Source organism: Larimichthys crocea, chromosome VII, assembly GCF_000972845.2.
Source record: "Larimichthys crocea isolate SSNF chromosome VII, L_crocea_2.0, whole genome shotgun sequence".
Lineage (NCBI taxonomy): Eukaryota > Metazoa > Chordata > Actinopteri > Sciaenidae > Larimichthys > Larimichthys crocea.
Window position 1 is genome coordinate 14,871,436 of NC_040017.1, and position 127,943 is coordinate 14,999,378.

Below are 127,943 nucleotides of genomic sequence, written 5' to 3' on the forward strand. Positions count from 1 at the left end.
AATTTTGCAATTGATAACTGTTCCTTCCTTTTCTTTGTGGATTTGTAGCTGTGGTTGGATTTTCTCACTCAGACCTGTAACCTCTGTCAACATCCGAGCCAACTTCCCTCATGGATCTGCACACCTCGAACCCCTCTCACCCTGACAGTGAGCCACTTCGATAAATTGACTGTCTAAATATGTATTGCAATGCTTGATGGGCTGGTTTCAGATTTTGGCAGCTTAAAATGTCATTCTCTGTGTGTGCGTGTGTGTGTGATGTGTGTTGGCTCTTGTCCAGGTTACACCGGGAATAAGATATACAGGACGAAAAAACCTGCTGCAACAGGTTCCAAAAGATCTACCTGTGCTGTCATTGGCTTCCATCAGTCTTTCTTTGCCTGGCTGAATGGTTACTTGTCTGAATGGGACATAAGATACACTACTGATCACAGCCAGTGGCAGAGAGTGGGCACCGTGCCCTGGTTTCTGAGCTCGCCTTTGGCAAAGGTTCTCTCGCTCTAAACGTGATATACTTAACTTAACTTAACTGCGCATTCAACCAAATGGAAACACAGGCAGGTTCATTTAAAGCATGCGAGAATACATGTAAAGTTACAGCCAGAGAGAAGTTAACCAAACAGCGCTGAAAAGCAGTCAAACTGGAAAGTTCAGGTTTTGATGCAACAAATATGAGTTAATATCATAACTAATAGAAATACCCACCAATCCGGCTGTTGTGGATGTGAAGTCGAACCATCAGGCAGCTCCTATGCCCATTTTAAAACACTCCGCGTGGGCATCGCTTCATTTTCTTCCTTTTTTTCTTGAGAGATTTAAACTAGAGTTCTTCTCCGAAACATTTACAGTGACAGTATGAGACTCAACAAGTAAGGGAGGTAGGGAAATAAATGAGAAAGTGAGAGAGGGAGTAGAGCTATGTCAAAACAGGTAGATTTCTATCCTCCCAATGAACCAGGAAAACAGTAATGGCCTTAGCTCGTAGCTATACCTTGAATAAACCCTGTCCTCAGAGTGAAGGTGAGGCAGAATGACAGAGAGATAGAGGATTAATTACAGATTGAATAAACTCTTGTGTTACAGTGCAAGGCCTCAGCAGAGTGAAGCTACTGCTGAAGGCTCTTTCTGCCAAACACAGAGTTCTTGAGGAGGGTGTAATGTGGTAACAGTTTCCAGGAGGCACTTCAATGAAAGTCTCATTGTCTTCCAGGGGGTAAATTGTGCCCCAGTGCTTATGTGTTCTCAGTTGCAATATCAAGTTTTTCAGATCTGGAAAACGTTTAAAAAATCAACAAAGCTGAACCACCACCAGTCAGAACATCAGTGGAAGTTTTAAAATCCTGAGAGCTGATAGATAATTTTAGATGACAAGGTGACTGTCATCTAAACTGTGCACGGATACAAAATACATCAAAATGGAAGAAAAGAGTACTTCTCTGGAAGTTGTCACTGTCAGAAAAGATTTATTTAATGACTGAGCCAACACCTGAAACCAGTAACATAAAGGTGTGAAGCAACATGTTTGTCACTACAGAGTATATTTTTGTTTTATTAGTTTCACAAGAGTTCTGTTTATTTTTTCTAATAAAACAAACTGGTAAAACAGAAGATGAGTGTAAGATCAAGTAAATGAAAATCTAATTCCATATTTTATGATATCAGGAACAGTGATTCATGAGTGTCTTAAGAAAAACTCAGAGGAAAACATTCACTCAGTCCCTGAGGCAGTGAGATTTATCACTGACTTCACTTTTTGGCTCAGGGTGAGGTTATATAAATTCAGCAATTACTCTGCCTGTCCCAGAGATATTTCATACTAAAATGTGCAGCTGTTTCCCAAGATGCCTGCCTTCAGTATGTTATATTCACAATTATCATTTCTTCACAGCCTCAGAAGTGCTAAGTACAGGTGGTTCCATAACTGCAGAGGATTATACATCATATTAACTCACATGCCAAATGTTAATGATCAACCTTTTAAACTGAAAATGTACTGCAGCAGAAGATATCATGACATAAAAATGTCTTACCTCTGTCATCCATCACAACCTCATTAACTTCCATTATGATGGGAGCCATGATAGTTTTTGCTTCATATGATGCTGTCTGTCAGCCTTTACTAGGAAAGGGTTGCTAGATTAAATGATTTTGATTTTATGACTTTGTTTTTACCTCTGTGTACTACAGGTTCCCTTCACATACAGCAGATATACAGAACATTTGCCTTCTGTCCTCTTGGAGTTCTTAAAATCAGTCAGGGATGCGGTGGTTCATAATCCTATGGCTGTCAGTAAGATTTGAGCCCATCATTAAATTTAACAGTCTCAGAAACTCAGAAACTACAGTGAACGTGAAACATTCGGGTTTAAGTTAAGACATGTATGTACCTGCCCAAAATATAAAAAGCATAGTACATTAGTATGCAAAGAAAAAAAAGAAGAAAAAAAAGATCATTGTTTTATGTTGTTTAAACTTTTATTTATTACATTAGGATAGTGCAATCTTTGCATCTTTATATTTTTTGCCACAATATAAACTTTTGTTTTTAAATACATGTCTTTTAGGTGAAAACTGTTGATTGATTGTTGAGGTAAATGACTGTAAAAGTTTTGATCTGCTTGGCTGACTGTCCAGAAGATAATTTATCTAAAATGAACTGAACTCAAAACATCAACAAAAGGTGCTCCAGTGTTTCCACTCAACATTCCCAGATGATTTCTGGAGACCATCACAATGATATAATATTGAAAGCTGCATAAAAGAACCTGTGTCAGCACTCGAGGATGGACCTCGCTGCACATCAGGCTGTACGAGCTAAAGAATTTGGGAAGCCTTTATAAAAAAAACAGTAACCTTCCAGCCCAGTCCATCAGTGGTGGGATTCAGATATATAGGAAGATGTTGGTTATATTTCCCTAAATTTCTCAATTTTCCTGAGTTCATATTCAAGGAGTTTTGGTGGCATTGGCCCAACTGGGAAAGGTATTCAGCTGGAACATAGGCACTCCCCATGTGTTAATGGCTATGTTGATGGTCATGACTCCAACGAAATTTAGAATGAATCCAGCTTTGGCCTGGAACAACCAGAAAAAATACAACTTAAATAAACCATGAACATAAATACAAAAACAGTATTAAACATAGATTAACAACATGAATAAAATCTGATTTGGACCTGAGGTCAAGGCACTAATGGTGTTTGAGTACTGGATAGGGTACAGTAGAGATACTGGGGGAGTAGTCAAGATACTGGGGTATATTCTATTATTATTACTCAGGATATTGTGTGTGTGTGTGTGTGTGTGTAAATAGATAATAATAAAGGATTGATATAAGCTGCTTATCTAAAAACTGGATGACTGGATGAGCCTTTATCTAAAACACTGTGTGCAGGTCTCTATTTTTTCTGAGAGGTCTTACCATGTCCATGACTTTGAGGTTGCCATAGGAGAAGGCGATGGCGTTGGGTGGAGTGGCTACAGGCAGCATGAAAGCCAGCGAGGCAGAGATGGTGCATGGGAGCATGACGTATAGTGGATGTATCTTGATGGCAGTGGCCTGGAAAATAAATTAAACTGCCATTCACACAAACTCACACCAAACAGGCAAGTATACACCTGTCAGAACCTCATGGTGAGGGATTGGGAGTGCTATGGAGAACTTGAAGACTGGAAGTAGTGGGAATAAGCCAGCCTGGCAAGCCTACAAACACCTCAAAAGCTCACCAGCTAACACATTGTTTTGCATTTGTTTAACCCACACAAGAGAGATGTTGTGTCTCACCATAGAGGCCAATATTGGCAGAAACAGAGTGGTGGTAGCAGTGTTGCTGGAACATTCGGTGAACATGGCCACCAGCAGACACAACAGGATGGAGATGGCAAAAGGAGGGATGCTCTGCAGCGGTACGAGACTTTCTCCCAGCCACAAAGAAAGTCCAGATTTCTTTATGCGGGATGAGAAAACATACATCAGCAGCCAAACATTTATAAATAGAATTAACTCATTTCAGAAACTTGTGGTCAGCTGTGTTACCTCACTTCCGTGGGCCAATGCAAAACCTCCTCCCAGAAGCAAAAGGATGTTCCAAGGCATCTTTTCATGGACAATATCCCAACTAAGCAGAGGTGAAGGAGCTTCAGCAGGGGTCCCTATAAGGACATCAAAAAATCAGACTGTTTATTTTCAGGTACTGGTTAAGACATAAGTCATAAACTATGATATAACTAGAAATGTCTAGCTTTTATGGTCTACAGATAAGAAAACCATAGAAATTGCCATAAACACACTCCATAAAGATAAAAGTAAATGTGATAAACCATGTAAGCTGTCAAAATCAAAAACAAAATGAGATGTTGTAACTGGATTCATACTTTTAACGACGAATTAAGGTGTAAAATGGACTTTGGCACCTCGAAGTCTGCATCAAACCTTTTAAACTAAGAGGGTGTTAATCATCCTGTCAGTCCTCTGTGTACAAAACACACTGCATTTCCACTTTATGAGGAGCTGCAAAAACCTTCTTGCTTATAGGCATGAGCGGGACACAGTTAACTTAAGTTACAGAGGGAGAAAAAAATATTCATTGATACAAAAGTAATTTGTCTAAAGGAACAGCAAACCATGAACTGTTGCACAGGCTTGACCTTGGTGCTATCAGGCTACAACTCAGGAAGGAGTTGGGATAATGTTTATTAGAAAGCACTGAATCAGCAAAATGAGTTGTCAAGGGCAGTAAAAGTTACTGACTGTATCTTTGCCAGTTATAGTACATAGATACAGAGGACAGATAAGATTATAAAACTGCACACCTATCATCTTGTGACAGACTTGCCGCAGCATGTCACAAACATAACATGTGGTGTAACCTTTAACTTGTGATTGCGCTGCTGTGCAGAGATGGAGCCAGAACCTACACAGACATGCAAGAAGTAAATAGACAGCTTTATTCAAATTCTAATTAAAGGTAAATAGACACCGTCATTCAAATTCAAATTAAAGGTGTCTATTTACTTCTTGCATGTCTATGTATACTTCTTAAAAAGGTGCTAATTTGTGTATTTTTCACACAATTTTATCAAGGCTGCAGAATCTCAAAATGTGATGCTCAAAAGCTGCACAATTTGTTACACCTTATTTATAATAATGCACCTGTTGCACATATAAACTTATCAGAAACATGCCAGCTGGCTTACCATCACTGGACGTTCTGCATCTGGGCAAATTGGACGGGATGCAGAAGAAGAGTGTTGACATTAATATGGCCACGGTGCCATCTGTGACGTACCTGATGAGAAAACACGTTTAAAATATATCTGCATTTCTACTGCATTACCTGCATTAACCTCCTCCATTCAAAGATAAACAAAGCTACAGACTGGCTAACAGGCTGGACAGTTTCCAGGTCACCTCTTCACTTTTCCACTGAGCAGTCATGAAATGCTGTATATTTGTACTCACGTTTTGTCTTTGTTGAAGAGCACAGTGGCCCAGCCGGGTATGAACCCAGGCTCCCTGGTAAACCACAGAAGAACCAGCAACGTGAAGATAACCAGCACGCAGCCTTCAGCAAAGCTCATCCTGCCCAACTTTTTGTACTCATCCTTGATCACTTGGTATGCCTCCCTGTCACCATTGTTCTTTGTGCCACACCCAAAGGACTTCCTCAAGCTGGAATAAAACAATGTCGGAAAACAAAACACTCTGCTATTTTAACCACTATTTTTATAATGTGGATGCTTCAATAATAACAATAAAATATCAGAACATCTCCAGTCCATGAAACTTACTCAAAGCCCAAAAACATAAACTGCAGCCACAACCAGGACAAGACGAGCATGAGCAGCATGTTAGGGAATGAAAAGCCAAACCAGCTCGCAAAGTTGATAATGCCTCCATTATGTGGGAAGAGTCTGTTGATGATAAAAAAGAAACATTAGAACCCAAACACCTAGTTGAACTCACCTGTGAGATTAGCAAGTCTACAAGTGCCAGCAAGTTTTGTTTTGAGTTATTAAGGGGTTCTATTTTTGTTGTTTTGTTGTATCACTTATCACTTAGTTCAGCACTTTCTCAATAATTTCAGTACTGAATGAACTTGGCATTGCATTACGAATGGGGGCACAATCCTACAAATTTTTAATTAAAATTACAGCAGTCCACTAGTATTAATTACTACCCTGTCTGTCCACTGTAAATAAGTTTTGACCCACTGCGAATGTAGGTTTAGAACAAAAAGCACTACAAATAACAAATATATAACGAATAACAATACTATAACAAATATTTGTTCACCTTGTTTTTCTTTATATGCAAATAGTAATTGCGCAAAACCAGACTTGCCTAATCCTGTTGCCAAATCTAAGGCAGTAGGTGTGGGTGCTTCTGGAAAATGATAGAATTTTACCTTGTGTAAGTGTTGTGTGATTATTTGCATATAAGCATGTCTTACTCATCAATCTGGCCCTTTAGGATAACATTGGGTGTGGTTCCAGTGAGAGTGGCAGTCCCGCCAATGCTGGCAGCGTAACATACACTTAGGCTCATGCCTTTAGTCAGTTTGGCATAATTCTGTTCCCGCTTCAGTCTGCGCAGCTCAGCCTCCAACGTACTTTCACAAACCTCTGCAGGGACACCTTCAGAAAAAGAAAAAAAAAACATCTTAATTTAAAGTGACTTGAAAAGAAAGAAAGAAAGAAAGAAAGAAAGAAAGAAAGAAAGAAAGAAACAAACAAACAAACAAACAAACAAACAAACAAACAAACAAAGAAATTAGGTTACTTCAAAGACAAAGTTAAAGACTTACTTGAAGTAACATCATTTTCATTCATTCTCTTTATGTCTTTGCTGTCATTGTCTTTATCCGCATCTGCAAAACACAGACAAACACAGACAAGTACATAACAAAACAGTGAAACAACAATACCAACGGTAAAATAAAAATAGCCACTAAAAAGTCACCAAAAACACACCCATGTTAATTCTGCTGTCCTTATGTTTAAGCTCATTGCCGTGGCTTTCTTTGGTGTCATTCATCTCATATGCCTGATTATCTTGACCATCCTTTGCGACTGTCAAGCTGTAGTGCCTCTCATCAGCATTGGCCTCTGTGTCACACAGCTGCTGCAGCACAGCATTGGCGATGGGCAGCATCATGGCTGTGGAGGCTGTGTTACTGATCCACATGGACAGAAAGGCCGTGGTGCCCATGAAACCGATCATCAAACTGGAGAGAACGCAAGGAAGACGATTAGATAGAAAGCATGTAGACATTTGAAATGTTGCATCAACAACCTGCACTCTTCTGGGGAAGGCTTTCCATAAAAACAGCACCAGATCAGAACACAAAGGTAGCATATATAGCAGTATATTTATATGTATGCATGTAAAAATTAGGTTTCCTACAGCGATGGCTTGACCCCCACAATAAGCAGAACTTGTAGGGCAATCCTCCTGTGCAGGTTCCATTGTTCGACAGCGATGGCCACCAGCAGCCCACCAATAAAGAGCATGTTTGAGTCTTTAAGGTACTGGATACAAACCTGGATAAACGAAAGCAAATAGAAAAAATCCAAATAGGATCACATAGAAGTGTAAAACAGATCCCTTGGACTTTGAAAAGAGGTAGTAGACACTGTCAAACTAATTCCAAGACACAGTAAGAAGAATACCTCTCCTGATTCCATGATGCCCATCATGGGGAAGAGAATGACAGGCAGCAGGGCGGTCACAGCCAGAGGGATACACTCTGTACACCAGTACAAAGCCATGAGGATAATTACAAAGCCACATTTTGCTTGCTGTAATGACAGAATGACAAATGACTGTTTGTAAATGCTTTTTTTAACTTGAAAACTTGGCAAGTCTATAGTTGTAACATTTGCCGCCAGTCATGATTAATTAACATCTCACTGTGTGGCATAAATGCTAACCTACTAATTGCTTATAATTATGGGTGAACTCTATTAAGGCGCTATACAGATGAATTGTATTATAATACATTATGGTAGTTTGTGTTTGTATATATAGTGTATTTTTATGCTTTATGAAAAAACAAACAAAGAACCATAAAATGCTTATCTCATGAATTATGACGCACTGAACAGGAACAGAGTTTGTGGTTTTGTGGTTTAATAGGACTGAACATGATCTCACTTTTCAATTTATCACAGTCAAAGATTACATGGGACAAAGGTCACTGACAGAGGCCTTTCCTGGACGTGGTACAACAAAGAAGACAATGTTAAAGCAATAAATGTACTTCCAGACTAATGTCTTTGATCCTTTTCGATTATCAGTGGATACATTTTTCATTTTTTTGCATTTGTTCATTTTGTTTCATTTTGTTTCACAGATTTTGTCTGCAGATTTGTCTGCAGTACTATTGAAACTCTGTTTATTAAAGTGGTGTATTTGGAAAAAGCACAAGGCAGGCAGCGCAGAAATATATTCTCAAAAAAAGTGTCATCATTTTCTAAGCGACAATGTATAAAGACAACCTCCCCAGTGAATTGAACTAAATAATGAGATTCCTAATGAGCATCTACTCTTCTCTCTCTCCCGACTCTTTAGTGGTAGAATGACGCATTCAATCACTTTCATTACTACAGTTATGGACAGCAGAATCAGCTCTTATTTTGCTTCATTAACTTCTAAACATATCACCACAAAAAGAAGTCATCATGAGCCCTATTCAAATAACACATCTATCCAATATCACAATCTAGCACTAATACAAACTCTCCTACTTCCTTCCTTTACATATCATGTAATTTTTTTTTTACAACAGAGGTTTATTACATCCGCAGTCAGGGCTTTAAGACCTTTGCACTGCTCACTCCTAGTAATCCCATAGTAGTAGTAGTAGTAGTAGAATGCATGTTTTATATAATTTGTAGTATGACTTCTTATTGCATCACACATTCATATAATAATAATCAATTAAGTTTTGTTAGTATAACATTTAAGCAATGTCTCCTGGTCTGCAAGGACAGAAAAACATATCTGAGGCCGTAGTCTACTGGACCTTTGAGATGAAATTTAAGGTTGATATGAAGTTTGAGAATAATAATAAACCACCTTCTCCACTCACCATCTATAGTATTCATGTATTGCAAATATTTAGCATTGTGCTTGAGTTATTTCAGAATAACAAAAAAGCCAAAAGTCAAAGACAGGATATGATAAAACACCTGGAAAGACAATCAGATCTGTTCCTTGATGTTTGACCTGTGGTGATGGCAATATTATTACAGCACAAGTGATTTTCAATCAGATATTATGGCTGAACTGTACCGGATTGAAGAACCACTGGAGAGAAAAAGCTGCACTGTGCCATCAACTGTACATATTGTGCATTATTTTGAAGGTTTTAAAGCCACACTTTGATTTAAAGGAATGTGAGCTGTACTTTCTGTTTTTTAGGAACCCTTGTGGCAAAAGTTTTGGGAGAATTGATCATTTACATGCTATCTCAAATAACTACAAGACAACTTAACACCAGTAGCTGACAAAGTAAAGTAATACATGTATTGTATAGCTTTGGACTAATATACATCATGTAATAAGACAAACCATATCTGTAGATTAGATTACATTTTCCTACGACAGAAAAACACACATACGCATGTTAATTTTCTTACCGGTGTTGGGATGATCAGTGGCAGAGGCAACACTAAAATAGGTGTCAGGACTATCACAATGTAGTTCCTATACCGCCACAGCCATGTAAAAAATCCAGCCATGATCCAGATAGTGTGTTGGACATCCAACGTATTGAAAAGTCAGAGATAAAAATTAGTAATAATTAGTGACACCAGTGACACTTCTGAGAGACAGTAACAGACAAAGGGTTTATATAGTGCTTTAGACAATACATCTGTAAAAAAAAGGATTAAAAATTAACTTCTGAGTTATTCATGTACTAGGTGTGTTTCTATCTAACCCCTTCAGATAAGGTTAGCGTCCAGGAGCAATAATCTACAGAATTTATCCTTCTTGACCGACTTCTGATCTTGATTGTAACATGTTTTGTCTGTGTCAGGTGTAAATGAAGGCCTATCACAGGGATAACACATTCACACTGTTTTACACCTTTGGACATTTGATGAAGCCAAGGAAGAGAAGGGGGCTTAATCACGGGTGGTCAAAACGAGCAAAACATATAATGGTCATATAATCAAGGCAATTAAACAATATCTAGACCTTCATGTTAGGAAATGAAAATGAATGGATGAAATGAGGCTTTATAGCAATATAGACCTTTTTCACAGCAGCCACTTTGGCATGAAATAGTAGCGTAAAAATGCCAATGATACTAATTCAGGTCCTGTTCCATTCAAGTTAAACTGGGGCTGCTGTGGTGCATGTTGGCTCAATGGAAAAAGGCTCTGCTGCACTAAATTGAACTGAACCTTAATTAGTATCATAGTGTAAAGGGGGAAACAACACTTTAAGGGTCCTGTCTAGAGTCTGTATTTAGTTTGTCTGTTCTGGGCTCCTGTAGAAACATGATGTTTCAACATGCGGCCTCAATGAAAGAGGATCTGCTCCCATTGTAGCCAACAGGATGAATAGACTTGTTCGTAAGGCCAGTGATGTTGTGGGGGTGCAGATGGACTCGCTGACTGTGGTGTTGGAAAGGAGGATGCTGTCTAAGGTGCGGGTTATTTTGGACAATGACTCCCACCCAGTCCATGAGGTGCTGGACAGACTCTGAGACTGCCGGCACCAAGATGCTCCACAGAGAGTGACAAGAAGTGTTTCCTACCTGTGAGCATCAGTCTCTACAACCCCTCCCTCAAAATATGAGACGATCCAAGTCAAGTCCAGTAGCTATCGAACTGGCTTGTGTAGTACATAAGTGAAATCTTCCACACATGCATACTGCACTTTAAACAATCAGTGTCTATTCTCTGTACAGTCTCTCAAAGACTAAATTATTTATAAGGTTATAGATTTCCATATTGCATAGTTCACTGTTACTTGGCTTTTATTTACTGCTACTGGTTTTATTTAACTGTTATTTATACATGTGTATATAGTGTTAAAATGGATATCCTATAGGTGTATAGTGTTAAAGTTTTTTCTTGGGATGTTACTATCCAACCTCTTCCCTGCGGGGATTAATAAAGTATTTCTGATTCTGATAGATATAAAAGGAGAATTTTCAAGTAACAAAAATAAAAGGGTTCTTATTTTCAGGTGATTATACATGCATGAAAACATAGTTATGCATACTATGTCTGCCTTATTCGCCTTATTATTATAATAAAGGCCCCCTATTTTACACACTGCACCTTTAATGTACAGAAGTGGTGTCTATGTAGTGTGTAAGATAAGGGGCCTAAACTTTTTTTTAAAGAGGGCCAGATTTGACAATGTGAAGATGCCCGGGGGCCAATACTAACCTTTCAAAAATGAAAAAAAAAAATACCAATAAAAGTTACATACAAATGCACTGTTTTGTAGAAATTTTGTTTTTAATTATGTTTTTTTTTTTTTAATGACTGTATGTATGGAGTATGTTAAACTTGCATGAAGTTGATACAAATCTTAAGATCACGTTCATTTTAAAACATGACTTATTATGAGTAATGCAACTAAGTAATGTAAGTCTGTTAACATTTAAGTTTAAAACACATCATATCTTGCTCTTGTCTTTCACAAAATCATCCAGAATGTAATATTTGTTTCTTTTTTATTTCATTTATACCTTGCAGTTATTATTTATATCATGGTCAATTACTTTTGTAATATTATTTATATTATGGTCACTACTCTTGCAATAATATTATTATTTGTATCATGGTCACTTTCTTTGCAATATTTCTTACACTATGGTCACTTTATATTACAATACTCTTTTATATATCATGCCACTTTTATCCTCTGTACTCTGTTCTGAAGGTGGGTTGTTTTTAGTGTTTATTGTGTAGGTTATAGATATTTCTGTCTGTTTAATGTGTTTTTTTTGCCTTTTCTACTTTTTTTCTAATTCTGTAATGTATGCTACACTTTACTCTGCTGCTGTAACAAGTACATTTCCCCGTGGTGGGATGAATAAAGTATATCTAATCTAATCTAATCTAATGTAATGTTATCTAATATTTTGTAACACTTCTACAGACATATAACACCAGCAGTTATGTCCTTAAAGGTTTAAATCAGTATGTCAACCCAAAAAAAAGCCAAATCTTCCAGCCATACAGTATCTGACAATCCCAGCAGGCCATAAATAATATGTTATAAAAATGAAGCCTGACCGTGGGCCTCTGAACACCCCTGGTCTAGTAGTGATGTGTCGGTCGCAAGCGATCCGGTTTTAAGAGCCGGCTCTTTGAAGTGAACGACGGGAGCCGGCTCCTCGTTGTGAGCCGATTTAAGGAGATGTTTATTCCATTATTTTGGTTGATAAATTAATTAAATAGTTAGTACGTTATATTTATAATAACAGCAATAATAATAAAATAATAATACAAATTAATTAATAAAACCAATTAATAAAATGTGAGGAGCCGTTTGGGAGCCGAAAGAGCCGGCTCCTTATAGTATGCAGAGCCAAAAGAACCGGCTCTCCAAAAAGAGCCGACATTCCCATCACTATGGTCTAGTCTAGTGTCTTAACAAACGGGTGTAGTTCACCTCTTCGTCCAGACGGGGTTGCTGAGTTCCCGCTTTAATGCGCCTCGGTGTCCCTTCCTTTATTTAGCTGAGCTGACAGAAAAGTTACCTAGAAGCTGGTTTTATTTTACCCAACAGAAACACCAGCACCAGCAGAGTAAACTAAAACTGGCGTTAGTATGATTACCTAGTTGGACACAGCTGCAGCGTTACACGAAGGCGCTGGTTCAGACACTCAAACACAAACAGTCAGGTCACGTCGGTTGGACATGGAGGAGCCCGACACCGCGGCGATCCTCCCGGGCGATGGACTCGCGTCAACCGACGACGAACTGACCGACGTCTCCGGCGGCCTCAAAGAGGAGGCGGATGTACCGACCACCGGCTCCGTACGACCACCGTTTACATGCTCGCTGCCGGTTTCCGTGGAGCCCGTGTTGTTCCTTTCCATGTTTTCTCTGGCCCTGCAGGCGCCTCTGTCCACGCAGTATCTGTGGGACCGCATCAGCGAGGACCTCGGCTACAACGGCTCCAAGGGGTCGGGGTGCAGCAACAGCTCCGTGCCGCCCGACCCTCTTCAGAAGGTAGCCAACGTCTTATAACGGTCACTCAACGTCTTAAAACGGTCACTCAACGTCTCATAACGGTCACTCAACGTCTTATAACTGTCACTCAACGTCTTATAACTGTCACTCAACGTCTCATAACACGTCTTATAACGGCTGCTCAATTCAAAAAAATATGACAGTCACATAAAAGTAGTATTCCCACTGCAAAAACACCAAGTCTGCTGCTGCTGTTGGTCAAATATATAATTTATATTGTTTATAATGTTTTGCTCAATGGCACAGCTGTCAGCTGTAATTTATTTATTTATTTATTTATGTTTGTTAGCCAGCTACCTGTTACCCACTGCTGGTGATACAGGCCAAGTGTTGATCATTAACTAACAAAGAGAAGTAAAGTTTCTTTGGCACTGCCTTGAGTAAATGAATCACACTCAAGAAGTGCTACAAATGTGGGTCAATGGGGGTGAATTATATTTACTGATTAATTAACAAGGACAATGCCTAAAATGAGTATTTTTCTGACATTGTCAAGTACTTCAAAATGTATTTAAAATATGCAACACAAGGAGGAATATTAATGTTAAAGTATACACACACAAACAAAAAACATCACATTAAAAGCTAGACTACAATAAAAGACATGACATTGCAGGTCTATTTAGAAGCATTTTTCCAAATTAAAATGTGACATGTATCGAGAATCATCTGTGCATAAAATGCAGCTGTGTGTATATATATACATATTATATATAAAAAGGGAAAAGACTTCAAAATTATTATTGAGTTTCCACAAAGAGGAACAGCGGTCACAAGTTGAAACTAAACAACAGGAATATGATGAGCGAGCAGATAGATCAGCAGTTTTCTCCAGGACCCAGACAATTTGGTATTCGCTATCTAATTATGGACAAATGCAATGTAAAACTGATCAGTGTTTTGTTTTGGCAGGAGGTGGAAACCTTAACAGCCCACTGGAACCTGTACATCAGTCTTGGAGGCTTTTCTGTAGGCCTGCTGGTTGTGCCTCTCCTGGGATCGTGGAGTGACCTCGCTGGGCGCAGACGTGTCCTTATCTTCCCCAACCTAGGCCTAGCCCTTCAAGCAGTGGTTTACCTGGTGGTGATGTACCTGAAGCTGCCTGTGGTCTACTTCCTAGTGGGTAGGCTACTTAGTGGCCTTTCAGGGGATTTCAACGCCATCCTAGCCGGCTGCTTTTCTTATGTAGCTGATATCAGTGACAGAAGGTCCCGCACCTTCAGGGTTGCAGTCTTGGAGGCTTGTTTGGGCCTTTCAGGGATGCTGGCTAGCATCATCGGTGGGCAGTGGCGGCGGGCCCAAGGGTAAGAAATGTGTGTTGTTGCACAGTCAGAGTAAGATCACTAACACCAGTGCATCCTTCTGAATTGCATTATATTTTTATGCTTGTGTTTAGGTACATCAACCCGTTCTGGCTCGTCCTGGCCACTAACTTGGCTTCAGCTCTGTACGCATACCTGTTTGTCCGTGAGTCTGTCACACCAGACCCGAGTGCTAAGCTCTTCACCTCTCGCCACTATAAAGCTGTCTGGCACCTCTTCTCGACAGGAGGCAGCACTAGTGAGGCAGGCAGAAGATATCACAGATGTAAGCTGTGGCTTTACATGCTGTGTTTCTTTCTGGTGGTGACTGTACACTTCGGCAGCAGGGAGCTGTATGTGTTGTATGAGTTGAGCTCACCGCTGTGCTGGGGTCCGGCTCTCATTGGCTATGGATCAGCAGCACAGCACCTGGCCTACCTTACCAGTCTGTTGGGACTGAAGCTCATGCAGCGCTGTCTGGCGGACTCCTGGGTGGCCCTCGTAGGCCTGGCCTCCAACATCATTGGGCTGGTGGTCTTCTCTGTGGCTGACAGCACCGACCTCATGTTCACAGGTGAGAGAAACTGGCCTGAGTTGGTGATGTTTCATGAACCTGGATGTGTTTGCAAAGGTATTTGGGTGGTTGCAGTTATGGTGTTCTGTCTTTATTCATACATAAACAAAACTAAAGTCAGGACAAGAGAAGAGAGATGACTTCAAGGTCTGAATACTTCACTATTACACACCTAAATCAATATTTATTAAGACTAGAACTAGAACGCACCTTTTAAAAGCTGCTTTTAATGGTTAACTCAAGCCGTTTTTTGTTTTTAGTGACTTATTTCAATGTGAAGTCTCTCTTTGTCAGGCAAATGATGTCACGCTGTCACGGCTCAGCAAGCGACAGACTGAACAGGTTGTTTGTGTTGGCAACCTTGAATAACAAGGCAATAAAAAACTCAGTACGTACACCGCGTGTAGCTGGTGAGGATAATTAACGGCAACCACAGAAGTTAAACTGCACAATGTAGAGAGGGATTCAGAGATTGTAAAGTAGCTGCATAGTAAAGGCACTATTTTATAACAGGACAAATGCAAAACACAGTTTAAAACATTAACAGTGCATACTTTGTGTTAATGTGGTTTCACTGTTGATCTGTCTGTCACCAGGTTATGGTCTGTGTTTCCTCTTCATGGCTGCGACTCCTGTGATCAGGTCAAAGCTGTCCAAGCTGGTGGACCCATCAGAACAAGGTCAGACATCTGGAAATGAGAGCTCAGTGCATCATATGTGTAGTATTTAAATGAGTTAGTGAATTTTAAATTATTGTAATTGTATCATGATGCAGTGCTGTGTCCAATTTGAAGCACATGAGGTGTTCAGCTTGTGTCCTGCAGGTTGTATACATGACTGTGTGTTTGTACTTTCTCCCAGGGGCCCTGTTCGCCTCTGTTGCCTGTGTGGAGAGTCTATGTTTCCTGGTGGGCAGTGGCGTCTTCAACTCCCTCTACCCAGCCACACTGCACTTCATGAAGGGCTTCCCCTTCCTGTTTGCTGCAATCATCCTCTTCATTCCCGCTGGAATAATTGGGTAATTTTGTCTTTTGTCTTTTTGTTGTTTTCTCATTAGTGTATTCTAGTTACGAAAAGCAAGATATTTTCAACAAGCGCATTACAAAAAAGTATAAAAAATGAGCAAAATACATTGTTAACAATTGTTCGTGTTTGTCTTTAAAGGACCCTGCAGTGTCTGGACCAGAGGAGAGATCACAGAGACGCTACAGCATCCTGATCTGAGACTTAAAGTTCATCCTGGTGTCAGTCTATGAGGTGAGCCGCCCTGACACAAACACGTCCATCTGTGATGCTGGGAGAGACTTTTGATCCACTTTCGAGCGATGGGAGTTACACCAAAGAGATCAAGACAAAGAGATGAAGTATCAACCTCATTACACAAGACAATACAAATGCTGTAATACATGTGATACGTGCTTTCATTTTGTGAGAGTGCCAAAGATCGTGCCTACTGTTACTTTGCATATTGACTTCATGAATTCCAGTAGCTCTGATTGCACGGTACATAAGAGGAAAGTACCAAACTCCTCAGTTGTTCGTATCAAGCATAGGCGCAACATAATGTGTGTTCAAAAGGCTGTTCATTCATAATCTCCTGACACTGGTGTGCCTTCTGATTACAGCAGTTATAAGTAATAACTGAGACACTCTTGACACGCTTATTGTTCCGTCTTTAAAAGATCACCACAGAGTTTTCTTTTAAAGAAAGAGTGGGGAAATAAACTCTTCTGCTAATTGTGGCACATTAATAATATTTTTTAAATCAGTATCCAGCCAATGAACCCTTTGATATTAACGACTAATAAGTGCCATTAGTTTTCTGTTTTGTTTTTTTTTTTGCATCCAGGTCTATTTACCGTAGGTTTCGTCTAAGATAGCCTACAGCAGTGTTTTTCAATCCTGGTCCTCAGGGACCACTGCCCTGCATGTTTTGGATGTTTCCTCCTCCACCACACCTGATTCAAATGATCAGCTCGTCATCAAGCTCTGCAGTGGCCTGATAACGAGCCACTCATTTGAATCAGGTGTGGCCTACAGTATCTGGCCAATCACGATGCAGTCTGGTGGAACATCACAAACTAAAACATTGAACGTGGTGGATCTCGTGATTCTTCTATGACACATAGAACACCTTCTCCGCTAGCCTGATGTTATAATGTTGATGATTAGTTTGAATTTTATCATGTGTTTTAAGTACTTTTATTTGTTATATTATGTGCAGTACACGATTCTTTAAAGTGTAACTAAACTCCCCAAATACTATAAACATGCTGCTGGTTGAACCCTGGAGTTTGCAATTGAATTTCACTATTAGCTGATCTGGAGGTAGGTGACGCTTTTGTTACCAACCAGCCCTCATGAAACCAACCTCTCCTGACTCTACAGACTGAGGCCTGCTATATATCTGTACTGACACTGCCTGACTTATCCTCTCAGCACATGCACAGAGGGTTGTATTCTTGCTACACATAGCAGTGGTCAGTGTGTCACTGATCGGTATTCACTCCAGCATCAGACATCACGTAGCCACAAAGCCAGTAGTGATGCTATATTAGCAGATTTTGGTGGTGCAGTTACACTTTAACTCTCGGCATAGAAGTTGATAAGCAGATTAACTAAATGTTGAACCTTTCCTTTAAGATTTTGTTGTTGTTGTTGTTGTTGTTGACGATGAAATGATCATGTAATTTATTCACTCCAATGCTGCTGCTGCTCATTTCTTAATATGAAAGTACTGTACGTCAAGAGGATACAGCCTCACTTGTAGCCTACAACATCTCAGATGATAAATCACACAAAGTTTTATTCCAAAAAAGGAGGTGACAGAACTGTTTTAGATCTACAAGTTGTCATTAATAGACAATATAGAGTGACTGAAGGTCTTTATGTTTTATGTTTTTACTTTAAACAAGGGTACTTTACTATATCCTTCTTCCTATGTATTCACTGAGATTTGAGAGGAGAGTCGGCCATGTTAAGGGTGGAAGTGTCTCTATAGCCCTCCAACAGTGAGGTCAGTATCTGATCGGATCATGTTTGGCACATATTCAAACTCAACCATCAGTAATCCACTGCAGTTAGCGGCAGTCAGGGATTACTGAGTTACACCTCGACCCTCCCTCCCTTCTCTTTCCATAAAGACAGCACAGTCCGAACCCCCTGAAGAGCCCCCACTCCGACCACCACAACAACACTGGATAGTCCCAGAGCACAGGTCCACAGCAAACATGCATACAGAGGTCAGGCCCTAGTCGCACAGTGAGGGAACAAGAGCTGCCAAATGAGCTTTAAAATGCACAAAGGGAAGTTTGGAGGTTAAGTGAAGCATTAACTCCACTGTGAATCGATCTGTATGAAGATAAAAGCCGTCCTTGTTTTCTTCATAATCAGATTTGAAATATTTATAAGCTGCAATCATTTTATTTTTAGAATATGATTGAATCATTTGTTTACATGTAACGCACAATTAAATGGAAAATAAATGAAAGATCACTCTTATATTATTTACAACACATTTTATTTTTTTTATCATGTTTCAAATGAAAAGAACAAATTGTTTGTTGCACACTGAGAACATTAATAAACACGATGATGAGAAATTAAATCCTGTTTTACTACTTGGGGGGAGGTTAATGTGTTTTACACAGAGCACATTTAATAAAATGATATCAGGTGGACGCTGGAGGCAAACAATATTAAGGCAAGATCAGATAAAAGCCCTGGGGAACAGTTGTTGCATTCAGGCTATAATAATATAATTTCATAACAACAATATGCGACCAATATATCTTAATGACTGCTTGAGGATTTAACAAACTTCACATATTTGTTTCAGCCTCATCAAAGCTTCTTTAATTAATCTTCATTCTTGATTACATAGAAGGGATTTGCTACTGTGTGTCATGTTGCTGGATTTCTGTTGTTACCTGACTGCTTCTTTTAAACACACTAAGTCAAACATACCGAGGGAACAAGGATGACAATTTAATTGGAAAGCCAACAATAGTCAGTGTGCTGAATGAGACAGTCAAAGTATTACATTATGTTGTAACGGAGGTCTACAAGACACTCCGTAACACAGATAGGATCATTTCCATTTTCAAGGACTTGACGGTGCATTTCAAGTCCTTTAAGTTAATGTGCATCACTTTTACAGAAGGTAGGACGTGTTTAATACTACATGGGTATGTTTTTTGCTGCCTTTACACTCCTTAAAGCTGTTATTTGGTTAATTGGGGGTGCAGTTATACAGAATGTAGCTCATTTGTTTCTATATAATACGTCATGCCTTCAGTTTAGATTATACCCGCAATCAACGCATCTGCTAGGATTCTTTTCTCTTGCAACCCTACCATAAAAACAAATGTTAATAAAATCAGATACCTATTTTGCTCCTCTGAGTAATATATGAGTTAAACAAGAAATGATTGCATATAACTTTTATATAGACCGTCGTGTTAGTGGGTGCCTCAGAGATTGCTATTAATGATGTTGCTGGGTCTCAATGACGGCTGATGTATCACAGTTATTTTCCTGAGAGACAGAAGGCGTATGCTGTACCTGCAGTGTGAGGCTACTATCGTTTAAAGGCTTACACTTTATTCCATACAATCTGAAATCCCTTTTAATAAATTCAATTCATCATTCGTATATTAGGTCTTTGTTTGAGCATGTAATCTAAATATATTCAAATTCACTTCTCATGCATTTTGGCAGTGCAGGGGGAAGCTGCCAGCCGGTTCACCGTAGGCCGTGTGGAATTTGGCATCATTGGAAGTTATTGTAGCTGAGAAACTTTATGTCGTTTATTATCTTATTCTTTCTTTTTCTGGCCTTTGGAAGTGCCTGAGCCGTCGATTTGGTCTTGTTGTCCTTTCAGAAAGCGGAGGATCTTCTCGATCGAGGCCTCCTGATATTCATGAGACCATCTGTGTCAAGAAAAAACAACAGCAAATAAGTTCCCTCTAATGGATATGTTACAGATGACAGACAATAAAAAGTTAACTCCATAAATGTTTCATTAAAGAAATAAAAGAGGCTTTAAAAGATGTTATCTTGAAAAGAGACGACTGTCACACAACCACAACTCAAATCAGCTGTTAAACATGTTGACCTCCTTAAATTTACCGTAGGTACACCACACAGCCATGTGGTGAACAGTGAAAATATGCGACTCACTTGATGCCATTGAAGTTGAGAATAGCTCTCATGTCCTCCGGCAGAGACATGGGGTCAGGCCACATAAAATTATCTGTGACAGGAACTATGTTCTTCTTTCCAGCCAAGGCTGTGACGATCTCCTGTAGGATTAATGATCATTTCTTTCAGTCTGTGAGATATATTCAGACATGTAAAAGCACAGGTTTCAGGCATTCTGCAAAGGTTGGTGACATTTCCTGATCCTGTTGCAAGAAACTACAACATTAACATGCATTTAGCGCAGCTAGAAGTAGCCAGTAGCTGACAAAACAAAATAATACAGATTTACATCATGTTTACCAGCCAGAAGTTCAATTTCCTGACCTGGCAAATTCATATTTGAGTTTAATTAACTGATTAGTTTATCAAGCCGAGCTGTCATAAAGTGATACATAATTGTTTGTTTTTTTAAGTGGTATTCACATGCAGTAAATGGAAAACTTCTGACCTTGTGCACCCAATCCTTCATGGCAGTGTCACCCATGCACTTGTCGAGCGCATTTGAAGACAGGACCAGGATAAAGTTGCGTGCCCTCTGTACACTCTGGATCAGTTTGTCCTCGAATTTACCGGCCTCCAGCTTCTCCACATCTATGAAGACGCTGTACCCTCTAACCTGCAGGTGCACCTTCAAAAGGCTTGGAGAGAGAATGAGAAGCAGTTTTAGCACAGGTAAGGATGAACAAAGACATTACCTATGCCTGATTTAACCAACCCTAACATCTGTTTTTGTTCTGACCTGGCCAGCTGGGAGCCGGTAGTCCGTCGGTAGCTGATAAACACGTCAGGCCCTGCAGGTTGGGCGTCTGTGTGGCACGGTTTAAACGGCCTGCGGCTAGAAGACAGTATCTTGGCTCTGTGGACTCCATTGCCTATGTGGCAGTCAAGCTGGAGCTGCTGATCGGTCAGGCTCTGGACATTGTTGCGATCCACTCCCGACTGGACCATGCCGTAGGTGTACTGACGTAAACGGGGGTCCACTTCAACCAACCAGTCAGCCATATTGTTTGGGTCACATGTGGAGTAGTTGGCATAAGTCTTCAACACACGTAAGTCTCTTAAAAACCTGGAGGACGAGAAAAAACAGAGGTGTCAAAGTGCTCAGTCTCGGGCACGTGCATTATAAAGTTTGTACCACTTGCCTCTTGCGAGTGAGGCCTGCAATCATGCCCAGATCAGCGATCAGATCCTGGTCTGTGATGTTCAGCAGGAGGTCTCCATCTACCTGGAGCTCCTGTACAGGGAGATAAATATCAGATGTGGGAAGTATGGATGCTGAGGAGGCTGCAGCACCCTCTAAAATCAGACTTAATAAACCCATGACTGTAAACTGTATATGATACTATAACAATTTCATTTCCAAGCCTGAATAAGGCAAGACAGGTTGGATCTGTCATATGTGAGCACATGGAGGTGTTTTAAGGAGTTTAGAGTGTCCCACTGAATCAAAATGAGCAAAGAGCACATGGTCAGATGGATCCAGAGAGTTCAACTCAGCCAGCTACACCTAGAGTGCATAAGATACTGCAATTACTGTCATGTACAGTGACATATAGGCCATTAGTACAACAGGATGTGTGATTTGGTTATAGATCTAAGTAATGAGATATATATAGTATTTTTTGAGGTTTAAAGGTGTTATCTGTTAACAGCAAACAGTCACAGGTGCCGATTCAATGATCTGTGGTAGATTGGTAGTATTTTAATGTATTACTTGAGTGTTTTGTACCCGTCTTTATTTGTTTGACTTACCTGGAAACGGTCACAATAGGCACTAAAGCCAACCTGCTGCAGCCAGGTCTGCACTTCACACGTTTTCCAGTTGGGCACACATGACGGGATACGTTTCGGCACTTCCTCTCCCATCATGCTCAGTGCCCGCTTGGCGAGGGCAGAGGCTGTGCCATTGCTGGAGTACATGACGATTCTTTTTAGGCTCTGCACTGCTCCGATCTCTTGAAATATCTTATAAGGACAAATATAGAAGACAGAAGGACAAATTAAAGTCACTGTCACAACAAAGCTATTTGACATTATTAGCTAAGATTTTAAGGAGGCAGTGATTGTACCTTGGTGTTTCGTTGACGAGATTTGATGCTGGTCTCAACGCAAAAATAAAAGGCTGCAATGCACTTTCCCTCCAGTCTTGTGCCATCCAGTAATGGAAGAAGATGCTGCAGATCAGAGGCTGTCTTACCCTGCATGCAGTCTGCACTGTCCAGTAAACTGCGGGCAAAGTCATCCGGATCCAGAGATGCAATGAATGGCTCCACCAGCTCCAAGGTCCCAGATTTCACCACCTCTTTCTCAATTTCTCGGTTTGCAGCTAACACAGTCACAGCCAGACATGCGTGGTAGCGAATGAGTTCATCCTCTTTGGAAAAAGCCAGTGGGAAAAGCCACTCAGCTGCCTGTTTCTCAATCATCCATCGCTGGCAGCGGTGGCCTCCGTACATGGCACAGTTTGCCAGTGCCACAGCACAGTGGCGTAGCACGGTGGGATCTGTACCTCTGCACCAGTACAGGAGGGCATCCAGGGCCCCGTTAGAGATGAGGTGGACGGACGTCTCCTCGGAGTGTTTGAACATGTGCTCCAGGATGCCTGAGACGCTGCGAGCCAGCTGTGCATCTTCCTGCTGTCGAGTCAGGTTGAGGATAACCCCGAGGCCCATACGGGCTAAATAATCTCTGTCAACAGGAGATTGTAACAAAACTCAAACAATCAGCAGGACTGAGTGCAATTTAACAGTGAATAGTAAACAAATACTCCTGAATGAATGAATGAGGAATAAACAGGCATTTATGGTGTGTTTGGTAACACCAGATTTATATGAATTAGTCGACAACTTTGACATTTAATTAATCTTTTAAGCCTTTTATCACACACAAAATGCCAAACAAGTAATACGATTAAAGGATGGGCTGCTTTTCTCTGTTTTATATCACTGTAAATCTAATATATATTCAGTTTTGGACTGCTGGTCGGACAAAACAAGTACCTCCAAGATGCCATGTTATCTGGGACTTCTGTGGTGTGTGTTTTTCAAAGTTTATAGACTAAACTATTAGCAGATCAATCAGACAAATATGCCTTGAAATCAACACAGATCTGTATAAAGAGGTGGACACAAAAACGTGAATACTGGCTCTTAAATTTTACATTTATCTAATAAAAAAACAGCCTTGCAATATCCTAAGATGTTAAGCTTTTAAAGTTTGACTTTGACAGACATGTGTTGATTCATTCATCATTTCTGAGGCTGTAATTTAAGGATATTGTGTTTCTGTGTTTTTTGTCCTGGTTAGATGACATGGCAGGAACATTTATTAATACGATAGGTGTACCATAATATAAGTTGCTCATGTGGTCTTAAACAGACTTGAATATGACTCATTTTAAGTACAAACAGCTTTTATCAAGGCCTCAGAAACTACATGTGGATAATCAAAACATCTCTGACACAACTTCAACATTAAAATCTTTCTAAACTTAGTCAGCCTACCTGTTGTCTGAGGTCAGGATCTGCTCCAGCAGTTTTGCAGACTCATAGGTGATCTCCACAGCAGGGGTCTGCTGGAGCTGTAGCAGCAGCTCCAGGCCTCCATCCAGCCGGATCCTGTTGCAGATCTCCTCGGCCACCTGACGGCCTACAGCGGGCAAAACCCAGGCCTCCTCCACCAGCTGAAATATCTCAGCGATGGACCTCCGGGTTTCATCTGAATCGCAGGTTTCCTTGCCTGACTTCAGCCTCCTGATGGCGGAGCGCAGGGCGGGGAGGGAGACGTCCAAAACCGCCTGGACGTCGGCACTGACGCCCGGAGACACAGCTCTGGGGTCGCAGCTGGAGCCGGAGTTGGAGCCGCTCCTCCCTCTCTGCAGTCGGCTGACATAATCCGGCACTGTGAGTCTGTCTGAGCTGAACATGATGGAGAAATGTCGGTAGAGCCTCCACAGGAAGAGCGTCAGAGAAATTAACATGTGCCGGCGGAGACGTCAGTATCAGTGGATGTGTTTGTTTACAGAGGCCTCTGATGATGATCCCCAGGCTTGAAAAAACAGATGCACCAAGCAAGGCTTCAGCTGCAAATCAATAGTGACACCTCTCTGTGGCTGTAAGCACATAAACACTCATAAGCAGATCTTGAGCAGGTCACCGGTGTGTGTCGAGCCTCAGCAGCTGCTGCTTTGTCTCTTTGTCTCCCATCGACTAATAGATGACTTAATGCCTGCACACAATCTGTTTGTCCATGTGTCCTTAATAAAGAGGCAACATCTCAACACACTGGACCCTCAAACTGTAAAGCCTGCAGAGTAAATCCCACTTGTTTTCCTGAAAAAATAAAACTCTATTGTTGTCTGTCTCCTCGGCTTACACTGAGGGTTTGCAGACAAAGAAAGCCTGCTCTTGTCATACTCCTCTGTAGCAGAAAAATACAAAATATGACACCTATCTCCGATGGTAGCCCCCCTAGACCTATCGCATCCTTTGGTCAGCATCCGCAGGCTGTCATCTACAGTGGTCTGCACCGCCCACCGGCTCCGGATACCGCCAGAGATGAACAGGAAAAAAAGCACCCCTCCTCCACCTCCTCCTCTTCCTCCTCCTCCTCCCCTCTCATCCCTGCATCACCGCCGGTCAGAGCATGCTCAAAGTGCCCATAAACAAATCAGGCCCTCTGCTGGACACATTGTGTCTCAGCATGTGCTGTGTATAATATCTGTAAAGGTTGTTATTAAAGGCCATAAGGAGTTATATCACTAGAAATGTATATATTAATAATATTTCATGCAATGATGCAGCCCAAAATGCTGAACAAAAACAAGATCAGATTAAAATGAATATTGTTTTTTAATAATGAGAAGAAGAGAAAACAACACAATAGGTAAAAATATGGATGATAAATATCAATGGCAACAGAAAAAATGGCCATCTGTGGCAACTAGTTGAATTAAAGAGATAGGTTTGATGAAAAAAAAAGGACTTTAACCATCTTAGCGTGGCTCCTTTAGTGCACGTGAAAGCACTGATCAAATCAGTACGAACTGTAACAAGATGGGCTAAATGACTGTCATGTGACACAGAACAGAAAGGGAAATCATGGCAGAAACTCATGGCTGATCTCAGTTTTTCTCAACTCAATAAGCCAGCAGACAAACAAATCTTTGAAGGATTCACTGTTTCCTCAACAAAATGTTTCTTCATTGCCAAGTGCATTGGAGAATGACTTTTTAGAGAAATTAAAACTGTTGTCTGCAGATGTTTATTGGCTTGAGAATCTGTGTTCAGCTGTTTTACAAGGCTGATTTACAAGATGCTGTTTTACTCTTCTGTCATCACCGAAGCTTCACAATAAAACTAGGTTACAGGTCTAGTCTTGTCCTAAAAAACAAGAAAGAAAGTCACTGCATTACTTCAGAAGCAGATGGTCACACTGCCTAAACTTTTATTTCTTATTGATCTCTCTCCCTCTGTCTATCTCTGTTTTTCTGCTCGAGGCAAAAGAGATTTCGAAATAAGGTTAAAGCAAACAAGGAAGTGGGGTGACTAACACGTCTCCAGTGATTAGAAGCATATGGTCCATCATTACTTTTCTCATTCTGTGCTCTGGCACAACAGAGGAAACATGCGGCTGTGGACTGTCCTGCTGCTCGCTCTGCTCAATCAGGCTTTTGCTGCCGAGGGTAAGTACAGTACATCATTAAAATATCTGTTTGAAAGTTCCTCAGAGGATTTGTAGTGTGTGTTTGGTGTACATGCTTCAGTATAGTATTATCGTGTTACAGTCAGACATTATAATGGACCTAGTCTGTGTGTTAAATGTACTTATTCAGAGTCGGTTTATTTCTATCAGCAGCTACAACAACATATTGGATAAAACAATTAACACTTAACATTATATATTAACTAATTTAAACATAGGTCGACCCAATCATAGGTGTTAACTTTGGGTGCATGTCAGACACATCTATCTTAACCTTAATCTATAAGATACTAAAAAATGCTCATCACAAAGAGCCAGAACACACATTGTTGTTTTCAAATTTCTTATTTTGTCAGTCCAAAATCCAAATATACATTCAACTTTAAAACTATGTCAAGCTGTGAAAAGCTGTAAAATTCTCATATTTATGAAGCTGGAACCTGTGAATGTTTAGCATTTGATTAATGAATCAACTAACTGTTTGTTTCAGTGCTAATTAATAAATTATTATTAACCAAGACACTGTAAGTAGGCGTTAAACAAAGCTAACTACAACGATAGAGAAAAATAATATCCCATGATGCCATTAGCATTCTGTCCAAGCCTCATGGGAGCTATAATCAAATCAAATCCAAGTTAACTTTATTATCCAGAGGAGGAATCTCATTTGATCAAAGAACACAAGGAGGAAGCACAAAAACACACCAAAGAGACTCGACTTTAACTTTGCAATTTTATCTTCAGAGTCTTGTATGGGTCGCTGTGAGAATGGCTTTGACGTTCAGAGGAAATGCCAGTGTGACTCAATGTGCAAGTATTACAAGAGCTGCTGCTCTGACTATGAGTCCATCTGTTCTATGATGAGTAAGAAAACCTCCCTGCTTGTGTGTTTAAAATCTTGTTAGGCGCAGGAGAAAGATAGTCACTGGTATCGCTTTTTTCCCCCTCAGCTCGTGGAGACACTTTTGTGTTGGCAGAGGATGATGATGAGCTGTTGGAAGACACCACTCCATCAATGGCCACAGGCGGCATTAGTCGCCAGCTGAAGCCCACACAGCAACCCATCTCAGATTTCAGCCGCAAACCACAGAAACATCCAGAAACCACGCTGGAAATGACCAAACCCACACTGCTGATGGAGATTATATCTAAGAAAACGCCTGTGATGGAGATAACACACATTTCACAGACAGTCCCACCTCCACAGGACGTCCCGACCACGACTGAACCCCCTCAGACTGACCCAACCACTGTACCCATCACGGCCCCCACTGAAGCACCCGACCCAGACGCAGTGGTCTGCAGTGGGAGGCCTTTTGACTCCTTCATGCAAGTAAAAAATGGCTCCACATATGCCTTCAGAGGTGAGTGACTGACAATGCAATCCCCTAATATTTCATTTGATAAAGAGCAAAACTTAATTAAGAACATATGTGGGGGGTTTCTAGGGGATTACTTCTTTGAACTGGACCAGAAGTCAGTTCTTCCTGGTTATCCAAAGCTCATAAAGGACGTGTGGGGCATCGACGGACCCATTGATGCTGCTTTCACCCGTGTCAACTGTCAAGGGAAGACTTATATATTCAAGGTGAGGACACAGGAATTTAGCACCACTTAAATGTATGTCTTTGAACATTTGAATGAATCCAAACTTTTATTAGGGAAACCGATACTGGAGGTTTGATGACGGCGTGCTGGATGATGACTATCCTCGAGATATCAGCGTGGGCTTTGACAAAATTCCTGATCATGTGGATGCAGCGTTTGCTCTGCCTGCTCCTGGTCACAATGGAAGAGAGAAGGTTTACTTCTTCAAAGGTAGAGCCAGATTTTACACGCACATAGAGAGAGATATTTGGTATATCCAACGTGAAGTTACTTGAATGTTTTCCATTTGGGGCCGTTGTGTTGGTTTCTCCAGCCGATCAGTATTACACGTACGAGTTTATGCACCAGCCTTCCCACCATGAGTGCATCGCCATGTCTGAGAGGTCTCCATCCGCACTGTTCAGGGACTACACCGGCATCTACTACAACAACTATCAACATTATCTCAGCCAGCTCTTCTCCAACTGTGAGTTGTTTTAGATCATGTATACTCGTTCAGGAGAGGAGAGAGATGTTGTCACGTCTACAGCTTAATGTTTTTCTTCTTTAGCGCCTCAGCATCATGACAAACACCACTTCATTGACAAGGACTGGAAGGGCCTCAAGTCTCCAGTTGATGCTGTCCTCACAGGCAGAATGTTCGTCCCTCCGAGGAGGCCCACACCACAACAGTGGGGTCCACAGCCAGGCCAGCAGTGGAACCAGCAGTACCCGCCGTATGGACAGCAGTGGAACCAGCAGTGGGGTCGTAGGAGGCAAAGTCGTTCACCCTTCTGGGAATCCATGGCTGAACAGGGGATGAACATGGGCCAGGACATTGCGGAAATGGGGAGGGAAATGGGTCTGAGGTTGGCAGAGAGGCAGAGGGAAATGGGTCGGGAGTTGGCAGAGAGGCAGAGGGAAATGGGTCGGAGGTTGGCAGAGAGGCAGATGGAAATGGGTCGGAGGATGGCAGAGAGGAGGATGGAAATGGAGGAGAGGCTTGGACGTATTTGGGATAGACGGGGGGATCAAGACTGGGACCAGGACAGACGGCAAGATAGTCAAAACAACGGAGGCAACTATGACTCCAGAAGTGACTGGATGTACTTGCAGCCCCCCGAGAGGAGTATGCCCATACAGACCGTCTACTTCTTTAAAGGAGGTAACACAACAGTGTTTATGTTAACAGAAAAATGCAAAGATTTAAATTGTAGATTACATGTAATGTAGCAAATTCTCACATTCAAGAACCCGTAATATTGAAGTGATTATCAGTGATTGCCAGTTACTGATTGTTTTAAGCATTTATTTCCCATTGGCATGCTGTCAAAGCTTCATGAGAGCTGTAATTACAACAAATCCAGTTTGACTTTATCTAAAACAGGAAATTGGTTACGTCACTCTCTTATTTTAGCTTTTAAGACAGACCGATTAAAGAGAGTTACAGACGTAGGAGGCAGCTGGGCGAGGAGACTGAAGCTGAGTAATTCTATCAGACTGTCCGCAGATCTGTCTCACCATAGAAAACTAACAAGTTTCACATGCTGCGAGTTAGTCCACATGACAAAGGAACAGACAGAGAAACCCTTTGCACTCACTCCTTCTGTATTTCTGTGTGATAATCAGTACTTATATATTTTATGAGTCACCAGTAGACAGTTGTCCGGCACAACCATGAGCTGCTTAATGATATCTGGGCTCGACTCAAGGGGGTCCCTTAACTCCAGAGCACCAGTTTTGACCTACCACCTCTCTCAAGTTATCAGTGAGGGAACATGACATGTCTTGTTTTATGTGTTTTCTAGATAAATACTACAGAGTGGACCTCAGGAGCAAGAGAGTCGACCCTGCCATGCCTCCATACCCCAGATCCATTGCCAAGTACTGGCTCGGCTGCACAGACAACCCCGGAGCAGAGAAGTAGTTTGAAATATTTTTAGGTATTTTAATATGATCAACTGGGAAAAAACGATCATTTATTTTTTACTAAAATTGGCAGTGTTAGTTGTAAAAGAAGTGTGTCAAACATGTTCAGTGTAACACAACTTCAGCAAATATTGGAGATCGATGAAAGTCCACACATAGCCAAAGTTCAGCCGGTTGATTGAACTCTTGTTTCTCGTCTCTTGTCAACATTAACTGACCTTCTTTATTAAAAACAACTTCTGAGAAAAACTTGGGACGCTCTATAAAACATAAATAAAGGCAAAATGCAATGATTTGCAACAATTAGTGTCCTCCTGTGTTGTTGAAATAAAAAGTGATGCAGCACAGAGGTATGTATATTAAATGAATATTTAATATACTAATGATTTGCAAATCATTGCAGTCTGTTTTTATCTACATTTTATACTGTGTTACAACTTTTTTGGGATTGGGGTTGTACTTTTACTCACTTACTCCACTATAATTCAGTATATATTCAGTATTGTACTTTTTACAAACATTTATGGGAAAGCTATAGTTACCAGTTACTTTATGATTTGAAATAAAATATACATGATCAGCTAATAAAGGGGCCACTGTTAGAGGTTAAACTAATACAATAAGTAAGCTTCACCTCAAACATATTTGAAAGTACATTTTGATGCTAATACTGTGGTAGTTTGACTCGTAACAGAGTGTTTTTGCAGAGTGCTGTTTCACTGAAATAAAATATCAGTACGTCTTCCACACAGACAGATTTCTAAATCACGTATTTACAAACTTTAAAATGTTTATTTTCATTATTAATTGTGAACATATTTACAGTGAATATGAAATATAAAACACTCATGACACAATGAAGGTTTCATGCACCAAAAAGGAGTCTTTAAATCTTGACGTATGGTCGTACAGATGTCTTGTGTAATGAGAAGAAAACTCCCAATGTTCAGTAATGTGCCTTTTACTCAACAGCAGCATTATGTGTGACCGCAGTGGTCAGTGAGAGGTGTGTTCATGCTCGAGGGCGCTTTGACTGCAGGTTGTAGTTGTGGGAATATTCTTACAAAAACAGTTTTCTGACATCTAATAACAAGTAAAACAGGGCAAATATAATAATATAATACACTGGCAAAACAGCTTTGTTAAATTTTATCAGCTTTACAGATGTCGAAAGGCTGCACTGTGTGCTGATTCAAAGTGAGTCGCATCTGTGAATCACAACTTGTAACAAAAACACATTTCGTAATGAAGCATGGTGTTGTTTTTGCCATTCTTCCCCTTGCCGTCATCTTCCTGGAATAACCCAGATGTTCAAAAAATAAGAAAAATCTCAACTCTTTATGTCTGTTCATCCTTTGTGAGTCCCAGTTATTACAGTACTTGTATGTATACAGTTTATACAACGTGCATCTCTGGAGCAAATAAAAACAATGATCGCTCACTTGTCTCATTATTCGTGCTCATATAGAACTTGAGATCCTGAATGCAACTTGTGGTGTTGTTAGGACACACTACCCAAATACCACAGCTGTCTTTTTTGTTTTTCGTTTATCTTTTAAACTAGAATATATTTAATATTTAGGCTAAAAGTTAAGGTATTCTATTACATATTGCTGCATACATGTCTAACACCATAATTCAAGAATCACAGACCTCTAATTTACTGATTTACAGTTATAACGAGGTTTCTCTCCTTGTGTCTGTAACAGTATAACTGAAGAATAATAAATATGCAGTTGTGTTTGGATCAGACCTGCTGACATATCAGTTTCTCCGAGGTTACGAGTGTTTAATCATGACATTCTCATAGCAGGGCTCTGCACCTTCGTTGGCGATGACCTCCGTGAGACTGGCAGCGTCTCCTGCTGGTCCCACAGTCAGGTAGTTGCTCTCAATTCTTCCTGTACTGGGGTCAGCACCCTGCCTTGTGTCTCCCTCAGCCCTCAGATCTGACCCAGAGTCAGCTGATGCCACCTCTGGCACACTCTGCAAAATGGACGACAGTGGCCTTTTTGGAGTGCTGCTCTCTGATGATGGAGTGTCACTAGCACCAGCTGCATCAGGAGGGTTCAGAGAAGCCTGCTTTCTCCTGATTGGCTTACATATGCCGACTTCTCCTCCAGGCGGGCCTCCCTGCTCCCACACACTCGCCCGAGCTCCGAGCTTCTTCCTTGGTGGTTTGGTAATCCCTTCAGCTGTTTTTGTCTTAGGCCTGCCAGACTCCTGCTCCTTTTGTCGCTGGAGGCTACCGAGTCGTCGTAGCATGGCCTGAACGGGCCCTTCAGAGCTCGACTCTGTCTTCAACACGGGCCTACCTGCCTTACCCACTGTCACGTACACTGTGGTGACTTTATCTGAGACCCCCGCCTGTGCATCAGAGGCAGATGTTGGCAGCTGGGTCCCTTTATGAGCAGCTGTGTTGGACATAGTCCGTCTACGTCCTGATGCCCCGGGAACCTGCAGGGTGGCCCGGGATGGGGTTCTGTCTACTTCTTGATCCCCTATGTCACAGCTTGATTCCTGATTGTTTGTCGCCTGCACATCCACTTCATCTTCCCTCTCCTCACTCTCACCTTCATCTCCCTCTCCAGTTTTAGCTGCGCCTCCCTGACTTTGGAGGGCAGACAGCATCAAAACCCCCCAGGGTGACTTGGATTTGTTACGTGGGTGTCCAGGGAGAGCACCGGGGTCCTGACCCGAGCCACGTCTCTCCTTGGGGGAGAAACGAGTGCCCTCAGCAAACGAGACAGACGGCCGCTTGGACTTGGCGATGCTGGAGGTGCGAGGGATGTTGAAAGGTGAGGTGATGTCCTCGCTGCTGAAGCCGGATGGGTCTAAGAACATGTTACACTTGGAGCTCATCTCCTGGAACTCGCCACCTGCCACCGCCGGGATGTCTGCCAAAGAGACAGAAGAGATGGAGGGGACGTTTGCAGTGCCAGTCTGCTAGCCACCAAAAGTCAATGTAAAGTTTATTATATCTGTGTTCCTACCTTCTCTTGGAGGGACACAGTAGAGCGCCTCGGCCTCTTCCTCATCAGTGTCAAAGGACGACCCCTCAGTCACCCAGCCAGAGGAAGGAGGCTCAATGAAGCTGTGGTTGAATGTCAGCTCTGGGTCATGGTGAGACACTGGTAGCGTCAAAAAACAGATTAAATAAGAAAAGATCCTAGTTACTTTTCATTAAATTATAGTATTAGTATAGTAATGATAACTACACTTGTAATGTTGTAATGTATTTCACTCCATTTCCATGGAACTGCAACATCAAACTATGACTAAGGGCTGCAACCCTGAAAAGAGTTGAGTAACTGGTTCCTCTGAACCTCCTCCCTCTGCAAATTACCGAAATATTGCTTCATAATTCATGTTATTGTTATTCAGTGTTATTCATGTTATTCAGTGACTCAATTCAGTATCATCTTGTCCTTGCATATATGTTCAGCTTTTAGAGTTTGCACACAGTTACAATATATCACCATATTATTTAGCATTGTACTATAATTACTGTGCTGTGGGACTGACCGGTGACACGAGGCAGACCAGAGGACCAGTTAGAGATACAGGGAAGTGCAGCGCCGATGTTAGCAAGGACACTGTAGACGTGATATTTCATCCGAACTGACAAGCCTCCATCAGCCACAGTTGCCCTGGAAGAGACAACTGTTTATATAGTCACACAATGTTTTCGTGCTGATTGTACAACTGAGTTTACAGTTTGCAGCTGGACATGACTCTAAATTCAAGTGAAATTTCGCAAATGGTTAGTTTTTGGCAGCCCAGTAGTGTGTGGGATTATACAGTGTGCTAATGTTGATAGAGGGAAATGAGTCACAGACCTGTCTTTGCCATCAACAGGGCCTCCTCCACAACACAGGCAGCAGCAGAGCACAGCGAGGAGCAACAGGAGCAAAGGAACCAGCACACCTGCTAGAACAGACCCTGTGACACCTGACACACACACACACACACACACACACACACCAAGAAACATGTGATGCTTTTCACGCTCATATACTAATCCATGCAGCAGGATGGATGGATGAATGGATGGATGGACGTACTGCTAGGGCAGGCACCAGTGACTGGGTCACACTGGACCCCCTCACCACAGTCACAGGCAGAGGAACAGTTGACGCCGAACTGCAGGGCGGGGCAGCTGCTGTTACAGCTAGAAAAAGACATAAAACCACAAAATTACATCACTGCAGCAAACATCATGTGTAGGAACGCTGAGTCATGGTCTATATACAGTGAAAACATGCTGTAATAAACATTACAGCATCATAGAGAAGAAAATTAAAGGGACCATAATGGAGGTTTTGCATGTTTTAACCTCAGAGAGTGTGTGTGTGTGTGTGTTTTTAAGTGAAAACTATTACTTATGTTCATAGAGGAACATCACCTCTCTCCCTGAAAGCCTGGCTGACAGACACATCTTCCTGTCACGTGATGGCAGTTACCGTGGAAACAAGGGCTACACAGGAAGCTGCAGGCGTCTCCAAACGTCCTGTTGGAGCAGGGCTCCTCACACCTGGCGAGAGGGAGCGATAACCAAGGACACAAATAAGGCAAAAAGGGCATCAAACTGACCAACATGCATTTGTCCCCCATTGGTCCGTATGAAGAACACACATTTTATGATGACGGCTACTTCAGAAATCTGAAGCAAAGACAAGATCAAGGAGCAACTATTACTAAAGACATTAAACTGCAGTAACTTGATGTTCCAGAAAACTTTTTTCAAAGCATACCACACGCTTGAAGCCTGATTTCCTCCTTGCAGGAAGGCGGTATGAAAAATCAATATGCAGAATTGAAACATGCATGGGGGAGACAATCCATCATGTGATTTCAGTAAATGGCAGCGCAGTTGTTGTGTTTTCAGTTCTCAGTTCTCGAATGCAGAGACGCAAGATGAAAATGTACCAAATGACAGCGTGTTAACTCTATAACAACTAATATGATAATTAAACCCACCAGAAACAGTTGAGAAACCTTGTTTTATAATGTACTTTGTGCAATGTTTGGATATAATGTAAAACATATGTGATTTGTTGTTGTAAAACGTGAAAAATCCTTCACTATAATTTGAGTGCAGGATGGTCAAACATGATAAATGTATGTCTCAAACCTTGGGCCAGTCCATCCAGGGTCACACCTCCAACATTTCCCAGTTTTTGGATCACAGGGTTCATTATTCCTGCAACGTGGACACTTCTCCTTGCAGCCATCACCATAATAACCAGACGAGCACGGGCGGTCGCATTGTGTACCGTTCCAGCCGGGCTCACATGCGTCACAGGCGCCATCAGTACCAGAGCAGATCTGGTTGTCTTTACAGAAACTACAACTAAGGACAGGAGATATAAAAAAAAAAGTAGGAGAGCATAAGCAGTAACAGAGATATTTAAACCTATAAGTGTATCTACCTTACACATACCTCTTTGTACAACCACTGCCATACTTCCCAGCTTCACAGGGCAGGTTGCAGAACTGACCCTGGTACCCTGGGTGGCACAGACACTTCCCATTGGTTGGGCCACAGCTGCTGTGTGTGAGGTCACAGTTACATCGCCGGTCACAGCTGGGTCCCCACCAGGTGGCCTCACATTCACACACACCGGTACGTTGATTACATGGCGACAGGTAGCATTTGCAGGTGCCAGGACATTTCAGGCCCCAGTGGCCCTTGTTGCACTGACACCGACCTGTTAGCTGCTCGCAGCCGGGGCCCACAGATCCCTCAGTCATGCACTGGCAAGGCTTGGCGCACGTTGACGTCCACCAGCCCTCATCGCAGGAGCAGTTTCCATGGACCGGGTGACAGTGGCCATGCCGGCCACACTTGCAGGCGTACTGGCAAAGCGGACCCCAACGGTTGGTGTTGCAGGTGCACTCACCAGTGACGGGGTGACAGCGGCCGTGTGGGTAGCAGGGACACACCTTACGACAGTCTGGAGCCCAGAACTCAAGAGGACATCCTGGTAACAACCAAACAAACACAGGGAAAACATATCATGAACAAAGCACTGTGTATATGTACTGTATTTCAGTACAATTTAGAGTTACTTTAATTTTATGATTCTGTTTATACTCCACTGCATTTCAGAGAGAAATATTGTTCCTGACTCTCTGTCATGTAAATCTAGTTGGGGCCCATATCATAATTCACATGTAACAGATGAGATTTTCACTAAACCTACCAATGGTTTCTTTTAAATAACATATTTAGGCCAAAGAGGGAAAGGTATCAAATAAAAAAGATACAAACAATTTTCTGTAACAGAACTTCTACCTCTTTAATCATGTCATGATTTATCTTGGGACCTTTTAGACGAGGCCTGACCCCTTTGTTGGGAACCACTAGACAAAAATACCTAATTGTATGTGCTCCTCCTTTTTATAAAGCAGTTTGTAATCATAGCTTTAAGTTGACTTATAGGTAAGTTGTTACTACTAAATTATGTGTTTTCATGCAGGACTTTGAACATTAGTCAATCAATTGTACAAGTTAAATAATGAATATGGGACCATCTTAATATTAAACCAATGCCTGTCTCACTGTTACGTTAATGTCCAACCAAACCTTTTAATACAAATTGCAATGAATGTTTTAAATGAAGGTCTTCTGTTTATAATGGAGTATTTTTTATATTGTTGTATTGGTAATCTTAAGTCAAAGCTCTAAATACATCTCTATGTACACGTGGAGAAGATCACAGGTAAGTTATGAGAAACATTTACAGGTTTATGATGTCGTTTTGCAAAAATCAATACCGGTATCACATTAAGTGGTCACGTCTACACAATAAAACTGAAATATGTGGTGCAAATTGTACACTGTAACTCAAACTGACACATCAGTTCATTGATTGTAAACGGCTCCTGTTGTTTGTTGTAACTCACGTGTTTTACACTGAGCTCCATAGTAACCAGCTGGGCATCGACACACTCCGGGATACACACAGATCTCACCCTTCAGGCAGGCCTGGTCACCCTCACACACAGCTACACACACATATATATACAGAACGCATATAAGTGAATGACAAACCACAAAAAAACAAATATGGAGGCAGTAAAATCATATTTCCTGCAGATTCATACTCACGTATAGGGCACTCTTTGCCTTCTTGACGCCATCCAGAGCAACAGACCAGGGTGGAGGGGTCCCTAAATATATAGAATATAATCAAATCAATCAAATAAACCTGACTAATTTGAAACAATAAAACTCTATGTTGTATCTAAACCTCAATTATAACATGGTAGCAGAAAATAATAAGATATAAAATTAAGCCTGTATTCCAACCAAGGAGCTGTCCAGCACAGTGCCACTTCCCTTCTGTAGCTTCTGTAGCGGCTGTTTGTAACAGTAAAAATATACCAGGTGTGAGAGAAGGTAAAGTTGAAGGGTACCTGACGTTGTGGCAGACGTTCTTCCCAGCAGGATCCAGTGTATGAGAGGAGGACGACGAGCAGCAGAGCAGAGCACTCAGAGCTCCGAGGAGAAGATTCATCTCCACACAAAGTCAGAAAACCAAAAAACCAGAGGACCAAATATCTTTCTGCCTCACGTCTTTAACTCCAGCTTGTTCCTGACTTTCTTCCTTTCCTCTCCACTTGTTCTCCTTCCAGTCAAAGCACAATGAGAGGCAGTATCTCTCCTTTTGTCCACCCTCCACCCTTCCCTCCTTCCCCTTTTCTCTCCCTCTCTCTCTCTCTCTCCCTCTCCAGTGAGTCGTCTTGTGGCTCCAGTGCAGCCAGAGAGGTCGAAGCCCCCAGGTTTCCTCTTCCCATTTCCTGGGGAAGTCAGAGCCACTTCCTTCTATTCAGCCAGACACAGAGCTTTTTAAAGATGGTCGAACACTAACACACAAAACTCGCCGCACACACTGCTGCTGCTACAAACACACCCTCCTGATGTTCACATTTTTCCCAGAATCTATTGTTGAGTCTTCCAGGGCACGATGAAGAACGCCTCCGTCCTCCTTATAAGTCTCGAAAGTCGGTACAAAGGTGATGATGTGATCACACAGCAGCATTTTTCAATCTAGTATTTCGTGTTTCTTTCTTGAATTATGGGGAAAATACATTAAAATTCAGTGTTCAATGGATTTTATTGAGGCTTGAAATCTCAATATTACAGAAAATCCACATTTTGAATAGTTTTTATCACATTTCATCAATAAAATGACAAGTGACATCTTAGATCTGTTTACGGCAGCAAAATCTTTCCATTATGATCATGCTTACAAAAATAAATTGCAAACACACTATCTGAGGAAAACATGAACTGATTGCAAGGTCACACATTGTCTCTCAACAAATACAACATCATTGGTCGGTCATTGTCTGAGCAGTGCGATGGTCAGACATTCAGACACTGGTCAGACTGGTGACTTTATAGTAACTCGTCAGCTAATGGTGCTGGGAACTAAAAATAAAAATCACACTTTTTATTATTTCCACAGAATGGCTCAAAGCTTCCTTTTAAAGTAAAGCAACCAACCTGCAGAACACGTGTTTACACATGCACATTTATGGCACCAACATCACATAAACAACAGCCAAAAGCTTTGTTTGGCTCTGTGCAGGGAAAAATAAGAAAATATATTTTTAACAATACAAGTAAGGCTTAAGGAGTTAAAATGCACTCACCTCTGGAAGAGACTGGTAATATAAATACAACTCTTGACCATAAAAGTGCTTCAAATCATTGAAAATACATATAAACACATGGCTTATAGATTCTCCTGTTGGGGTAAAACTTTGATACATGATGATACATTTGTGGTTAAATTTAGATGATTAATTATTAAATGATCCAACGCCCTCTTGTGGAACAAAGGTGAACTTAAAATCCTCCATATTAGTACAATATACAGTATATCATTGTAATGTCTTTGGGTTTTTTTTAAAGAAGTTTGAGGATCTATATATATGTATGCATAATAACACATTTTTATTTTTTTACTAACAACAACAAAACTTTCCTTATGATAAAGAATAAAATTTGAGTTGTATTAATACTTAAATCATCCAGTTAGAAGTATCCCTCTTAATACTGTGGTACACTGTACCATATATACTCTAGTACTAAATGTGTATTAATTTATCACTTCTATGGAGGAATAATTAATAATATTTTGGAGCAAGATTGAGATTAAAGCTGACTTATAATCAGGTGAATGGTGCCTCTGTCACTCCGACTGTACACCCCGTAACCTGTACTGGCACTATGTGAGGAGGGCATAATGCTTCCACACACCAGCACCTTGCTAGTTTTTGATCATAATAATGTAAGGTTATGACAGTGTTGAATAAGTCAGTTGTAATCTGAAATTGGGGGGTGTCAAATCACAACAATATGCCAAATCTTATATAATGTTGCTATAAAAGGGGAAATAAAAGCTAAATAAAGCAAAACACAAAGCTTTAGAGTTTGTTTGTTTAAAACAATCACACTTTCTCGTGCCTCACACTCACATAGTGCTTTTCTATTGACACACCGGCTCTGCGTTCAAATGTCCTCAAAATCTTTGTCTTGAGTCACAGCCAGTGACGAAGGGGTTTCAGATCAAATGGAGACAAATTTGGAGGAATCTCTGTGGTCAGTACCGGGCTCAGGACAATGGTCGCTGATCCGTCTCATCTGTGCCCTCAGAGTCTCCGATGATCTCCCAGGTGGAGGCGGAGCTGCTCATGTGGGTGGGGCTCCGGCCGCTGCCCGACCACGTCAGGAAGCCAAAGCTGCAGAGTAGAAACAGGCCTGAGGTCAGATCTGTAGTCAGGGATTACAGCTAAAGATAGTCCAGGATTGACAACGATTTCAGGACAGTGACAGCAGAGAGAGGTGAAACCAGCGAGGTGATTCATAGATGATGTCTGCTATATTCCTGATGTAGTTTTATTGCTCTTGTTTAGTATTTAATGAGTGTTTCAGCACAAAGTCCTGCAGATGTAAGAGTTGAATTGACTGTTCTTCTTCACAAATACTCTCTACTTATTTCTTTTTTCTCTGGGCTTTCTGTTTCTTATTTTAAACCAGACCATCTAGTGTCAGAAGTGGCAATACAAAATGCAGAACTGAAATATTGGACTGGCTGTCTAATGAACTCATAACACAGCTTAACCCGGCTGTATGCTTAGTCCTGACCAGAGAGGAGTCGTCAAACACATTCTTCACTTAATTAAATTCTCAGTCATGCGGGCTTTCCCTCACTCAGACTCAAAAGTCCCAAATTTAAGCAAGATTTCCTTCCCTGTACATGTTTGTCTCTTCTCTTCTTCCCATGCTTCGAGCAAATGTCATTAAAATAATCCTCTGTTTGCCTGATTGGATAAATCTTCCGTAATAGTCTGTGTACACAGTTACTGGGAAAAATAAAAAACATAACCACTGGCCTACTTGATGAGCTCTTCTCTGGGTCAGGTCTCTTTCAGTCATTTTTCTTATATTTAATCAACTCTGTGAAGGAATGCAAAGCAATAACATAAGGCGGGACAGATGCTGAAATAAAAACAAAGAAACCACCGCTGCTAAAAACCTCAGGTGAGAAGTCTAAACAGATGAGGACATCATGTCTGACTTTTTCCAAACCAGACCAGCATTGTGGTTTCAGGTCTTGGCGGTGTAGTGCAGCAGTGTCACACTGAAGCTGTACTCACAGGTTTCGAATACGTGACTCAGCTGGTTTGTCAGCACCGTCAACTTCTGTACTATCTACTTCTGTCTGCCCAAACAGAGAAGTCCTGTCCTCCTCGTCACTGGAAACAATAATAAAAATTTTTTTTTTTTTTTTTTTTTACAGCGGCTCATTAAATCTGGATATGAATGATGAATGTGTGTTGAGTGTGTAAGACAGACCTGCTGCTGCACTCGCTCACAGGAATCCCGAGCATCTTTGCCTTAATGAGCTTTCTCCTTTTATTGATGGCGGAGCGCACGGCTTCTAACAGGAAACCCGGGCACCTCTCCTCATTCAGGATCTCCCTGCAGAAACACAATCTCATTCAGGAACAGTGCTTTAACACCTCAGTGTATCTGCAGTAAGAAACTATACCACATGCATCACACACCTCTGATAGTAGTTGAGCTCCTCCTGCACCAGGAACAGGTTGGTTTTGAGCTCGTTCCTCTCGAAAATGATGTCTCGCACCTCCTTCTTGGTGAAGCACGGCTGATCGGGATCCTTCTGGTCGGCAGCCGACTTTTTCTTCGACTCAGAAGCTTTTTGACTTGGATTGGACTGATGGGAGGACAGAGAGTCATCAGGTCATACAGACTAGAGAAATCATTCCTTTTGGTTATTTGATCAGTCTATAACACTGTAAATAGGCGTTAAAGTCTCTAAATTCAAGAATGTAAGCACACTTTTATACATGTGAGAAGTAGACTATCATATATTTTGTTGGACATGAATAGAGGAAGCATAAATTAAATGAAATATATATAATCTTCTTGTGTGGGAGGCATGCGTACAGGGCTGTTGCTGTTGGTTCTGTCCAGCTGTGCTTGTAGATTTTCTATCTCTTTGCTTTTCTCCTTCAGGTCGGCCTCCATGTCAGCCTTCCTCTCCACGGTGCTCTTCAGCTGGGCCTGCAGCACGTTCTGCTTGTGTCGCAGCTCCGCATTCATCTTCATGAAGCGATCCAACTGCTCCTGGAGCTGCACACAAACACACACACACACAGACACACATATATGAACTACTATTTTAAAACATGAGCAGCAGCAAATAGACCTACTAAACAGACTGCTTCTATATTTCCCACCAGGTATAAATACAGTTGAACCCAAAACCAACAAGGATGAGCTGAAACAAATAAACAGTATCTGGATCTGGGAGCGTGGGGTGAAAATGTTTCCATGTGTGGGATTGGGACCAAAAGTGTGGGGGAGGAATTAAACCACACAATGTCAATACAAGTGTAGCATTCATTTTAAGGATGATAAAAAATGTGAGGCATCCATTTGAGCAGACAGAGACACTAGCTCAGTTCACCATGAGTTTTTTTTTTCAGCCTTTCACTCAAGTCAACTGACTGTGAGCAAAAGGCAAATCGTTAACAAATACACACCCAGTTATGGCTGCTATTTAAATCACGTGGTACACACACGTGCAAACGCTCAACAAGAACACACACGTCAACACACGGTAGCCCTGTGGGAGTGAAAGTCTGTCCAGACTTGTCTGAAGTGCAGCTTAATTCTCCAACAGTAACTATGTCAATAATCTCAGCACTCACTCTTTCTATGATCATAAAAACACTTCATGTCCTCCAGTGTGAGTTTATTATATATATAATATATTATATATGTATAAGATGTAACTTTTAATTTGATGCGACATGTGATACATGACATGAAACCTACTAAAAGAATACTCTGTAATGTAATAAACACTATTGTTTCTAGAAGAAACACACCTTTAAAAAAAATGACCTTTGAAGCCACAGCCATAAACATAATTACAGTGTTTGTGTGTCCACGTGTCACAGTTTTCAGTGCACACGAGCAAAGACTTCTCTCCAGTCTAGAAACCCAGTACCCAATGTAATGACAAATAATGAATTGAGAGCTGCTGAATGAATGAATGTTTGACTTTTGATGTGAATGTGTCAGAGTGCATGGGCAGAAGAAGAGTCGCCATACGTTTGGTGTTTGTGTCTCCTTACCGCCTCCACCTCTTTGGAGATGGTGCTTATCTCCTGGACTTTAGCTCTCAACTCATCTCTCTGCTTGTCCACCACCCCCTTCAGCTTCAGCATCACCTCTCGCTCCTGCCGCTGGACACGGTCTGAACACACACACACACACACACACACACACACACACACACACACACACACACACACACACACACACACACACAGATAAACACAAAAAAAGGGTGAGGTAAGGAAAGCAGTAGCTCTAAATGTTGCAGGCTATGGTTCTTGTTATTGTTGTTCTCTGATGATAACATTCAGGCATGGAATAAGAAGTGGTACATTAAATAATTCATTGGTGGCTATTAAAAAAGCTTCATTGATCTGGAGTGTGTCTGAATAAAAACTATGTAGACCGTTGTCAGAGTGTACTTCACCATCATGAAAAGATGAAACAGATCTACAGTATACTACCTCAATCAAACAGTTGTAGAAAGGACAGACGACACTGGACATGATCATTTACAAAGACTTTCAGCTCACTCAAATCTCTTGCTTGTTCCTTCAGAAAGATATCTGACTGTTGACTTTTTCCAAAGTATTTTTAGAAATAGAAACATACCACGAATATTCCATTCACCTCTATTGTGTTTGCGTGGAGGGAGAAATCTCTGACATGGATATCTCAAAACCTGGGCAAACGAAAGCAAAGCTATCGCACATATAGATACCATTGGTGGAAGGATGTTTTTTTAGGTTCTGGATAAACTCAGACCATTTAGACATACTGGCGCTGCAGCAAGAATAAGGTGTTTCTTTCAATAAATATGCTGCAGTCCTTTCAAATGAAATTCTTTTACATACACACGGTTGAACTTCACCTCCGCTGAATGAATCACAGAGGCCTGACAGCTGTCACATAATAAACGATTAAATTCATCTGCGTGCCCTCTTGTCAAATAAATCAGTGTTAATACGGCATGTTATTCCTGTCCGTACAAGAAAACAACAGTCAGCAAAGTGACTCCACCCCTCTGGCTCACAGTTTTCTACATGCTGATATTTATCAGTGTGTACAAGCCAAGAAGGAATGATATCACTGTTTCACTTTGTCAAAGCAATTACTAAACAAAACTGATGAAGTAGACGTCAAATACAAGTACAAACAAAGCATTTTATTTAGTTATGCTTTTCTATCTGCATTGTGAAAATACAATAATTTTGTGATTAAAGGAGAAAACCTACCCTGCAAATTTTGATTCAGTGCATCGTCTTTATTTTTGTAGGGTGAGCACAGCCCTGCTCTGAGTCCCTCTCCCACCTGTGAGAATTTATGCTGCTTCAATAATAACTGCCCTATAAACACTGCAGCGACCAGTTGGACTGCTTTCTGCCTCACAGCGTACGACTGTTAATCTACTGCTTTGAATCTGTGTAGTAACTGATCGCATTTTTACAGACATACATTTGCATTCATGGACTGGATGAGGAAAACTACATAATCAAATGACCGTGAGGTTGATTTGCCTGTTCAAAGAGGAGCTGAAGACTAGGCTGGATAAGTCTGAGGGCGCTTTTTGAACATAAAGTGTGTGGCGTTTCTCTCCAGTGTTTCAGAAAGCAACGAGGTATAAATCATGATTGCTTGTTTTTATCATATTCACATTTATTTATTTATGTTGTGTTATATAAAACTTGGAATAACTCATACTGGGGGTTTAGAGCCAAAAACACCACACACACACACATACACACACAACACATTCCAGTTTGGACTGTCCGTTCATATGGGAACATGGGGTTTAAACTGTAATGTGAGTACTATAAACAATATGCAGTGAATAACAGTGGAAGGGTGATTTTAGGGAGCAAACACAGCCCAGCTTTAGCATATTTTACATTTCACTTCACTTTAAGATCCTGCGACATACCTTCCTGTGCATGATTTCCCTTCAGCCGGCTCTGCAGCTCCTCCCTGTCCTCCTGCAGCTGCTGTACCTGAACCTGCAGCTCCTCGCACCTCCTTTTCCACTGTTGCTCCTTCTGCTGCAGCTCCTGCTTTAGGGGATGGGAGACAGGCTGTAAAAACCATAACCTTAAAGGTGGATTATAAGATATAAGCCTGTTATAAGTCTCTTGAGCATATAAGAATTTGACTTTGACAAAGCAGGGTGTGTCCAAGCTGATGTCATGTTGTAAAGTCATTACAGATGTTGTGTTGAAATGCGTCCAAGACATCTCAACAGCAGGTTCTGACATCTGGACCGATCCACTTCAATATGTAGCACTGATTTTAATAATATCTTGTCTACAGTACACGGATCTTACAGATTAAAATGTAAAGGGTCAGACATGCAAATGAATGAGCATCGATAGTATGATCACAAAACCATTCACAACAATGAAGTCCTTTGTTGTTAATAAACCATAAAACATACGTTACTATGACAGGCCCCTGTTGTGGAAGTACAGTACCAACTTCCCTCTGCCTGTACTATACTCATGTCCCATGTGTATTAGGTCAAACGCTATGAATTTCACATTTTGTAACACTGCAGCATGAACTGCATGTAACATGACCACAGACGGAGAATGCACATACTTTGCAAATATTTAAAGTTTTTTTTTGGAGTGACTGACATTTGAGTAGCTTTTTATTTATTTATTCTGTGACACAAAATTACAACAAAGACAGAAAATAGTGAGCTATATTTTACACTCATGTGGATGTTTGTTCACTTTAGGATATATGCACGGCCAGATTGGGCTGTTGGGGCCCCTATTTACCCCTGATATCGTGCCCTTTGGTCCAGAAGCCTACTTTTTTTAGTTAAAAATTAGACTAAACTAGATTAACACACACATTTCATACGACACTGGTGACATATACACAGTTAGAAAAGACAAAGATGTTTACATGTTGCTGTTACCACCGCGTTAGCCAAATAACCGCCACGGTGGTTGCCTTGACAACGGGTCGGCAGGGCTGGTATTTCGAGTTAACGTCCGCGGATTGATATAAATTAGTCAGTTACCGTTAACAGACAGCCGCCCTGAGTGATAAGGCACAGTAATGCACTTTTATATTAAGTAACATACAATCAAATATAAACACAGCGTGAAAAAAATTACGTTTTGTTTCTGAATTAATACAAGCTTTTTTTGTATTTTATTTTAAAATACTTAGGCGGCAACAGGCGCCTGCAGCGTATACTGCAACTAGTCCCCTCCTGGTGTGTGCGCTGCTTGTCAAACAGGTAACGTCTGGTGTTTGTCACGACGCAGCCGTTACTACCGTTAAAGTAAAGCTCCGTTACAGTTGTAACGTCGGTGTAACACACACACACGAACATTGGGAAAGAAAGCCCTCGTTAATATATTGTCTACAAAGTGCTAAGAGGATTAAAAGCTCCCATTGCCTCTCACCCGTATTTCATTTTTATCGCCGCCCTCCTCGCCTTCCTTCCCCGCCGCCGCACGTTTCTTCTGCTGCTGCAGCTGAATGGTCTCGAAGGTCCTGAGCAGCTCCTCTTCCTTCAGCTTGTGAGCGTGGTTCCTCGAAGCGAAGCTCTCCAGCAGCTCCAGCACTTTCACTATCTTCGGCACCAAGCCGACGACGCTGTCTTTGCCACAGCCGTCGATAAGTTTCTCCACCTCGGTGCCGATAAGTTTGGCTATTTCGTACACGTTGTCCACAGTTAGAGCCGAGGACGTCCTGTCAAAGCAGCCCTCCGCGGGTCTGCTCTCCGGCTGTACTTCGGGTGCCTCCATGGCTGAGTGTGGGAAGCCCCGCGGCTTACTTCAACATGCTCTGGGTCAGCTATCGAAACCGACAGTGGCTGACACGAAGAAACTGCATTATATAAAAAGGGAAAGCAACAAACTAATGCTGGTGTAAAGTTAAAGCGTGGGCATACCGACACGCCTGAACATGAGCAGCTCCTCTTCCGTCATGAACCTTTACGGCGCGGTCACGTTAACACTACCCGTCAAATAAATAAATAAAAACACTACAAGGACATCAAGTACTCTGTAATACACTGTAATGCAATGTTGGATGATCCAGGACAGTCCAGCAATCCACACACACACACAAACACACCACAAGATCCTCCTACTTTTCTGACCAATGTAATTCGAGCACACACACACACAAACATGCAGAAACTCGCCTGCCAGGTCGAGCATACTGATGCATGCACCAGAGCGTGAACATTGAATTTCCTGTACATCTACAGTCATGAAATGCTGACACTTAACTATCCAATCACAACTAAAACAAATGGAAAAACTACTGTAGTTTGTCTTGTTTAAAATTTAAAGTGTGCTTGAGCAGGAACCGAAATGAAGCAGAGTGTTTTCCTGTGGGTTGGTGTTGACCTCTGGCCTGTCTAAAGAAGGAAGCAAGCCAAAAAAATTTAAAAAATGTTCCCAGCTGCAGCTAAAATTAACATAAACTGAATAGATTACAATAATACAAGACAAATGTTTATTAAAAAAGGTGATCTTTATTTAAACCCAAGCTACAATGTCACAAGATGTACAATACAACATGTGTAACGGGGCATTGCTGGCATGAAAATACAACTTTCAATTTCATTTCTTAAAGGACTAAGGGGAAGTAATTCTTAACCCCTTTTGGAAATTATCAAATATTACAGTGAAGTATTGTGTACTGTAAACTACACACACAAATGCACATTAAATGTAGAGGAAGTCTTACTATAATAAAGGAGGAGACAAAGGAAAAACGTTTGTAGAAAATATCAAAAAATTAACACACTCCTAAAAACGTCCTAACGCCTTTACATAAAAATTTCCAAACATCAGTTCAACAGAAATATTACAAGGGCTGTTCTGGACCGGCTCCACATGATTCTTTGCAGACGTATCTACAAAATAATGTGTAGAACGTCTGCTCTCAGGCATACATGTCCTCGCGGTCTGCGTTGTAGATCTCACCCTCCTGCAGTGAGGCAAAGTTCAGGAAGTGCGAGGGCCGGTGGACTTCATGGTAGAACTCCTTGGGGTTGGCCAACTGCAGGTCGTACTTCATGTTGGGGTCGTGGCGCACACCTGTAGCAAGGCAAGTAAACAAAAATGGTTATTAGAGCTCTGTTGAGCACTATACCATTTAAACAACACTGTGTACTGAGCTGTGAAGCAGAATTGGACAGGAAAATCAATCAAATTGACACGAGGACAGAGCGGAAATATCAATGTATACGACACAGATTTCTGTCCCATATTTAAACTGATTTAAAGCAGGGTCATCTAGCTCATCTAAAAGTATATTTTTTTAAAACAACAGGTTGATCTTTTTAAATTATAAAATACAGTTCATCCATCTTATTACAATAAAAAAAACTGACCCATGAAGTTGTAGTTCCAGGACACCTGGCCAGGCACCATGAAGAAGCCCAGGAAGCGATCAGAGAGCAGCATCTGCACTCTTTCATAGTGGGATGGCAGGTAGCCTTTAGGGTTGTTGCCCTTGTCGGTGTTCTGCCGACCCCACTCGTAGCCACTGGGTGTCAGCTTGTAGGCTGTAAGCGTGCACGAGCCTGGAGTGAAGCTGAAAACGAGAGCAAACGACCATCACTTTATTGTCAGAGTTAAACTTGATAGATTTGCATCAGTTATTAGCTTTTAAAAAGATAAGTCAATTACTTTTTTTGACAAGTTTAATAGCCAATCTTTTAATTCCAGGACACTATTTTTGAACTCTTTGTAAACAATATGAAGTTGCTTAAGGTTAATGTGATCATTTATAATGGTGATAAATAAAATTTCCAGTCTTGTGTATCTGATATTATTCTGGCAATGAAATAACTTTGAATAATTACTGCTAAGTGCTGGTAGCAGTAATTAAGTAATCAAATATTTGTTTGTACTTGTTTGTCCAGATGCCAAATGATGTGTACTTTTAGTACAAGCTGACTACTTCCAAGTGAGGAGTGTTTACTATCTGACTATGGAAAAATCACAAGACAAACAGCAGATTATGACACCTACCTGCAAGTGATGATGATGGTCTTCTCTCCATCCCAAGAGGGGTTGTCAGCCATGATCTTAGCATGGGTGGTGACGTCCTGTGGTGACAGCTGGGGAGACTCGTTAGGCTGGGTGTGGATCCAGCCAAGGGGCTCCATTTCCTGTTGACGGAAAGTAAGTAAGTTCAAGCTAGGACAACAAAAAGCGCACTTTAAAAACTGTAACAAAATGCTAAGCACCAATCATAAACACTCTCAGACTGCGTGTGTGTCCTTACCTTGAGGTATTCATGACCAGGCAGCTGGTTGGGCAGGTGGACAGTCTGGTGCGTCCCCCACTGTGGCACCATGACGATGCAACGGATCTCCTTCACCTGGGGGTTGTCTGGTGGACTGGTGCCATACAGGTAGCCTGCAATCTGGAACAGCACAGTGCAGTGTCAATATCTACAGACGTAGTTTGTTTCTTTACTTTGCACAGATGAGATAAGACACACAAATGTTTTGATTTACACGTCAGACAGGGACAGTTTATGAACTGTAGTACTATCATTCTACTACATACCTGTGCTCGCAGATCTGAGATGCAGATGAACTTCTTGAGGACGTTCTTGGGCAGGATGTAGGTGTAGCCCGTCTCCTTGATGTCATCAGACGACACGTAGATGTGGTTGGTTCGGAGATGGAGGTTGGCAGCAGATATGGCCCTGACATGTTAAGAACAAGGAACATTAAAGATGGAAACCAAAGAATATGACTACTGGCTAGCCACTATTTCTTTACGGATCCTAAACTGAGTGAAGAAATGTCTCGAAACAAAGTCTGTCTGCATACCTGACTCTCCATTCGGTCTTAGAGGAGAAGGTCTGGGTCTCATAGTTGGAGGTGGTGGAGGTGATGATCTCGTCACCGTGCTTGTTGACAGTTCGTGTCTGTGTGGCGGTGAGCTGCGACTGCTCTTTAGTCTGCTTCTCAATCTCGGCAATTTGCTGGCGCTGCTGTGACGGAGCAGAGATTTCCATACCCAGGATGATGTCACGGATCTCAGACTGAGTCAGCGAGGCCACGTTCACACTGGATGAAGACAAAGAAAGCATTGACTACTTCAGGCAAGTCTGATTTTGTTCTGTTCCATTGAAGTTACAGAGAACAACATACTGTGTTTACTTGAGGCAAATATTCAGCCCATTAATGAAATCTTACTTGTTCTTTTTGCCGTAATCTGCCAGAATGAGATCTTTGAGCTGCACTTCCACCTTGATCCACTCCTCGTCGGTGAGCGTGGGCCAGATGTGATGAGGCTCAGTGATGGTCGTCTTGTCAGGTTTCAGGATCACCTTGGCGCGGTCATTGTTGACATGGAGCGCTCTGAGGATCAGGATGAGTCGGGAGAAGGCCTAGAGACGGAGCAAACACAAACTCTTTACACAGGGAATAAGCAGACGTCACCAAACACTAGTTTAGATGGAAAATCAACTTAAATCAGCTCAGGTGATATACATTTAACCCCGGTCTGAGTCTCATGGGATGGAGTGAAACTCACTGTGTAAGACGAGATGGTCTTGAGCCAGTCGTCATAGAGGTTGAACAGCACCATCTGAGGCTCTGTAGCCTTCAGGATCAGGTCTCCAAACTTCTCCACCTTCAGACAGGCCTGGAACGGCAGCTGCAACTCAGACCCTTTGATCACGATGTTGGGGAAGTCGAGCAAGTGGACCTGCACAGAGAGAACAACAACATTAGGAGTATATCTCACTGAGATGATCCTTCCAGGTTTTACCTATTATTAAAGCAGTTATTGGCATCAAAGTGTCTCACCTCCAGAGGATCAAGCATGCCTTTTCTGGTTACAATGATCTGTTTCGGCTGCTCTTCCACAGGGAGCGAACGAATGAGGGCAGCCACTTCTTCAGCTGTCTTCCATTTAGCCAGCTACAGAGATAAAACAAGAATAAAGTTAGACACTCAGCAAGAAGCAAACAATTTCAATGTTTGTGACAAATATCTATGTAGCCACTAAGCACAAGTGTACATAATAAACATAAATACAGAGTTGGTGATTATAAAAGCGAGTGGCCGTACCTGTCCCAGACGTTTCTGTCCAGCCCACACAGATGTGTGAATGATCTTGAGGAAGAGCTGGCCTGTCCTGGGGTTGAAGATGAAAATGGCTCCATTGATGGGCTTCGTGGTCAAGTTACCCTCAAAGGTCTGTTGAGTTAGATGGAGAATACATGTGACTAAATTCAGAGGACAACTTTGAACTTGTTTTAACTTTGTTCACAATATTAAGACGCAATCGTTTGAAAAGATCTGCTCGGTCCTCACCTTGTGAATGGTGACTCGGTACACATTGGTGTCATCCACAAACCAAATGATCTGGTTGGAGAAGAGTTCACCGTAGTTCTGTGAGGACAGGTAGGGCTCAGTGGGCTCAGAAGAGTACAGCTGCAGACCTTTGCGGATGCGCTCCCTGAGCACATACAGGGCAGGATTGGCCTTCATGATCTTGGCCATGGCCTGCTGGATCAAAGGCTTGCTTCCAGGGAACCAGTTACCATAGCCACTAGGGAGGATATAAAAGTTAAATATTGTTTTATTTCATAAATATTTCCTCTCCTGATATCCAAAACAACATTTCAAGGAGGGCAGAGTACCCAACAACCTCCAAACAATGTTTGAGCTGATGTGACTGTCACAGACACGTTCATGTTGAACACATTCGGAGGCTAGTGTGAACACAAAGGGTACTATAGAAGATAGATGTTAACAGGAACAAGTGGATGTCAAAATTCACGTGATGCTGTCAAATTTCTATACATACACAGAAGACACTTTAAAATCAGGAAGAAAACACTGTTGCCTTCTTCAACACAAAGCTGTGTGCAATGTTTTGTTACCTGTAGCCAAGGTAGGGTCATTATTTAATTAATATCATCTGCCATCAAGTCTCGTGCTTGTAAAAATCCTCACCTGTGGAGGTTGTAGGCCAGGTCGATGGCAATGAGCACCCCGGTGGGAGAGGGGTAGATACTCATGTTGTCGGTGGTGTAGTCCAGGAACTTGGCCCTGGCGTAGCGCTCAATGTCATGCGAGTCATAGTCACCCCAACGCAGCTGAATGTCGATCCAGTACTTCTGCGTGGTGGTGCTGTCCATCACATCCCTGTAGAAGGAGATGCACGTTTTAATTCATAGCCCTGAACAGAGTTTATTAAACCCATTAACGTGCACTTTTTAACTAGAAGTGAAAACAGGCCGTCATACTTTGAGTCAGCAAGCAGAGATGGTCGAGAGACGTTCCACTTGTATGAGGCAAAGAGGAGGATGTCAGCACAGGATGAGTTCATCTTGTAGGACTTCCTGGGATGGATGGTTTCCTTCTGCACCGTCTCAATCTCAAGAGCATCCAGTTCCTGATCAAACACCTGATAACAAAAACAGAAAAGGATTTCATTGTAGTAAGATCATGTCAATAATAAAGCAGGTAAAATCCATTTTTTTAAAACAATGAACTTCAGCTACATTTCTGCTGATGAAGCTAGTCCATGTAAGGTATAAATAAATAAAAACCTACCTGACAGAGATCCATGACAATGCTCTCGTGAATCTTCTGCCACAAGTGAGCCCTGAAGATCTGAATGAGGGAGATCTTCAGTGTGGGGATCTTGCCGTGCATGAAGATTCCTGTCAGGTCAAGTTGCACCTGGAAACCCACGTACACCTACAGACAAGAGGAGAGAAATGTAAGATACAGACAAAGACATGGAGACAGTACTTCAAATCTATCGATCTGGAAAGAGATGAATGTTCAAATGTTGGTTGTACTGACGTTGGCTCTGTTGATGGTGGGTGACCACCAAAGTGTGAAGCGACGGTTGGGGATTTGGTTCAGACCGGACCTCTGAGCATTGGTCAGCTTCTTCCATTTCATGGACTCCTCAAAGCCACTGGCCTTTTCCCTATAAAGTCCAAAAATATAAGTGATGAAATTACATGTAAACAAATCTACAACTTCTCAGTTACGAGAGAAGTAAACGCTAGGAGATCAAAGTAAAAACAAACTGTGTCAAAGCGTTCTCACCAGAAGAGACCCTCCCAGGTGGGAAAGTAAGTGCCTTTAAAGAGTGTGTGCTCCAGGATGCCCTCCACGCCGCCCAGAGCCTGGATCATGTCTGTGCGGTAGTTGTTCAGGTTCCACAGTTTGCCGTCGTGCCTCTGGTGGGTCCACCAGAACGGATTCTGCTTCAGCACCTGCAGTCAATCGAGACAGAGACATCAGTAGATGTAAAATATTTTATATAATTTTGGTATATTAATAATACCAATAATTTTAACCAACTGCAAGTACTGCACTAGAACTAAACAAAAAATGGATCCCTGATACATCTGGGGTGGAAAAAGTAAAGCTACTTTTATTTTTGCTCAAGTCACAGTCTTTACTTTGGCCTCAAACTTTACATTGTTTTGCCCTGTAAAGAGGCAGCAACATTTTGATTTTATTAATAATTTGGTTTAAGTATATCTGAATTGTCAGACACTTTATTAATATATGGTATGCAATATTTAATCTCCATAAATCCATCACTATATCGGTAGTGTCATTATACCTGATACTGTTTGAAATCTGTCCTGACTCTCCAGCCCTTATCGTAGGCCAGTGTGTGTCTGTCCTTCTGGAAGAGTGTGTTGATACGGGGGATTCCTCTGTCCCACGAGTCCTCCAAATCCTCCAGCGTCAGACGCCTTAAACACAGAAAACACACTGCTATTAGCCTCGTCTAGTTTCAGCTCACATTCTTTAAAATAAAGACTATTAAAATCAGTGGATCCCATGAATCCTGGCTCTTTGTAGATGTCACGCTGATCTGATAAAGGCAATACCTGTTCTGGGCGATGGCCTCCTGTCTCTTGAGGGCGTACTCGGCCCAGACTCTCTGTGAGTCGATGAACTCGCTCTCCCACGGCTGAATGTAACGATACAGGTTAGGAATCAGCTGGTCTTCTTCATGGCTCATTCCAGACCTGAAGTGGGTGATGCCCACATCTGTCTGCTTGGACCACCTGGAGGAGAAGGGGAAGGATCAAAGCCCAGTTTCATAAATGAACTAACTAGTTCATTTACTGATAAGAGATAACAGCCCGCATTCAAACTTACCGTAGGTCTGACTGTGGAATGAGCACGTGGCCCATGGACAGCATGCCAAGGCCACCCAACTCTTTGGGAGTGTAGAAGACTACAGGAGGGAAACGGCTAGGCATTTTGGAGTTGAGACCGATTTTGATACGTGTCTGGATCTTGTTCTCACACTTCACCAGCAGGTCCAGGAGCTCCTGTGTGTTGACCACAGCCTCACGGAAGTACGTCATCAGACCAATCAGAGCCGTGTTCCACTTGTTCACAATCTGGAGGTAAAGAAAGGGCATAATGAAACATTCAGACATGGTAAGTATCCTTTAATGTTTTAATATTGCACTCTGCAGCTGTAGTGCTTTGCAAAGAGGCTCTCTGCTGACCTTGGTGAATGTGGTGGATCCAGAGGCCATCAGGATCTGACGCACTCTGTTGTGGAAGCGCTGCATTGATTCATCGTCCACGCGCAAGAAACACTGCGCCGTCCTCTCTTTGGTGACCTACACATGCAAATACAGCAGGAGAACTTAAAAACAGGAATGTGATCAGCAGTTATGTATTATAATATGCAGCACTGTAATGAGATTCATATTCACAGCATTACAGTTGCTTATTTTAGGCGTCGACTGCTCACCTCGTTCTGCAGGTTCCACACACCGTCCTTGTGAGTGAACTCCTCGTAGCTGGTGCGGCACTTTGGCAAGATGCGGCACTCAAATCCACACATGTTGAAGAGCAGGTTGGGGTTGTCTTTGCTGTAGACGGAAACAAAGCTGTTCTCCCACTGGACAGTGGTAACCGATCTGGGCAAACGATTCTTGATGTCCCAGAAAACAGCTCGTCCACTGGGAAGAATGACATTAGAAAGGTTGTGGTTATTTGTCTGCATATCTGGTAAAATAAGTATAATGTTCAGCACAGAAAAAGATTTAATAACACATTAAAATACTGGTTTAAGAGTCAATATCTTAAGGTGGAACTCACAGGTTGACATCGTGCTTCATCAGTCTCATGCGGGCATCACGAGGCCAACACTTCTTGTTGTTATAACCCACAATGTTCTCATTGTTGGGGTCTGGGTGCTCTGTCAGGTACCTCTGAATCAGATCCCTGGCCTCGTCAGCAGAGAACCTGGTGGACACATGAAAAGGCCACATGATTAACACCACTGTTAACCGATCTGTATCGTTTGGCAGGCAAGGAAGAAGCCAGAGACTGGAAAAATGTTTCTAAATCTTGGTTACAAACAGTAACGTTAGGAATGAAATCCCACCTGAAGAAGATGTGGATGCGGTCGATGTAACGGCAGTACAGTCGGATTGGGTGTGCGCTCTCAGTTGCTGTGTCTTGGAAACTGAGGAAGTCATTGGGCATCTGAGGAGGGCCGGCCATCTCGCTGGCACGGTGCAGGCCGAGAACCAGCAGGTCCATCACTAGGCCGTAGTACTGTACAATGAATGAGGCAAACTGGAGCCCCCTGATGATGCCATAGGAGTTGGTGTGGTTCATATCCTAGATGGACAAGAGACAATGAAGAAAAGAATTAGAACAATTCAATAAAAATGTAACTGAATGTGTGAGCTCTTCAATAGTAATACAATCACAGTATGTTTACCTTGTAGTTGATGACCACGTTGTTCTTGGCGGTCATGTAATCAGCGATGTTGTGGTCAACAATAAGACGCAGCAGCCTGTTGAGCAGGGTCAGATCAATCTTCTCGTACATCTTCTCATAGCGGGACTCCAGCATCACGTTGCACTCTCCCTCCGTAGTTTCCCACACGTCCTGCAAGTTGTTGATGCCTGAGGAAAATCGAGTGGGAGTTATCAGATGACATGCATGTTATTCAGTTTAACCTAAATTAATAGATGTATTACAAAATGCTATTATTGCTTTCTAAGTAGAGTCTGACCTTGGCACCACTTGTAGACCAGCAGCGGTGGTGGTTCAGTGTCAGCAGGTTTGATCCAGGGTGGGAAGAGGCGTCTCTTGTCTGCCTCGTACCACAGGTACTGGTCAAGGTAAGCATCTGTGATCTTCTCCAGGGGCTCCACGTCATACACCGGCACCAGATGACTGTACAAGTCCATGAACTCGATGCCAACCTGGAAAAGAAGAAGTAGTTCTGAGACTGACGGGAATTGAATATGATGGGTAAGAAACAGTAACATTAAGGAAATTCAAAGCAATCCGCTTATAACAAACATTTCCTGCAGCGGTTTACGTTATGCCAAAAAAAAAATCTCTGCACATCTTGGTCCTGACCTCTTTAAAGGCTCTCTGGGTGAGCAAATGACGTTTGATCCTGGACAAGGCCTCGTGAGGATTGTCGTACGCCTGCTCTATCAGCCCCAGCTCCTCCCTCTGACTCTGGTTCAGACGAGACTTCACACTAAGAAGACACAAAGACACAAATTACAAAAACAAATAATATTTTGGCAGGTGTGCTGCCTCTGCATTGAATAAACATTTGTTGATCATGTACAAACTGTGTTTACCTGTACGCCTCCTTCAGCCTCTCCAAGGCCAGGATGAGCAGCTTGGTGTCATGTTTGTAGGACAGAGGAGGGAAAGGGATGGGCGAGAAACGCCGACTCTCCAGCCAGTGAACGGTGGTGGTGTAAATGGCAACGGCCTCTTCAGCTGTGATGTAAGGGCCATCCTGTAGGCAGAACATACACATCATTAAAATATGGTAAATATATGGCTTTAGTAACTTGGACATAGGGATGAAATAGCACTATTTTTAAGTAATTTTGTATTTATGTACTAAGCTCCTTTTAGTAACACTAGATGTAGGCAATTAGAACATCCCAATTTAAAGAAAAATGTCACACCAGTATAATCATAGTATAGCTTAGCTCAAGGTATCTGAATGGTGAGAGACCAACTGCAGCTGCAGCCAGCGATAAATAAATGTCACCGTTCATTTTAATATTCCTCCAGTTCTTACGCACAGGCAAGCAGACCAATGCAAGTGCGCCTTTGTAAGAGGACTTCAGCAGATTGACAGTCGCTGCACTCATCAAGTTAGGAGTAAATATTTTACTGACAAAAAAACTAATACTACTAACTAATCGATGCAAGAAAAGACAGAAAACACACATACAGCCGTTTACTGGAATGAATTGGGTCTTAAAGGGTCAATTTTTCCTTTTCTTGTCTGTGTTACCTTCAGATAGTTGTGCTGCCTCTCCTGCTCAGCTTTGAGGTACAGACGGGTCAATCTCCCCAGGTTCTTCTTACACACCGTCTTGTCCACGGTGGCTCCACGACGGATACGCTCACGGTTGTAGTGGGCAGTGTTTGTCCACCAGTCGGCTTTAGCCTTCACGTAGCGCAGGATCATGTTCTCAATGGGAGTGGGAAGACCTGGCACCTGAAATGATGGAAACATTCTGAGAATCAACATTTTGTTCATTCTTAATCAACTTCAAAGTGTCTCAAATGTTTATAGATAACATTAGTCGATGATTACTCTGATTAATCTTTGTCTTTTTTAAGTAGTAGACAGTCACATATTGTAGTCTTAGTGACAGTGGAAGTGATGTCTGTAATGGGACTGACCTTCCAGGGGATGTTGGCCTTCCAGCACCTCCAAGACTCACTGAGATGCTGCAGGATGGTTCTGGCCTTGTTCTGTTTGATGCCCTCTGGCATCATGTCCAAGATGTCGTGCATCACAGCAGCACGCAACTCCAGGTCAAAGTGAGACTCCACACGCTGTTTGGTCACAGTCTTGGCTACGCCCTTGGAGTGACGTCCTGGTGGGGCGATCAAGAACAGTTGTTGCTTAAACAGTGTAGTTACTACAATGAAAACCTCTGTGCGTCAAATCATTATGTTGCAGAAATTATACATGTGTATATGCAGACCTTCAAACTGCCTGGCCAGCAGATTTCCAAGCCACCTCTCCAGCAAAGGAGTGATTCCTCTCATGAAGAACAGCCACACTCTCCAGCCAGGGGCCCAGAAGCCACAACCTGGACCCTTGCCAACAGGACCCTGATCAACAAGAACAACCACAGAAAATCATCACAACGAAATCAAATGTTTAGGTGTCACGCTCAAGCATTGTGTGTAATTTTTGGGAAACTAACAAACCTTCTCTATGGACACCAAGCATAATATCATCAAAACATGGTGCGTTCACTTACAGTGTTGAACCTGTAGTATATGAGATGCTTCAGATCTTTGCACATTCGGATTTGTCTCATCAGCTTGTACTTGTAGCGGTACATTCCTGTCAGCTGACCCACGTGAGCAAAGATGTACTGCAGCCCATCAGCCAACTACAACACAGAGACAACATTCTGGGATTAGTCGGTGTGAATATACTGAAAAACACAAAACTGAAACAGATTACTTTCTTAAGAGCAACCAAACCTTTATAGAAATTAAACCATTTGATGTCCTAAAGGTAAATCACTGTCTTACATTGGATTAGTACCCTGACCCTGTGAAAGTAAACCTTGTTCTGATGGTGGCTTTATTCTATCAGTAAAATTGATAAAATTACACATTCAGAAAGACAGAATAATACACTTCATTATGGCTCAGATCCAGATGGCACATGCTGTGCAGATTTTGCTGAACCAACCTGGAAGGCGTCAACATTTCCCAGTCTGTACTGCACGTGGCTGTCCACCACCAGCTTACTGAGACGCAGCACCTCTCTGCACAGATGGAAAGCGTTGCCGAATCGGGACTTCTTTCGTTCCTTTGGGACAGAAACAAGAACACAGCTGTAGTGAAAGTGGTACAGAACGCAGTAGGTCATTTGTTCTTTGTAATATCTTTATTCTCTTGTGTGTAAAGCCTCCAACAAAATGATAATGGAAATAGTTTAAGTTCAGAGCAACATTTAACCCACATTATATTATACTTATCATCCATTTAAGCATGCTACAATGTAAAAAGAAGATTGGCTGGATCGGTCCCGGAGATTGTACCTTTGTGGTCAGCGTCTTGACAGGCTTCAGGTTGAAGTTGTAGTCCAGATGCAGGTAGTTGAGATTCTTACGATGGATAAGCAGATTGAGCATGTTGTAGCCCTGTCTACAAACCTGCAGACCCACTTCCACCCAGTCCAGCTTGGTGGACTGGAAGAACTTGGTGGCTTTGAAGGAGCGGAACAGATACCTGAAAGACGACAGAGGGTAAATCTTAATAGAAGAAAAACGGATGAGCAAAAGACAACTTTAATTTGAAAGACAAGTTAACAGAGAATCAAAATCAAGTGTCTAATGATGCTCACCGCTTCTTCTGGGCCTTGGGTGGTCTGTGTTTGAGAGCATTGAGCACATAGTACTTGAGCAGTTTCTGGTACGACACACGCACTTTGACTGGCTGTCCTGCAGGGCAGTGCTCACGGTACCTGGAAATTAATTTAACACATTTTTAGACTTCCCCCAAAAGTTATTATTTTACATCTGAATGAGATAAACACAACAAGTTGTTTCTATGATGCATTTAGTCTTGGAAGTTTGCTCACCAGTTCTTAATCAGGGGGATATCAATGGCACGCCGTGTGCGACCAGATCTGAGGTTGAATGGTCTCGGTGCCCACAGCAGAGCAATGCCGTTGGCTGTGTGGTCTGTGTAGAGAGGGGTCTCCTTGAGGAAGGGCTCCACATACTCAGGAAGCTCAAACTCCTCATCATCGTCAGGCAGAGGCTCCTGACTCTGAGTGAGTACAGGGAAATGAGGAAGTGAGTTGACTTTTAAACAGTTAAATGTGTTTAAGTTTCGAACTTTAAACTTGTAGAAAGCAATGTCTGAACAGTGAAGTGCCGCCTGCAGCTGCAGCCAGTAATTAATAAGAATCACCATTCATTTTAATATTCCTCCAGTTCTTACGCACAGGCAAGCAGACCAATGCATGTGCGCCTTTGTAAGAGGACTTCATTCCAAACTTGACACTTGATGGGATCTTTTTACCAAAAAACAGAAGGTCGATAATCAGCCACCATCGCTTCACTTCACTTACCTTGACAGAGTGCCTGTGTGAAATGGGGTTGATCAGCGGGTCGAAGTAGAACGCTGGGAGATCTGGATCCTCTGTCTTGATGAACACCACGTTTGGTGTGTGATACCTGCAGAGGTGAAGTCATGGGTACCTTCTTATTGCTTACAGCCAATGTGAAAGACATTACAGCAGATGTAGTAAATGAAGGAGTATTGTTGTGGAGAAATTGCTGAAGTCAAAGGTCAATGGTGAGATCAGGAAGGAGGAAAGTGTTCAGGAGCCTCTGATGTCTTATGCTGTATTATTTATTGATGCTTGGCCAAGGAGAATTAGAGACACTCTCAAAGTACATCTGAAGTGCTTGAGTCGATCTCGCATTCTGACGAACTCGTGATGGTGGATAAACTTTAAACCCAAAGATCACACCCCAAATACTATCCGCCCAGAATGAGAATGTCTTTACTCATGGAGGTGTTATTGTCAGCATATTCTAGTCTGGAGACACAGGTGTCTGTCTGTTTACGCAGATTGGAACGTCAACAACAAGCTATCTATTATGACTAGGAAGGCAGCAATAGGTCTCTTTGACCCTGGCCACCACAGTGTTGAGATATGGTGGCAGTCAAAGACAAACAGTTAATACTGCCGTGGACCTAAAGGCCCACACGTGACCATGTGCAGCCTAAGGATAGAAAATTCCATAACAAGTATGAATGTTCAGGGGTATTTCACACAAATTACATCTGTACCATTTGTGTATTTTATATGTTTGAATTTTTTAAAATGAGAACTAAGAAATCATCTCTTACCATGTGAGGTGGACGTGGTGCGGCAGGTTGTTGTACAGGTAGGGGAAAGCGATTTTGTACTCTGTCCTGATAGGCTGTCGAATGATGATCTTGTTGATGTCATTGAACTCGTTCCAGTCCTCATCTCTGCAGGAGAAACAGAAGAATCATTTAACATCTCTTCTTAATTGGTATTTGTGCCTTAAGTCTAAAACAGAAACTGTGAAACGTGTTGGTCTGTCAGGAGATACGTACTGGAGGTTGATGTCCCTAACCAGCGGCTCAAACTTCGGTCCCCCGGGGATGGCCATATTTAAGGCCTTGGAAGTGAAGAAGGCCTTGAGGTCAAACAGATAAAAGTAATTGAAATCCACCAAATCTGTCAACAGCTGATTGGCCAGGCGGTAAAGCGTGGACATCATGGGCAGTGTGAACTGCCAGCGACGGTAGGTGGTGCCGTTCACAAACCTGAAAATGAACAAATTGATTATTGTTTGATTTAGTTCGAAGGGCATGAGCTGAATATGTAAAACTCTGTGTGTTGTCCGTCTTCAAAAATGTGATGGCTTACTTGGCGGTGTCTTTGAGGGGCTGATGCTCATAGAACCACTCCACACATGAAGAGTCCTCCTCGGGGTCCAGCTCCATCTGGATGGCCTCCAGTGGTTCCACATCAAGGATGTTGTCAGCGTAGTCCAGCGGCGGCTCTTCATCATCAAACGGTGGAAAGCGCATCCTCTTGAAGTGCCGACGATCACGCTTCTCACGACGCATCATGATCCACATGGTGCTGGGAGGAGGATGAGGGATACCGGTGATATTATACATCAATATTTATAAAGAACAGTGCACTTAGTGTATTTCTTTAGTGTATAAACACAATGTATAATAAACATAACTCTCTCTCTTACCCCCACTGCGCAATGTACACTGGCTCTATGACCCAGGGGATTTCATTCACAAAGGAAATGGCTCCAGTGATATGGTAGAGGACGGGCACATCTCGGATCTGTTCCCATGGCATGGGCATGTTTTCCAGCAGCTTCAGCACTGCATGCGGCATGTACTTGAGGGCACTGTTCAATAAAAAAAGACAGGTTAGGCCACGGCTGTAGTCATGGACCTTTTAAAACCAGTGAAGTAGAAACCATGCATATCAGTTTCTGGGTTACATGTACATTTAGGACCGTATAATTAATTTTTTACCCGAGGTACACTCTCTTGTCATGGCGAAACTTTCTATTGGTCATGTCTCCGTGGTCCCTGATGATCTTGCGGACGTGCTCGGGTGGCATGTCTTCCTTCTGAGCATCCACAAAGCCAAACTTTCTCTTCTCCGAGTACCGCTTCGCCTGCAAGTGCTGCCATTTTCTTGCTGTAAAAATAGATAGTGACAATTAAAATCATTTACATTTGCGACATTTGAGTTAATGACACTATGAAAGTGCGGCAAACCTTTCTCTTGCAGCTTTTCCTCAGACATGTAGTCTGGGACCGGCGCTGGAGGGGGCACACCTGGCGGCATCCCTGCAGGGACCCCTCTGTAGGGGAAGGTAGCTGCCATGGCGCCTTAATACTGAACACAGAAACAGCCAGTGTGTTTAGTTTACACGTCTTAAGTCTTTGTTACATTAGCGCACACAGTTTCCCGGCTCGCTGCAACAATTGGTTATGCACCTAAACCATGCAAAGCACAATAAACCACTATAGATTAAAATGAAATGAATGCTGTTGATTCAACACAAACGATGACTCGTCTATTGGCGCTATAAAGAAATATAAATCATTGTCGGTGTCGCCGATTAGTTTACAAGCGGTTAGCCTGTTAGCTTAGCATGGCCTCCCGTGCGGCACAAACCGTTTCACCGAGCACAACTTTGACTCATTACACCGGCTCCGTGACCTTCACGGCATAAAACACAATCAGATCATTCTTTACCACCAGGTTTCACGCAGAGTTTGCACATATTTGTAATCAAAGCTGGCCCTCTTTGGTTATCGGTCAGATCGAGCGTGGCTGGAAGAATTAGCAGCTAACGGCTAAACGTTCGAAGTGACAAACGGAAAATGTTCCGCGCGCCTCGCTACCTTCACTCCAGGTGTGACGTTACGGACAGGTTTGTTCCACGGTCAGCTACCACCACATCTCTCTCTCTCAGGTCCGTGTTGTTCTTTATTTTCTCTCCGCCTCACTGTTGTGTTGGTTTGTCTTCATCAAACTGCATCACGCACGATGAACGACGGCGGCCTCGCGATGAGCGTAGCGCAGCGGGAGTCACAGACCGCAGTTACGCCGGATATACGTACTCCTTAACCGCTGCGCAGGTTAGAGCTCTACGTCGAAAACTACGCAAGCGTTGGTCAGGCGCAATTTTTTTTGCAAATACCCGGATGTTGCCCTCTCACTGCTGCCCCCTGCAGTGTTGGAGTGTGACACACAGGCGCCTCTCTTCTTCCTCAGGGTTTGTGTCTTTGTAGTTGCATTACTGCCTCCTTCTGGTCTTTACATTCACTGTTTCCTGTATTTTTTTTTATAACTATTATTATTATTATTATTTATTTCAACAAACAATATTACATGAGCAATGACATTCAAACATTTTAAAGTAAAGTCACACCTCCATGAGAAACCAAACAAAAAATGACTGCTGTGGCGTATGTCACATATCAAACATAGAACAGATATGAAGAGGAATGAGAGGAACATTATTGAGAGCAGGCCATAATGACACTATATTTTGTAATAATAATGAGATTATTTACTAAAAACTCATTTGTTTTGTCTTTGAGGATTACTCCTCTTCGAATATTTCGAGAGGACCAGAAGTCCATGTCTCTGGAGCTGGACGAGATCAGGTCGCGGAGAGACTTCCACAAATTTGTCGTCTCACATTCATAAAACAGATGGTCTGTTGTTTCCAAATTCGTTTTGCAAATTATAACAGTTTTCTATCACATATTTAAATCTTCCTTTCATAAAATCGTTTGAGAGATAGTTTCCTGTAATTATCTTAGTTGTTTTCAAAAAACAAAATATCCCCCACAATCAATCACATCTTTGATCCTTCACTCCTCCAAGCCTCTGTAAATCTGAAATGTCTGCCCACAAATGGACATTGTATGCTGCACTAAATTCTGGACATTTTGTCTTTCACTTTGGACTCCTCTGCTAAATGCTGTGACTTTCATTCATTGTCTGCAGCCTAAATTAATTGTTGTTGTTTTTTTATCTTTATTTTATCTTTCTTTGCACATGTTTAATTTCTGATCAGTAGTCTTACAAAGTGGAACATCAAACAAATATTTGTTGAATATCTCTTTCTGGGTCATTGACTTTTGGTTGTTAACTGGCTTCAAAGTACTAAGAAATGTTATAATTTGCTACCACAGTATAAAAATGTATTTTCCACACAAATCTGTCTTAACAGGCCTTTGTAGATCCTATGATGTACTGGTGTATACTAGATGTGTTCACTTATTGTATACAAATGTATATCACATCTCTTGCCAAACACACATTTAGAGCAACATTTTCTTGTCTCTCAAGTCCTTAAAACTGTTCATTATTAATTGTTTGTGACAGTGATTCAAAGCTTCTCCTAGCTGAGATTAAATCCTCAGATTATTAAATCATTTAAATTTGTCTAACTGCAACACTTTTGAAACTGCAAATATCTCAGACATTGATTGATTTTTTAAAATCTGTGTTAATAAAACGCAAACATAGATCTATGGGTTATTATGACAAAATATTCTACCTACCTATATATTCTTAAATTGCTTAAATGGCGAATTATCCTAAAATAAATAGCTAATTTATCGGTTTTGTGTCTACAATTTTGTACATATTTAATTTTGTGTTTGTTTTTATTGTACAAGTGTAATAAATTTCAGAATAATGACGCTTTTATTCTGAAAACAATGACCGGAAGAGTAGATAGCACTCGATGACAGTGAGGCAGGTGTGACCTAAATACTGGGATCAAACTTCACACAGTTTGAAGACACTTTGATAATTGTTTGTGACGCTGCGGGACGTGATGGCGACTAGTGACGACGTGCGGGACAATGTGAAGGTATTTGCGTTCATGCGACATTATGGAGAAGTTTCTCCTGAGTGGCAGCCCTGACATTGCATAATAGTTGCTCGGTCTTGTTTCAGTGACACACAACTTTTTGTTCTCGACTTAAACAGAGTTAGAGCTGTAAAATCCACCAAATGTAATGTAAAGTCTGCAGTGCACTTAAATGTTAAACGTGTAAAAACAGCTGTTGGGCATGAATGCATGTGTGCAGAAATACTATGGCAGTCGACTGGAGTCCTCCTGTGATTTGCAAACCAGTGCTGCCTCCTGCAGTTTGTCCTGCCGTCCACCGCCAAGAAGTGTCACGGATGCATTGAGCCAGGTTCACCCAGAGGTGACCAAAAGGTTTGCAGTCTTGTCTCACCTTTACTTTCTCCAGCAATAAAACATTTTTTTTACAGTTCCCACACAACTCCCAACTTTGTCATGCAAATAGCATCAGATGGTCTTATCCCCAGACACATCAAGCACATACACTGCAGCTATCGCTGTCTGTAAGCACAGATCTATCTCTATAACGTCTGTATGCTTTCCTGTCATTGCAAAGTGATTTTGTTGTCGTTGATTATATTTTTCCTCCAGGTTCTTCGGCTGTGGCCTCCCATTTCCAGCAAAGCTCGAGGGCTGCAGAGTCCTGGATCTCGGCAGCGGCTCTGGCAGGGACTCTTACGCCTTCAGTAAACTCGTTGGATCAAGCGGACATGTGACAGGGATTGATATGACGGAGGAGCTGGTGATTACACGTGCTTGTACACACACCATTTGACTCTTTATTTCTGTACCTTCTACTGATTTAACTTGCACCTCTTTAGATCACAGTGTCCCGTCAGTACGTTGAGTATCATCAAAAGAAGTTTGGCTATGAGGAGCCCAACGTCTCTTTTGTCCAGGGGTACATGGAGAAGCTCAGTGAAGCTGGCATACAAAGTGACTCAATGGATGTTTTGCTGTAGGTTTAAAGCATAGATATGATATTACATAATCTGTTACATATATATACACAGCTTCATTTAGCTGATTGAATAACAATGTTTTTCCCTCTAATATATCCAGATCCAACTGCGTAGTCTGTTTGTGTCCTGATAAAGGAGCTGTGCTGCAGCAGGCGTACAATGTTCTAAAGGTCAGTCTGGAGAATTTCTACCAACTGGATGAAAAAAAAAGATGTGACATCCTGTTTTTGGCTCTTACTGTATCGTGCTTGCGTTTTATACAGGAGGGAGGTGAACTCTACTTTAGTGACATGTATGCCAGCAAAGTTGTTCCTGATCACATGACGCAAGACCCAGTCCTGTGGGGTAAAATAACTTTGTATTATCTTCTAGTATCTTCTAAAAAAAATCCCTGCAGCACAAATATGCAAAGTCATGTTAATATGCAATGTCATGCCTTTGTTTGGGCTCTAGGTGAAGGAATGGGCGGTGCTCAGTTTTGGCAGGATTTCATTTCATTGGCCCGCAGTGTTGGTTTCAGCACTCCACACCTTGTCTCAGCAAGCAACATTGTGATCTACAACAGTGACCTCAAAGCAAAAGCAGGTAACAGAAGGCGGCATTGATTCTTGATGATGTGTAAAGATCATTTTCATTCCACAACTGAGCCATCTCTTCATTTTGCAGGTGACATCAGTTATGCTTCAGGCACTTATCGGCTCTTTAAGCTGCCCAAAAGTCCTCTCGTGTCTGAGGCAACAGTGACCTATAAAGGAACAGTGGCAGAGTTTCCACATCAGCTGGACTTTGATTCCTCACACTGTTTCAAGGTATAATACATAAATAAATAAATTACACCAGAAGGCCAGTCATATCAATGCTGAATTGCTTTATTATTGTTTACACAAGAGCTTTTAATAACCTTTGACTTAATGTTCCACCAAGAGGGAAAGTATGTCTGAATGTAATGATAATAATCTGTTTTCTTCTGTGCTGTGCAGACAGATGTGGCAGTGAAGGTAAATGGAGAGATGGCAGCAATCCTCCAGAGTTCCCGTTTCTCTTCGGATTTCAAAATCCAGACATCGGATAAACCAGAGTCCAGCTCAGAGTCTACGCCACAGGTAGCCGAACATGCTTTAATTTTGAAAGGTTAACTCCTGACTGCATTCAGACAAAGAGTGACCCACATTGTGCATCTAAGAATCAAGTTAAACAGGTTGCCTATTTAAAAAAATCTGTTATGTTCAGCTTCAAATGTTTTATTTCGTGTGAATAGAGTTTTTACAGAAAGAATAACTCTTTAGAGCACAGCGTGAGCTTTGATGGTAACGGAAGAATTATTTCAGTCTTACGTGAAAGTAATCATGAATTTTCTTCTCACTTTTTCTTCAGTACTGCCACCTCAACCCATTTCTGCTGGCTGACAAACTGGGATCCTCAGTAAAACAGTGCTCCAAAACAAAAAAATAAATAAGTAGGTGAAGATTGGGGACACTACGGAAATGAAACACATTTTTAGATTTTGATAAATTCATTTTGATAACAGTCATTTCACGTGCCAGTTGGCAGCAACCTCTTGTGATATACTTATAATACTTAACTAATAGTATGATGGTTTATAGTTGTTTGGCAGCTCATGTTGTCACAGTATTATGATAATCAAGTGTTCAGATACTAAAATAATATCAGTAATACAATTGTTTTAACTTGCAGTATATTGCATTTTCGTTTCAACCTTGATCTACTTGAGTAACGTTTAAGTAAAGTAAATTTACTGTAAAAATGACAAAAAATTAAGTAAAGACTACTGAGAGTGGACCATTGTGTTTACTGGAAGTGGGCGGTTTACAAAATGTGAAATAAACTCTTTAAGCACAAAAAGGACAGTTTGATAGAAAAGAGGACAAAACAGCAACAATAATGTGTATGAATACAAATGTTTAACTACATCTGAAGATGATTATGTTGTGTTTTATTGTATGTAACCATCACAAAGGCAACTGTAAAAACCTAAAACAAATGAAGAAGCAAAGGTTATTACAGATGAGAAATGAAAGTACCAGATACTATGACCTTGATATGAGCTAATAAGGATTCAAATAAACAAACAAGCATTGATTTATTGTAATCAATGAAATAGAAAACACATCCCCACAGTGCACCCAGACTGACAAATACCTGACCATTTGTTACATTACGTACCATAAAGCATCCACACTTCATTTGAAGTGAAGGGTTAGAAGGTACATGCTTTCATACTTCATTACTCTGTATTTCACTAAAATCATTAAACATCACTAAATACGTGAATCTGAGTTTTACATCAGTTAACGATAAGACACATCGCTGCTGTAAACAAACATCGTTTATTAGAGTAACAGCCAACATGAAAGAGTTTCAGTAAACAGTTAATCATCAGCATATTCATCATCATAGTTCTTGAATGCAGTATTTTAATATTTTATTCTTTGTATTTTAGATGTTAAGTAAGTTATAAATATATTGTAACTAAGACGTGGAGCGTGTTTCCTAAATATTCAGAGGATAAAACAGTATAAAGAATATTACTGTACTATTATTATAGTACTATACTGCGAAATAATACTAAATGGAATGTTTTGAATCTTTCACAAAAAACTTTGGACATGGGGTGTCGATTAGCTCAGTTGGTAGAGCATCCGCCCCATATATGAAGGCTCAGCTGTGGCCCAGGGTTTGAATCTGACCTGCGGCCCTTTGCTGCCTGTTGTTACATGTTGTTAAAAATAAAGCTTGAAAAAGGCCAAAAAAATATCTTAAAAAAAAAAAAGTTGGACATGTTTATGTTAAGCTGAGTTGTACACAGACTACACTCATTACACAGTGCAAATTTAATAAAGCTCTGCTTGCTGCTATGGTGACAGTGCTGAGAGTAAGAGCTGAGGTCTGATTGGCTGGAGGCACTGAGGCAGTAAATAGCCTTGTTGATGTAGAGAGGTCGCCTGGGAAACGGATGGATCTGTGAGCTCATGTTTCACTTGCTCCGTTTAAAGTAATTTGCATTTGCCGATAAGTCTGACGATGCCAGGCTAAGGAGAGAAAAACAAGAAAGAGAAAGGCGAATCCTTCATCGCTGAGAGGTGTTACTCCTGGATACAGCAGGCCTCTGGTTACATCTGCAGCCAGCTCAGGTCATCAGCTCTGAACAGATAAAGAAGTGAGAAAACAAATATAAAGAGTAATATCCAGGTAATGGGTAAACATAAAGTAACTCAATAATTACATGACTTTAATGTCCATTTTTGGTGCAGATGTATCACCAACATCCCACATGTCTTTACCTATTTAAAGCTGCAAGAATCAAAACCTTTAATATTACCAGTGGATCAAATGACTGTATGTAATTCAGTATCTTAGCATCTTGCAGCTCATTGTTTGGTTTTTTTACAGCCACCAATTTTATTTTTACTGTTTCAGTTCACTCTCGCCACTCTCATGTGGCTAAATAGCCAAATATTGGCCAAAGAGTTGGTGAATATTGGACTTAAATTCACAAACACAACTCAAAATGAATGCTTATGTTGCTCTATATCAGCTGGATGTGTAAATAAATTTGCTAACAGGTTCACCATATCAACCTAAAAGGTGATGATACTGATTATCGGTGTTGTGTTTACAAATCAAATCAAATCAGTTAATGCAGGTTTAATGGTTAAAGCTGAACCCTGGTTGGATAATTGATCACAAATGATTTCTTGTGTCTTCTTCATCTCATCGCTAGCACAATAAGAACGCCTTTTACTTTCCAATTATACAACCAATATAACAACTGGGGAATACAATAGATAAACACATAGTCTAGTTTGTGTGAATGCAGCATGACACTCACTGAGCCTGGGCCTTTGTTAAGATCTGGCCAGCAGTCATCAGCTCTGCAACATGAGCCACGGCGGGGTCAAACATCAGGCTGGCTGCAGCTACCACCTTGTCATCTCTGTTAACAAAAGGAGAAATGAAAGAAATTCAGCACAAATAGCAGAAATTCATATTCAGCTGTATCAGGAGTTTATCTACAGTGCTCACTTTATGTAGAACGCCAGGAACTTCCTTTCCTCTACTTTTCCTTTGAATATGATTTCTGTGTACCCTTCCCCATAACCTAGAATGAGGAAATGAAAAGGGGAAATGAGATTTTAAATATTCTAATGTATGGGTGACATTTTCTAAAGAAAATACTCCACCTGTGTATCTGATACTCTTCCCAGCCAACACAGTCCAGAAGAAAGGAACAGACTCAAATTTGGTTGGTTTCTTCAGCATGTTTAGGGCCGCTACTCGTCCTGACAACAAGAAACCAACATGATGAGGATAAACCCAGATGTCGAATCATTCCCACCCGTAACATGTTCTGGACTGGATTTAAAAAAAAGATTTGTGTTGCAGAAAGATCAGTATAAAGCTGTGTGTATATTTCAGTCTCTTACCTTGAGCTTGTGACATTTGCCAGTGACCAATGTTGACCCTTAGGTCTCCACGAATGGCTAGAGGGAAAGAGGTAACATCTCCAGCGCTAAAAACATCTGGAATATTAGTCCTCATGAACTGTTGAAGGATAAAAGAGTTTAAAACAAAGACATACACACATAACTGTTCATTTCATTCACCTGAGCACAGATACAATATTCAAAATATCCAGATGTAAAGCTGTAGAGCCACACTAAAGTTTCATCATGTCACAGTGATTAAAGTTTGTTACCTTGTCAATAATCACAGCTTTCTGTGAATCCACTTCCAACTTGCATCCTGCCATGAAGTCTGAATTGGGGATTACACCTAGAAAAAACAGGATTTCATTTAGTAGTAGCAGTAAAGTAGTAAAGGTGATTCTGTAAAAAGACTCTGAACAATATATTACTGAAATGTGGAGTCCCCACAGTCCTGGAGCTGAGAATACTGCTCATTTTTACCCAATTTTGAAACCTAATTTCATTAACTTGTCGATATTTTTAATAATTCAAATTTCGTTGGGTGGTTCTTATTTTACACAGAGTTTAAAGTAGATATTATTAAAAGTACAGTAAGAAAAGTACCAATTCCAGCAATCACCACATCAGCTTCAAGGACTGTACCACTCTTCAGCACCACCGCCTTCACCTGTAAAAACAATGATTATTAGCATTGAATATAAACTATGGGTACACAGTCATTTTAAAGCAGCCCAATTTACAATTTTACACACGTTAAAATAGGAAAGACACAGGTGTAAGTAATAAAACGGTATTTTGGGTGCTGGCTCACTGTTACGACTGCACAGCCATTGTTAATGTTATTACAGTTACCTTGCCGTTCTCCCCCTTGATCTCAGTGACTCTATCGTTCATGTAGAACTTTATATTTTTCTCTTCCAACATCTTAAAAAGGAGAAACAATGTTTTAAAATGTTTCATTTCATAAAAAACTAATAATTATTATGTTGAATGTGAGACTACTGTCATCATTGTTTCTTACTTGCATGCTCATTTTGCCGATCTCTGGCCCCAGAGATCGCTCAAACGGGTATCTGCCAGAGCCAACCATGGCCACGCTGGCAGCTTTGTCCGATAAGTACGATGCCACCTCCATACCTATTGTGTTCATGAAAAATCAAACTTCAGTGGTTTAGATGGCAACCCCTACATGTACAAAATGCTTATGATATTTGTACCTGTTGTACAAATACCCGGTTCAAAATTGTCTTGTCATGCCGAGTTTGAAGCACATCGGCAGCCATATGAGGAGAAAACTAAGATTAATGTTGAGGAACAAATAGTTTGTAACACTGGCAGGTTTGACAAAGCCGTTAGGAAGTCAGGTGATGTGCTTTAAATAACAACAAAGTCCATAGATTAAGGAAGTTGTGATGCACTGAACTTTCCTCTGTAGGACTAACATTCATGTCCTGTGTGAAACATTCAGTTCAGTTTGGTTCGGTTAGGTAACAAACGACTTGGATATGTTGAGCAAAAGATCATCATGATTTGGATTAAAATGAGTCAATGTTGAGTTTTAGTTTCTCATAGGACATGAACAGTGGCCTTCTGGTTGAAAACCCTGAAGGCAAACTTCTCCCAGGTGCAGAAACAACAGGTACAAATCACAAGAGTTTCACAGTTTCAGTGTTATCGTCTAGACACATCCCCCAGAACCGACAAACCAAACTTTTTTACGTGGAAAGCAACTGTTTTCCAGTTTCCAGATATGCATCCTTACTACTAGATACTACTCCACCCTACACACATGAGCTTCAGGAGAAACTGAATTTAATAACCTATAAAGGAGGATCCGATTACAACAGCTTTCTGTCCCAAACTGGAGTTGTGAATTTCTTTGGCGTCTTCATAACTCTGCAGTAACTTTACTCCCTTCAGGTCCGAACCAGGACAGCTGAGAGGCCGCGCTCTGTGAAACAAATAAGGACATTCACTGTTTGTTGTCATGTGGAAACCTTTCCAGGTTGCCATTGTTTTCTATGTGTTCAATAAATCTGGTGACACTTGAGTGCCGCTAACCTGCAGCCAGTTGAGATGAGGAGTTGGTCGTAATTCTGCAAAGTGCCATCGCTCAACTTCACTTTCTTATCATCTGTGTTTACAGACACCACCTGCAACACAAAACAAATTTATTCACATGACCAAAGAGAGCATCAGTCTTTGTAAATACATGACAAATAGTCCTTTTGGCTTCTCACCTCCTTCTGTGTCCACACGTCAATCCCATACTGCTGAAAAAACTCGCTTGGCCGAAGGAGGATGCTGCTACTGTCCACATTCATAGCCTGAAAGAGGCAACGCTGTTAATAAATCTGTTTTTTTAGGCATGAACACAAGTTAACTCTCCACTCTGATTGAGTTCTTACCTTACTCAGTTTGGGCTTGTCAAATGGAGGCAGGTTGTCTTTGGTTATCATGATGATTCGACCTTGGTAGCAGTTCTGCCGCAGCGTTTCAGCACAAACAAGGGCGGCAGGGCCTAAAATCACAAAATTCATATTCAGAAATGGAGCTTAAAGAATCATAGCAACACTAGACCACCGCTTTTACTAGACCTCTTTCATCAATCCTACAAGTATGGCCTTGGACTGATAATTTGAGGCTTCGACATCAACTTTCCTTACCTCCTCCGATCAGCAGGATAGTGTGCTTGATGTCTGGTGCCATGCTGCACATCTCCTTCACCCGTTTCGTCACCTTCAAAAACTGAGGGACAGCAAACAAACAAGGGAATGTTTAAAACTGTGCACCTTAACACAAAAATGAAATGAAACCATTCAACCAAATCATTTTCATATATTTAATTTGTCGTCACTTACATTTTTGTTGATGGTAACATAAACCTTTCCATCCTCGACTTTCACCTGTAACATTTTTTTAAATGAGAGCGAGGTTTAGGTACAGAATACGAGTTAGAAGCCTACACCACACTCCTAGTTGTTGTAACCTACACTGTTGCTACACTTGCCACTACACTACCAATCATTGCTGTTTTATGTAAAATGTATCAGAATATCACCACAGACACCAGATTTTAAAACTCTTGTATTGTGAAATACAGAGAGCTGAACCTGGACGTAGGCTAATCCACACAAGTCCTGCACTCCAGCTTGAACTCTATCATTTGTAAGTGGTAATTTTTGTGTGAATTACATGGAAATTATGCACAAAGACCATCACAAATGAAACTACATTTTAAAACGGGGCGACAATCTCTCTGAATCTTGGAAATAAAAAGCTCTATTAAATGTTGATTTCTACAGTAGGGTTGGGTCAGGTCTGGTGTACGAGCTTTATACGGTTTGATTTTATGAAAACTGACTGAACTGGCATTCTTGTGTAGAAATACAGATGTTCTACGGTTAATGTCAAAGAAAAGCTTGTCTAATGGCAAAATAAAGCAATGAAATTATTATTAATATAGCGTACATGTAAATGAATGTTTTTTGGGCGGTGGGTTTGGTTTTTATGCGGCTAAAATGTGTTTTTCTGCTGATCCGGCCACAAAAGCAGAGCTATGCTCTACTTCTTTAAACAGGAAGGCGTGCCAAACCACCATCTACTGTATGTAACACACTAACTCCTAACTAAACACCAGAATTAACCCTTTCATATCAAACCAGTTTGAACATTGGCCCAACCCTAAACTGCGGACATGTTTTACCTTGTAACTAGGCAGACAGTCCAGACCTGGATACTCTTCAATGTCTCCAGTTTTGACGTTAAAGCAAGCACCATGAAAGGGACATCGCACCCTGTCACCAACCAGTGTACCTGGATCATCAGAGATAACAATACTCAAATTCAATGCAAAATACTTTGTTAGGTTATTAATTCAGATATATTGTTATCTGGAGATTGAGGAACTGAATGTAGAGGGAGGTTTACCTTTGATAAGAGGTGCATTGTAATGAGAGCACTGGCTTCCAACAGCACTGTACTGACCCTGAGTGCGCACAAGCAACACCTTCTTGTCCTCCACAGTTACTTCCTTCATCCTTTAGAAACACAAAACACCGGAAGAAGACAGATGATAAAGGGAAAGCTCACAAATACAGCTGAGCTTTGATAGTCATGTACCAAAAAAATTGATCTTTTCCACTTGTGACTCACTGTCCATCCTTCAGGTCATCCTCCTGACAGACCATCCCAGTCACCTCCTCCTGCTCTCCACGCTGATCCATCTATGCATGATATGAGTGACACATAGAAAATGTCATTGTTAGACTAGTGGCTTGTCAAACAGGCTCTGCAATGGACACAGAGTATATGGGCAGTTTAACGTTATCGCACTGATCTTTCATTTTTGTCACTCTTTATCTGATCCAAAGAGCCAAAATAGCCATGAATTACTTCATTGACGAACAATATGCGGTGGCTTTTTGTTCACATTGGTATAATGTGCAGTTTGTCCATTAAGCCAGTTCACTCTACATATTGTCTTTGTGTAAACAAATACATTCTTTAATGAGTATATTGTGCAACTCTGGGCTACTCACCACACACCCTTTAGAGAAAAAAACAAAGATTATCATACACCTCCGCACCCACTCTCAACTTTAGTACAGTTACTTAAGCACACTGTAAGTGCATACACTCCCGTCACTGAGATTTTTCTGTTTCATTTGAAACATGTGTAGACTTTTTACATTTCAATAACAAAGCAGCACTACTGGATATTTATTGGATACGTTAAAGGGCAGCTGCAGGCTCAGGTGAAGAGGATTTTGACATGAGCAGAGGCGTGTTTAGTGAATATAAGCAGCCTCTATGAATGTGTGTGTATGAATTATATATTATTTATTCTTTTCCAACAGTCAGGTGCTCATATGTACATTGAAACAGGTTTTGTGGTCTAAGACCATAAATATTACTTTAATAATAAGAAAGATGAACATGCACATTTGTGTTCTCTGTCCGTTAACTACTAAATATATTGACTTTTGACCAATCGGAGACATCGCTGTGAAGCTGACAAGAACACATGAAGCGATGTGTGAAGGTACAGAATTACAGATAGCATATTAAATCTTATCTTTAACACAGAGCCTCTCTCTTTTTTTTTATTGCATGCATTTAGCTCCGTTAATTAGTAAAACGTGAAAGCTCCGTGCAGCTGTACTCACCTGTTTTCTTCCAAATCCAAACAGTCTGAAATGATGCACCTGTCGGTGCTCCGGGGAGCAGACACGCGTGGGTCGGTCGTCAGGAGGAGTGAGCGCGGGACAGTCCCGTGCTGCCCGCGAGCTCCTCCCACAACCAGTGCACGCCGAGGAAGGATGTGGTTAGATCCACACTGACTGATCCACTGGTGACAGTGTGGGTTAAGTAATAACAGACATAAAAGCTTGTGATTTTCTATAACAGAAGATAATCTCCGTCAATGATGTGCGCTTCCTGTCTCCTCAGTGGGCGTGGTCCCCAAATCTCGTTTGGATGTGTTCGTGAACATTGCGTGGATGGGTTTAAAAATCGGATTGTGTTGTACCAGAGACGAGTCAGCTGTTTAAGCTGTAGTTTATTTGTTAAAGATCATCTTTTGGTGGAAACCAGACCGATAATTCAGCACCAATAGAAAGAAACGGCTGGTGTCAAATATCGCGAGATATATGAGACTTTAATTAACTTCTATTGTTAATTGTTATTTTCCTCTTGATTTGTTTGTCTGAAAATGTTTATTTTAGTGGCAAAATGTTCAGAAGATGTGTGGTTTGTGATAAATTAGTCCAATAGTTACTTTAGTGGCTATGAGGAGGGAGAATCGCTCATAATCTGTGCTCACGTTCATTTCTCCCATTAGAGTCAATGGACCTGCTGACATTATTGTTAGAGAGAACAGTCAAATAGTTAAAGCTTGATCCCTCAATTTACAATATGTGGAATGAAAGGGTCTGGGAAGATGTTAAACCACCAACCACACATCAGTCTGTCTGAAGACTGAGGAATATTTACATAATGAAGCAAATAACAGCAAGTCTGCAAAGATGGACTTGTATTTACTAGTACCTGGCTGTTTGATGGATGCACTGGGATGTTGGGAAGAGATGCCTGTTTGAATTCCTGCTTGGATAATATGAAAAAGCCACCCTCTATGGATATCTGTTCCACTGTCTGTTGTTGTTGTTAATATTAGTGTTATTAGTTTACTAGTTTATTTACTTATTTCATTATTTTTTTTTAATTCTTACAACTTAATTCTTATTTTATTTTTTGTGGTTTATTACCATATTGCCATTTAATATATGAAGTCCTATGTTAGGAAATGTTATTATGTAAAATGATGTTTAAATGTTTAAATGTTAAAAGTAAATGAATAAATAAATGAATGAATAAAAAGATCTGGGAAATTTGCCAGATGGAACAAATAACTTATTCTACTTACTTTATATATGTATGAAGTAGATCATAAATGGGAAACACTGGATGAAATGTGAATATGTACATCTGTGAAACTGAAATAAAGTTTGTTCCAGTGTTTGCTCACTCACTCACCCTATAATAATGCCCACTGAAAATCTTCTATCACTCTCACACATTCACTTTTACTGCTGACTTTTGCTGCTGTTTTAAATTATACTTGAGGCAGTGCGACAGGGCTTTTTACCGGATGGTGACGCTGTGTCACCAAAAATCACAGCAGTCATTCACGTTTATGTCCAGGCTCTGGCTTGAATTGAGGCAGCGATGTTTTTTGATCCACTTCCACTGAAAGAAACGAGCGGAAAGTGAAATATGTTTGAAGGTACATTCAGAATATGAAACAGTGCTGCTGTATAGTAAATGACAAATCATCGCACCCTGCCATGCGCCAGCCTTTGTTTACATGTGAAATAAACTACTATTCCCATAAATCCACGGTAAATTGTGAACGAATGAGTGGGGTAGAAGCAGTGTTGCCTTCATAGGCTCTTTGTAATTTGCAGTTGTGTTGGTCAGACAGTAGAAAATACATTGGTGGCTGGTGTTTCATTTAGGAAATTATTAAAAAGCTAACAAGTATTGAAAATAAAAACATAACTCATTACACTCTTCATCTGTGGAAGAACCAGAGGCTACAAAGCCAATTTTCATAGATTATGAAAATTGAATCATTGAGAGGATCAGGGTGACAGAAAAGTGTTTTTTGGTGGCATGTTTGCTTGATCTTGACACTTGACTGCCAAACACAGTTGTTGTTACTGTTTGTAATGTGGGAATATTATTCCCAAGGATCCCTGGATGTGGCAATTTATAGGCACCAAAGCCACTGGCAGGCCATAATCTGACCCCCTACAGTAAGATAAACCTCAGCTGTGGGGTACAGCTTATCTTAGAAGTGCTATCACTCAACAACGCTGGATAGGACAACAAACTGGACACTGCCAGAGTCTAAGACACTGTGTCTTGTTTCTATGTGCAAGTATATGTTCGACATCCATCCATTATCTGTATCCGCTTATCCTCATCAGGGTCACACAATGGGGTTGGAGCCTATCCCAACTGACTTAAGGTGAGAGGCAGGGTACACCCTGGACAAGTCACCTGTTCATCAAACAACCATTCACACTCTCGGGCAACCTAAGTGCGTGTCTTAGGACTGTGGGAGGAAAGAGAGAAACTCTACACAGAAAGTCCCCAGCCGAGGCTCGAAAAACAGGAACCTTGTTGCTGTGAAGTGAGGTGCACCACCCTTCAATTAATCCACAAATATATATCATGTAACAGCGGCCCTGTTGATACAACAATACAGACACGACTCTGTTGGTTTTTGCACACTTGAAAAGTCATTTTATTGTGAAAACTATAAAGATGGATGGACATAATGCATAATGCAACAAAAAGTGAAGCATTAATTCATTAGTAAAACATTTGCTTTCTCTTGATCATGTTTAATTAGTGGTGTCTTCTCAAAGTCAAATTATTTTCAACATCAATGTGTGTACATTTTTCTTATTAGTGAGGTAGGATAGACTCTCCGGACAGCACTTAACGTAACCCAACACATGAAACGTGCTCTTGGCCTCGCCTCTTCATAGTAGGGCGGGGAGACTGTTGTTTGGTTTCTGTTGATGTCAAAAAGTTACACAAGCGAGGGATGAGGTTATTGAACAGGACGGTTTCACAACTCTCAAACGAGACTCCTCACCTGCATTCACCATCCACTGAAGCCGGTCACACCACTTTTTTTTCTTTGGGGATTTTATTTCACTTGCAGAAAAAACATCCCAAACATCCAGTGTGTGTGTCAGTGGGAAATCCATTGACAGACTCGTCCACGCCTCCTCTCTCCGAACAATAACAGCGTTTCACACTCTTTGAGTGATGAGTGGCCTCAGATGATTTGGGAATACGCCGATGTGTTCACGATAGTGTCTCGGTCGTCGGTTATAATCATCTTTATTTGATAAAAAAAAAAAAAAACTAACTAACATTAATAACAGAATATATAGTATCTGCAAACACGTCGTTGCCTGTGAAGTCTTTATTTACCAAACAAACATTTCCACCATGGAGTTGAGTTCAGTGATTTTAACGACTGGGAGCTCCGTCGTGTTTTTCAGGCTCATCAACGCTGGGGTCAGTAAACTCCCCATGCCTGAATCTGCGTGCAGGAATGCAGGGAAATGGAGAAATATCTCTACATCCTTCGTGCACAGTTTTATCACGGCGATATGGGCAGTGCTTTGGTAAGTTAAACCCAATAATGACAAGTTTGGTCCAGTTAAATGTGATGTGATTTAGATGTGTTGGACTTGAGAGCATGGTTGACTTTATACTGAATTTTGGCGCGTTTGTATTTAAAATGGGATTCTGATTCATATTTACTTTATTTTATTCATGTGGTTTAACTTAATGCTGCTTGTCCATTATTCATAATCTAATTGTGAATATATATATATATATATATATATATATATATATAGTTTATCCACCTATTTTCAGATCAATGAGTTTTAACACGTCTGTATTTAGCACTACCACTTATTTACTGTATCTTTGACACACAGCTCAATTATTTACTTTAAAATTAAAGTTTGCTTGATTTGCCTGTAAAGATATCACCGTCAAATAAGAGTCGCTTTTATCAGAACATCCTTATCAAAACTATTTTATTTATCTTTTCAGCTTTTTCCTTCACCCGCAGATGGCTGAAGATTTGATAGAAACTCACTCAGTGTTTTCTCATGCTCTGGTGTCGTTTTCGATCGGTGAGTAACCTGTCAACACTTCTACACTGCTGGATTACAAATTGTGTTTGAACGGGCTGGTGGTGTTGATGGAGGGTGGGGTTGGGGATAGAGAGAGAGCGCACCCACAGGTGCTGCCACCATAAGGGAAAGGGAGGGAATGAGATTATCCATCCCAGTTAGTCTTATCTTCCTGCATGGTGTCAGGACAGTTTAGGTCTAACTAGCTGCTACAAGTCTTAACTTGAAAAGTGTTTATTAGTTTAACCATTTGGATAATAAATAATGATATAATATCAATAAATCATAGAATAACAGTGTTTGCATGATGTGAAACCAATATGGAAGGCATGGTACAATGAGCCTTTTCTCTCACCCTGAATTCTTAATGAACTACGTGTTGAAATGAGCTCTGGCATTTGTTTTTATAATGCTCTGACACTGTCATATTGGTAAATATGAATATTTTATTAAACATTCTCACTGACTTATGCATGAATAAATTTGAGATGGACTTAAATTTTGCTGGACGTCATTATAAGATTTCTCAAACCTATAAGTTTCACCCACATTCTTAAAATAGCAACTCACCCTGTTTTTACCTTTTCCTCATTAACCTGTAAATATACTCTGGAGCAACTAGCGGCACGTAAGCCCTCTTAAATCCTGAAATATATTGGATCTGTGCCCGAGGATTCCCAGGATGTTTGACATTCTTTCCGGAAGTCCAGCTCTGGAAGCTGGCAAAGCGAGGAACAGTGTCAGTATGTACAGATCAATGGAGGGCATTATTATCAGTCCCTGGTACAGGGCGTAACCCCCTGTACAGTCATGTGACATCACCAAGAAGTCAGTGGATTTATGCAAGTCGTCCAACATGAGTTGTTGAATCCTCCCACCTCAAATGTGGTATGATTCTTAGGAAGTTTAGTGAGGAGTTTTATAGAAACCAGATTTGTGCATTCAGCCCATGATACCATGCGGCAGCCCTCGAAGTGGCATGCCAGAAATGGTTCTCCACTTTTTGAATGAAGACCTTGTCCAGCACCTAGAACGTCTTTCAAATGAAACCCAAATCTACCTCCTCTACCTCTAATACAGACAAACAGACATGGTGACAGTGATACTAAGCATTTTTCCATGGTATCCTTAATGCTAAGTCAAGTTTACACAGACCACAAGAACAAGAAGCCACAGTAATAAGATGTTCACATGTTGCCACTTTCAGACTAAAGCCAGGTGTCTTAATCAAGTTTCTCAAACATAACTGGGTCACTCCAACAGAGACGTGAAGCTGACAGCCTGAAAATGTCGTTTGACTAACTGGTTTAAGAAAGGAATTCCCTGTTCCTGTAAACATGCCAATGAACTGCACTCCAGACGTTCTTGAATGGAAAGAACCAAATGTAATACTTTGGAGAATTTCACTCGAAACTCTTTTTTTTTTTTTCCTTTCCTGTTCAAGCTCTGGTTGGTATCCAGTGGAAAGTCAAGCAGTGTCTGATTCTTTTGTTCTCAGTGTAGATGAATACAAAAATAGTCATGTTTAGTCGTTCTTTGTGCCACCTGTATGTTTTGAATACAGATGCATGAGTGCAAGGAATCTTATGAATGAATTTATGAGTCATTATAAAACACAAGGGCAAGATAAGAGATGCCAATCAATTGGGACTTTTATTTAAAGAGTCACACACTCAAATTGGCTGTAGAACTCGAAACTTGACCCAAATTCAACCTCTTGATGCTGTTTTTGAAAAGGCTTACGAGTTTTCCCTATCTGTCGTTGTTGCTCTTATGGGCCCAGATAGTGCAAATAAACCAATTAAATTCTTGATAGCAATTTTTTTTTTAGATTAACTCATACATCACATCGACAAAATGGTCCTGGGGTCATATTTCCAATGTAATGAGGTTAATTCCAGTCTCACCAAAGCCCCCTGAGCTCCATCGCACTCCTTCATCCCCATCCTCAACACGTCATTATTTTTCCAGCATTCTGAATAGCTGTCTCCATGGTTACAGCTGGTGGTGGGGAAGGGGGTGGGTTTCGTGGATATGAATAGCCCCTCTCCAAGACACATCTTGGTTGCCATTGCCATTGCCGTCGTCATGGAAGCGGGGTCCCTCCTCCCCGACGCACTTGATATGCTCAAGGCTGTTATTGTCAGAAGAATCTGTTGTGCTTTGGTTAATTAATGAACCTAATGATGATTAAATACTGTCTTACTGTCCCCACAGGTTACTTCATCTATGACTTCTTTGACATGGTGACGAACCAGACATTAAGTCAGTCCTGGGAGCTTCTGTTTCATCACTTAGTGGTAGGTCTTTCAAGAATTACTGTCACAGTGGGAAATGAGCTCTTGTCCAAGATTTCATATTTCACCTTGACAGGAGAATGTTGAAACTTTGCATCTCTGTAAGAAATTATCTATCCTATGAATCAATATAAAGTAGTTGGCGCACCGACAAATCACGCACTACAACCCCAACACACCTGTCAGAAGCATGAGCATGAGTTAGACAAAATACCCGTCTTTCTTGTCTGGTTACAAAGAACAAGTGAAGGAGGAGGAGGAGGAGGAACAAAGAGACAATCATTCCAGTGTGACAGCCCCCTTCCCTCCACCACCTCCACCCTCTGCCAAGCACTCAACCTCCTGTCATGCCTTGAGAAAGTTGAACTCCACCCGGCTCCCTTCCTTGCTGTCTATTTAATCACACGAGCAGACAAGCAGATTCCCATCAGAGACATGACATGGAGATTTTTTCTTCCTGTGGGAATCAGATCAGTTAACCCTTTGTTCATTCCTGCTTTTAAACACTATGGAGGGGGAAAAGGAAATGACCTGAAGTACCTCTATAGAACGACATCCTGACTGAATATTTTCTCTATTTGCTTATGTCTGCGTGACCTACATCCAAACCTGTTGTGTATTACTCTCTGTTGCCAAGCTCTTGCATTGTTATTGCAGTGTACTACTCACCTCTCAAGAGCTGGTAATTTGAATTTTTAATGACGGGATTTGGAGTGGGATTTGTACTGTGCAGCAGCCACTATTTATGTGTGTGTTTGAGTGTTAATGCAGGCATGTTTTCAACCCAAAGCATGTGAAAATACTTCTCTACAGAGTTTGGGTCACTGATGACGTGGCTTATGCTCGTGCATATGCTGATGTTCCAGTTATAGATTTATGTATTTTACATATATATACAGATATACAGTGTGTATATAGTGTCAAATGTGCTCACATCCTGTCCTGATAATATCACTTTAACAGTAAAGCCTAGATTATAGTCCATCCTCTGGGTCTGTGTGTAGTAAATTTCATCATCAGTGGGTGTACACAAAGTACACTTTTACAACAAGCTATTGAATATGTCTGCGCACGTGTGGATCTTCAGAAAGTAGAATAAACAGAGCTGCTACTACGTGTCCATTTCCCCACCTTAAGGATGCTCTCATTTTTAGATTTATCTCCTCTGGAAGACCTGGTTTTGACTCTGTGGCTTATGACTTGTTTTATTAATTATTAGTAGCGGATCTGCAAATTATGGATTTGTTCCTCGTTGTCAAGGAGTTACCTTTGTATGGTGATGATTGAACTAGCCTGTGACATCCTTTGTTTCTAAACAAGGTTAAAGGCACACTTGAGTCACTTTTTGCCAGGTGATAACCAGTGTTTCAGTATTGGAAATTATGTTGTCATTAGGGATTAGTTATTTTTCCAAAAGTCTTGCCTTTTTTTCTCCTTCACTTCCTGGAATCCTGGTGAATGGATGTTTCAGCGAGGCCAGCTGGCCTCGGATTGTCACTGGAGTGTGGGAGGGATGTTTTTTTTTCTTTCTCCTCATTCACATGGTTTTCTATGTTTCTCAGTGGGATAACTTTTTCCTCTTTATTCACTTCATTTTTCATATTCTATCATCTTCATCAAGACTCATTCATTATCTTCTATGATGTTTGCTCCCTAGTTTCCATGTATCTTCCTGAAAGGCCATCCTCCTTCCATCTCATCCTCATCTGGCTCCTTCTCCATTATGTTTTGCAATGCTTGGATCATAAATTAGGTTATAGTTCATGAAGGATTGAAAAGCAAGAGAATATAGTCAGGGCTTGAATTGCAAATGTAAGGGTACTGATCTTCTGATGTCTAAGGAGTGTTCCAAGTCGGTGTAACATTGAATCAAGCAGGTCCAGCTGGTCATGGAGTAGGAGGTTAATCTCTTCTCATATTGGCCCATTGTGCCTATCACCACCTTTTCTTACAATGCTAATGTACAGTCTAGCTTTGCCTATATACGACATGACACTGACATATGCAAACTGCTTTGAGGCGGATGGAAACAACAACTTGACATTGATTCATTTCATTCAAAGTACAGTACACCTTTATGCTAATAGTGCTAACCCAGCAGACATAATTATGTTTGCATATACCATACCATACCATTCTGCATGTAAAGCAGGTCTGTGTGACAAAGAAGGCACTTAAAGTTAAAATGTTGTATCACCAATGAATCATAAAAAATGTTCACTTACATATGCTAACAGACATACGGCATAAAATATGACAGGCGTATCAAGAGTTTGTGAATGAATTGTAAGGGCAGAGGGTGATTTATCTCTGAAAAAAAGTTTAAATACATTTTAAATGTTGTGGTCAGACTGTGTTAATGTTGGTATGTAATGTGTTAGTTTATTGTAGTATGCATAGTAATGTTTCATGACTGTAACAGATTAGTATCTGAAGTTATTTATAATAATTCAGCTTTAAAATGGCATTTCCAAACTACAGGATTGGCTATGAGGAAAGAAGCAAGTTGTATCAGGAACTACACTGCTAGATGCCACTAAATCCTACACATTGATCCTTAAATGGCCAAACGAGTTTGTCTACTTTTAATGTCACATATGTGGGGATAATTCTATTTTTTCTCCCCTGTTTTTATTCTCCATTTTGACCCATACCTATTCCTTTAGCTTTGTTTGCGTTTGGTGTTTTCATCTCTGTAGTTTTACTGCAAAGGTTTCCTGTATAATACACGCATAAAGTAGTGAAACATCATGTGGTGCAACAGGTTTTGTGAATCCCTGTTGCTTCAATCCAGGAGAAATAATTATATTCAGACATCCCATGGAAAGTCTTTTCCCTTCTCATTAACTGAAGTGGAGATTAAAGCTTCTTATTTCTGAGACTGGCACTCCCACAGTCACTCACATCTGATGAGATCCTGTCAGCCATAACCTCGTGCTTCCTTTGGAAAACAGGAAGCCCTGAGAGTTCTGCCAGAAATAGGCTGCCTTCTCCTCAGGAAATTAAATATCTATATATCTATTATGTATATATTGTCTAAGAAACATAGCATGCAGGGCAACCAGAAAGGTAACCAGAAAGTTTAGTGAGTTAAATAAAATTAGTAATCTTGACTAATCTGGACTAACAGCAGTGTAAAGACCTTGTCCTCATTTTGAGTCTGTTTCAGCCTCGTTTGCTCATGACTCCTGGAAATAGTGAGCTTGTAATTAAAAATATGAGCCAGAAAAAAAAGAATCCCAAGTAGAGGCAGAAAGACAAATAATTTTTTCCATGAAGAACGAAAGCATGTGATTAACAGTATATCCAATGTTCTCCTTTGAGTATTTCACAGTAAAAACACCCAGTCAGTCAGTTTTGCTCTTCTGCTCTTTCTTTGCCCTCTTACAGTGGTTTGAAGTTTTGCAGCATGTTTGCTGTTTCCTTCCATAAATGTCTCTCATCCCTCTCTCATCATGCAGAATTCAATTATCTTACTAGTCCAACAGCAAGAAGTCCAGCTCGGCATCTGTCTTTTAGACTCAGCAACGACTAAATGTGAGTCCCAGATTTACTCGTCTGGCGGCTTTTTGCTCAGTCACTCATTTTCTCTTCTTAGCTTCCTCCATCAACATTCCTTTCGGTCTCTTCACTTCTGTCAATATGTTCCTGGAGGCTTCTAAGCCTGGTTACATTACCTGCATACCCTGCTGTGGTCTCGAACAACGCAGGCTCTGCTCCTAGTCAGCATTCCCTGCAGCCCGGCTCTGGTGGTCCAAAATGGCTGTGGTATAAATACTAACACTCCCTCTGTGCTCTGAGCTGACAGTCCGGGCAGCCCAGCTAACAAACTGAGCTAACAGCAGCCATACTTTTAGTTACTTTACAGTTTACTTTACTGTCCATCAGGAAACTCACTGAGTTTAGGCAGAGCAGCCGGAGGACATCAGAGGGAAAACAGAAATTTTCTCCTGTGACATGGTGCCATAAAGTGTTACATACTAGCAGGTGATCGTACCTGGAGTACAGAGTTACATAGAGCAAGGAAAGGTGTGTGTGTGTGATGAAGTGTGGAAATGCAGAGACACCATTCACCTGATTACAAACGAATGTAGCATGATTCAAACTAGAAGTCTAGTTTCTGTTCCAGTTTATCCTTGCAGTGACAGCACCTGTTGCTGTGTTGCTTTTTATCCTTATAACCTGGAAGTCTTCTTAGGTGCTCACATGCTGTATTTGCCATGTTTTCAAATTCAGCTTCACTGACATATTTCCTCTTGAAGCTTCACCTTGTACCAACGTCAGATATGAGAGGAACACGTCTCAGTTTACCAGGCATGAAAATAGAAGTTGCGGGAGGAGCACGAAGCTGTCTCCCATAGCCAACGGGGAATGTCAATTTTGGAACATGCTGCATTTGGTCTGCCATGTTATCACTAGTTTGACACCACATGTCACTGGAATGCCATGTCTGCAATGGATATCTACAACTCAAGAACCTGATTATCCTGTATGGCTCTTTTTGTTTTATGATCTATCACTTCCCTTTTCTTGGCTTCAGCTACTCCTTTCACTAGCTGCTAGTTGACTAAAGCCAGACTCCAGAAGTCTGAAGTCAGAGTCAGAACTGTCCGTCTGGGACCTTCGCTGGTACCAAACCAAGAATATCTAGTAATGTGACGGGTTTATAGATCCAGTCTTAAACATAGCAAGTCATCAACGACTGTCTTGATATTTTTCAAACATGTTTGATATTTGAATGATGATGTTAAATGTTAGATGTTAAAACTGACATAAAAACTCACCTTTACAAGCTTTACTGCAGCAAGTTGTTGCACCACGTTAGTCTTCATTTTGTTTACACTTGCTCCCCCATCAGTGACGTGATATGCTTTGAGGTGGTCCTGTAGTTCGTGGGATGCGTTATTACGTTCAGATATTATAACATGTGCACGTTTGAGGTTAGAGAAAAGGAAATCTGTTAAGTCCTGTAGTCTGAGCCCGGTTTACCTTCCACGGACTGGCAGCCTAATGTGACAGCAGTAGAAGGAAACACAAAGAGTGATTAAATTAAATTAGTAACCCTTAAGGCCTCATTTGGTTTGAGGTCCTCATTGTAGCTGGCTGTGCAAACATTTCTGAAGCTCAGCTAGTGTATTTTGTGACGATGTAGTTCCTTTACTGGTTAATCTTGGATTGACAAGTTTGTTGATGAGCAGGTCCATGTCAAATAGAAGAGCAGAGCATGGTTTGTAATATATTCTTATGTTGCCTTTAACCATCCAGGGCCTCTTACTATTTTATAGCAGCAGTTGATTATAGTATGTATGGTATGTTTTTGCTTTTGCTAGCCAGCCCACAGATATATTTTGAGTCATCCACAATCTGTGGGCTCTGCCACTCCTCCTTTTTGACCCACACTTTGGTGTGACAAACCACACGCTACGAGGATTTAAAAAAATCTCCAATGTTAACATCATGTTTTAAAAACCATGAGCTGCTGGAAGCGCTGTTGTTTTTGCTGATATTTTAGTGGAATACAACAACGTCACAGTGTATATTAAGTCTTATGATCACCAGTGAGATGGCAAAGATCATAAAATAGGAAATGGAGCACACAGTGTACAAGTTTTTTGGCGGGGAAAGATGTGAAAGATGTGTGTGTGTGTGTGTGTGTGTGTGTGTGTGTGTGTGTGTGTGTGTGTCTCAGCAGTCTCATCTTTTTGGCGGGGAACCCCAGGAGGTCCCCCCCTCTTGATTCTTTGTGTATACATACAGGAGGACAGACATCTGGTCTCCACATGAACCTCAGGCTCCCTAAGAGGGAGACACACTTCCTGAGAGGGCTTCTGCAAATGTGCGCACACCCTCAAAACATTTCAGTTCTGCAGCACCACTCCATATATCACACACCCTGCCTTGTTCACAACCCCCCTTTACTTGTATGACTGCCAAACATCTCCCCCATCCCCCCCTCGTCCACCTACTCTCTGCAGCTTGTACCACCCCCTCACATGGCTACAAACCAATGAGATCCTCAGTGCTGCAGCCGTATCATATCTTGTTTTTGTGGGATTTTTTTTTCTTTTTGTTTCCTTTATGGTATGATCGTCTGACGTTGAGGAATTTCCTTGTCCATTGTGTTTGTGTCTGAACAGCCATTTAATGTAATGGCAACTACAAAATCCAGATTGATGGATGTATCGTCTCTTCTTGTCTCTATACCAACCATAGAAATGCTGCTGTGAGGCAGCCACTGTGGACTATTGAACGTATGTTTGTGTGTATGATCTGTCTAATAAGTGAGATAGATATTTGCTGACCTGACGGGTGTATTGAGACCATTACTTGTGCATAAAAATTATGCATTCAAATATGACAGAGAGAAAGCTTCATTCAAATGTCACATTATTGAGAAATTTCTCTTAGAATAACGACCTGTTGTGACCGTAAAGACAGAAAATGTAACTTTTGGGAGATGCCTGCCTTCAGTGAGGAGATAATGCCCGCTTTCAGGTCCGCGGCATCCATTTTTTGACTCTGGTTGTGGCGCTATCCTTGCAATCTTGAGCCATGGCAGTGACTTTGGGCCTAGCGCTGTATTTATATTTACAGACCTTGGTCACCATTGTAATAACGTTTAAAGATCAGACTTCCTCCAAGGTATCTCGGATATGTTAGTACATGATATTTTCAACAAATTTGCTGGAAGTGCGCTTTAAAATAATAGTTTTTGAAAAGTTAGGGAGGAGCTCAGCACAACGCGTCCTACTCCATTGCCAGCTCGCTAGCGCCCCCTAACTTTTGATGTTGTTTAAGAACTTAAAGTTTGGGAAACGGAGGTGAATCGTGAAAGCATGTGTGGGAAAAATTAAAAGTTTATTTGGTGTTAATCCCATCTCGCTTATCAAGGCTACATTGTGAAATTCACGATATTAGTGTGACGTGGAAATAAACAGTGGTGCCATCCACCCTGAACAGAGCAGGCGAATGAGCCCTGTGTTATACTGTCTTCACCTTCCAGGTCAACACCAGAAAAGAGCAGTGTTGTTACACTCATACACACATGTGCTTTCCAAAGAGACTGGATACTGGAAAATCAGGGTGCCCAAAAAAAAAAAAAAAGGAAGTGGCATTTGTTTGGAGTTGGCATAACAACCAGGAATGCTGTTTGCAAAAGCATCCATCCATCAGCGAGGGAGTCGACTCTCTGTGAGCTTGTCATTGCTGAAAACCAAGGTGTGGCAGAGTAGGAGCCGTGCATTTGTTCTCCGTGAGTGACACACCCCCAAACCAAAGCGTTAAAAAAGATGGAGAACAAACTTGGCTGAGATCCAGCTATTGTGGGAATTCCACACTTCTTGTGTATGATACCAAAAGCAGCGTGGGTGGGTGTACAAGCATGTGAGAGTGCAGCGTAGGAAAAAACTCACATTGAACATTTGGACCTTTTTTTGTTGTTTATGTTTCACAGAAAACCTGAGATATCTCCAGTAACTGTCAGGGCTTTTATTTGTTTCTCACTTATTCCTGAAATTCCTTTAAGAGGGCTACACATAAACGATATAAATATAATATTAAATGCTATAATTGCTATAGAAGACTGATACCACAAGTTCAATCTCGCAGCTCGTTAACTTATCTTGGCACAAACATGGGAAACATGAGCACAAAAGTTCACACATTATGCCTTACTTGTTTAATATTCACACAAACTGAAGTGTTAAAACCAAGCGACAGCGTCTGTGGCTGTGAAGTGCCAAAAACTACAGTTCACAGTCCACTTGAGGCTGGCTACAGAACGAGTGACTCACCCGCTGCCAAATGGGTCAAATTGATTGACCGGTGGGTGTCATTACAGATTGTTTGAGCACTCAGGCATCATTTGGTCCAACTCAGGTCTGCTAATGATCCACTTCTTTGCCGATTTTTTTAGATTAGGAGGGAGGTGGAAGAGGTGGCAGGACAGCCGCCAGAGTCACAGACTATGAGCTTCTCTTCAGAAACCTGTGGGCGACATCACAGATACGCTGTCCATTCTTTATACTGTCAATAGTTAAAATGACATGTTGTGGTTTTACATGGGGGTTTATGCAGGACTATTTCTTGGCACATTAACCTCCTTGAGCCAGGCTAGATGTCTTCCTGTGTTTTACAGTATTTGAGCTTAACTAAGCGAACAAACTGTTGGTTGTGGCTTCATATTTACTGTAGAAGTAAAACATTGCAAGTGTTGCAACCCGTGAACAATTGGGAATATCATCAGATCTCTAGAGCTTTCTGGTGCTTCCTGATCCTAATGAGCGTTGAAGATGCATCTTTCCCTGGCCGCTCTGAAAAGTGAGGTAATGGCTGAGACGAACAGTACACTCCTCCCTTCACACACAACGCCTGAATACCTCAAGTGACCACGAGTCACTGAAACACACACACCTGTTAACAGTCGTAGAGCTTCACCCTGATGTCCCGTGTGATGATGAGTAACACTGTACTTGAGACAGCTCACATACTCGTGGTGCTAATTAATCATAATCAAACTAATATTGTTTAGGAACGCCCGGTGAATATCTGACCAGATGTTTGTGACAGTGAGGAGCTGAAGTGGCCTGCTGTGCTGCTGTCAGCTGACAGGAGTTAACGCAGGTCGCATGACAAACGTTATGACCACCACCACCACCCCCTCAGTCCTCTAGAGAAGCGAGTGTGTGTATAATTACAGTCTCATGTTCCCAAGCTACACCATGCTGCTACATTTTCTCTCAGAAACTTGAAGAGTTTGTAAGACCCTCCCATTTGCTCATCACCTCACTGCTGTTCTTCACTTGGTCATACCCTGTCCTTTTAATGACCTGTATTAAAGAATACTGACTCTCCAAGAAGCTATAAATAATAAATAAATCCATAAACAACTCTCATTATTGTATGTGAATCCAAAGATTCAGCCACTGTTTCTCTCTGATAGTCATAGGTGTGCCTGTGAAGCACAGTTTTAGTGTCACCTGAGGTATGCGGTTGGTTTTCTTGCTGTAGTTATTTATAGTTCAGGCTAGATTGCCTTTTTTCCTACCCAAACAAGTTTATTTGTCCACATGCCTCGCTTCAGTCAGAGAGCTGCTTGATATTACTGTAGTTTTTAGTTTCACCTTCAGCATCCTCTGTTGGTAAATGGTCTCCCATCATGCTACATTAATGATGGGCAGGCAGTGGAAACTTGCCTGCCTAATGGATGAATTGGAAGTTGAACTCAGTTTATGAATTCTTTTAATGCTAGTAATCTTAGTGACACAAATTCATGTCATGACTCACTGAAGCAAGGATCCATTATTTCCCATTACAACATCATTCCTGTTAAAAGGAGAAGCAGCGTGTAGACAGGTGAAGAAACTATAGTTATCTATAATATATCTTGCAAATCATGACAGGTTTCACCTTAAATTCATAGTGTGACTGCCGTCTTTTATTTATTTATTATTTCAGGAACAAAATGAAATGGTTGAAAACATAACATTAAAAATATTTTAAATAGTCATACTTCAAATATTAGGTGTGTCATGTGTCATCGTGTTTGAATGTGGTGGATGAAAATAAAGAGACTGTTTATTACTGCTGTCATGAAAGAGGACCGGAACCAATAGAGTGACAAAACAGTCTAGAAGGAATCAATGAGGAGTGCATCCTCATCAGCATTTTTATATGTGGACTAGAAAAAGAAAACAAGGACTGGGTTCTCGGGTAGAAGATGACACAGTGCTCAGCTGACAGCTAGAATAGGAGATCACGGTACGCAATGCAGAATCATGCACTACATGAAAGATTAACATGACGTTTCTCTTACATTTAAGTATAGTTTTGAGTATAATTGTAATAATATACTTGATAGTATTCTTCTTTAATTCACAGACATATTTATGTTCATTTAAAGGACCAGTTGAAGTTACTGATTGTGACACCCTCGCCTCACCCTCTCTTTCCTAGTATGAAGAAGAAACTACAGTGTGTGCAAAACACGCAAAAACGTAAAAGACCCTCGAGCCAGTATTCAGTTTGTCCAACTATAGAAACATGATGGTTTGGCATGGCAGACTCTATGGAAGAGGACCCAAAGTGTAGATGTAGCTATAGAAGACTCATTGTAAGGTAATAAAAACATAATAATTCTTATTTTCAGGTGATTATACACTAATAAAAACATATTATATTCCATTTCTACCATATTCTATAACTTAACATCTTTAAATGTTACACACTGGACATTTTAATAAAGCCAGATAAAACACCTCTTCTCTACAAATGCTGCATGTGCAGGCTGCAATTTCACAGTACTCACACCTTTTTATTACAATTCAAACCCTGGTTAAAAACCTACATGCTAGCTTTGGTGGGATGAGGTGACAGGCGGACTTTTCCATGCGTCAGAGTGCTGATGATGACATACCTTAAATGTTTGTGGTTTGCTGATTTTAATGCTTAAATTACTTCGGAAAAGCCACTGCTGACTTTGTTTTTTATTCTCTTCGGGCGCTCTCTGACAGACACGACATACACCCACAAAGTAAAGAAAGAAATGTGTTTGGAATACTTTAATCATTACTTAATGAATATGGATGTGTATGTGTTCTCATGAGCCTCGATGTCTTGCTTGTGTGGCGTTATAGAAAATATTGCTTTCCTGGGCAGGTGTGTGTTTGTGGTGAGGGGGGGTGCTAACTAGTTTAAAGCTCCCCCCCTGTTTTCTGTTTCTGTGCTGGAGTGTAGCCACTCTCTGCCCACCTGTTTAGATCACCCTGACACCTTTGACCTTTCTGCTCTGAGACTCTCGAGAGGCAACATGTTTTATTTTTAATGGAACAACTCATCAACACACACTGGTACAGACTGTGTCAAGCTCCGGGGGTTAATGACCTCTCTTTGCCTTCCTTACCGCCCTTTTTTTTTTCTCCACATGCTTTCATTATTATTCATCGCTCATTGTTACAAACGTGCTGCGCTGGTACCTAACTTGAAAATCTCCTCCGTGTCAGCCAGCTAGTGAGTTATCAGCTAGAGGCAGGGAAACTGGTTTGACATAGAAATCCTCAATTACCTTTGTGTCTGCTCTGGCTATTGTAACAATAAAGTGTGCGATAAGGAGCCAAGTTTGATTTAAATACAAAACAATAAGCATGGGATGTGAATTTTTGCTGCATCTGCAGTGTAAGAAGTGTATGGATATGAAAGATGTATGCGTGTGTGGGTGTCGGGGGGTCAGCAAAAATGTCAAGCAAACCATAATCTGCCTCGGGGTCGGATAGAGAAACTAAGAGCAGTGCTGGGTGGCCTGATACAGGCTCAACAGGTGCTACCGCATCAGGCACGCTCAGCTTTGACTGCAAGATCCTGAAAATCCTGCAGACGGAGAGGAAAGGCCATAACACTACATGCTTTGATAATGCTTCTCACACGTTTAGACCATCTTCACCACTATGTTATGACAGAACTGGCTGTGGCCTGGTCTGCATCGCAGATTGTGGTTCATGGGTGCAGCACATTAGCCTACGTAAACACAGGAGCTCAACTAAAGCTGAAATTATGCTTCTGCCACACACATAGGTAGAAAATAAATGTTTCTGACCAGTTTCCCTCGATGTTTTAGTTTTATGTGCAGATGGAAAATGATGACATTTATGGACCTTTACTCATAAAATGTTTACAGACTATTTATATGAGCAAATAGGAGTAAATATCACACTTGTATAACAAGACCATAGAGACAAGAAAAGGTTTCTGTGGGTGCTTTTATCTCGACATAGCAACCAAGGAATTTACCTCTCAGGTGTTATCTTTCTTTGCGATCCTGTTTGAGGCTAAACTTATCATTTCTATCAGCTTTATCTCGACTTGGGTTTCCCGTCAGCTTGCCTTCTGAATAAAGATTGCCGCAGTTGAAAAGCTGAAAAAAATAAAGTTTAGCATTACCATGATTGTTTCTTATCACGTGAACTTTATCCCACTTTTTGCTTGACCTGTGGTCAGGTCATTGCGTCCTTTTGATGCTTAAACTCAGGATTACGGATTGTTTTTTCTTTTTACTGGGTTTCACCATGTTTATGCCACCGTTTACAATAATTGCCTTACAATCTTAGCACCCAGTGTTTCCCCCTGAAAGTGGGACGTAAAGGTCCCTCACCAGGGTGTAGAGAACATCTAATTGAGCCCACAGGGAGAAAATGCAGGCAGCAAACACCCACACCACTTTGTTTTTCAGCCCTTTGCTTGGATTTTACACAGGTGGCTATATAACAGTAGGTTAATGTACATAGGTACAGTCCAAAGGTCAAGTAACACTCCTTTCTTCTTCCATTGCATACAGACCTAAGTATCACCCACGTCAGTCCCCATATCACAAATGCTTGCTAATATAGGTTGTTGCATTTATTGATACCACACTATATGAGACTGTTTTCCATGTGTAACTCAGGAATCGAGATTGAAAGCTCATTCTTGAGATCACCACAAGATGCTTTAGTTGCCGTTTTAGAGCTTTGGATTGTATAACAGTTGCAAGATTTCTGATTTTCTGAGCATTTCTGTTAAACATTCAGATTTATTAATCCAACCAAAAGGTCCATTAGCTGTTCTGGTGCCTCCAAAATGTTGCTGCGCTCGATCACATTTCATACTTTAAACTGCACCCACACTCCAAACCTACACCAGGAATGTTGCATCTGTATTAATATCCTGTCATTGTGGTTAAACTCCTGGAGCATCTATGTGTTATGTGATGGATGTCACACATGTGTGCCTATCCACTTTCTAGTTGGACAATAGTGTCTGGGCTGCTGTATGTGAAAGCCAAGCTTCAGCTGAGTTTATTGAGGCGAATCCAGCTAATGCTGAATTCATTTAATCATCCGATAGATCCAGGGTCTCGTAGAGGGGGATTACTGTGATTCTCTCTCAGCTTTGGGTGCTGACACCAGTACAGGGTGTGGGAGATGACTAGAGGTCCGCATCTACGCTCACAGAGAGCAATCAGGCTGAGTTTTGGCTACTGTAGCTGCTGGTGTCTGGTTGGCTGCTGAGCCCTGTGGTGCCATTGTCACCTCATGACCATCAAGTGGTCACATTCACCTCTTTTGGTCAGGGAGGATGCCCACATTTTGTCCAATAAGTGTTGGTAGCTTTGAAAAGGTGGGGCGAAGGTCTTTGTGACATAAGGCACAAACTTTATTGCATGTTTTATATCATCGCTGTGGCTCTGTGAACCACTGTACTATCAGTGTTCATATAAAGATTAGGTAACAAATGACACGATAGAGTATGTTCAAACACCATAAAAGATGGAAGAACACCATAAAACTAGAAACACGTGCAGGAGGAACAAAACAATACCCTGATCTTAAATTAAAAAACTGTAAGAACCATCCCCTGTTTTTATATGATTCCTAAATTTGTATTCATCTTTGTACCTTAGCATGTGTAACGGTTTGTTTTGACCTTACCCGTCCCGTGTTCTACTCCATTTTATCTTCCTAGATCAGATTAGACTTGAAATGAGCCACACTAAAGACCACTGTTTGCTGTGGCCCTGGTCTTGCTGTTTGGAGTGTGTTATGTGAGTATTCACACAGGTTAATCTGAGTGTATGGTCTTGTTTTTCAGAGTTCAGGGTGACAGTAAAGGGTGCTGAGAGTTGTTGGCGTCTTTGGTGCCTTTGCTTTTCTTTAACTCAACACCACTTCTTCACGTGTTGTTTTTCTTTGTGTTGCGGTTGTTAACTGAAAACAGTGAGTGAGAGCATACATGTTCTTCAGTCTGTATATCTTGTCTTGTCATCTCAGAACAGACTTTAAAGAAACGTGATTCCCATGTTTGTTCGTAAAGATGTTGGATTTAGATCTACTGTTTTTTTGTTTGGTTGTTTTTGTGTGAGGGAGTTGGGCTTCACATCTATCACGATGCGGAGGATTTGAGATTTCATGACAGAGCATATTGTCCTTCGGCGTAACTGTATTTTATTTTTGTCCCATTTTTGTTAAGGATCTTACATCATTTCACTCTAACTCAAAATCAAATCAAGTTTATTTGTATAGGCCTTTACAATAGCTGAACGGTACCCAAAGTGCTTTACAACAAAGCCATAAAACAATACATAACAAACAAATACAATTAAAAGTGCTGCAGCGCTGCAGGGTATTAAAAGCCTTCCAGAAATACATAGAAAGGAGCAGACAGAATGAGTACACCTAAGAAACAGTACTGCCCTAGTCAGGATTGAACGGCAATCTAAAAAAGTGGGTCTTAAGCTTCGATTTTAAAAGGCTGAGATCAGTAGTGGTGTGAATGTCGGGGGGCAGTTTGTTCCACAGTCTGGGAGCAGCGACGGCAAAAGAACGATCACCTCACTGTTTAAATCTCGACCTAGGGACCTCTAACAGTAGCTGACCCGAAGAGCGCAGGGCTCTGCCACAATTGCGAAAAGTTAAAATCTCTGACAAGTAAGAGGGGGCCAAGCCAATTAATGGCATTAAAAACAAACAATAGAAGTTTAAAAATCAAATTTAAAACGGACTGGAAGCCAGTGGAGTGATGACAGCACAGGGGTAATGTGTTCATGTCTGGACGTGTTCAAATCGGGCAGCAGAAGCACAAGTTGGAGACGAGAAATTGAGGACTGACTAAGGCCAACGAAACCCATGAAACTTTATACATGTATTTATTTTATAGAGGTGTATTAAGGTGGAATTTTAGGTTGCTATAAAAAGACAAAATAAAAATCCTAAAAAACATACCTCATTAAACATTTTCATCATAGTCGTCTTTATTTACTTTATTTTAGACATTTTCTGGGACGAAAGCCATTGAGCTACAGAACAAACATGTGAGTGATCGTTGTTTATCAGTCCACGAGATTCATTGACTGTAACGATCACAAAAGTAGTAGTAGTCCGACTAGATACTGATACACACCTTGTTTGCAGAGTTTTAACACCTCTCATACAGGCACCTGTTCAGCCTCAGAGGAATGTCACAGCAGATTGACCGACCAACACTTCAGCGTTATCTCACATATCTGTGAGTGTGTGTGTGTGTGTGTGTGTGTGTGTGTGGATTTGTTTTTACTGTGTCCTGTTGTCATAACTGTTTTTCCCTCCCAACACACACTGGCTTCGATGAGGCAGTGTTTTTGTGTCGCTAAATATGGTGCTTTCACTGACGTCATCGTAATCCAGCTGCATTGTTCGTCATCACTGTCATTACAACATGGCAACAGGTGAAAGCTTTGATTAAGACCTGTGATTAGTTGGGGTGTGTGTGTGTGTGTGTGAGTCAGAGGCTGCTCAAACCACTGTTGCCATTGTTCACGTACAGAAGTTAAAGTGAAGTAATAATTACAAATAGGGCCTGAGGATGGCAATGTCTGTCCATGCAAGATGAAGATCGGGATTAAGAAGCCGTGTCTTAATCCCGATCCTTCTGTTAAGTATACTTGTCCACTATGTAGTCTATGTAGGGTGCTTAATTTCAGCAGGTTAGTGTTGCCTCAATTCAAGTACGTATTCATCACAAACACTTCAGCTCCAGCAGTTTCCTCACAATGCTGGTGGTCCTTCCCCTTCTGAAATGCGGCAAAAATGGCGACCATTGATTGCAAGAAGTGTCCAGCGTTCCACACTTTTGACCGTTATGAGTGCACCACCCGGGTACTCACAATACACTGGATTTTTCCATGAATAACAGTGTAAGTGTAACTGCAGAAGTACGAGAATTGAGAGCCTTGACAAACACTTAAAGCCATGACAGGATTTCAAATTGAAAATTGAAAATCAAATTTTCAATTGACTTATGAACAGCTAACGAACAAGCAATTACAACAAGGGTGCACTTGTTTATAAATGTTTATAAATGTTTAAAGGCTTTCACAGATAGTGAAATGTGTAGAAAACCTTTTGAACTTTGAACTTTTTTTGAGTCAGGGTCACATCCATTACAGTGAATACATAACGTAAGAGCCAGTTAGTGTGGTGCTGACTCTCTTCATGTGCTGTGTGCTGCAATACACAAGGCGTCCTGTGACCTTAGACGCACACAAACAAACACAAGATCCTTCTCCAACTCAGCCATGACTGATGGTAATGGTCATTCTCTCACAGCACAGTGTATCCCATGACCTGTATTAACTAAAACACGTTGCTTGCTTTGGTGCTCTTTCACTGTCTCCTTTTCACTGCGCTCTATTTCTATTTCTAAACATGGCAGCTTCGATGGTAACAAGTCTGAAACTAAAGTACAGTCTGTCTGAGCACAGTTTGTCTTCCTGCCTCACTTTCAGTGTGCTCTGAGTGTGAATGAAGCGGGCAGTGTTTGTGGGTGCCAGCTCCTGTGGAGAGTTGGCTGAACAGCTTGTTTTTTGGTATAAACACATTTCTGTCATCCAGATTTTGTACCTGCAACACAGCTGCTGTGAATGTGTTAAACTGCAGCGTCCACCTCTGTCACAACATGTCAGACACCGTCCAAAATCCTTTAATCTCACTCCCCAGTGTGTAAAGACTAGTGTAAAGATTTGTTGGGTTTGCTGTTTTGTCAGACTGGTTTTGAGTGACGTTGCTGCCATCTTGTGGAGATTTTCTTTTTGTTACCAAACAGGCTTTCATAAGCACTGCTCAGCAGAAATGAGTCATGGGGGCAATGTCCTTTCACGTGGTCATTAAGTAATATACTGTAAAAGAAAGCATTAAAACATCAGCGTTGAAAGGCAGTGTAAATATGGAAATGATAAGATTTGATTTGACCTGAATCGCCCTGATTTAAAGACATTCAATTATCATTGAGCCCTAGTAGCCTGGTACACCTGGTGGAGTGTGCACCCCGTGTACTTTACTGCAGCGACCTGTGGTCCTTTGCTGCATGTTGTCCACTCTCTATCTTTAGTTGTCCTGTTAAATAAAGACAAAAATAAAATTTATGGATATTTAGTTTACTTGTTAGCACTGTCGCCTCACGGCAAGAAGGTTCCTGGTTCGAACCTCGGCTGGGGCCTTTCTCTATGTGACAGAATGACCTTATGTTTGTGTTATGAAACAATGAAAAAGGATTAATGAAAAATAAATTAGTGATGCATCAATATGTGGATTAATTCGCCTGCATGTCTTTGGACTGGAGAGAACCCATGCAAACTATATATATATATCACTCTAGTATCTTTGGGGAAATTATGTATTACCAATACTGTTAAATACATGTTGAAAATATTTGATTTGTTGGACTTCTGTAGTAACTTTCCTCATCCTTGTCTTCCTCTGTAGGTGATCACCTGTTTCGGCCTCTCTGTGCTGTCCTGCCGTTACGTTGGCTTTGCCGTGGTGGCCCTGTTGGTGGAGATCAACTCAGTGTTCCTCCACCTCAGACAAATGCTGCGTATGGCCAACATCGCCAAAGGCACGCTGTACCGCGTCAACAGCATAATCAACCTGGGCACGTACGTGGTGTTTCGCATCAACACGCTGGCCTGGATGACCCGTTGGCTGGTGCTCAACAGGGACAAGGTGCCCCTCCTGGCCTACACACTGGGCAGTGTGGGTATGGCCATCATGACGGTCATGAATATTGTCCTGTTTTGTCGGCTACTCAGGAGCGACTTCTTGAAGAGCAGCAAGACCAAGAAAGAGAAAGAGATGTAGAGAGGAGAGGAGGAAGAGACACGAGGATCAGATTCATAAACACAACACACAACTCTTTACTGTATGTTAACACCCTGTGGCAGAGATTTGGTATCATTTTGCTTATGTGTGTGATATATTACAGGGATACTTCATCCTGAACAGGTACATACATACAAGGTGTAATCAAAAGGCAATCACACACAGCTATTATGCTAAAAGCTACATTTATTTGTAGTTTTTAGGCTTCTGTACATGTGCCAGTCATTCTTAAGTGCTATTAGAGCCTCACTAATGCTAGACGGAGGGTTTTTCAGATGAATAATATAAGGCCTTTTATTAAAACAGCACCAAATGCCTTATCGTCCCACAGGGTGTTTGAGCTAAAATGTGTCAGACATGCTGTTTGTAAAATGAACTCACCAACACTTGTGTATATTTCCATATAAGAAACAAAAATATCTTTAGTTGCATGTAAGAATAACCTTTTAGTTCATTATATACCGGTGAGGGTTATTAAAAATGACATTTATTTACCACTGTGTAAAAAATGGGATTCAAACCCTCTTGTTGTTAAAAACCAACACTGCAGAGGTACATTTATTTTTTTGTTTGTTTTTTACTTTTTCCACCAAATCTCCTCAACTAAAAAAACACCTGCTACCTCAGAAAGCTTGTAACAAATCTTTACCTCTTTGTAACACAAGCTTTGCTGTCAGTGTTTGGCAGGTTATTAGAGAAGAAAATCGTAAAGGAATTAAAGTATATTTGAAGATTATATCTGTCTGTAGACGGAAGAAGAAGAAGGATATCCAGCAATCCTGACTGAGTGAGAGAATATGTGATGAATAAATACAAAAAAAGTTTGTGGCATTTAAATGAAACAGATCAGATTTGCAGTGGAAACTGCATGATGTTTGGTAACTAAACAACTCGTGCAAAATTAGATTGAAATTAGGAGAAAGAATTTATAAAGCATGAAAAAATAAGCAGGCTTTATGTTAATTATAATTATACAATGTAATCCTTAAATACAATTGGTACTGTACTGTCCTAACTAACCAAGTCATGTGTATAAAATAATCGAGTAAGTCATCACCAACGAAACGACTACTATCTACGGCAGTAGATAGCGCTGCAGTACAAACTGACAATGTTTTCAATGGCTCGTGATGGTGTATAGTCTGCAGTAGGAGCTTTCAGACAGGCTGAAGTTGTTATTCTTCATTTGGCCTATGGAGGACAGCACTCTCCTTAACATTACCTCAGTGACAGTAACACCGGAGATGTCTTTATTTTGTGACGTCTTTGTAGATCTGTGCCTCTTGCCTTTGTTTGTTTTTGTTTTTTTTAAAAGCTGCCAATAAGCACAGATAGATGCAGAGGATTTCCTGAGGTCTGTCTTTAAATAAACAGGTCTGAGATCTGTGAATACAGCAAACTGTTATACACACGGCTGCTACAAGGTTGCCTACTCTTACTGCTTGCATCATAGCATTACAGTTCTTATATGGCATGATGCCATTTTTTTGTTTTGTGTGTGTGTGTGTGTGTATTCATTGTTTGGGGAGTTAAACTGTGTATTTTTGTAATTTATATGTGCTAAAAAGAAGTTGTGGATTAAAGGTAAAATGAACACGATGTTACACGAATATCCCTGTTGTGAATAGTTGAATATAAATAGGACATTGTCGTGGCATTGTGACGCTTTGGGTCTTCATTTTTTTTTGTTAGTTTAGTTCCCCTGCTAATATTTTCAGAACCCAGTGTCGACAAAGGCTAAGCTCATCTTGAAAGTGTTCATGTCGAAGCCCTAAAACCAGGCATGAACACACATGAACACACCGTGCTTTGAGTTTGAAGGAAAGGAAGGACACACAAGTTAATTTATAATCTGCTGTTAGCACAGTCCCCAAATTTCTTTGTCCATGTTAAAATCAAGACATCACTGCACTAAAGAAGCATCACTATTTAAAGACGATGAAATTTGGATTATTGGGAATGTAGATTTTCTATTTCAATTCTTCAAAATGTTTGGGCAGCTTAGCTTCGTGGTTATCGTGAAGACGACTGGTGACAATTGAAGTTCTTTCTAACAAGCAAGCTTATATTTGTAAATGTGTTGTATAAGGCTGTAATGATATTGACAGTACACTTGTGTGATACCATGTTGTGTTTGTTATGTTGCTCTGTGCTTTTAGGAATTGTGATGAAAAAAAAAGTAGCAGGCAAGTTGAGATGCCTTCTCATATCCCTGTCATGTTGGCAAAGGTCACCGTACTGCTCTCTGCGCTCCAATTCCTGAGAAACTGGCAGTGGTTATGAACTCCAAACGCCACACTGCCTCATATTCGTCATCATCTCTAATACACGTGTTGTATCTTTTTTAATAGCTACATTAGTGGCGAATCAGAAAAAATGGTTCAAATACTTATTTTTGTCCTGGTGATTGGTAAAATGTTTGTGATTATTAAGAAAATGAAATTCAGTGAAGGTTATTGACACTGTGTGGATTCGTCGAGGATTTATAATCCCTTTATTTACAAAAAAAACAAAAACGTGGAGCACTGAAGCCACTGAGACCACCTGAGGTCGTGAAAGCAAAATCATCAGCTTTCTCAAAGTGTCACATTTCACAGAATTTTGTCTTTAATCGTAAATATGACAGTTTTATTTTTTCATGTTTTGGCAGAGACTGTTTTGTAATTAAAACTCCAATTTATATGTTTGTATAATAACATTTGTTCAACGTTAAAATAAAAGTTCAAAGGAATAAATGTTTTCTTTTCACTGACACACAAACACAGTTTTTAATCCACCGCATTTGTCTTAACAGCTGTAGTTACATAGTGAAAAAGTTATAGGTTAAGTTATAGTTAAAAAGTAATCAGAATCAATCAGGTCAAGGTCTAGATATAACAATATTTATGAATATAACAACATTTTTAAATAAAAGTCCTAATGGACAGTAAAGTAAACTGCAAACTGTAGCTGCTGTTAGCTAATGTTACCTCAGTTTGTTGACTGCGCTGCTTGGATTGAGCTGAGTGTTTGTACCACAGGCGTTTTGGACAAACGGGAAGAGGAGTATTTCAGGCCCGAGGCATATGCTGACTGGGAGTGGAGCCTGTGTCGTGCTAGAACCGGAGCTGTGTAAGCGCTCAGCAGCCTCCACGGACATAATAACAGAGGCGAAAAGACTGAAGGGGAAGTTGACAGAGGAAGCTCAAAAGCGGAAAGGAGAGAGTAAACGAGCAAGAAGCCACTGGACAAGAGTAAATCTTGGACTGACTTTTAGTCGTTGGCGCAAGCTTGGTGAAATAAAAGGCTGAAAGACCGATGTGGAGCTGTTTCACCTCCTCTCTAGTATCTTAGTATCCATATCATGGGTGTATGTGCACACCATGTGAATGAACATGTCTACGTATCAGGCTGATATTGATATTGGAAATATTTCAAGAAATGCAAAACTTATTTTAAATCACATTCCAGGGATCCCCTAGTTGAATCTAGTTCAAAATGTTGTCAATGGTTTTACATGCGTTTCACAGATTCCTCTAAGCACCACTACAGGAAAGTGATACTCGTACCACAGTTTAAGAACCAGTGTACTATAATATCCTTCTCAAATTAATTAATTAAAATTATTATTAATTTTCCAGAAAACAATCCTGAAATAAGGCGATAACAACATTTGTTATTTCGACATAAATAACTCAGGATCTGTTGACAACAAATGAATTAACTCGTTTTAGAAGAAATAAAATACATGAATGTATGACCGCTTGGGGCTTCCATAATTTCATCTATTTGCATGTGTTTTCTCTCAGGGCCACCTTACCAAAGGACTTCAGACAGTAGAACTCATGAGACGTCCCCTTGAGGTCCACGGGCCGCAGGTTGAGTAGCACTGCAGCAGCCTGGCCCTGTCTCTCTCCACAGTGCTGAAATCCTCTCTAACATAATTGATCTCACTCATTTGCATTAGGTGTGATTTAATTGGTCACATTTTGTGCCTTTATGTTTGTCTTTGTGCTCCCACGCGCTCTGCATTGATCCTCTCCGGAGTGGACGCACAGCTGATCGGGAGGGCTGCTCCCTCCAATCAGCTGTGGCGCTGACTCCGTCGTACGATGTTCTCGCGTGTTCTGCTCACTGTGGGTTGTTTTCATCGTTTGGCTGCTCAGCAGCAGGCAGCTTGATGTGTCTGTCAGTCGGTCCGTCGGTGGGCGAGGAAAGAAAAGGTGCGCATGTAGGAAAAATGGACTGCGCACTTTCCTCGTGGGCTTTCATATCGACCCATTTGAAAACATCCTCTTCTTCTTCTTCCTCCTCTTAAAAAAGGATGATCGACGCGGATGTTGCAGCAGCAAGCAGAGGGGGAGCTCGGTGCCATGCATGGTGGCGGTGCTTTTGCATTTTTACGCAGCTATCCAGCCTCTAATCAAACGGCGTCACATGCGGCTGAAAAGCACTTTCACGCCTCAGATAAAATGTCTTTGGGTGCATGCCGCAGCCGACAGGATTTGGACCAGCACTGGAGACCAGCATGCCCAGATCGGACGCTTTTATAACCCTTATTAGATTTTGGTACCTAACATAAATTTAAAGGTAAGCATCGACTTAATATCAAATGAAATAAATGGTTATTGATCTGAATCCAGAGAAGAGACGCATGGTGTCTCTCATTTCTGTTGATTTCTCTGGTCATCAATACCTCCCACATGACCTCAATAAAGAACTTGCACTTCCCTCTCACTGTGGCTGACATAAGCAATGTTCACAGTATGAGAAAGTGCTTCACAATGTAATCTGAAGTTCGCCCATCGCCCATCCCATTCTGGTTTCCTCTTTCTCTTGCCTCTCCAGACTCGGCCATGGGTGATGAGAGCAGCCTGTCTCGGCAGATAGCGAGTGTGGAGAGGAGCGTGGTGTTTCTCAGACAGGAGCACCTCACTTTGCTCCACGGCCTCCACCTGGAGATCCTCTCCCTGCAGAAACGATGCTCAGGTGAGGACCACACTGCTGCTGCTGCTGCTGCTGCTGCTGCTGCTGCTGTTGTTGTTACTGTGTGTGCATATGTGTTAGTGGGCCAAGAAGAAGGTGACTTACTTAAACTACTATTCCACTTCACAATAAGGGTTTACACTAGATGTATGTCACTAATACTAAAGACTAAAGAGCTCTTGGTCTTAGAAATATTTTCTAATTGTAATTAAAGAATGATGGAAAATGCCCAGTGTCTTCAGGCTGCTTGTAAACATATATGACAAAGAAAAGCAGCAGATTCTCACATTCAGGAAGCCAGAAACGGATAATGTTGAGCATCTTTTGTTTGAAGGTCTGTGTTCATAATTATTTACGCTCTAATGAGCTCATATTTAACTGAAGTATTCCTTTGGTTGATCCTCTTCTTCTTGCTTTTTCTTTTTTGCTGCTTATTTATTTGCACAGACCCGTCTCATTGACCCACAGAGAGAATATTTTTAATTACAGGCTTGATGTATTTTTGGTAAGAACTCATTTTTAATGAGCCTGCGCCCACATATTCTTGATGTTTATATCTTGCTTTCACTCTAATCTGACTCACAGTTTTGGAGGGAAACGTAAGATGCTGTTGTTCTAATCTGCTGTGCCTTTTTATTTTATTCATACAAATAAAGACCCCACACATGCACGCAGGCTCCATTGTTCATCTAACGTGTGTCTGCAGCATCAATCAATGCCAGACTAGAATGACTACATGGTGATGTCATGCTACAATTCCTGTAGATTACATCATTTCCTGTTTCTGGCCTAATGGATATGCCATCCATTTAATCAAGCACGCACGCACACACACACACACACACACACACACACACACACACACACGTTTGTATCACTACACATGTGAGGTGATGTTCTGTCTAATTTCATTAATCTCCTGAAGGCGTTTCTTATCCTTTACTCTCATTGTTACATGTTAGGCTCATCTTTACTTTAACCGGCTCCTGCTCTTTACCCTAAAATTAATATTTAACCTGGAAGAGGTGTGTGTGGAAGAAGCCCTCCTTATCTGACTGAATCAGTATAAAGACAAACGCACAATGCTCAAACAATCTTCAGAGAGATACATGCAAACATATTCATCATGGTTAATCCATAGATCCCAAAGCTTTAGTAATCCATATGAATGGGATTGTGTTTAACAAATAGGTGGGGAGAGCAGGGGGGGAGGGTTTGTGTGTGTGTGTGTGTGTGTGTGCGTATATGTGTGAGACAGATAGGGTGAGATGGCTCGGAGCCAATGTGACCAGTTGTGTAGAAAACGACCCCCTCCATCACTTTGTAGCTGAGCTGCAAGACCACATCTGGTCAATAAAGCTGTGCTTGGTTACAGCAAGTGTGTGTGTGTGTGTGTGTGTGTGTGTGTGTGGTGTTGAGAGACAGACAGAGAGAGACACTAACACACCAACAAAGAGAGTGTGTGTATATCTTACTGTTTACTCGTCCTCTCGTCTCCCTCTGGGTCTCCCATTGTGAGCACAAAGGACAGCCCAAATCACACTTTTTGCAGATTGTTTGTCTTTTTTTTTTCTTTATCCTAATGGCATTCAATTTATGTTTATGTGCACTGTCAGCTCCAAGAAAACAGGACAATGTTTGGCCAAACCTTGAGAAAGACAGTCATTTTCCCATCATGAAAATCAATTTAATCAATGAAGAAGTCTCCAGAGAGCTTCACTGCATTTCTGTGGCAACAAACTCAACACAAATATAAATGGTGCCATTATTCTGCGCTCTAGTTTGTATCTGCCTATAACGAAGCCTTTCATTTCCACATTCCTCAGAGGTTTATGTGGTGACTGCATTTGCATATATGTAATAATAATATCACACCACGCTCAAGCGTCTTTTAAAGCTTCTTATGATGGCAGAGTGAAAACCTGTTTTTTTGAGTCTGTTTTTAAGTGAAGTTCAGTAAGAACAAATAGCCGCTATGCATCTGCGTGGATTTCCACTGTGCAAGGCAAGGCGAGTTTATTTATATAGCACCTTTGAACAACATTTCAACATAGAGGGCATTAAGAAAAGATGCACAAAGACAAACTAAAAAGATACTTCAGTTGGATTTATATGATAAAATACAATACATACAGAGAGCTGGAGCAGAGTTGAAGTCCTTCCAGATACGTGACACATTAAAAAACTGAATGCTGCTTCTCTTTGTTTAGTTTGGACACTGTGGACAGAAAGCAGACCGGTCCCAGACTGTCTGAAGGGTCTGGATGGTTTATGATATAGCAGCAGATCAGACACATATTTTCATTCCGTGCTTTATAAATCAGCAGTGAAATTATAAACTCACTTCTTTGGGAGGTCAGTTTGAAGATCTGAGAAGTGGAGAGATGTGATCAACTCCTCTGGTCTTAGTGAGTACTCCACCGTCAGTGTTTTGAAGCAGCTGCAGCTGTCTGATCGACTTTAGACAGACCTGTAAAGACAGCGTTACAGTCAGTCGAGCCTGCTGAAGATACATGCATGGATACGTTTAGATTTTGTCTTTAATTTAGGAGATAGAAGGCTTTTCTTTAATTGTCCTAATTTGGACTAAACCGAGACTTCTGGCTTGGTTTGTGGTCTTTTAATAGAAGCGACTGAAGCTGAGCACTGAGCTGTGTCTGGCTAAGCACAGGGGTTGATGTTGTTGTCCACTGTCCCTTCGACGTTCACCTCTAAGCAGATGTTGTTTTTCGAGTGCTGCAGTTTTCTGGGAAACTTTGTGAAAGTTGACCGCGGAGAGGCAAAGAGGTTGCTCCGTGGGAAAAGTGCAAACTCTCAAAAATGTAATTATGATCCTAAATGTAGGTGAAGCTGTCATTTTTTCACATGAGGAGCTAATTCACGGATCAATAGTTTAATGTCAGCAATAAACAAATTGCAGTTTCTATAAATAATCTACAAAATCTGAAATCCTCCTTATAATCACTGTTTGGCAGCGGCCACAGCTATCCTCCCTGTTACCAGGCTATGTTTATACATTTTGACAGCTTGTATAACTCGCAGTCCTTCTCAGTTTTTGGATGATTTTCAACAGATATAAATTGAAGTGATGAAGAGTGCGGAGGTTGGCTGTGAGGCTAGACGCTGATAGGCTAATGCAGTTTGTAGGTGTGATAAGTGTTTGCTGCCAGCTCACTAATGTGGAGCCTGGAAGGTTACTGCAAGGTTAAGCTGACGATGTTGCCGTCTATATTAGCTCTGCCTTTGTACTGCTGACCTCTCTTGTATTGTTCCAAACTCTCAGTGTTTCCTCATCAGCATAACGGCACTCGCGCCTCTTGTCTCCTTGAACAACGAGCTAAATCAATTTAAAATGAGGGGCGTTTTCTCTGATATAATATGTTTATTGTGTGCCATAGAAATCAATTAGGTGTGTGTGTGTGCGTGTATGTCCTTAAAGATATCTGTATTACAACATTCAAGGTCGAGCCATGAAACAAAAACCTTGAATGCTCGGTGTGGCTGTAGGAGATAAGCCTGACCTACAAAGCGTTACACACTCTGGATGCTGCGATGTGCTGAGCTCCTCGTTTTCATTGTTTGACGGTTGTTTCAAGAAATAGTTCCTAAAGCTGAATTCCTGCAGTTAAATTAACTTCACGAGTGCTTCTGCCGCTCGTGAATAAAGATAATAGCTTGAAAACAGGAGCTCTGAAAGTCTGCCACCGTTGGCAGTCAGTTCAGTACTTAACTAGTAATCAGCAAGTCCTCCCGCCTCCTTCTCCTCCCTGTCCTTCCATTCTTCCCTCCTATCTTTCTCCCTATCTGTCTATCGCCCTACCCTTGTTCTCTCTTCATGCCAGCTGCACGGGTGGGCGTGATATGCTGACTGCAGTGGGAAGGAGGAAGGGTGTGACAGGCAGAGCAAGAGGAGAAGAGAGGCTAGGAATAACACATCTGCTGCTCCACAGTGATCTTTTTCCATTACAAAATGCAAAACATATTCATATTTGTGTTTCCTTATTTTTAGTACTATAACTTCTACTTATATTTTTTAGTAAACATCACACTAAGTGAGTATTATTAGAGAGTTACATATTTAAAATGAAACTAGTCATCATCCATGGCCTATATTCTGGCTGTGGGGTATTGAAATAGGACAAATCTGCCACATTCCTCTAAAAATTAATGGAGCCACACACACACATTTGTGTTTGAGTGTGTGCTGAAAGTTGATTGTAGAAATGTATTTGCAGTCAGACATCCCCGAATTACCATCGAAATGACTGACAGGCCAGACAGGACCAACAGTCTGACCCCCACAAACCTGTCAAGAGACTCTAAGCTGAAATATTTTTTAACAGGGACACTCCAGCACAGCTAATAGCCGGTCTGAGCCATTATCTTCTCAAAAACACGAGCCATTAGTTGCTGTATTGCACTGACATGAGATATAATCCATCCACTATCTAAAAAGTGTGTCAGATATTTGGATAATCCTCATCATGTTGGCTCACAGTAGCATCATTCAGCCCTATTTCTACTTCCTACACTGCTGAATAATGCTGATAAAATATATAAATAATATATGCTAAAAGTCATACAATCATGATCGTGATCAAAGCAGTTTTATTCTGCTGGGTAAGCTGCTTTGTGTCCAGTGCCTGTCTCTCCATGGTTTTATGGCACAAGACAAATGGATGCAAAGGTCGTCCACTAATGCAAGACATAAAAATAATCTAGTACAACAAATCAGAAGAAACACAAACTGCACAATACGACACACAGCAGAAGTAAACCTCCTTTACACCTTCATCCATCCATCCATTTTTCTAGAAACTTATCCTCATCAGGTTTTGCAGGGATGAAACCAATCGTAGCTGGCGTGAGGTGAAAGGCAGGGTACACCATGGACAGGTCACCAGTTCATCACAGAGCAGACACACAGAAACAGACAACCAAGAGTCAATTAACCTATAAACCTGCATGTGTTTGGACTGCTGGAGTACTCGCAGAGAACCAACACAGACACGGAGAACATGCTGGGTTTAAAGCAGGACCCCTTCTTTGCTGTTAGTCAGTGCAAACCACAGCAACACCGTGTCACCCATGTCACCTTTATAATCCATCAATCTGCAGAATATTTAAAACAAACAAAAAAAACGTTTTAAATCCGTCTGACATCTGGTACGACACAGTGTAAATGGTTATTCAGCTACATCAGATGTTTTGATAAACTCTGCTTACGTTGCTTTATGTCAAGCATTTTCGGCTTTTTTTGGGGGGTGTTGTTCCTAATTGTTTGGTTTGCATTCCCTCTTGAAACAGATTGCACAGCCAGTTTTTAAAGTAGATATTGATTTCAGGGCAGAATGCGGTTACAGTAAAGAAAGTTTTTCTCCACACTGTGACAAGTAGTATAACATTATTGGCCAAGTCTCACAGTCTTTGATGTAAAGTTTCAGATTCAGGCTTCATAAAGTATGTATGAGCTCGCTGAAAAAGTGACTCAAGCATCTGTTTTGTTAACCAGCTACAGCAAACAGGAAATGTCAGCTTACAGCTTTATTAAGACATTTCAGCACGGCTCAGCATCTCTACTTAAGCTCTAACAGTTTGTATTTTGTATTTCTGTTTCTCTAACTGCTTCTTTGTCTTGTGTCTTCCTCCTGTGTTTTTCAGAGTTGACAAGTGAGCTGAAGGTGAACCCTCCAGGCAGAAGCCAAATAGGTTTGTTGAAAAAAAAATCCTCTCAGTGCTAATATCCGCCTTCATCTGTTGGTTTTTTTTCCTCACCCACCTTCGTCATGAACCAGCTGTCCGTCTGTGCCCAGCTGTATTTGCTCCTGTTGTATTTCCTTGTAGAAAGACAGACACATGTCCACCATAAACCTACATCCGCATCCCTCTGCGCCTCTTTCCAACCCTCCCATCCCCCAGGGGATAGATCCATGTCAGCCACCCTCCTCCCTCTTCCCACCCTGCAGGCCTCCATATAATATACAGGGTCTAAAGTGCATCTTTGTTTCCCTGTATGTGTCTATTATCTATACACATATGTGTAATTTCTATCACAGCTATATGCGGGTTGCACACTCTCGCTGTGCTGCAGAGACAGCATGCCTCAACATATTTGGCTCATAGCTGACATTGGCCGTTTGTGGCGTCTGGATGCAGGGATGCGGAGATAGGCACCATTTTGTCACAGCGAATTAGAGACAGACAGGAAACGAGAAGTCAAAAGATTGTGTGAATGTGTGTGTATGTGGTTGTAGAGAGTAAGTCGTGCTTGGCTGCATTACTCAGCCATTAGACCCCGTCTCCTTTACCAGGACAGGTTATCCCCTGGTCCATCAATACAGCACAGCCCTCTGTTCCTCCTCCCACCCTGACAAATTGATCCATCCTCTTTTTCCTCTCCTGCTCTCGTTTTTCCCTCGTCGTCCCAGCGGGGGTGTCTACTTACAGACATTGCTGAGAACAAGAGAGACGTAGAGCCAGGGAAAGGAGAGAGAAAGAGAGAGAGAGAGAGATGGAGGTAATGAGAGGGAGCGATTAAGGGAAAAGACAAGGCGGCAGCGTGCAGTCAGCTGCAGACATGGAGGAGGGGAGAGGAGGGGTATTAGAGAGAGGTATGGAAGGATATGAAGATCACATTAGGTATTGTGGGCTATAGTTAGCATATGAGCTCAACCTGGGTGTGGTGATGGGCGACAGAAAACCTGAGACTGATCGGTCCTCGGAGGATCAATCCTGGAAGATGAGGATTGAGGAAATAGAAGGAAGGAAAGGGATACTAGAAGAAGAAAATCACAGATGGAAAAGCACTTAAGAGTAATATTATTAGTAGATTCAACCTCAGACCCAAAGGTTTTATCGTTTAACATATGAAGCACTGATTATATTTAAACCTAACATAGATTCTAGGCTTTAAAGTTTCACCTCCAGTACTCTTCAAACCTCCCTTTACATTTTGGGATTCTCCTGCCCAGCTAACCTGACATGTTTCTATGGACAGCGGCATCAGTGCCGGCCTCTGTGGATGTAATCTCTTCTCCTCCAGCTCAGTCAGCCCTCAGTTTGCTGCACTGACTTTTCATCGCTCTCCTCTGGGGAATTTTACTGGAATGAAAGAGCACAGAGGTTGTCTACAGAAGCAAAAAAAAAAAACAATAAGCAGTATACTGCATTAAGCCTGACCTTGGCAGAGAGGTTGAAGTTCATGTGGAGAGGGGGGCCTCAAGGAGTAGTGTTATGATCTCTTGGGAACAATGCCTGAATCAGCACGAGCTGATATTATAGAAGTGGACTGTTTTGATGTGAGGGTATATCAGATTGCAAGGACTAGCTTTACGTGCAGTGTGTCATGTACCTGTGGTGCAGCATAACCAGCAGTAAAGGACTCAAAAAAATCTTAAGATACCTTGAATGGCTTGAATGTTTTCTGTTAACCGTCTTATATAGTTTGGTCTAATCTAATTTTGTCACTTTATGGAAATTTAAGTTTTTTGTTATTCTTTTGTTTAATGAACACCATAAAATGTATCTGGCGTGACTGTGGATCTTACTTTGATTTGAACGAGTCACAGTAAGAGCCTGCTTATCGTCTTAGCAGACTTATTTAAATGATAGTGTTCACTATAGAAAGGGAATGAAGTCAGCTGAATTTGATTATAAAGAGGTTCATGATCTGATTTTTAACCTGTAACACTGTGTTTATAATTAACACTTGTGGTCCATCTCTGTGTCAGAGCTACAGGAGGAAGAGGAGATCCTGGAGGCTAGCTGTCGTCACATGGAAAACCATCTGGCCGAGCGGGAATGCACCTTAGGAGAGCTTCGTAAGGAGCTGACTCACAAAGGAGCTTTGGTGGGAGCCCTCAGAGCCAATCTCAAGGAAAAGGAGCGCCATTTCCTGGAGGAGCTCAAACGCCGCAGCCACTGTTCAACCATCCTTAACACGGAGCTGCAGAAACAAACCGAGGCAGCAGCATACCTCTCCTTCCAACTGCACGCTGCCAGGCAGAAACTGCACCACCAGCGGATGCAGCAGAGGCAGGCACTCCTCGCCAGAGCCAACAGTCAGGGGGCCCAGTATGGTGCCGAGCAGAACTCTGTTTCTCCACAGATGCCGTCAGGAGCCTCACCTTCCTCTCCTGTGGTTAAACCCAAACGTAAGAGTGCAAGGGCATCTTCGAGAGTGGAGCGTGCACGGGAGTGTGTTCCCATAGAGAAAGTGATGGGCCCTGCAGAGCCCACGGCGATGCCGGACCCTGCGCTCTTCCTCCACCCTCGGAGGCACAGGGCTCGCTCCAGGCACACTGTGGCACAAAGACAGCCTCCAATGGGCCTGGAGAAGGAGGATGAGGAGGAAGGAGGCGGGGAGGGGCCAGTGGAGCCCCAGGATGAAGCTGCCAGACTGGTATCTTCAGCTGCAGCGCCCCCTGCTGCCGAGACCAAGGCAGATTAGCGACTACTGTGACCTGTGCTTTTAACTGCAGTTTGATCACTGTATGATCTTCTGTCAGACTGTTAATGCTGTTAACTGTTGTTCTGCACCTTGACTGAATTGATACTGAGACTGGTTTTAGCTATTGAAGTTATATCACACTTATCATAGACACTTTTTTTAACACGGACTTTGATATAATAATTTGCAAAGCAAAACTGTCACTTTAAGTCAGTCTTAAATGAAGTTAGATAAATAATCTGTTTACACCAGTGTCACATGCTCAGTATTCTGTGGGGCCTTATTTCAAAGCAACCCCCTTTTTTTTGGATTTAAGGTGATTTAAGGTGAGTTTTACCGTGGTAGCAGCCATTTTAGGTGGACTACGAGCCCCGCTGTGCAGCCCAACCAACTGTGACCTTTCAAGTCCAACCGTAAATCAACCATGTGACCAAATGTTTGTGTGGCCCCTGACTGAGTCACAGCTGAAACAGTCTGAAGAGGTGTGCACGTCTGTGTGAGGCCTCCATGTGAAAAAATACAGGCTGGAAGGAAGGAAGGGTGATCCTGTTACTTTGTCAGAATTTAATCTATGATTGTTGCAAATTTGTTTTACACTTCCTATCTTTGCGACCGAAAATATTCATATTTGATTTGCTGAAAGGATCTTTGCGACCGAAAATATTCATATTTGATTTGCTGAAAGGTTAAATCATTTATCAGGACACTTAAAAAATAATGTTGTATTGAAATCTCCTTTTGATTTGTGTTTCCTCTTCCCATAACCTCAACTGAATATCTCTGTAACAACTCACCATATGCTAATGTAAACCCCAACGACAGAGGGTCATGCTTCAGGAATCACTATTTGAGGGGTAAACAGACTTTGAGACCTAGTGAAACTGTTTTCAACCAGTGGTCAACTGCAGGTAAATTTAGCAACAATAGTTATGCTTCACCCTCATGCAGATAGGCTAACAAATTTGATTTGTTTGAATTCTTTGTTACCGATTAATTAATATTCTTTATTTCAGGCGATAAAAGCAAATACATATTTAAACAACAGAAAAGAGAACACACATCATCATGCGGATAACAAAGAGCACCAAAACAATAAATACATATCACAGTGAAACTTTATTTAAAGTCTCCACATCTCATTATCGCTTACAAAACAAACATTTTTGATTATCTTAGGCAGACATAAAGAAAAATGACTATTTCTTCAATGTTAGAAACTCGTTTTTTTCTTCAAATTTTAATGTTTCGGACAGATCAGACAGCAGCAGTGTTGGTACATGTGCAATTTTGCATCTTGGACTTCATTTAGCGCGTATGTTTTACTAAAAATACACATCGAGGCACACGTCCGCTGCTATTCCTCTGTAGTGACTGCTTTGTATAAACAAGCCACATTCAGGTGATAGTCAGTTCTGACTCGTTGGACCATGCGTCTCACTCAGGTGTGGTTTGTGTACTAAACACACACACACACACAAAAGACTACTACTACTTCAAATGATCTGTGTTTGACGTTGGGGGTTGTTTTCACCTCAGGAAAACTGAACGAACAAGGACACGACTGGAGGTTTTGATGTGTTTGATCTTTTTGCAATGTCCATTTTACACGAATTCCCAAAGTAGGTGTGTTAAAAATACACACCAAGAACAGTGACTGTGTGCCGTAAATCACAAGAAGGCAGGCTCGACAGAAAGCTGCGTGTGTCCTCTGTTATCTAAACACATGCACATGGTGGCCCCTAGCGTAACAAGGAGAAAATAGCATCTTGGAAGATAAAATTATCACTTTAATTAACTATATTCAAATGTTCTTGCTTCATTGTTGTCCACTTACTGTAATTACTGCCTTCTTTACTGAAGTATTGTGTCCTTTTGATTCAGAAACACTTTTATAAGACACTTTGGGATTTGCATATAAAGGTTCACTGTATGTAACGTGGCACCTCAGTTATTTTTGATCTGTACTTGAGCAATGACATAACTGAGCATCAGTAACTGTAGTCTTTGAAATGAGCCTTCCTGTAGGACTGAATTTAATTGTGATTAGCCGCTGTGAGGCTTTTGTCGCCTTCTACAGCTACTGATTAGAAGTTTAGCATTAGGTTTTTTGCAGTATATCTTCAATAAAGCAATATATCACTATATTTATATATTATTAGTAGGTCACGTCAGCTGATTTAAGGACACTTAAAATATATTTTATGATTGTTTAACTTGTATTTTGTAATTGTTGAGCTTGGTATGTTTTGCCTAATATTTTTCTGAATTGTCTTTACAAAGTTCTGTTGGTTGAATCTTTACATGAGTAATCGTTATGTTACGATTTATAGGAGGCACATCCGAAGTGAGGAACGGATGACATGCTGCATGAGAAGCAGCGTTAAAGCAAAATGGGCATATTATTATGCCATGTGAAATTGTCTGGATGAAAACGAACTTCTTTTTTAAGCAAAAATGCAAAGAAAAAAAAGGTTTTCATTCACCTCTCAGCTGGTAAGCCATTAGCATGACTGTGTGCACTATTCTTACTCGTGTTTTATGAGACGAGAGGGGACAAAAGTACAGAGCTGTCTTGTTTATTCCCCCCCAACAGGAATCCTGAACTTAGACTGTTATACTTCATGTCTTCATCACTCCACATGTCATCCAAATGAAGCGGCAGGTAGATTAAACTCTCCATCCACCTTCCATACCGCATCTCACATTAGATGATCTGTACTTTGGTATTGTACAACAACATGGATAAATGAATACAAAACACTAGTTTGCCTGCTTTGAAGGAAAATGCTAATGAGCCAAAGAGGCCCACCACTAAAATTAACATGAACGGTGTGATGCCTTAACGAAGATGTCTTTTCATGAATATTTCAGCTAAAGAGAGTAAATCTTCACCGCCTGACAGCAAATCTCGCATCACTCAAAGCATAGCAAGAAAGCAGATAATTTACTCACACCCACGGGGAATGTCTTCCATCTTTTAAACGCCTATATAATAAATCTAATCCTCATAATGATAATAAACAAATGTCAGCAGCAACATTGTGTCCAGGTCCTTGTGGTCAATCCTGGTCAAGGTCAAATAAGTTTATTCTGTATCTTCACTGACGGACTGTTTGACATGTTATGTGGTCTCTAGCAATAATTCTGTGTGGTACTCAACATGGAGATGTTGCTCTGGGTTATGGTTAGGTCTTCGGGTGAGCGTAAACTATTGACTGATTACCGCATATACTGTGTTAGCTTCCTATAGTGATCTACTGTACACATAATTGGAATAAAATGAAGGATTATCTAGTCTGCTGCCTGCCTGCTTATTGTTGTAAAAGTTTACCACATAATGAATGATAAATGATGGAGCTGGGTTTAATTCAATGTCTTCTTTTTTTAAATGATTTCTGATGGATAAAGAGCTTTAAGTTCATGTGGTTTGAGTCTATAATATCACCTGGAGCCAACAGATGAACTTCAACTAACAAAAAAACAGGGTTACAAAGTGCTTCACAAGAGCAATATAAATAAAATAAATAATAAAACATGAGCAATAACAGAACATGATGAGAATATACAGCAAGCTGGAGAAAGGCCAGTTTGAACAACAGACACCACAGTACGTAGGTCTACAGGAGTAGCGCTCCTCCACCTTTTAGTTTTCAGTCGTGTATGAGTATGTATAAGTCTTGGTCAGAAGATCTAAGTCAGGCATGTCCAAACTGTTCCACAAAGGGCCGGTGTGGCTGCAGGTTTTTGTTCCAACCAACCAAGAGCACACCAGACTTGACTAATTTAATCAACTGATCTCAGTCTTCAGAGTGTTGATTGGTCAAACTGTGTGCTCTTGGTTGGTTGGAAGGAAAACCTGCAGCCACGCCGGCCCTTTGTGGACCAGTTTGACACCCCTGATCTAAGTGATCTACTTGTGATGTAAGGATGAGGCGTATCAGACACATATGCTGATGCCTGAACGTGCAGGGTACCTTCAAATGAATCCTAAACTTGATGGGAAGACAGTGTAAAGCAGATAATGTGGGAGTGATGTGAGTTGCTCTTCTCAACCTGGTCAACAGTCTTGCTGCAGCAAACCTCAAAGGGATCATACTCATATGAGTTGTGAGGCATCAGCAACGGGACAAAACAGATGTGTGTGTGTGTTTTGAGTAACCTTGGTGAACTAGCAAGTAATGCCAAGTCTTCAGCTAGAGATCTCAGATTAGGACTTGTGTTTCAAAGGTCATGTTTGAGAAATAAGTGTTTTATTTTAGCTACAGCTCTACAGAAACTCATCCATGCTTTTATTTCCCCCTGCCAACTACCAACCCACTGTCTACAGTTAGTCTGACCTTTTATCCTCCTACGAGCCAGGACGCAGACTGAGATCTTCTGGTACATCTAGTCTAGGCTCAAAACCAAAGGAGACTTTGTTGTCAGGGTCTCTACAGTTTGGAACAATCTGCCAGAAGGAGATCAGACTGTTGCATATGAAAAGTACTACACATGTAAAACAATTATTAGCACTGTCGCCTCAGAGCAAGAAAGTTACTGGTTTGAACCTCAGCTCATGTTCGCCATGGCAGCTGGGATTGGCTCCAGCCCCATGGATAGGTTATGGATAATGTATGTATGAATGGTTACCATGATTATTAAATAAGTATTCTTATGAAAAGTAATTGTACTGACAGATACTTGATCAGATTACTGTATCTGAGATAAGTTTGTCCTGCAGCTTTCTCTCAGTCGACTCATTACAAAACACAGGATTGCTTTAACTGTGCTCCCTCAGCTGACAGAGGTCGAGGGAGGACACAGAGTTACAAATAAGAGTTTAAAGACTCATCATCATATTTGACATTTCATAATGTTAAAACATATTGGTGCTGCCTCAAACAAAGTGAAACGAGGTGAGTGTTGAAAGTAGTCAAATATCTGTTTATTATCATTACACACTGTTTACATTTTAAACACACACCCAATACAACCATCCACATACAACAGCCTACTTTCACTAGATACACATAACCTGTATTTGTAAATATCTCATGGGCATTAAAGTTGTTGGACTACTTTAGAAAATTTAGATACATTAAGGTGAGTAATCTCTTGAAGAGGATTTCCTGACTGATGAAATCAGCAAACACATGGCTAGTTAGTACAAAGAGCACAGGGGTGATTGTACCCATCATTTGGAAAGTATCAGAAAAGTCAATAAAACAATCAGTTTGTGGCAACGATCTTGTGATATTTCATCTTTCCACGCTGCCTTTATTCACATGTCATCATCCAGTGCAGATTTCAGGTGCAAAAAACACACAATAAAACATCAGAGGATTTTGCACAAAAAAAAGAAAAAAGAAAGAAAGAACCCATTTGTCGCAGGTGGCTTTCCGTAGCGCCACGCGTAGTGGGTGGGGAAGTGCAACGCAAAGGCAAAGAGGTCAAGAGGAGGGGAGGAGAAAACCACGTGTGATCCCCACCATGTACAGCACTGTCCTTCCTCGGTAGACTTGTTTTTGTAAGCTTGTACCCTTCGCATGTAGCCAGCGTTAGCCGAGAGAGCAGCAGCAGCAGATTTTGGGTTTTTGTATTTCTTTCACAGACTCTCGCATATTGACGCGACGCTGCTGGGGGATTTGTGTTGTGCCACACTGACTGCCGACCATGGTGAGCAAGACAGATGACATCCCGGCGTCGGTGCCTAACTGTAATCCGGTTGATCTTGCGGATGAAGCCGGGGATGGAGCCCAGGACGGCAGAGAAACCAGCAAGACAAGTCTGAAGGAGTCCTGCGGCTGTGGTGAGGACTCTGCACCAACACTGACTGCTCTGTCATAACACCTGACATGCGTTATAAATACACCGATCACACCTTCACAGATGCAGCAGCAGCAACATCCCCAGCTGGTTTATTTATTTGGGTGTTTTTATCTGCATGGCATCCACTAAAATCAGGTGACATTTAGGTCCATGCTTTGCTATGTGACTGGAAAGTCCTCAGAGCCAAGGTTGGTTGATTGTAGTGGTGGTGGTGGGTTTAACCCTCCTCATCCTCCTCCCTAACATCTCCTTGGTAGCAAGTTTAGAGGGTCCACATCATCTGCTGATGAGCTATGTGGTGTTAATGAAGGGGCAAGGGCTTCAGTTTCTACATGCATGGGTCACACTGCAAGCAGGTGATGCTAACCCAAACAGCCGGCATGCTATGTATGCAGCTAGTTAGCTCGCCGGCTAGTGAGCTCCTGCCACCGGCGGCGTCTCATGTCATGCACCCCCTCCTAAAAAAAAAGCCGGAGCATGGACACTGAAAACAGGCGTCCATCACCAGATGAAACGGTGTTTTATTTATTTAAACACAGGCGCGTTGGGGTTGTGTTGTGCTAACCGTGTCTGACGCACATGTTCGGTAACAGCATGTCATGAATGAACTGAAGGTCACCTTCAGTGGAGCGGCTCACACGGACGCAGACAGAGGGGGGGTCATACATGTGACGTGCTGTTATTTAAGCGATATATATGCGATAAATGTGTGTCAGCTCGTTTTATGTGTTTTTAAAAATAATTAAAAAGACTCTTTGAGAGATGGATGCAGTGACCAGCGGTGGTCGCTAACACTCTTAACCCGCCTCCCCGTCTTTCTCCCCCCCCGCCGCGGAAGATTAGATCGAGTGTCCCGGCTCGACCGGGAAGCGGAAGCTTGTCTGTCGTAAGGAGAGAAAAAAGTCATGATGGTGCACAGAGAGTGAGAGAGTGAGAGAGAGTGAGAGAGAGTGAAGGTTACGCTAATAATACACGAACAGACGCGTTAGCCGGTGAGTATACTGCGAGATTAAAGAAGAAGAAGAAGTGTTTGGCTGAGGCGCGCACACAAGACCCGGAGACAGTCAGAGCCGGGTCAAGTTGACGTTGCACAACTTTTTTTTATAGAGAGCACCTAAAAGTCAGTGCTGCTGCTGCTGCAGCCTGTCTGTCTGTCTCTGTGTGTGTGAGACACATGCAGGAGGAAGGAGGAGACAGTGTCTCTAACTGCTTTACCTGTCAGGGGGTGAGGATGTGCTGATTGCATGTTAAATCTGCTGGTTTTAAATGATCCCAGAAGCCCACATGGATCAGTGAGGTACTGAAACAAGTTGTTAATGCATTGACAGCAACAATATTTAACATCTATATTAGAATAAATGATTGAAATGCTGCATGATCTCTGCAGTATTTGCTGCTTTTCTTTGTTTTATGTGATGATAAACTTTATGTTTAGTCTTTAAGTGTTGGTCAGACCAAAAAAAGGGGGGTATGATGATGGGCATTTCATGGCTTATGATCAATGAATTAATTCATATCTTTCGGAGAGAACAATATTTAACATCTATATTAGAATAAATGATTGAAATGCTACATAATTTCTGCAGTATTTGCTGCTTTTCTTTGTCTTATGTGATGATAAACCTGCAGTATTTGCTGCTTTTCTTTGTCTTATGTGATGATAAACCTGATATGTTTAGTCTTTAAGTGTTGGTCAGACCAAAAAAAAGGGGGTATGATGATGGGCATTTCATGGCTTATGATCAATGAATTAATTCATATGTTTTATACAGAACAATATTTAACATCTATATTAGAATAAATGATTGAAATGCTGCATAATCTCTGCAGTATTTGCTGCTTTTCTTCATCTTATGTGATGATAAACTTGATATGTTTAGTCAAAAAGAGACAAAAAAACAGGCATGATGATGGGCATTTCATGGTTTATGATCAATAAAAACAGGCATGATGATGGGCATTTCATGGTTTATGATCAATAAATTTAGTCATATTTTTAAATGATTATTAGCTGCAGCCTTACTAAGCATGCCTGATACAAAAGGCTGAGTCTGTGCAGAGTTGCAGAGAGCATATGGCAGAACAGCCATAAAGAGGTGAGAGTCACTTTTAGGTGTTTTAAGGTGCTTAATTCCCCCCTGATGTGAACGGTGACCTGGTTAATCCCAGCAATCACTCACACCCTGGCACTATTTCTCTCCTGGCTAGGTGTCTCTCACCAGTCCACATTCAATGCCATTGTAGTAATCATCTATGGTGAACATTTAAAACATCACGGTAAAGGTTCAGCTACTATTTCTGTCACTCACAGTCAAGTGGTGCTAAGTTAAGAGTTGGGCTTTCAGTGCAACGTAAACAGAAGGAGCATTGCATATTTTAGACATTTAACGCTCACCGAAATGAGACATAATCACCTGAAGGCTGTGACGCTTTCACTTGAACTAAAATGTCCAAAAAACAAAAACACAAAATGTTCATGTGATCTTATACAGCCACAGTGTTGACATAAATTAATGCATAATAATCATAAAATTGGGATTTTTCTTCCTCCGACTGTAATGTACCATCAAAATCTGTAATTGTTGCGTCTGGCGGGACATAAACAGTTAAACACTGTAGAAAACTCCCGATTAAAAAGGAATGGCATGAGCGCACCCGACACCTACCTGTGCTCAACAAAGGCCTCGATGAGCTCTTGGCGTAGACAAGCCAGGCGGTGGCGGTGCTGACGAGGGAAGCCGTGACGCTGGCTCTCTGGAGGCAACTCCTCTCCGTCCACAGGCAGGAAGTTGAGTCAGGAGGGAGGTGCGAGAGGTCCAGAATATAGTGGCGCCATCATTTCCGATGATACTTTACACTCGACGAAGAGCACAGCTCCACGGCCTCGTTTTTCTCGTTCAGCACGTTGTGCCTCTGGACCTCTGATTAACAGCCATTATATGGGAAATGAACAAACAAAAGGACCTGAAACACACCATAAATATACAATACTTTATAAATAGTATAAAGTTGAGATGAACCTAGGGTTACTGACCTTAAGTGGCCTGCTGGTCTTCTCCAGCAGCTCCAGGTATTTGTTGTGAGACCAACCGTCTTTCCGAAGTCAATGGAGCGCGTAGATGACGCTCTGCTCCTGCTCACGCTCCCAGGTCCTGGGATGATGGACTGGGCGGTGACACGGTAGCCCTGTAGTCCACCACTTACTGTCCCAAGCGTGTACAGACCCTCCACATCCACCGCACCGTAAGCCCGTACTCGTTCAAGTCATTAGTGGGCGCGCATGGGCACGGCATCTCCCGCCCAGCTCACGATAGTGATCCCGCACATCGAAGCCCAGGCTAAAGAAGATGTTGTTCCAGATGAAACTCTGCATGCGCGTCTCCTCGCCGGGATTGATGGCCATAACGTTTCCATCGATGACTGCCATGGCGCCTCGAGTGGCAGCTGCGGCAAAGTCCCTGTGGACCTGCAGATTATAAGAAAGAAAAAAAATATTTGTATTATCTGATCTAAAGTCGCTATAATTGATTCACACAATGGGACACAAAGACCAGAAGGCAGTACCTTGAATATGGCCCTCTCCCTCAGCGGCGTTCGGGCAGGTTCTTCCGGGGCAGTCTCTGGTGGTCTGCAGCTCCTCTTCCAATCTCTGGTCTGAAGACATATCAGAAGAAAACAAACATGAATACAGGAGAGACTTTACATTATTTATCTGCCTGCTGTGTCTGCTGTATTCAGCTGTGGTACCTGTCCAGGTATGTGCTCCTCATACACAGGCGGGAGGTGTAGGTCCTCAGCTCGACAACAGTCCATGGCGTGGTCTACCTGTGGAGCTGTCCAGCTGTACACCTGGAAAGGCGTGGCTATCCTCTCGAACGGGTGTCTCTGGACCCTGCAGAAGAAACACCGGTAAACATCACCTGTGTGGTCACTTTTCATTTTTTATTGTGCTTTAGGACTTTGGCGTCCGGCATCCTCGCCAGATCTTGACTGTCGAAGACAAGGTGCTCTCACCTGGTTAAATAAAGTTAATGAACGAATGACTGAAACTTTAGCATGATCACAGATAGGAAGCACTTCAAAGGGAAACATAATAGTAAAAAGAGAAACCTTTGTACAGCGTGAGTTAGTACGAGGTTGTGGATTCAGGATGAGTATTACTTTGAATTGCTCAGAAACAATAAAGTCATTCAGTATGACGGATGCCAAACTGTTGGCAGGAGGAATAATGGTGTAAACTGCAGAGAGAGAGGTTTTTTACTTTTCTTTTGCAGGGCAGTGAAGTTCTTCTGAGCGAGGGCTGATCTGGCTCAGCAGCTCCACCAATGAATGGCTCAGGAAACTGGGATTGGCTGGCTTGGGTTGAGGTGTAGGTAGTAGATCTGAATATTTATAAACACACACAAGCAAATATTAGACAATATTATTGTAGCTATTTATCACTGAAAAGGGGAGGGGGGGGGCAGAAGTTGTTTATTAACTGCAGAGAAAACCTTAATATTAACTAATATTGGCTGGATAGGAAGTCATTTTCCCTGTAGTCCAACAGACGCAACTAGAAACCATAGACAGAAAAACCACGAGGGGACTTAAATGGTCGTGATCAAGTTGTTAGAACAGAAAGATAACTCTTCTCCGAACACCGCCAGCATCTCTTCCCACTTCTACTTTCCAACATAATCCATAGACCTCATTAATCTGACTGCTAATCCTCACTGGCATTCAAAACTGATCTAAAATTAGGATTGTGCTAGTACTATTAATCAACTGCTACTTGTTCATGGATCTCTATCGATGCTTCACATCCTCCATTTAAAGAAAGTGCACTTGTACATGTCTGTTTTGTTTCATTTTTTTGACTCAGTAGCATCTCTTGTATTTTTTTATTCGTGCTTTGTGTATAAACTAGCATCAGATGTTATGGAGCTTAAAGGCAGTCCACTGCACGTGAAAACATGCTGTAACAAGATACAAAGTTGAATGTTCACTGACTGATTGAGGTAGAGCCGCGTGTAGAGGCAGTGGGCTGACATGGCGCTCCTCCACAGTCACAATGTACGTTCATGAGGTCACCGTGCATCTTCGGTTTCAGGTGGGGGTTCCAGCCACTCATGTCAGGACCTTCAGGCCTGCATAGGCTGTAGGAAAGGATTAGAAAATTAAGTCTCCTACTCAACCTCTTAAGTTTGAGTTTGGCTTCCTCGTAATTGGCCCAACACTGCGATGCCCTCACCTTCCAGTCCTTGTTCTGTGGCTGGAGGGCACCAGGGGGCGCTCTTTGCTGCCGGGCAGGATGTGCTCCGGAGGAGTGCAATCAATCTGCTCCAGCTCGTTGCCCTTCTTCTTTCCGCTTACCACTGTCTGCAGTCACATAAAAAAAAAAAAAAAACAAGCACGGTAAAGGCTACAGTCACGCATTAAAATGCACTGGACGCAAGCTGAGCGTCCGCCCGCCATGTCTCACACAGTGTCGTACCTCCGAGGTCTCCGTCCGTGAAGATGCTGAGGAAAGAGAGGGAGTTGCAGTCCACTCCGTTGTAGGCGTTGAGGGGTCCAGACTTTTCAGCAGGTCTCTGATGTGACGCACATGGATCGGGCCTCGCGCACTGTGTAGGGCTCTAGAGAATGAAACAAAGGAAAATTTATTTTAAAAAAGTAAGGATCAAGTTAATGGACACTTGAAATTAACTATGATTGAATTCACTTTAGTCTTTGGCAGCAGCTAATGCCAGAACCAAGCAAGATATAGTTCCAGGTTGTAGTGGAGGCAAATCAATCACTAACAATGCCACATTATCTGGCTGATGCTGAGAAACTTCAGGTTCAGGTTGGTCATGTTGTACCTTACACAGCGACATTTTCACTGCACACCACAAGGAGGAAATGAAACCAACACACACAACTGTGCCCTTATCTCTAATAGACATTTACTCACACGGACAAGAACTGTGATTATGTCTCTTAAAATGCTAAAAAGTGCTCTACATACCTGGCTTGAAAACGATGTAATGTGATAACAGCAAGACCTTTACAGGCTGTAAACATGTTGCACCATGAGGGTGAGACAAACCCGAGCGTGAATAAAAGCCTCCGAATCTCACCTTCTACCACTTTGAGCAGTGAGCCCTCCTGCAGGCCCTCGATGGATTTGAGCTCAGCAAAGTTGTCCAGCACGTTCCCATCCAGCTGCAGGGAGAAGCAAGTGCGGTGGCAGGTGTCCTCGCGGTCCATCAACACCTGATGGATCTCCTGTACCATTTCCTGGGGAGATACCTGATGTAACGAGAAGGGAGATGACAGTAGGTGAGTACGGCTACGAATATTTTCATGATCACACTGCGGTGTAACCACGTGTCAGACAAACACAGCCCTGAACCAGTAACTAATATTATGAAGCATTTTACTCTGGGGGTCAACCATCCCAATGATCTGCTGCTTGTGATGCACCTGTCCTTACCTGCAAGTCAAAGGGCTCTGTTCCCGGTGCCTGGATCTTAACAGTGAAGCCGTGTCCTGGATCACAATCACTTCTGTTCGTTAGACTCCTCTCCTCCGTCTGTCTCGCTGTTCCCATCCTGCTTCGATTCTGCCTCCTCCGTGTGCCCTGAGGCCCATCACCATTCACCATGGCTGTATCTGCACTGTGCCCTGCGATGGAAGAGACACAGAGGTCATCGGTCAGCTTTGTTGACAAACAAATATACGCAGAGAACTATACCCTAAAATCTTTAACTAACTATCACATGTGTTGTGTGCGAAAAGCTCGTTCTCTGCAACTCTACAGCTGCCATTAGTCCCAATCTGATCATGAGGGAACGCCACCTTCAGACAGGCAGCCATGCAAAGCGGTCATCCTGACAACAAAACACCAGACTGTTTGCTACCACATGAAAACACAGAGACGCTGCCAGGCAGCCAGGTCACAAAACAAGCACACAGACTCAGAGGCTGGATGACCTTACCACTAACCTCATGAAATATTTTGAATGGTGAACAGAGCCGACAAAGCTCAGCTAGGGCGCGACGGTGCCGTGGTGGTTTAATTCGAATGAATGGGGGGATAGACTTCCATCAATCATCAACTGTACCAGCTATCAAAAAAAGCTCTTCTAAAAAAAAAGTTGAGATTACTAACAGACCACAAATTATTGTGTCAAACATTAAACAATAAGTAACCAGCCTTGTTTTTCAGATGAAAGTACTCATTTCCCAACACCAACCTGTTGAAACCAACACTACTGGAACACTGGGGAGTTAATCCAGAAAGCCTCGAGGGGTTGATTGCAAAAGATTTCAGCATTCACACGAGGGAATTACTGGTCATTTGCATGGTTGAACAATACAATAGCTGCAAGTTAGAAAACCGTTCACCAGCTGCCTTTACTCTTTTATAGACATTCAACCTTTTAAAATTTGACAGTTATCATTATCTTCATAAAATAAGCATGGCTTTAAGAGTCTGAGCTAATAAAAGAGAACTGGTCTCATTATACAAACTATGGATGTATTTTGTAGAGTAACAGTAAAGGTGAGAAGTAAATGACAAATGAGGCTCTCGGTTACATGAATTTAAAAAAAAAGAAAAAAGGGGGGGGCAGGGCCGAGTATGTGGATGTCAGACACCTGTTTTCTCTCTCTGGGACACAACTGCTGCCAGCCAGTGTGTCCTTGCTCATTGTCAAGGGTAAACAGCGTCAGGGTTACTGAAGGGAAGGGGCCAAAGGGAGGGGTGAGGCCTCCTCATAACTGTGCCACGACCAGGGTTGGAAGGAACGCACCAAATGGTGGAGGGAGCCAAAAGAGGTGGGCAGGAAAGCACAGGAGAGAAACAGGCGACAGCCACGCTGTGAGTCACAAACAATACGCTTCAACACACACAACACCACACCACACACAGAGGTTATAATGTTACAAACCAGAGGACAATGAAGGCTCTGTGTTGTGTTAAGTGTTTTGTTTTGTGTCAGTACAGAAATGTTTCACTTCTTATCAGATCTGAGGTCAGTTTGTGTGCAACAGCAATGCATGAGAGCCACATGTCATTCACATGGAACAATGCAAGTCCAATACTTTTGTCTCTACCACCTCCTGAGGGACATATCTCTCTCTCTTTAGCTGCTAAATGCTCCACTGTGTTCACTCATGCTAACTGGATCTTACTGTTTGGTGCTGAGCAATAGGGTACATTTTTCTGATGAAACCAGCTGCCTGCTGCAGGCGAATAAAACAATGCTAGCAAGTAAATAAAGCAGTAAAGTTGCGGCTGAACAGCAGAAACAGTGAGCTGCAACTCATTAAAAGCTCCGTAACGTTGGAGAACCCAGGTTCAGTCAGGCAAACACACAATTTCCATATTTCAGGGATCTTTTGTGACCGTCTTAGTAGTTAACTCCTAACCGCTCACTGCTACAGTTCAGATATAAGCAACCAATGTGGAGGAACTTCAGACAAGCTGGCTTTAGGCTTTTTAGCTTGTGCAAAGTGACAGAAGCGCTGCGAGCGATGACGCAAACCGGCCGCCTTGTGTTGCAAAACTGACCCAATTTGGCCCAAGGAACGAAGAAAAGTCCCAGTAAGTGGGGAGTGAGGAGAAACAGTGACAATAAAAAAAAATATCAGGAGAAAGAATGTTTCCTTAATGCATTTCCTGTTGAAATAGATATGGGTGATAACATGATAACAATTAATGATGGTGGACATTAAGAGTGACTACAGCAGTGCGTTTGCATTCCTGGTTAGCATTTCTATTGAGGGATACTAGTAGTAATCTAATTACCACGGGTATTTCAGGTATTTAAAAATCACATGATCGGCTGAAAACAGATCAAACTGTTTTATCTATTTGTTCATCAATAAACCACAAATCAATTGAGCTTCCTCTGCAAGTGTCTTCAGTATGTGAACACAAGAATTATAACAGCACCAAAGATTTATTTCTCTGCATCATCCACCTGTATTGCCATGAGATTAAAATATAATATTAACTCGACTCTGTTTATTTTTGGTCTGCATTCCGCTGACACCAAATTCAACTCAGCATTAAAATCTTAAATCCAAGTAAAAACCAAATGGCCGCTTGTCTTCTTACCCAAACTACAACCAACTCTCTATACACAGAATGAATATCTGAGAGGCTCATAAGCCGTGAGCTTAATCAAACTTGTGGTCCAACAGTTTTCTCCAGGGCACGAGGTGAATGCGAGGAATCACAGAAAAAAGGACACCGATCAGATAAAGACTGAAAAGAAGCAAACCCAGAGACAATGAAACACCACCGCAAGCAGGTTTACAATGTAGCTGACCCGGAATCAAACTGCCGATCATTGTGACAACATCCATCTTCTTTCAGAAAATGTAACACTTACAAATGATATTTTCTTGAGTTTGTCTCTAGATACAACGAAAAAAATTTAAAATCCAGCAGCTAAGCTATCTGTCCACTCTGTGGCCCTTGACATGGAGACCCTGCCTGCTGCCATGGCACACAACCGGCTAGACAACCCTGAAAACAGCCGCAGCAGCAAAACACACAAGGTCTGTCTGTAATCATGTTTGCTCCACCACAAGGTGGCAACCCCCTGGTGGACAGACAGGACCCTGAGTCATTGACTTCTTGGCAACAAAAAGAACACAAACACGATCTGTTTGGAGTGACTTTAAAAAAAAAAATGAATCACTAAACACTCGCCAGCCATCAACGACGACAACAACATTCCCAGACTCTAATATTCAGTGTAGAGAGAGCAGGCAGGGTTACCTGATAGAGTTGAGTTTAAGTTAACCGTTTGTCCATCAACAGAAAATAACTTTTTTTTTTAGGATTTATTCGTTAATTCAAGGTATTCATGAGCAAAAATGCCAAATTTCTCTAGTGGAGGAGCCATCTCTTCACTCCTCTTTGTTTCCCTGTAAAGTTCTGCAGTTTATTCAGACCCACATGAAGTGCTCAAAAGAAACTATGGGATTGACTTAGAGGGTTAGAT

General features: G+C 41.5%; 12 protein-coding genes and 1 long non-coding RNA gene across 24 annotated transcripts in view; 6 read left to right on the forward strand and 7 right to left on the reverse strand.

Moving 5' to 3' along the window:
* Positions 1-2,461: 2,461 nt before the first annotated feature.
* Positions 2,462-12,919, reverse strand: LOC104922851 (solute carrier family 13 member 2). 5 transcript variants are annotated; one of them, XM_027280470.1, is made up of 14 exons: positions 12,809-12,904; positions 9,642-9,708; positions 7,671-7,747; positions 7,405-7,541; positions 6,972-7,225; positions 6,806-6,868; positions 6,452-6,635; positions 5,790-5,912; positions 5,461-5,670; positions 5,196-5,287; positions 4,036-4,151; positions 3,784-3,945; positions 3,421-3,558; positions 2,462-3,074 (listed from the first exon to the last, which is right to left on the reverse strand). In XM_027280470.1, exons 3-14 carry the CDS (start codon positions 7,695-7,697, stop codon positions 2,946-2,948), a joined length of 1,635 nt encoding a protein of 544 aa, XP_027136271.1. In that variant the 5' UTR covers positions 7,698-7,747; positions 9,642-9,708; positions 12,809-12,904; the 3' UTR covers positions 2,462-2,945. The 5 variants fall into 5 exon arrangements, with proteins under 5 accessions (XP_027136271.1, XP_027136270.1, XP_019115039.2 ...); XM_027280469.1 differs by having other exon boundaries at positions 7,671-7,799; XM_019259494.2 differs by lacking the exon at positions 9,642-9,708 and having other exon boundaries at positions 7,671-7,799; positions 12,809-12,919.
* On the forward strand, positions 12,853-18,602 carry slc46a1 (solute carrier family 46 member 1). The gene is made up of 6 exons (XM_010735793.3): positions 12,853-13,205; positions 14,139-14,530; positions 14,623-15,101; positions 15,698-15,781; positions 15,963-16,119; positions 16,266-18,602. Exons 1-6 carry the CDS (start codon positions 12,891-12,893, stop codon positions 16,318-16,320), a joined length of 1,482 nt encoding a protein of 493 aa, XP_010734095.3. The 5' UTR covers positions 12,853-12,890; the 3' UTR covers positions 16,321-18,602.
* A 2-nt stretch (positions 18,603-18,604) lies between these two features.
* Positions 18,605-24,920, reverse strand: sarm1 (sterile alpha and TIR motif containing 1). Its single transcript, XM_010735792.3, has 8 exons — positions 23,807-24,920; positions 22,373-22,991; positions 22,056-22,268; positions 21,446-21,537; positions 21,043-21,369; positions 20,752-20,941; positions 20,283-20,404; positions 18,605-20,032 (listed from the first exon to the last, which is right to left on the reverse strand). Exons 1-8 carry the CDS (start codon positions 24,280-24,282, stop codon positions 19,918-19,920), a joined length of 2,154 nt encoding a protein of 717 aa, XP_010734094.3. The 5' UTR covers positions 24,283-24,920; the 3' UTR covers positions 18,605-19,917.
* Positions 24,921-25,831: 911 nt separating this feature from the next.
* Positions 25,832-30,961, forward strand: vtna (vitronectin a). Of its 2 annotated transcripts, XM_010735789.3 has the most exons (8): positions 25,834-25,986; positions 26,751-26,870; positions 26,957-27,370; positions 27,455-27,594; positions 27,668-27,824; positions 27,928-28,080; positions 28,165-28,758; positions 29,402-30,961. In XM_010735789.3, the coding sequence occupies exons 1-8, from the start codon at positions 25,878-25,880 to the stop codon at positions 29,518-29,520; spliced, it is 1,806 nt and encodes a 601-aa protein (XP_010734091.3). In that variant the 5' UTR covers positions 25,834-25,877; the 3' UTR covers positions 29,521-30,961. The 2 variants fall into 2 exon arrangements, with proteins under 2 accessions (XP_010734093.3, XP_010734091.3); XM_010735791.3 differs by lacking the exon at positions 26,751-26,870 and having other exon boundaries at positions 25,832-25,986.
* scarf1 (scavenger receptor class F, member 1) lies at positions 29,977-37,425 on the reverse strand. The gene is made up of 11 exons (XM_010735825.3): positions 36,945-37,425; positions 36,637-36,698; positions 36,432-36,533; positions 34,966-35,506; positions 34,657-34,875; positions 33,928-34,056; positions 33,587-33,693; positions 33,362-33,473; positions 33,048-33,172; positions 32,516-32,653; positions 29,977-32,419 (listed from the first exon to the last, which is right to left on the reverse strand). The coding sequence occupies exons 1-11, from the start codon at positions 37,043-37,045 to the stop codon at positions 31,302-31,304; spliced, it is 2,754 nt and encodes a 917-aa protein (XP_010734127.3). The 5' UTR covers positions 37,046-37,425; the 3' UTR covers positions 29,977-31,301.
* A 201-nt stretch (positions 37,426-37,626) lies between these two features.
* rilp (Rab interacting lysosomal protein) lies at positions 37,627-46,280 on the reverse strand. 2 transcript variants are annotated; one of them, XM_019259478.2, is made up of 8 exons: positions 45,606-46,280; positions 44,111-44,237; positions 42,207-42,328; positions 41,011-41,196; positions 40,608-40,777; positions 40,396-40,521; positions 40,197-40,295; positions 37,627-39,278 (listed from the first exon to the last, which is right to left on the reverse strand). In XM_019259478.2, exons 1-8 carry the CDS (start codon positions 45,948-45,950, stop codon positions 39,152-39,154), a joined length of 1,302 nt encoding a protein of 433 aa, XP_019115023.2. In that variant the 5' UTR covers positions 45,951-46,280; the 3' UTR covers positions 37,627-39,151. The 2 variants fall into 2 exon arrangements, with proteins under 2 accessions (XP_019115023.2, XP_019115024.2); XM_019259479.2 differs by having other exon boundaries at positions 44,111-44,234; positions 45,606-46,279.
* Positions 46,281-46,667: 387 nt separating this feature from the next.
* prpf8 (pre-mRNA processing factor 8) lies at positions 46,668-62,338 on the reverse strand. The gene is made up of 43 exons (XM_019259481.2): positions 62,151-62,338; positions 61,518-61,638; positions 61,269-61,437; positions 60,974-61,138; positions 60,634-60,852; positions 60,318-60,530; positions 60,084-60,209; positions 59,296-59,401; positions 58,801-58,991; positions 58,564-58,683; positions 58,259-58,448; positions 57,907-58,026; positions 57,464-57,598; positions 57,182-57,311; positions 56,874-57,070; positions 56,479-56,685; positions 55,805-55,968; positions 55,572-55,698; positions 55,219-55,411; positions 54,921-55,108; positions 54,579-54,817; positions 54,290-54,436; positions 53,940-54,150; positions 53,689-53,805; positions 53,330-53,577; positions 53,056-53,235; positions 52,782-52,917; positions 52,256-52,425; positions 52,004-52,133; positions 51,749-51,895; positions 51,439-51,599; positions 51,146-51,337; positions 50,501-50,738; positions 50,255-50,383; positions 49,991-50,104; positions 49,716-49,889; positions 49,376-49,569; positions 49,007-49,246; positions 48,738-48,879; positions 48,451-48,591; positions 48,195-48,334; positions 47,552-47,754; positions 46,668-47,255 (listed from the first exon to the last, which is right to left on the reverse strand). The coding sequence occupies exons 2-43, from the start codon at positions 61,624-61,626 to the stop codon at positions 47,101-47,103; spliced, it is 7,017 nt and encodes a 2,338-aa protein (XP_019115026.1). The 5' UTR covers positions 61,627-61,638; positions 62,151-62,338; the 3' UTR covers positions 46,668-47,100.
* Positions 62,339-63,993: 1,655 nt separating this feature from the next.
* On the forward strand, positions 63,994-66,907 carry zgc:153372 (arsenite methyltransferase). Its single transcript, XM_010735787.3, has 10 exons — positions 63,994-64,138; positions 64,359-64,492; positions 64,730-64,880; positions 64,960-65,096; positions 65,201-65,270; positions 65,364-65,445; positions 65,554-65,685; positions 65,767-65,909; positions 66,081-66,203; positions 66,475-66,907. The coding sequence occupies exons 1-10, from the start codon at positions 64,103-64,105 to the stop codon at positions 66,550-66,552; spliced, it is 1,086 nt and encodes a 361-aa protein (XP_010734089.3). The 5' UTR covers positions 63,994-64,102; the 3' UTR covers positions 66,553-66,907.
* A 129-nt stretch (positions 66,908-67,036) lies between these two features.
* aifm4 (apoptosis inducing factor mitochondria associated 4) lies at positions 67,037-75,036 on the reverse strand. Its single transcript, XM_010735786.3, has 19 exons — positions 74,717-75,036; positions 73,704-73,774; positions 73,479-73,588; positions 73,255-73,364; positions 72,410-72,454; positions 72,215-72,296; positions 71,957-72,069; positions 71,789-71,875; positions 71,610-71,701; positions 71,369-71,499; positions 70,570-70,685; positions 70,401-70,472; positions 70,152-70,215; positions 69,818-69,894; positions 69,546-69,663; positions 69,303-69,401; positions 69,145-69,220; positions 68,951-69,055; positions 67,037-68,262 (listed from the first exon to the last, which is right to left on the reverse strand). The coding sequence occupies exons 2-19, from the start codon at positions 73,772-73,774 to the stop codon at positions 68,232-68,234; spliced, it is 1,599 nt and encodes a 532-aa protein (XP_010734088.3). The 5' UTR covers positions 74,717-75,036; the 3' UTR covers positions 67,037-68,231.
* A 2,604-nt stretch (positions 75,037-77,640) lies between these two features.
* On the forward strand, positions 77,641-101,463 carry tlcd2 (TLC domain containing 2). The gene is made up of 4 exons (XM_010735785.3): positions 77,641-78,256; positions 78,696-78,778; positions 80,996-81,078; positions 98,343-101,463. The coding sequence occupies exons 1-4, from the start codon at positions 78,078-78,080 to the stop codon at positions 98,715-98,717; spliced, it is 720 nt and encodes a 239-aa protein (XP_010734087.1). The 5' UTR covers positions 77,641-78,077; the 3' UTR covers positions 98,718-101,463.
* Positions 101,464-102,573: 1,110 nt separating this feature from the next.
* ccdc92ba (coiled-coil domain containing 92Ba) lies at positions 102,574-112,533 on the forward strand. Of its 2 annotated transcripts, XM_019276354.2 has the most exons (5): positions 102,574-102,940; positions 103,041-103,307; positions 103,566-103,706; positions 109,365-109,412; positions 111,434-112,533. In XM_019276354.2, the coding sequence occupies exons 3-5, from the start codon at positions 103,574-103,576 to the stop codon at positions 112,150-112,152; spliced, it is 900 nt and encodes a 299-aa protein (XP_019131899.1). In that variant the 5' UTR covers positions 102,574-102,940; positions 103,041-103,307; positions 103,566-103,573; the 3' UTR covers positions 112,153-112,533. The 2 variants fall into 2 exon arrangements, with proteins under 2 accessions (XP_019131899.1, XP_027136680.1); XM_027280879.1 differs by having other exon boundaries at positions 102,574-103,307.
* Positions 112,534-117,139: 4,606 nt separating this feature from the next.
* The window catches only part of cluha (clustered mitochondria (cluA/CLU1) homolog a), a 26,569-nt gene continuing 15,765 nt past the window's right edge, over positions 117,140-127,943 (forward strand). Inside the window, exons 1-2 of one of the 5 annotated variants that reach the window (XM_027280199.1) lie at positions 117,140-117,658; positions 117,743-117,940. In XM_027280199.1, the coding sequence (XP_027136000.1) occupies positions 117,805-117,940 (136 nt within the window). In that variant the 5' untranslated portion in view covers positions 117,140-117,658; positions 117,743-117,804. Of the gene's footprint in view, positions 117,941-118,854; positions 118,953-127,943 lie in introns of those variants that run through there. The other 4 variants (XM_019276377.2, XM_019276376.2, XM_019276378.2 and 1 more) reach the window with 4 other exon arrangements.
* Positions 123,449-124,468, reverse strand: LOC113746025 (uncharacterized). Its single transcript, XR_003462576.1, has 3 exons — positions 124,418-124,468; positions 124,062-124,233; positions 123,449-123,578 (listed from the first exon to the last, which is right to left on the reverse strand). It is a non-coding gene; the product is annotated as an uncharacterized LOC113746025 (long non-coding RNA).

Bases quoted from the DNA above. Each gene is read 5' to 3' on its own strand.
- zgc:153372 (XM_010735787.3), top strand. From the start codon at position 64,103: ATGGCGACTAGTGACGACGTGCGGGACAATGTGAAG. The intron at 65,271-65,363 runs GTCAGTCTGGAG...CGTTTTATACAG, and splicing joins AGGCGTACAATGTTCTAAAG to GAGGGAGGTGAACTCTACTT. The intron at 66,204-66,474 runs GTAGCCGAACAT...CTTTTTCTTCAG, and splicing joins GCTCAGAGTCTACGCCACAG to TACTGCCACCTCAACCCATT.
- ccdc92ba (XM_027280879.1), top strand. From the start codon at position 103,574: ATGGGTGATGAGAGCAGCCTGTCTCGGCAGATAGCGAGTGTGGAGAGG. The intron at 103,707-109,364 runs GTGAGGACCACA...TGTGTTTTTCAG, and splicing joins CCTGCAGAAACGATGCTCAG to AGTTGACAAGTGAGCTGAAG. The intron at 109,413-111,433 runs GTTTGTTGAAAA...TCTCTGTGTCAG, and splicing joins TCCAGGCAGAAGCCAAATAG to AGCTACAGGAGGAAGAGGAG.
- scarf1 (XM_010735825.3), bottom strand. From the start codon at position 37,045: ATGAATCTTCTCCTCGGAGCTCTGAGTGCTCTGCTCTGCTGCTCGTCG. The intron at 34,876-34,965 runs GTATGTGTAAGG...TCCTGTCCTTAG, and splicing joins GGCAGTGGTTGTACAAAGAG to TTGTAGTTTCTGTAAAGACA. The intron at 34,057-34,656 runs GTTTGAGACATA...CCCTCTCGCCAG, and splicing joins CCTGGATGGACTGGCCCAAG to GTGTGAGGAGCCCTGCTCCA.
- tlcd2 (XM_010735785.3), top strand. From the start codon at position 78,078: ATGGAGTTGAGTTCAGTGATTTTAACGACTGGGAGCTCCGTCGTGTTT. The intron at 78,779-80,995 runs GTGAGTAACCTG...CTGTCCCCACAG, and splicing joins TCTGGTGTCGTTTTCGATCG to GTTACTTCATCTATGACTTC. The intron at 81,079-98,342 runs GTAGGTCTTTCA...CTTCCTCTGTAG, and splicing joins TTCTGTTTCATCACTTAGTG to GTGATCACCTGTTTCGGCCT.
- LOC104922851 (XM_010735795.3), bottom strand. From the start codon at position 9,743: ATGGCTGGATTTTTTACATGGCTGTGGCGGTATAGGAACTACATTGTG. The intron at 7,800-9,641 runs GTAAGAAAATTA...CTGTCATTACAG, and splicing joins CACTGATCATCCCAACACCG to CAAGCAAAATGTGGCTTTGT. The intron at 5,288-5,460 runs GTGAGTACAAAT...TTTTCTCATCAG, and splicing joins CTCTTCAACAAAGACAAAAC to GTACGTCACAGATGGCACCG.
- prpf8 (XM_019259481.2), bottom strand. From the start codon at position 61,626: ATGGCAGCTACCTTCCCCTACAGAGGGGTCCCTGCAGGGATGCCGCCA. The intron at 53,578-53,688 runs GTCAGCAGAGAG...CTTTACCTCCAG, and splicing joins GATCCACCACATTCACCAAG to ATTGTGAACAAGTGGAACAC. The intron at 51,338-51,438 runs GTATGACGGCCT...CTCCTTCTACAG, and splicing joins TCTCTGCTTGCTGACTCAAA to GGATGTGATGGACAGCACCA.
- slc46a1 (XM_010735793.3), top strand. From the start codon at position 12,891: ATGGAGGAGCCCGACACCGCGGCGATCCTCCCGGGCGATGGACTCGCG. The intron at 15,102-15,697 runs GTGAGAGAAACT...GTCTGTCACCAG, and splicing joins CACCGACCTCATGTTCACAG to GTTATGGTCTGTGTTTCCTC. The intron at 15,782-15,962 runs GTCAGACATCTG...ACTTTCTCCCAG, and splicing joins GGTGGACCCATCAGAACAAG to GGGCCCTGTTCGCCTCTGTT.
- vtna (XM_010735789.3), top strand. From the start codon at position 25,878: ATGGTCCATCATTACTTTTCTCATTCTGTGCTCTGGCACAACAGAGGA. The intron at 25,987-26,750 runs GTAAGTACAGTA...TTTTATCTTCAG, and splicing joins TCAGGCTTTTGCTGCCGAGG to AGTCTTGTATGGGTCGCTGT. The intron at 27,595-27,667 runs GTGAGGACACAG...AACTTTTATTAG, and splicing joins GGAAGACTTATATATTCAAG to GGAAACCGATACTGGAGGTT.
- aifm4 (XM_010735786.3), bottom strand. From the start codon at position 73,774: ATGGATCAGCGTGGAGAGCAGGAGGAGGTGACTGGGATGGTCTGTCAG. The intron at 72,297-72,409 runs GTAAGTGACGAC...GCTGTCCCTCAG, and splicing joins ATGTTACCATCAACAAAAAT to TTTTTGAAGGTGACGAAACG. The intron at 71,702-71,788 runs GTGAGAAGCCAA...TTTGTGTTGCAG, and splicing joins ACGTGTGGACACAGAAGGAG to GTGGTGTCTGTAAACACAGA.
- sarm1 (XM_010735792.3), bottom strand. From the start codon at position 24,282: ATGTTAATTTCTCTGACGCTCTTCCTGTGGAGGCTCTACCGACATTTC. The intron at 22,269-22,372 runs GTACAATCACTG...TGTCCTTATAAG, and splicing joins CTCGTCAACGAAACACCAAG to ATATTTCAAGAGATCGGAGC. The intron at 20,033-20,282 runs GTGAGTCGCATA...TTCTTGACACAG, and splicing joins CTCAACTTCAATGGCATCAA to ATGGTCTCATGAATATCAGG.
- rilp (XM_019259478.2), bottom strand. From the start codon at position 45,950: ATGGAGGCACCCGAAGTACAGCCGGAGAGCAGACCCGCGGAGGGCTGC. The intron at 41,197-42,206 runs GTAAGGAGACAC...GTTTGTGTGCAG, and splicing joins TCTCCAAAGAGGTGGAGGCG to CTCCAGGAGCAGTTGGATCG. The intron at 40,296-40,395 runs GTCTGTCTTACA...TATTGTTTCCAG, and splicing joins GTGAGCGAGTGCAGCAGCAG to TGACGAGGAGGACAGGACTT.